Source organism: Oncorhynchus keta, chromosome 21 (genome assembly GCF_023373465.1).
Source record: "Oncorhynchus keta strain PuntledgeMale-10-30-2019 chromosome 21, Oket_V2, whole genome shotgun sequence".
In the NCBI taxonomy this organism is placed as follows: Eukaryota; Metazoa; Chordata; class Actinopteri; order Salmoniformes; family Salmonidae; genus Oncorhynchus; species Oncorhynchus keta.
In genome coordinates this window covers 27,468,586-27,609,881 of record NC_068441.1, presented here as the reverse complement: position 1 = coordinate 27,609,881, position 141,296 = coordinate 27,468,586, and the positions used below count along the sequence as shown (strand labels likewise).

General features: G+C 42.2%; 2 protein-coding genes, 1 long non-coding RNA gene, 1 other non-coding gene and 1 pseudogene across 5 annotated transcripts; 4 read left to right on the top strand and 1 right to left on the bottom strand.

The window, feature by feature from the left end:
• The first annotated feature begins 3,532 nt into the window (after positions 1 to 3,532).
• Positions 3,533 to 16,981, top strand: LOC118376148 (nuclear receptor subfamily 1 group D member 1-like). The gene is made up of 6 exons (XM_035762838.2): positions 3,533 to 4,388; positions 12,075 to 12,380; positions 12,479 to 12,712; positions 14,266 to 14,819; positions 14,939 to 15,335; positions 15,442 to 16,981. The coding sequence occupies exons 1-6, from the start codon at positions 4,373 to 4,375 to the stop codon at positions 15,636 to 15,638; spliced, it is 1,704 nt and encodes a 567-aa protein (XP_035618731.1). The 5' UTR covers positions 3,533 to 4,372; the 3' UTR covers positions 15,639 to 16,981.
• A 16,952-nt stretch (positions 16,982 to 33,933) lies between these two features.
• Positions 33,934 to 40,964, top strand: LOC118376146 (protein lifeguard 2-like; annotated as a pseudogene).
• A 2,497-nt stretch (positions 40,965 to 43,461) lies between these two features.
• LOC118376147 (RNA-binding motif, single-stranded-interacting protein 2-like) lies at positions 43,462 to 105,228 on the bottom strand. Its single transcript, XM_035762837.2, has 14 exons — positions 105,067 to 105,228; positions 85,518 to 85,684; positions 80,999 to 81,057; positions 80,511 to 80,602; positions 71,681 to 71,838; positions 68,890 to 68,969; positions 57,070 to 57,179; positions 50,765 to 50,808; positions 50,400 to 50,493; positions 50,118 to 50,168; positions 49,281 to 49,391; positions 48,983 to 49,063; positions 48,726 to 48,813; positions 43,462 to 47,601 (listed from the first exon to the last, which is right to left on the bottom strand). Exons 1-13 carry the CDS (start codon positions 105,136 to 105,138, stop codon positions 48,733 to 48,735), a joined length of 1,200 nt encoding a protein of 399 aa, XP_035618730.1. The 5' UTR covers positions 105,139 to 105,228; the 3' UTR covers positions 43,462 to 47,601; positions 48,726 to 48,732.
• On the top strand, positions 78,592 to 79,884 carry LOC127910324 (uncharacterized). Of its 2 annotated transcripts, none has more exons than XR_008074343.1 (3): positions 78,592 to 78,770; positions 78,833 to 78,956; positions 79,638 to 79,884. It is a non-coding gene; the product is annotated as an uncharacterized LOC127910324 (long non-coding RNA). The 2 variants fall into 2 exon arrangements; XR_008074344.1 differs by lacking the exon at positions 79,638 to 79,884 and adding an exon at positions 79,329 to 79,374.
• On the top strand, positions 80,014 to 80,070 carry LOC118376149 (U7 small nuclear RNA). The gene has a single exon (XR_004823978.1). It is a non-coding gene; the product is annotated as a U7 small nuclear RNA (small nuclear RNA).
• Positions 105,229 to 141,296: the final 36,068 nt, after the last annotated feature.

Sequence of the window (141,296 nt, the reverse complement as noted above, 5' to 3'; positions counted from 1 at the left end):
TACCAGTCAAAAGTTTAGACACACCTACTCATTCAAGGGTTTTTCTTTATTTGTACTATTTTCTACATTGTAGAATAATAATGAAGACATCAAAACTATGAAATAACACGTAGTAACCAAAAAGGTGTTAAACAAATCAAAATATATTTGGGATTCTTCAAAATAGCAACCCTTTGCCTTGATGACAGCTTTGCACACTCTTGACATTCTCTCAACCAGCTTCACCTGGAATGCTTTTCCAACAGTCTTGAAGGAGTTCCCATATATGTTAAGAACTTGTTGGCTGCTTTTCCTTGACTCTGCGGTTCAACTCATCCCAAACGATCTTAATTGGGTTGAGGTGGAGGCCAGGTCATCTGATGCAGCACTCCAACACTCTCCTTGGTCAAATAGCACTTACACAGCCTGGAGGTGTGTTGGGTCATTGTCCTGTTGAAAAACAAATGATAGTCCTACTAAGTGCAAACCAGATGGGATGGCGTATCACTGCAGAATGCTGTGGTAGCCATGCTGGTTAAGTGTGCCTTGAATTCTAAATAAATCATAGACAGTGTCACCAGCAAAGCACCCCCACACCATCACACCTCCTCCTCCATGTTTCACGGTGGGAACCACACATGCGGAGATCATCCATTCACCTACTCTGCGTCTCATAAAGACACGGCGGATGGAACCAAAAATTGCACATTTGGACTCATCAGAACAAAAGACAGATTTCCACCAGTCTAATGTCCATTGCTCGTGTTTCTTGGCCCAAGCAAGTCTCTTCTTCTAATTGGTGTCCTTTAGTAGTGGTTTCTTTGCAGGAATTCGACAATGAAGGCCTGATTCACGCTATCTCCTCTGAACAGTTGATGTTGAGATGTGTCTGTTACTTGAACTCTGTGAAGCATTTATTTGGGCTGCAATCTGAGGTGCAGTTAACTCTAATGAACTTATCCTCTGCAGCAGAGGTAACTCTGGGTCTTTCTTTCCTGTGGCGGTCCTCATGAGAGCCAGTTTCATCATAGTGCTTGGTGTTTTTTGTGACTGCACTTGAAGAAACGGTCAACGTTTTTTACATTTTCCAGATTGACTGACCTTCATGTCTTAAAGTAATGATGGACTGTTGTTTCTCATTGCTTATTTGAGCTGTTCTTGCTATAATATGGACTTAGTCTTTTACCTCAAGGCAAAGGGTGGCTACTTTGAAGAATATCAAATATAAAATATATTTTGATTTGTTAAACACCTTTTGGTTACTATATGATTTCATATGTGTTATTTCATAGTTTTGATGTCTTCCCTATTCTTCTACAATGTAGAAAATAATAACAAAAGAAAGAAAATCCCTTGAATGAGTAGGTGTGTCCAAACTTTTGACTGGTACTATATATGTTGTACTTATGAATGTGTAATTTACCCATTCTGAACATGAGTTGAACAAATAGTTTCTAAATTCTGTAAACTGAAGGAATTAAGTGTAATTAGTTATATGACCAATGACCAATATCTGAAACATGATAATGACGACTAACTTTACACACGTTTCTTGAATCGGAAACAACTGGTCTGAAGCTTGTGCCATATGATGCATAAATAAATCACCTACTACCCTGCTAAACCACGACGGTTGACCAGAAGGAGTGAGCCGCGGCACAATGAACTCCACCAGCGAGTGGCGCTGCTTCATTACAAAAAACACGTGAGGACATGGATCTGACTGTCGTATCTACCCTTGCCAGGGTGGAGAAGGGAATAGTCAGTCCACAAGAGAGAGCAGGACCATGTATCCATTTAAAGACGATGTACAAATACTATGATCCTACAAATAAAACCCGATAATTAATCCCTCGCAACTACAGTTGGTGAAACAGTCAATATATTGTGGCCTATTTACAGTAGCCTATACACACACTGAGCTATGAAATCAGTGGCTAAGTGTGATTACGTGTGTCATAATAACCAAGCAACTTTGGTCAAGTTTGTCATAACCAATCAACTCTGGTAAAGTGTTTCATAACCAATCAACTTTGTCACCACTTATTTATTCAGAATCCTACAAACTTCTTTGATGTTCCATTAAAAATAATGTTATGCCACATTTATGTTGTGCTTAATAACGTTTCAGTTACCGATTCTAAATATGAGTTGATATAAATCATTTTTGTGTTTCTGTAAACTGAAGTACTTTCGTGTCATTCTGTGCGTAATGACACATTAATACTAGTCTAGAAAACCGCCTACGTCGATAATGGGTGAAAAAAATCCGGGGACTATTGCCGCGTTCAAAACAACTGGGAACTCGGATATCTCCGAATTCAGTGCGTTAAAAACAAGCGGAAACTGGGGAAATAACGGGCTCCGACTGGAAAACTCGATTTTAACGGTCATCCAACTCGGGAACTCGGGCCTATTTACAGAGCTCCGACTTTCCGAACTGAAAATCACTGAAGTCATGAAAAACAACTGGGAAAACAACTGGGAACTCGGAAAAATACGAGGTCAAGCTTGAACCTTGGCGATGGTTTTAGTTAAGGTAGTTGATGCAAACGAGACACTTGCGAAATGCATACATTAAAAATGACATCGTCAATCTCCATCTTGCTAGGTACTATTTTGTATTTTATTAATGCGGATAAAGTAGTAATGTGGGCAGTATAGTAGTTCCTGTGTTGCCTAGGATCAGGTTTTCGAGACTACAGTAATACCCAGAGGGCCCAGTTTCATGTATGGTTATATGACCAACAATGAGCAATGTCTGAAACATGATAATGACGAATGACTCTAGGCTATAAACTTTTCTTGAATCAGAAGCAACGTGGTCTAAAGCTTGTGCCATATGACGCATATACGCATATATAATTCGCATACTGCCCCTGCAAACCATAACGTTTGGCCCGCAGGAGTGAGCCGCGGCACAGTGAACTCCACCACGGAGTGGCGCTGCTTCATTACGGATAACACGTGAGGACGTTCTCTGGCTATAGGCTATTATAGGCCTACAATGGTTTAAAAGTGATGACGTCTAGCAGCCTATCAGCATTGACCAAATCTAACCAGCTGCCACAGAGAAAACATAACACAAACAACCCCTATTTGACCAGTTGTATAATAATATTTTATAACCTAGTTGTATACATCTGCGTGACTCATCATTATTTATTTATTCAAAACCCGCTATTTGATAAGAAAACTTGAGGCGAATGTACTGAGAAGAGTCCCTCCAGCGGAGCTCAATGACCTAAATTCAGATCCATGTTTATGCGCAAAAAACTTGGACATCCGGGATGCTTACGATGTGCCTTTACAGGAAACTTTGCTATTTGATGTGATTTTTTTCATAACTGATGTTGACCCACATTCTCATCATGCCAATTTCCGATGCTGAGATTCTAGCAAATACAGAATCGCTTCTGAAGGCAGAACGTGTGGAGAGGAGGAAGGGTGGAGGGAGCGGTAGTCACGGTGAGCTCCGCCTACTTCAATGTGCTAGCCCCCTCCCTCCCCCTTCTTATCACAAGGCCTCTGACATTTGCATAGAATGTGTGTCAGTAGGACATCGTGTTCGGTGGCTCACATGCCGCGCGCACATGCAGCGGAGCTTTACCAGCATTCCAATGTCGAGTGAGTCTAACTGTCTCGCCTCCACTCTAGCTCTCCACCAATGAAAACGTGAGAACGAATAAAGAAAGGTGGAGTAAAAGAGGTGGATGAGATATTCTAATAGAGCGTGACATAGGCATACAGAGAGAAAAAGAGAGAGAGAGAAAAAGAGAGAGAGACAGTGTAATCCCTACCATACAAAACCTACGAGAGAGATTTGAAAGGAACAAAAAAAAAAACGGGGGCCAAAAAAAACTGGTCACATTTCTCAGACACCTGAAAACGTGCTGGTTAGTGTGGGCGAAGTGGATAGCCTATTAATGGGTGGGTGTGCTTAAACTACTCCCACACTTATGTCTTTGGAGATGTTGATGGTGACTACACTGGCACTAGAGCTGAATGCTTGGATTTTATTTTCAAAGAACGTTTAGTTCAGCCTACTGTACATCACACGATCTACGGACACCAAGCGAATCAGGCTACGGGCAACAAAGGCACTGAACCTGTTCGCAATTACGCACATTGGAGACGATTTGTAACTATTTCGCCAAACCGAAACCTGTTTAGGTTTTGCTCAACTTTAAATCCGTTTTGATATCTTTCACACTTGACGGGTTTGAAGGACCTGCGCACAGTCTCATTGCTTTTGTCATTGGGATTGGCTACCAACTCTATGCTTTCTTGGCGGTTCATGACTGTATAACCCATATCAACGAAACTCCTCATTGACGCAGAGACAAACCAACAATTTGAATATCGTTTATAAATCAACCAAACACCGGAAAACATGGAAAACAGCCCTGGTGAGTTTCATTACGTTATTACAAATCTATGCTATTGTCAGTTGTAGGCTAAGGTATCAATATATTTGCCTATAGTGTACTTGTAAATTAACACTACTGAGTAAATGTAATATGTACTATGTTGGCATTTTCCTTCACTGTGTTTGGTGCATAGGCTATACCTTGCGTGCGTAATGGTAATACGCAGGGCAGTTCCTGTGATTATCTTTTTAAAATGTTATTATTTGAGAATGAATTGAGTTGATTGTTCATGTCATCATGTATTTCCAGCGGCTACACTGCATATCCATATAAATTGATACATGAATGAAATGTAATTTATGAAGCTTGATCCATAAACCTGAAGGTTGCCAAGCCTTCATTGAGTTGTAGAGGTTCTCAAACCTCTCCTCGGGGACCCCCAGCCCTTCCATGTATTTGATCTATTCCAGAGCTAGCACACCTGATTCAAGCAATGATGTATATATACACTAGATGACTAATAGGGGGCGCTGTGTTGAAGCCATTTCGCCTCCATCTTGGCACACCCACACCGTTGTAAAAAGTATTTGGGAAGCTATAGAAATGTATGATGTATTATTTGTCAACATTCGTTTTTGTCACATGTATTATATTACAGACACTGTAATGCATACTTTTAAATTATATTATGTGAGCTAAAGATTAAATAAAAAATAATATACAAATATTTTCCTTGAAGGTTAGGGTTTGGCCGGGGTAGGCGTCATTGTAAATAATAATTTGTTCTTTAACTGACTTGCCTAGTTAAATAAAGGTTAAATAAAATAAATACAAATAAGTATATCTTTTTAGAGATTACTAACCAATCATAAATACATGTAATTTTGTCCTTGAAGCATTTCATTGAAATACTGTACAATTCCACTCATTCCTATGGATGACTGCTCTTACTGGGGAGTGCCAATATTAGTTATCCAGGGTTTATGTACAACATTGGAGTCATCTTGTCAACTGATCATCAAGCTTTTGCTGCATTTATAACCAAGTGGGGAGGTAGTATTTACCACATACAACTGGGACAAATCCACTTCAACGAACCTCCAATGCAATAATCTAATCAGGTTGCAGCAGTCTGTTTTTTTCACCCCTGGTGTCGTAGCAGACTGCTGCAACCTGATTGGCTGAATGCAAAACGCAACAACCGGGAGTAGCATTAGCCACTTTAGCATGGTGGAGGGAAATGTTTTTATTTTCCGCCTTCTCACCATTAAATCGAGTGAAGGACGAAATCGACGCCTTTGCATCCTGAATGGAGAATGTTTTGTGTACGAACCGGTCCACGGGGGATGGCGGGTGTATAGCTGGCTGCATACATTCCCTTTGGATGATAAAATGAAACGACTCAATATCGCCAGCCGACGGACTTTGGGCTTCAACTCATGTGCAGCACCGGTCCGACCTTACATGCTCTGTCGTGCTATAGCTGGGCTATCCTTCATGTACCTAGTCAGTTTCTAATCATACAATATTATTTTATGGATATATTGTTACTTTCCATAATTTGGAACACCTTTGATTATCTGTTGCGCAGATGCACTTTGTGCTTAAAGTTGCCTTGACTTGGAGAGTTTAGAATTGTTGGCGCAATCTAATCAAACCGGATGACGAGGGGAAAACAAAGCCATTCGAATCCTTTCATCAGCACTACTCCAGAAAGGTGTTCCCTTCTTTGACCTGAGATTGCGTGTTTACGGGTCTGTGACTCATTGACAGAACTGGTCACGCTCCCTGTCTAGCGACTCCCTTCTTGTTCAGCGCTGCTGCGCAACTTTTTGCTCTCTCAACACGTGTCAAGAACCTATCACGCCTATTCCATAGACTTGTGAGCCAAAGCAATTTATTAATGAACTGGTCATGACTTGAAGGCCAACTTTTAAGCACAAACAAGCTATTTAAGCCAGATCCAAATGAAATAGATGGGGAATAGATCACAAAAACGGTTTTATCAAAATCTTCCCTGATCGATTGCAGATGCCAGCAGAGCTAGTCAAACCAATTTTACCAATACTATTTAATAAGATATTCAAAAATACAAGATATTGAATACAAAAAGTATTTATGCAAATGTGAATTACATTCAATTAAATTAAATATATGTTTGGGTGCCAACCATATCCTATTGGCTAATGGATCAGTGGAATGATGCCCACAAGCCCACTCAATAATGGGTAGTGGTCAACCTTAATTTCAACAGATATGTTGACCAAGTTGGCCTCCATAGGACATACATTCATAGCAGTAAATTCATCTCTGGCAGGACACAATATGGGGGTGGTTCCCTAATAAAGGAAATCCCTGTACTAGGTGACTAAATTGACCACTCACTATTCTAAAGTGAAAGATATTCTAATAGCATTAATTAAATATTCAATACACAAGCATTGCATTTTGAGTCAGGTGATACTGATAATAGGAAGCAATTATCATAAACGTAATGTTATTAGCGTACACAGTGGAGGCTGGAATAACTCCAATGCCAAATATACAGTATTTCCCCGAAGACAGCACGTAACGGGATTGTGGCATTGGTATGGAATTACCGCGCTCCCTATTTACAGCCATGTCCTCGAGTCTAATAAGTATCTGAGCCATTACATGCATGGCAACCGTCTGATAATGGTGGACATCATGCTCTTGATTTACCCGAGTGCCCACGGTGCATGCCTAGCGCGACATCACGTGCATTAACTTCAGCATCCACGTGCCGCGCGTGATTCCCACCCCGCCCTCCCGAATTTATCTGTCTTTCTCGCGCGCTCCAGGTTTTACTCACAGCCTTTCCGGGGGACTCCTGTTATGCCTTTGCAAGAGATTGGTCAGTGTGTCCGAACGTTTATCAGCCTAGTTCGTGTCCATTTCTTTACGCTGATATATTTTCTTTGGGAAAGACAACTGAATATTATGACTTATTATACAGTATATCCAATATAGCGGATATTGTGATACATTTCTTATACATCGTATCAATAGCCAAAATGTCACGTGTTGAGGATAGCCTACATTGTAGCAATAGTCCACTCATTGATATCACAAATGACTCTGACAAATAAATCCAACTTGTGAACTGAAAACCTCGAACATTCTGTTTGAATGGTCGTCAAGTATGTCTGTATAATATAGCTATAATATGTTTGCCTACTTTGTCAAAGTATCTATAGGCTTCTACTCCAAGATAATTGTTATATTGCCCTACTTCTGCCAATAATTGCAAAGACTATTCTGTTTATATGAGTAACTGGAAAATATGTTATTATTACTCTACTTGTATTCAATGTATTTTGTTTTTAACCAATTTTACACCTCTCTGAATACCAGTCTTATTCACTGTAATTTAATTATAGAGTCACTCTTTCAGTAAACCACCAAACACTTACAAATGAAGGCCAATGAGATTATAGATTACACAAGGAGACAGTGTCTGGAGGGAACAAGGGAAGGAGGGAGTGAGTAAGGGTGTTAGGGGTCACCGAAAGAGGGAGGGCATTGGTATGACTCACGTTGTCTGGCACTCCCCTCCAGCCCTGCCCACTATGAGATTAGCTCACACGAGTCTCCTCACCTGATTTAAGCCCTGGCCGTTTAGCTGACTTCCCTCTAAGCACTGGAGATAAAGCTGACCTCAACATCAGTGACAGAGTATGGAGGTTCTACAACAGCAGTGGCTATGGTACCATTATATATGTGACTTTAGGACAGGGGGGAAGGTGAGAAGCTGGTTATCGGATGGGAAGGGATGTGGGCTTTACCTTGAAAAAACTCAACTCATAGTCATTAGATTGTCATGGCATAAAGGACATAATTACAATATGGTTTATGAGCTATTTGGTCTTTATACAATTAGGGTTAGAGGTAAATAAAATAACATTTATATTTGGTTTGAAAGATATGTATTTCTGTCCAAGCTGAGTGTTTTCCCACTTACCTCATGGTCAAGTGGTCCATGTGCCACCCCATTACACGGGCGGGTAAGGAAGTTAGAAAAGGCGTTTCCTGATAGATATGCTATACATATGGTATACAAACATGCCACCTGGCTGATTCCCATCTAACGGTGGATGGGACTCCCAAGAGAGGGGAAGGAAGGAGGGGTTAGTTACTGTCTATTTGTTTACGCTAGCTCTGTGTCATACTGCCCTACCCCACATATCACATATGACCTGTGTCATAGTGTAGTGCTCCAGGCCAAACTCAGGTCCTGGTAAATTACTCTTTCTCTGCCATAGAGAATGCCAGGGGTCAGGTTACCCTCACAGGGCTGACACCTGACACTGGAAGCCTAACTAACAACTCAGGACTATGTGAGAATCACTGGGAACAACTTAAGTGGGTGTGGAGCCTAAACTTCACATGGGGCTGTATGTATGTGGGGATGTGAGAGGATAAAGAGGAGTGCAATAGGGCAGTGTGTGTGTGTTGGGGGGGGGGTTAAAGTCAGACTGTCAGGTAGCGTAGAGGAAGCCACATGCAAACAGTGAAGCCCCAGCAGAGTTCATCTCCGTAAGTCAGTGTTGACACGTGCTGGCAGAGGAATTACAATCAGGCACACTCAATTTAAGCTAAACAGACATTCCCAGCCAGCTGCACGTGTCTCCTCCAGCAGAGAGAGAAAGAAGGGAAGGCAGGAGGCAGATCTACATGATGTTTCATAGATAATTCAAGGTCCCTGTGAAAAAGGGGGTAAAGGATGCAAATATGAAATAAACTGACAGTCAAGATATTGGAGTCATATGCTATTGAATTTGCAAATTTGTCTGACATGTATTGAAAACATAAAAGTCTGATTGAAATGATATTCAATCAGGTGTGTAATCAGTCAGATAACGACAGTTGAAGTTAGAAGTTTACATACACCTTGGCCAAATTCATTTAAACCCAGTTTTTCACAATTCCTGATATTTAATCCGAGTAAAAATTCCCTGTTTTAGGTCTATTAGGATCACCACTTTATTTGAAGAATGTGAAATGTCAGAATAATAGTAGAGAGTGATTTATTTCAGCTTTTATTTCTTTCATCACATTCCCAGGGGGTCAGAAGTTTACATACACTCAATTAATATTTGATAGCATTGCCTTTAAATTGTTTAACTTGGGTCAAAAGTTTTGGGTAGCCTTCCACAAGCTTCCCACAATAAATTGGGTGAATTTTGGCCCATTCCTCCTGACAGAGCTGGTGTAACTGAATCAGGTTTGAAGGCCTCCTTGCTCGCACACACTTTTTCAGTTCTGTCCACAAATTGTCTATAGGATTGAGGTCAGGGCTTTGTGATGGCCACTCCAATACCTTGACTATGTTGTCCTTAAGCCATATTGCCACAACTTTGGAAGTATGCTTGGGGTCATTGTCCATTTGGAAGACCCATTTGCAACCAAGCTTTAACTTCCTGACTTATGTCTTGTGATGTTGCTTCAATATATCCACATAATTTCCCTTCCTCATGATATCATCTATTTTGGGAAGTGCACCAGTCCCTCCAACAGCAAAGCACCCCCACAACATGATGCTGCCACCCACGTGCTTCACGGTTGGGATGATGTTCTTCGGCATGCAAGCCTCCCCCTTTTTCCTCCAAACGATGGTCATTATGGCCAAATAGTTATATTTTTGTTTCATCAGACCAGAGGACATTTCTCCAAAAAGTATTATCTTTGTCCCCATGTGCAGATGCAAACCATAGTCTGGCATTTTTTTCAGCTTATGGTGATAGAGGACTCGTTTTACTGTGGATATAGATACTTTTGAACCTATTTCCTCCAGCATCTTCACAAAGTAATTTGCTGTTGTTCTGGGATTGATTTGCACTTTTCGCACCAAAGTACGTTCATCTCTAGGTGACAGAACGCGTCTCCTTCCTGAGCGGTATGACGACTGCGTGGTCCCATGGTGTTTATACTTGCGTACTATTGTTTGTACAGATGAACGTGGTACCTTCGTGCGCTTGGAAATTGCTCCCAAGGAAGAACCAGACTTGTGGAGGTCTAGAATTTTTTTCTGAGATCATGGCTGGTTTTTATGGACTTTCCCATGATGTCAAGCAAAGAGGCACTGAGTTTGAAGGTAGTCCTTGAAATACATCCACAGGTACACCTCCAATTGACTCAAATTATTTCAATTAGCCTATCAGAAGCTTCTAAAGCCATGACATAATGTTCTGGAATTTTCCCAGCTGTTTAAAGGCACAGTTAACTTAGTGTATGTAAACTTCTGACCCACTGGAATTGTGATGCAGTGAATTATAAGTGAAATAATCTGTATGTAAACAATTGTTGGGAAAATGACTTGTGTCATGCACACAGTAGATGTCCAAACCGACTTGCCAAAACTATAGTTTGGTAACAAGAGATTTGTGGAGTGGTTGAACAACGAGTTTTAATGACTTCAACCTAAGTGTATGTAAACTTCTGACTTCAACTGTAACTGCATGAATTGTAACTCACATAACAAGGTTCAAAGGAACTGATGTAACACCTATGGGCTTGCAGTTGGACATAGCCTATGTGTAGGAATGCTTTAATTTGCTTGTTCTGTGACTGAAAAAATCATTCAATCTATGTGGGCACGGGTTTGTGATACATATAACTTCATAAAACACCAAGAAAACAGCTTTGTATGTCGCCCCCTCTGGGTTTCCGGAGGCTCAGTGGAATGCATGGCAGTATACACACGGTAGACTGCCCTGCCTTCCCTCTGTACGCACAGTACTAAAGCCCTCTCTCTTTCAAACGTGAGCTCCCAGCTGCCTGTTATTGTACTGCGGCTGTTGTCTACACGGGACTGCGGAAAGCGCCTTGTGAGCCCTGACAGGAACTGTGTCAGGAGTCCATGTGAGTCGGCGGTCAGGTGGCTGGCGGTTTGAGCAAGCTCCGGGCGCGCCGCCAGGGGGAAAAGCAAGGCTTGCTTTTAGAGCGAGCAGGCAGCTGGCTCCAGGCTGGCTGGCTCAGCGTACACGTGAGGGGCTGTCGCTCTTCTCGTACACAGAGCACAATCTTTACAGTGAGGGAGGGAGTGAGGGAGAGGGAGGCAGTAATGAGACATTTCCGAGTTTACATCCCCAACTTGCTTTCGAACATTGAAGAATTTGAGTGAGAACTTTGAGTAACGTATATAGCCAAGACATATTTGTATCAAAACCTGGCCATTGTGGGAATTGTTTTATTATTTTGTTTTTGTATAAATTCAAGGTCCCACATCATCTAACACTGAATTAGACAAAGCTAGAATGATAATGCTTGTTTTGAAGTCTTATGCACATTTTGGAAAAACACTATTGACAAATATCAAGTCGGTCCCCAGTTAGATTTGACCTCATTGTCCAGACACATTCTGACCTTATTTGACCTTGTATCGGCTTCTTTGAGACTGGTTATGTTTTAAATGTCGACTACACAGGCAGGAGTTGTGTTCATGTTTGGTAATCCATCCAAGTAAAGACAGGCACCTAATCAAAATAGCCTATTGCTCAACACTTATCTGTTAGTTGACCTACCTACATTGTGTGCCTGTCTGTGTGCGTGTGGAACTATTTCAACACAGATATGGATATTGATCTTATGCATCTTTGCACAGATAGTTTGCTGGCAGCATAGCCTTCTGTCTGCTTCCTTGTGTCACAGTGACAGCAGTGACACTAACTGCCTCTCTCTCTTCTCGTCCTCTTTGCCCTCCAGGTGGTGTGATACTGTATGCTGGCTCATCTGGTAGTGCCAGCCCCAGCCCTGGCAGCCCCTCCAGCGGGTACCAGACCCAGTCCCCCCGGTCCTCTCATTCCCAATCGTCATCTCCTGAGCCTGTCTCCTTCCCCGAGATCGGCCCTCTGAAGAGAGAAAGAGGGGAGAACAGGGGAGGACCTTCACCCAAACTAGTCTTCCAGTTCCCTGAAGCCAATGCCTCTACAACCACTACATCCTCTGGCAATACCTACGCCCACCCTATGTTGGCCAAGAGGCCCTGCGGATTCACTGGCACCTTCACCAGTAAGTACCACTTCTACTGGCTTTCTGTTTTTTTTTTCTTATTATATTTGTCTATTATAATGTCTAACCAATCATTCCTCTCTTTGTGTACCTCCCAGAGACAGGAGGCATGGTGCTCCTGTGTAAGGTGTGTGGGGACATCGCGTCTGGCTTCCATTACGGTGTTCACGCCTGTGAAGGCTGCAAGGGTTTCTTCCGCCGCAGCATCCAGCAGAACATCCACTACAAGATGTGTGTGAAGAACGAGAGCTGCCTGATCATGCGCATGAACCGCAACCGGTGCCAGCACTGCCGTTTCAAGAAGTGTCTCTCCGTGGGCATGTCCAGAGATGGTAAGACAAAATTCCATCCATATCTGGCATCATTCTCCTTCTTCAGTCACACCTTCTCGATGCCCCATCCATTCTCTCTCTCCTTCATCTCTCCTTCTGTTCTTTCTTCCACTCCGTCTCCATCTCTGATTGATGACAGAAGCAGATGAGGAGTCCCAGTAGTCATCAGTCATGGGAAAAATAGTTGCAAATTCAGTTTATTTTTGTCAATTCATAATACCATCTGTGTCAGATTGAAAGTGTCTGCACATCTAAAGTCTATAACATTCAGGCGTGTAGCCTAGTGGTTAGAGCATTGGACTAGTAACTGAAAGGTTGCAAGATCGAATCCCCGAGCTGATAAGGTCAAAATCTGTCATTCTGCCCCTGAACAAAGCAGTTAACCCACTGTTCCTAGGCTGTTATTGAATTTACGAATTTGTTCTTAACTGACTTGCCTAGTTAAATAAAGGTAAAATAAATGTAATAGTCCATGTTCTAATACTGGTAAACTATTCAAACATTGTTAGATGATAGTACAGTTGGTACAGTTAGATGCTCAGCTCCATCCCTCTCCTGTATGGCATCATTTCCCTACAGGCCACCGTATACTCCTGAGATCTCTCTAAACTAGGTGATAATAAATCATCTACTTTTCTGGAGCAAACATTTTGAGGTGACCTATAAAAGGATAGTAGTGAGGAGTGAGTGCTAGTGTGTTAGTGAGGAGGAAAATTACCCTCCATTGCGCCAATTACTGAAAAGGCTCTATTATCACAGCATAGGTGTTGCTTTTTTTATACCTTTGATATTTGAATATTTAATGTATGAATACAAGGCTTTCATTTAAAACTACATTTTTGATGTCACTCATCTAACCCATTTTCCCTTTCCAGCTTTTTACCCTTCAGTATCATTCTCATTCCCTTACTCCCTAACTCTCATTCAATCATCCTCTTACTTCTTCACCCTCTCAGTCCTTTACCTTCCCACTCTCCTCTACGTTGACATCTCCTCCCTCCTCTGTCACTCGGTCAATGACAATGTTTACCCCAGCTGACCCAGTAACCTATTTTCATAGAGAAAGGAACGAGTGCTTAACAGAAACATAGAGAGGGGCGAGGTAAAAAGAGGAAGAGAGTGATCAGGATAGAGGGAGCAGGAGGGAAAGAGATTGGGGGAAGGGGTGTAGCATACAGTAGCAGACTATAAATAGCTTTGGCAGAGGAGGTGTGCTATAGAGAGGGGGATGGGAAGTTTGGAGAGGTAAAGAGGGGGATGAAGGAGTCAAATGAGGAGAGGAAAGGGGGTGGTATACCATGTTATTTGATGGTTGATTGAAACAGACTGGTTATATAGAGAGGAGAGAAATCTCCCCCAGCTCTCTGTACCCTGTAGGATTAGTCAGTAATCATGCCATACAGTGATTGCACTCACAATCAGTGTCAGGGAGTAAAAGATTGAATTAGATAGATAAGTATCAGGCCACTGCTATACTAGCTCTAGTAACTGCCATCGGGAAAGTGATCAATTCGTTAGCTAACTTATTTTCCCCCTGTCCTCCTTCTCCTCAGCTGTGCGTTTTGGGCGTATCCCCAAGCGTGAGAAGCAGAGGCTATTGGACGAGATGCAGAGCTACATGAACAGCCTCAATGAATCAGCATCCATGGAGATTGACTCCTCACCTTCTTCCTCTGAGGCCCCAGCCAGTCCAGAATCTGGAGATTCCATTTCCTCTGCCTACCACAACATCTTCGCCCAAGAGGATGTGAAGCCAGTAATCAAGATGGCCGTCAACATCAACAACAACAATGTCCGTAACAATCCAGCACATGAGTCTGGCTACTCTCACCCGGCACACCAAACCCACTCCCATTCCAACCCCTCTCAGGGGTACCAGTCACACCCCACACAAAGCTACCAGACCCCCTCGCGCTGCCCACGCAACAACAATGTTGACAACGCCCAGTATACCTACCAACCATCATCCAATCAGAGTCAATGCCCATTGTCCAATGGAAGCCAGCCAGCTCTGACCTTCCAAGCCAATCAAAACAGCTTTCCAGCTGGCAAGTCTCAAAACCAGACTACCTGCCCCTGGAAGTTGAGTGGAGGTGCCAAAGTTCTGGTGAGTCTCATTAAAATACTTCCTTAGTAAAAATATTTCCTTAGTATTACTATATATACAATACACACATGATTGTAGGAGTGTCATAGAGCCATTCTAACCCTCTCCCTCTCTCTCAGGCGTGTCCCTTGAACGCGTGTCCCGTGGCCCCCCGTGACCGTTCCAGCCAGCAGATATGGGAGGCCTTCTCCCAGTGCTTCACCCCAGCTGTCAAGGAGGTGGTGGAGTTTGCCAAGAGCATCCCAGGGTTCCAGAGTCTCAGCCAGCATGACCAGGTCATGCTGCTTAAGGCTGGCACCTTCCAGGTGCTGATGGTCAGATTCTGCTCGCTGTTCGACCCCAAGGAGAAGACGGTGACCTTCCTGAACGGCCAAACATACCCCCTGATGTCCCTGCGGGCGCTGGGCATGGGCACTCTGCTGGACGCCATGTTTGAGTTTAGTGAGAAGCTGGGAGCTCTAGGTCTAGAGCCCGATGAGATGGCCCTCTTCATGGCTGTGGTGCTAGTGTCTGCTGGTAAGAGACTCATAAGAGACACACTTTAAAAATCTCTTTAAAAATCACATATGTTTTGTTTTGCTTTTTCGCGATGCATCTAACCCTCTCTCCTCTCGTCTCGCAGACCGTTCAGGTATGGCTGACGTTGTTGCAGTGGAGCAGCTTCAGGAGAGTCTGATCAAAGCCCTGCGCTCGCTCATCACCCGCCGTCGCCCTGACGACAGCACCCTCTTCCCCAAGCTGCTGCTGCGCCTGCCCGATCTGCGCACCCTCAACAACCTGCACTCTGACAAACTGCTGGCCTTCAGCATCGACCTCTAAGGGTCTGGAGAAACCACAGCCCAGAGGGACACCCACTGACTACCGGACCCCCGAGAGGGGCAGTCCTCTTGGGAAACACCCTCATGATCCCTTCACTCCAGCCATAAGCCACCAGCCAGTCACCATCAGGCTCTCTTCGATGAGCTGTGTGTGCTGGAGCTGGGACTGGGACAGAAGCAGGGTTGGACAAGGTGAATGAGTGGACTGAGAGGCATCTCAAAGGAAGATGGAGGAAAAGAGGAGGGTGGAGACTCTTGAACTATGACCTCATGAACAATAATCAGAGCTGGTAAAACCTCTAAAAGACTCATAGACTTATAGTCTGCTGAACAAGTCGGTGTGCTGTGAGTTAAATGGCAAAGCACCATCTTAGACCAACTCAGCTCCCAAAGTTGAGGGACGAGGGTCTAAAAATCCTCCGTTACCCATAACTCCCGGTGACAGTGATTGAAGACCAAAATTCTGTTCCATTCCTCCTCTCTGATTCCACGCTTCACTATGTCCTTCTGTCTGCAACAGACAGACAGCGGCAAACCAGCAGGAAGGAAGGACACCCTCTTCACGTGAGAAAGGGAAATACACACAAACTATATATTTTCTTCCTACACATTCACCCTACACAGGCTGTTCAATGAATAACAAAGCACTTTCCATACGTCAACACACATCTGAAATCAACCCATATAATAGAGCAATAGCAATGTATAAAACACACTATTAGATCCCTAACTGACTGTGTTATACACTGTTATAATGACCTAAGCTATTTTCAAAATCACGTCATCAATCTTTTTGGAAATCAAATATTTGGGATTTGAAGAGAAAATGTATTATTTCCATTTGTAAGAATTGAGAGTAGGATGGGTTGTATTTGTATGCTGTAATCAGGGAGATACTATTTGGACATTTTAGACCATATTTGTCGGGTTATGTTTTAAGGTATTCTATTGTTGTACATATTAGATATAATATTTGTGACTGGTTCCTACTCCATTTGTTTGAGTTGATTGCTGTATGATGTTAGCACCATTGAAGACAAAGCAACGGTGCCATGTTCAAGAGGTGCCCGGTTGTTTGGGTGATGCAAGGTGTGCATCTACTGTATGTGTCTATTGGTCTTCCCTCAGCATTACAAACCCCACCCCTCATTCTTACCGCAACAAGAGAGCAACCGATGGAACCATGTGCACAAACCATGTAAAAAAGTGTTTGATTTGAACCTATATTATTGCAATATAACTATTGTTAATTGATCCATGCATCACCTCGTGTATATTTTGTAAATGTTTCCTGTTTAAACTTCTTCCATAGAGAACCAATATTAAATGACATTATATACTGTACTTTATCTGTACGACTCTTCTTAACTCTGACTTTTTTTGTGTCACCGACTTACATAAAAGCCACTATTACCATTAACTCTACCAAACATGTCCTATATAAGCACACAACCTACAGATAAACACACTCATCCTCACAGAGCAGATATAACAATGAACCATGCAGAGACAGAATGCTTAGGATGCTAACCGTGTCAAAATATATTTGATAGAATATAATGTGGGTAAATGTGTCAAGTGTTTCTGAACGTGACTCGGAGTAGATGAAGTCATCTGACCCAGCCCAGCGCTACTTGCCGCAGAGCCAGATACATACAGAGAAAAGTTCATACAACGGGACGTGTCCACAGTGTAACTGACATCTGTGCTTTTCTGGAGATTAACAAAAGAGAACAGCGATTATGATTAGTGAAGAGCGAGATAATCGGTGTGTGTGCATGTGCAATGTGTGTGTGTGTGTCCTGATATTAAAAAGATGATGATCAGTGAAAGATACAGTGAGCATTCAGAGCTCATCTAACATTTGAGGACCCACAAGATACAGTGCGCATTCAGAGCTCATCTAACATTTGAGGACCCACAAGATACAGTGAGCATTCAGAGCTCATCTAACATTTGAGGACCCACAAGATACAGTGAGCATTCAGAGCTCATCTAACATTTGAGGACCCACAAGATACAGTGAGCATTCAGAGCTCATCTAACATTTGAGGACCCACAAGATACAGTGAGCATTCAGAGCTCATCTAACATTTGAGGACCCACAAGATACAGTGAGCATTCAGAGCTCATCTAACATTTGAGGACCCACAAGATACAGTGAGCATTCAGAGCTCATCTAACATTTGAGGACCCACAAGATACAGTGAGCATTCAGAGCTCATCTAACATTTGAGGACCCACAAGATACAGTGAGCATTCAGAGCTCATCTAACATTTGAGGACCCACAAGATACAGTGAGCATTCAGAGCTCATCTAACATTTGAGGACCCACAAGATACAGTGAGCATTCAGAGCTCATCTAACATTTGAGGACCCACAAGATACAGTGAGCATTCAGAGCTCATCTAACATTTGAGGACCCACAAGATACAGTGAGCATTCAGAGCTCATCTAACATTTGAGGACCCACAAGATACAGTGAGCATTCAGAGCTCATCTAACATTTGAGGACCCACAAGATACAGTGAGCATTCAGAGCTCATCTAACATTTGAGGACCCACAAGATACAGTGAGCATTCAGAGCTCATCTAACATTTGAGGACCCACAAGACACAGTCTAACATTTGAGGACCCACAAGATACAGTGAGCATTCAGAGCTCATCTAACATTTGAGGACCCACAAGATACAGTGAGCATTCAGAGCTCATCTAACATTTGAGGACCCACAAGATACAGTGAGCATTCAGAGCTCATCTAACATTTGAGGACCCACAAGATACAGTGAGCATTCAGAGCTCATCTAACATTTGAGGACCCACAAGATACAGTGAGCATTCAGAGCTCATCTAACATTTGAGGACCCACAAGATACAGTGAGCATTCAGAGCTCATCTAACATTTGAGGACCCACAAGATACAGTGAGCATTCAGAGCTCATCTAACATTTGAGGACCCACAAGATACAGTGAGCATTCAGAGCTCATCTAACATTTGAGGACCCACAAGATACAGTGAGCATTCAGAGCTCATCTAACATTTGAGGACCCACAAGATACAGTGAGCATTCAGAGCTCATCTAACATTTGAGGACCCACAAGATACAGTGAGCATTCAGAGCTCATCTAACATTTGAGGACCCACAAGATACAGTGAGCATTCAGAGCTCATCTAACATTTGAGGACCCACAAGATACAGTGAGCATTCAGAGCTCATCTAACATTTGAGGACCCACAAGATACAGTGAGCATTCAGAGCTCATCTAACATTTGAGGACCCACAAGATACAGTGAGCATTCAGAGCTCATCTAACATTTGAGGACCCACAAGATACAGTGAGCATTCAGAGCTCATCTAACATTTGAGGACCCACAAGATACAGTGAGCATTCAGAGCTCATCTAACATTTGAGGACCCACAAGATACAGTGAGCATTCAGAGCTCATCTAACATTTGAGGACCCACAAGATACAGTGAGCATTCAGAGCTCATCTAACATTTGAGGACCCACAAGATACAGTGAGCATTCAGAGCTCATCTAACATTTGAGGACCCACAAGATACAGTGAGCATTCAGAGCTCATCTAACATTTGAGGACCCACAAGATACAGTGAGCATTCAGAGCTCATCTAACATTTGAGGACCCACAAGATACAGTGAGCATTCAGAGCTCATCTAACATTTGAGGACCCACAAGATACAGTGAGCATTCAGAGCTCATCTAACATTTGAGGACCCACAAGATACAGTGAGCATTCAGAGCTCATCTAACATTTGAGGACCCACAAGATACAGTGAGCATTCAGAGCTCATCTAACATTTGAGGACCCACAAGATACAGTGAGCATTCAGAGCTCATCTAACATTTGAGGACCCACAAGATACAGTGCCTTACAAAAGTATTCATCCTCATTGGCGTGTTTCCTATTTTGTTGCATTACAACCTGTAATTTAAATGGATATTTATTTGGATTTCATGTAATGGACAAACACAAAATAATCCAAATTGGTGAAGTGAAATGTAAAAATGACTTGTAAATGTAAAAGTGGTGTGTTCATATGTATTCACCCCCTTTGCTATGAAGCCCCTAAATAAGATCTGGTGCAACCAATTACCTTCAGAAGTCACAGAATTTGTTAAATAAAGTCCACCTGTGGGCAATCTAAGTGTCACATGATTTGTCACATGATCTCAGTATATATACACCTGTTCTGAAAGACCCCAGAGTCTGCAACACCACTAAGCAAGGGGCACCACCAAGCAAGTGGCACCATGAAGAACAAGAAGCTCGCCAAACAAGTCAGGGACAAAGTTATGCAGAAGTACAGATCAGGGTTGGGTTATAAAAAAATATCCCAAACTTTGAACATCCCACAGAGCACCATTAAATCCATTAATAAAAATGGAAAGACTTGGGGACCACAACAAACCTGCCAAGAGAGGGCCGCCCAACAACACTCATGGACCAGTCAAGGAGGGCATTAATCAGAGGCAACAAAGAGACCAAAGATAACCCTGAAGGAGCTGCAAAACTCCACAACAGAGATTGGAATATCTGTCCATAGGACCACTTTAAGCCGTACACTCCACAGAGCTGGGCTTTACGGAAGAGTGGCCAGAAAAAAGCCATTACTTAAAGAAAAGAATAAGCAAACACGTTTTGTCTTCGCTAAAAAACATTTTGGAGTCTCCCCAAACATATGAAAGAAGGTACTCTGGTCAGATGATACTAAAATTGAGCTTTTTCGTCCATCAAGGCAAACGCTATGTCTGGCGCAAACCCAACACCTCTCATCACGCCGAGAACAGGTGGTGGCAGCAATCCACTCCTCCGTAAAAGGCACATGACAGCCTGCTTGAAGTTTGTCAAAAGGCACCTAAAGACTCTCAAACCATGAGAAACAAGATTCTCTGGTCTGATGAAACCAAGTTGAACTCTTTCAAACGTCACGTCTGGAGGAAACCTGGCACCATTCCTACAGTGAAGCATGGTGGTGGCAGCATCATGCTGTGGGAATGTTTTTCAGCGGCAGGGACTGAGAGACTAGTCAGGATCGGGGAAAAATGAATGGAGCAAAGTATAGAGAGATCCTTGGTGAAAGCCTGCTCCAGAGCACTCAGGACCTCAGACTGGGGTGAAGGTTCCCCTTCCAACAAGACAATGACCCTAAGCACACAGCCAAGACAATGTAGGAGTGGCTTTCGGACATGTCTCTGAATGTCCTTGAGTGGTCCAGCCAGAGTCCGGACTTGTACCCGATCGAACATCCCTGGAGAGACCTGAAAATAGCTGTGCAGCAACAGTTCCCATCCAACCTGACAGAGCTTGGGAGGATGTGCAGAGAAGAATGGGAGAAACTCCCCAAATACAGGTGTGCCAAGCTTGTAGAGTCATACCCAAGATGACTCGAGGCTATAATCACCACCAAAGGTGCTTCAATTAAGTACTGAGTAAAGGGTCTGAATACTTATGTAAATGTGATATTTCAGGTGTTTTATTATTTATACATTTCTAAAAACCTGTTTTTGCTTTCATATTATGTGTGTAGGTTGATGAGAAAAAACAAACAATTTAATCAATTTCAGAATAGCCTGTAACCTAACAAAATGTGGAAAAAGTCAAGGGGTCTGAATAGTTTCCGAAGGCACTGTATATATACACTGAACAAAAATATAAACGCAACATGTAAAATGTTGGTCCCATGTTTCATGAACTGCAATATTCCATACACACAAAAATCATATTTCTCTCAAATTGTGTGCACAAATGTGTTTACATACCTGTTAGTGAGCATTTCTCCTTAGCCAAGATAATCCATCCACCTGACAGGTGTGGCATTTCAAGAATCTGATTAAACAGCATGATCATTACACAGGTGCACATTGTGCTGGAGACAAAAGGCCACACTAAAATGTGCAGTTTTGTCACACAACACAATGCCACATATGGCTCAAGTTTTGAAGGAGTGTGCAATTGGCATGCTGACTGCAGGAATGTCCATCTAATCTATTGCCAGATAATTGAACGTTCATTTCTCTATCATAAGCCACCTCCAACTTTGAATTTGGCATTTGGTAGTTTGTCCATTGGGCCTCACAACCACATGTGTGTATGGCATCGTGTGGGCAAGCGGTTGCTGATGTCAACGTTGTGAACAGAGTGCCCCATGGTGGCGGTGGGGTTATGGTATGGGCAGGCATAAGCTACGGACAACGAACACAATTGCATTTTATCAATGGCAATTTGAATGCACAGAGACACCGTGACGAGATCCTGAGGCCCATTATCGTGCCATTCATCCGTCACCATCACCTCATGTTTCAGCATGATAATGCGGAGCCCCATGTCGCAAGGATCTGCACACAATTCCTGGAAGGGGAAAATAACCCAGTTCTTCCATGGCCTGCATATGCACTAGACCTGTAACCCATTGAGCCTGTTTGGGATGCTCTGGATTAATGTGTACGACAGCGAGTTCCTGCTCCCGCCAATATCCAGCAACTTCGCACAACCATTGAAGAGGAGTGGGACAACATTCTACAGTCCACAATCAACAGCCAAATCAACTCTATGCCAATGAGTGTCGCGCTGCATGAGGCAAATGGTGGTCACACCAGATACTGACTGGTTTTCTGATCCATGTTTTTGTTAATGTATCTGTGACCAACATACATATCTGATATTCTTCAATGTAGCCACCCTTTGCCTTGATGACAGTTTTGCACACTCTTGGCATCCTCTCAACCAGCTTCACCTGGAATGCTTTTCCAACAGTCTTGAAGGAGTTCCCACATATGCTGAGCACTTGTTGGCTGTTTTTCCTTCACTCTGCGGTCCAACCCATCCCAAACCATCTAAATTCAAATCAAATCAAATGTTATTGGTCACATACACATGGTTAGCAGATGTTATTGAGAGTGTAGCGAAATGCTTGTGTTTCAAGTTCTGAAAGTGCAGCAACATCTAACATGTAATCTACCAGTTCCACAACAACTACCTAATAATCCCAAATCTAAGTAAAAGAATGGAACAAGAGTATATAAACATAAATATATGGATGAGCAATGACAGAACAGCATAGACAAGATGCAATAGATGGTATAAAATACAGCATATACATATGAGATGAGTGATGCAAGATATGTAAACATTATTAAAGTGGCATTATTAAAGTGACTAGTGATCCATTTATTAAAGTGGCCAATGATTTCAAGTCTGTATGTAGGCAGCAGCTTTTCTGTGTTAGTGATGGCTGTTTAACAGTCTGATGGCCTTGAGATAGAAGCTGTTTTCAGTCTCCAGGGTCCCAGCTTTGATGTCCCTGTACTGACCTCGCCTTCTGGATGATAGCGGGGTGAACAGGCAGTGGCTCGGGTGGTTGTTGTCCTTGATGATCTTTTTGGCCTTCCTGTGACATCGGGTGCTGTAGGTGTCCAAGAGAGCAGGTAGTTTGCCCCCGGTGATGCGTTGTGCAGACCTCACTACCCTCTGGAGAGCCTTGCGGTTGTGGGTGGTGCAGTTGCCATACCAGGTGGTGGTGATACAGCCTGACAGGATGCTCTCAATTGTGCATCTGTAAAAGTTTGTGAAGGTTTTAGGTGACAAGCCAAATTTCACCACAGTGTCTGTGTTATTGAACCATTTCAGTTTGTCTGCGATGTGTACCCCCGAGAAACTTTAAACTTTCCACCTTCTCTACTGCTGCCCCTTTGATGTGGATAGGTGGGTGCTCCCTCTGCTGTTTCCTGAAGTGCACAATAATTTCCTTTGTTTTGTTAACATTGAGTGAGAGGTTGATTTCCTGACACCACACTCCGAGTGCCCTCACCTCCTCCCTGTAGGCTGTCCAGTCGTTGGTAATCAAGCCCACTACTGTTGTGTCGTCTGCAAATTTGATGATTGAGTTGGAGGCGTGCATGGCCTTGCAGTCATGGGTGATCAGGGAGTACAGGAGGGGGCTGAGTACTCACCCTTGTGGGGCTCCAGGGTTGAGGATCAGCGAAGTAGAGGTGCCGTTTCCTACCTTCATCACCTGGTCATTAAGTCCAGGACCCAATTGCACAGGGCGGGGTTGAGAACCAGGGACTCAAGCTTAAATATGAGCTTGGAGGGTACTATGGTGTTGAATGCTGAGCTATAGTCAATGAACAGCATTCTTACATAGGTATTCCTCTTGTCCAGATGGGATAGGGCAGTGTGCAGTGTGATGACGAATGCATCTTCTGTGGACCAATTGGGGCGGTAAGAAAATGGAAATGGGTCTAGGGTGACAGGTAAGGTGAAGGTGATATGATCCTTGACTAGTCTCTCAAAGCACTTCATGATGACAGAAGTGAGTGCTATGAGGCGATAGTAATTTACTTAATTTACCTTTGCCTTCTTGGGTACAGGAACAACAGTGGCCAACTTGTAGCATGTGGGGCCAGCAGATTGGGATAGGGAGAGATTGAATATGTCCGTAAACACACCAGCCAGCTGGTCTGCGCATGCTCTGAGGACGCGGCTAGGGATGCCGTCTGGGCTGGCAGCCTTGCGAGGTTTAACACGTTTAAATGTCTTACTCACACCGGCCACGGAGAATGAGAGGTCAGGTGATTGTGGAGGCCAGGTCATCTGATCACTCATGACTGCTCTCCTTCTTGGTCAAATAACACTTACACAGCCTAGAGGTTAATGTCCTGTTGAAAAACAATAGATAGTCCATCTAAGCGCTTGAGAATGTTGTCGTAGCCATGCTGGTTAAGTGTGCCTTGAATTCTAAATAAATCACAGACAGTGTCACCAGCAAAACACCATCACACATCCCCCTCCATGCTTCACGGTGGGAAACATATATGTGGAGATCATTCATTCACATACTCTGCATCTCACGAAGACACGGCAGTTGGAACCAAAACTCTCAAATTTGGACTCATCAGACCAAAAGACAAATTTACACCGGTCTAATGTCCATTGCTCGTGTTTCTTGGCCCAAGCAAGTCTCTTCTTTTTACCAAATAGGGCTATCTTCCATATACCACCCCTACCTTGTCACAACACAACTGATTGGCTCAAACACATTAAGAAGGAAAGAAATTCCACAAATTAACAAGGCACACCTAATTGAAACGCATTCCAGGTGTCTACCTCATGAAGCTGGTTGAGAGAACGCCAAGAGTGTGCAAAGCTGTCATCAAGGCAAAGGGTGGCTACTTTGAAGAATATCAAATATAAAATATATTTTGATTTGGTATACACTTTTTTGGTTACTACAGGATTCCATATGTGTTATTTCATAGTTTTGATGTCATTCTACAATGTAGAAAGTAGTTAGAAATAAAGATAGACCCTTGAATGAGTAGGTGTGTCTAAACTTTTGAACAGTGCTGTGTATATACTCGCCTCGAACTTGGTACTCACCCACCATTGTAAAACATATTTTGGAAGCTATAAAAAATGAATTTATTAATGTCTACATTTGTGTTTGACAAGTTTAATATATGATTATATTACATATACCTTAATGCATAGTTTTAATTGATATTATATGACCTAAACATTTAAAAAAAAATATATATAAAAGCATTTTAATGCTTTAATTATTTAGAAAGTACTAATGTTACTGTCTTCACTACAACTACAAAAATACTTAAATATATATATGATTTTGTTTGAATTGAAACGTGATTAATTCCTGTGGAGGACTGCTTCTTCTGGGGAGTGCCAATGTGGCCAACACAACAGTGGCTTCAAACCTCTCATTGGCCAATACATAGCTTTCACATTCCAGGGTTTATGTAAGTCATTGATCCCGTCCCTTACAAATAATGTAGTGCTTTCACATCAGACAGATATGAATTAAAGTACTTTATGGCAGTTTTATTTTTTAAAATGTTTGCATTGAATTACCAGCCAGCTGTCAGTGAAGCTACATATTCACTCTGGCACCAGATTGATGGCTTCTTTACCTGATTTTACCCTCAAATACTGCAGTTTGTCAAGCTAGGAAGCCTAAACCTCAAATATTTTTCAGCTAGAGAGAGCAGATTTGAAAGGTATAAATAGCGCCAAGCTTTGGGAACAGAATGTACAGTGTAGAACACTGCACTGTCTAGAACACACGGCACGAAAACAGGTCTTCATGCGCCACCTAGTGGATGATTACAGCTGAAGAGATAGCAAGTGCGTCACAGACTACATAACATATGAATGATGTAATTCTAGAACTGAAGTTTATCAAGTAAGAAAAACAATACTGTGAATGACTAAACTACGAAAAGTCAATCGTGCATCAATTATGAACCAATATAGTCGGTTCCACTCTATGGTAAATATTCCCTGCAGTAGCTATTCATATTTTATGAATCCCCCTTTATCTGCTCTTTGCACAGTAAAAGAGAAACAAGCAGTTGACATAACAACAGAGGGACTCAGAGAGACAGACAGACAGACAGACAGACGGACAGATAAAGTTGGACAACTACACTAAATATGGCCCAGCAATGTCATGGTCACGAATTGCAAAAATCTCTGAAACTGGAGTCTTACATCTCCCTCTTGATCAATGTACCTGTACACAGCCAATCTGTAAATAGCACACCCAACTACCTCATCCCCATATTATTACTTACCCTCTTGCTCTTTTGCACCCCAGTATCTCTACTTGCACATCTATCACTCCAGTATTAATGCTAAATTGTAATTATTTTAGCCTCCGTGGCCTATTTATTGCCTACCTCCCTATCCTTCTACATTTGCACACACTGTACATAGATTTTTCTATTTTTATTTTGTGTTATTTACGGTACGTTTGTTTATGTGTAACTCTGTGTTGTTGTTTTTGTTGCACTGCTTTGTTTTATCTTGGCCAAGTCACAGTTGTAAATGAGAACTTGTTCTCAACTGGTCTACCTGGTTAAATAAAGGTGAAATAAATCAAAAAAAATTTTTTTTAATGTTTCAACCTCAACAGAAAATAACTCTTGGTATCCATCTTGCAAAAGTCTCTAGATATTTCAATGATCAAATTGAGCTCTTGAACAGACAATACCATTTCCCATCAGGGTTTTGTGTATTCTTACAGTAATGTAAAGAACCATACAGCGGAGTATGACACCATAACCATAGATATAGAACGTTTTACATCTATGAACATAACTTTACAGATGGTACACTGACACCATCTAGCGGTCGTAATGAGCATGACACAGCAAGCTGCTGACTCGATTGGAGAAGGATTGCTGCTGGGTGCTGATCTAAAGTCCGTTTAGTCCCCCTCCCCCCTTAATGATTAAAAGGGCAATCCGCAGATGCTAAATCCATCTTTGGACTTGTAAATTCATTACATACTCATTGATTAGAGGAATATTACTTATTAATGCCTCATGTTTTATGGCAATTTTTGTAAACATTGTAAATGTATAAAACTATAATTTTGTCTGTGCATTAATAGCTCTGTCTACAAATTTAAGAGTGGTTACATTTCTCCGTCAGCTTTTTACCAAAACAGAGGTGGGGTAAACGTTTTGGTATTGTTTCAACTACAGAACGCCCCTTTAAGGTTAGGATTTATGTCGCTCTTGAAAAACCTTCTTCTCCCTTTTCTTCTCCAAATGTAGGGTTTTCAGAGGTTACATTCGCCCACATTTGGCTCCATGTGAACTAAAATGCCGATGCTAGTTAGATAGCTAATTAGCACAGGTGGCCGCCTATGTTTTCCGTCTGTCTTCCGTAAACAAGCAATGTAACGTGGACATAATATGTATTATGGCCGTGTGGGATAACTAACACTAACCCTATAAAAAAGTGTGTATCAATTTAACCAGTGAGATATCAGCGATGATTTATTTTCAAAAAACAAAAGGTTAGGGTTATGGTTAGTGTTCCCAGATGGCCATATCTCCATGTTACAACGTGTGTTTATGGAAGACAGACAGAGACAGAAGGACCACCTGTACCAATTAGGTATCTAGCATGCTCCAAACACCAGTGTGTAACGGGTCTGTTTTGGCTGCATAGAGCCAGTCTACCTCTGAAAATAACATATAAGGACCTGGACCTGAACTAGTAATGGTAGGATCCTTAAGAGTACATGTCTTGGGCTAGTTCTCACTATGTCTAGGGGTTTTAGGCCTGACATAATGTTCCTTGGCCTGTCTGAATGTGTGCATATAAGGTGGAAGTAATTAAGCATAAGTGAAGATAGTTTCATGAGTGAAGATAGTTACATTCTCTGCCAATTGTCCAAGGGGTTGGTTTTTAGTCGGGTCAAAATTTCAGACAAAATATCCACAGGAAAGTATTATTAAATCGACATCAAAATGTGGGTCTCTGTGTGTGGAAATCAATACTTGTTCGCTCATCAGCTAAGGCAGTGCACAAGAAGTACATGCACCCGATACATGCATACAGTGCTTTCGGAAACTATTCAGACCCCTAGACCTTTTCCACATTTTGTTACGTTACAGCCTAATTCTAAAACGGATTAAATCTTTTTTTTTGCCATCATCAATCTGCACGCAATATCCCATAATGACAAAGCAAAAACAGGTTTTCAGAAATGTTTGCAAACTCATTAAAAATGTAAAAAACTGAAAAATCACATTTACTTAAGTATTCAGACCTTTTACTACATTGTTGAAGCACCTTTGGCAGTGATTACAGCCTGGAGTCTTCTTGGGTAGGACACCGCAAGCTTGGCACACCTGTATTTGAGGAGTTTCTACCATTCTTCTCTGCAGATCCTCTCAAGCTCTGTCAGGTTGGATGGGGAGCGTCGCTGCACAGCTATTCTCAGGTCTCTCCAGAGATGTTCGATCACGTTCAAGTCTGGGCCACTCAAGGAAATTCAGAGATCTGTCCCGAAGCCACTCTTGCGTTGTCTTGGCTGTGTGCTTAGGTTTGTTGTCCTGTTGGAAGGTGAACCTTTGCCCCAGGATTTCTCTGTACTTGGCTCCCTTCATCTTATACTCAATCTGAACTAGACTCCCAGTCCCTGTGTAACGGATGTGAAACGGCTAGCTTAGTTAGCGGTGCGCGCTAAATAGCGTTTCAATCGGTGACGTCACTTGCTCTGAGACCTTGAAGTAGTAGTTCCCCTTGCTCTGCAAGGGCCGCGACTTTTGTGGAGCGATGGGTAACGATGCTTCGTGGGTGTCAGTTGTTGATGTTTGCAGAGGGTCCCTGGTTCGCGCCCGGGTATGGGCGAGGGGGACGGTCTAAAGTTATACTGTTACATCCCTGCCACTAAAAAACATCCCCACAGCATGATGCTGCCACCTCCATGCTTCACCGTAAGGATGGTGACAGGTTTCCTCCAGACGTGATGCTTGTCATTCAGGCCAAAGAGTTGAATCTTGGTTTCTTCAGACCAGAGAATCTTTGCTTCTCATGGTCTGAGAGTCCTTTATATGCCTTTCGGCTAACACCAAGCGGGCTGTCATGTGCCCTTTACTGAAGAGTGGCTTCCGTCTGGTCAATCTACCATAAAAGCCTGATTGGTGGAGTGCAGCAGAGATGGTTGTCCATCTGGAAGGTTCTCCCATCTCCATAGAGGAACATTGAAGCTCTGTCAGAATGACCATCGGGTTCTTGGTCACCTCCCTGACCAAGGCCCTTCTACCCCGATTGGTTAGTTTGGCTTCTTCCATTTGAGAATGGTGGAGTCCGCTGCGTTCTTGGGGACATTCAATGCTGCAGACATTTTTTGGTATCCTTCCCCAGATCTGTGCCTCGACACAATCCTGTCTCTGAGCTCTACGGACAATTCCTTGGACCTCATGGCTTGGTTTTTGCTCTGACATGCACTGTCAACTGTGGGACCTTATATAGACAGGTGTGTGCCTTTCCAAATCATGTCTAATCAATTGAATTTACCACAGATGGACTGAAATCAAGTTGTAGAAACATCTCAAGGATGACCAATGGAAACAAGATGCACCTGAGCTCAATTTCGAGTCTCATAAGGTATTTCTGTTGATTAAAAAAATAAAACAAACCTGTTTATGCTTTGTTGTTTTGGAGTATTGTGTGTAGATTGATGAGAAAATAATTTAATCAATTTTAGAATAAGGCTGTAACGTAGCAAAATGTGGAAAAGGGGAAGGGGTCTGAATACTTTCCGAAGGCACTGTACTAACGGAAGTCTTGCAGGTGTTTACATGATTTTGGACATGTGCCAGGAAATCCCAAAGCCAGTATCAGCACTCAAAAAAGTTGGGTAAAATGTTTGACGAGCTGAAGGACCAACCTCACAAACAACCGGTAAGTTCAAATGTAATATTATTCAACATTCTGGCTTGAAAGAAAACTTTTCAAGTTTTTGCAGTGCTTTGTTTCAGACTGTAAACCAAGAATTGGTATCACAGTCTGATTTTTACACAAAAGTTAACAGGGTTTTGGCTACATGTGTCTAAAAAGAGAGCTTAAATACCAGGGTGAGCTCTTTTCAGGCTCTGTAGTCAGCAGTTCATAGATGTTCAATTGTTGGTGATTAAAATCATTTAAAAAGAAATAAAGAAAAAGGCATGCCTTAACATAATATGATATAACATAACATAACATAATATGATATAACATAATATCATATAACATAACATAACATAATATCATATAACATAACATAACATAACATAACATAATATCATATAACATAACATAATATGATATAACATAACATAATATCATATAACATAACATAACATAATATCATATAACATAACATAATATGATATAACATAACATAACATAATATGATATAACATAACATAACATAATATGATATAACATAACATAATATCATATAACATAATATGATATAACATAACATAACATAATATCATATAACATAATATAATATAATATAATATAACATAACATAACATAATATCATATAACATAATATGATATAACATAACATAATATGATATAACATAACATAACATAATATCATATAACATAACATAACATAATATAACATAACATAACATAATATCATATAACATAACATAATATCATATAACATAACGTAACATAACATAACATAATATCACATAACATAACATAATATGATATAACATAAGATAATATAATATAACATAACATAATATGATATAATATAACATAACATACCATAATATCACATAACATAACATAATATGATATAACATAACATAATATAATATAACATAACATAATATAATATCACATAACATAATATGATATAATATAACATAACATAATATCACATAACATAATATCACATAACATAATATCATATAACATAACATAATATAATATAACATAACATAATATAACATAACATAACATAACATAACATAACATAATATCATACAATATAACATAACATAACATAATATCATATAACATAATGTCATATAACATAACATAATATGATATAACATAACATAATATCATATAACATAATATGATATAACATAACATAACATAATATCATATAACATAATATCATATAACATAATATGATATAACATAACATAACATAATATCATATAACATAACATAATATCATATAACATAATGTCATATAACATAACATAATATGATATAACATAACATAATATCATATAACATAATATGATATAACATAACATAACATAATATCATATAACATAACATAATATCATATAACATAATGTCATATAACATAACATAATATGATATAACATAACATAATATCATATAACATAATATGATATAACATAACATAACATAATATCATATAACATAATATCATATAACATAATATGATATAACATAACATAACATAATATCATATAACATAACATAATATCATATAACATAATGTCATATAACATAACATAATATGATATAACATAACATAATATCATATAACATAATATGATATAACATAACATAACATAATATCATATAACATAATATAATATAATATAATATAACATAACATAATATCATATAACATAATATGATATAACATAACATAATATGATATAACATAACATAACATAATATCATATAACATAACATAACATAATATAACATAACATAACATAATATCATATAACATAACATAATATCATATAACATAACGTAACATAACATAACATAATATCACATAACATAACATAATATGATATAACATAAGATAATATAATATAACATAACATAATATGATATAATATAACATAACATACCATAATATCACATAACATAACATAATATGATATAACATAACATAATATAATATAACATAACATAATATAATATCACATAACATAATATGATATAATATAACATAACATAATATCACATAACATAATATCACATAACATAATATCATATAACATAACATAATATAATATAACATAACATAATATAACATAACATAACATAACATAACATAACATCATACAATATAACATAACATAACATAATATCATATAACATAATGTCATATAACATAACATAATATGATATAACATAACATAATATCATATAACATAATATGATATAACATAACATAACATAATATCATATAACATAATATCATATAACATAATATGATATAACATAACATAACATAATATCATATAACATAACATAATATCATATAACATAATGTCATATAACATAACATAATATGATATAACATAACATAATATCATATAACATAATATGATATAACATAACATAACATAATATCATATAACATAATATCATATAACATAATATGATATAACATAACATAACATAATATCATATAACATAACATATATCATATAACATAATATCATATAACATAACATAATATCATATAACATAACATAACATAATATCATATAACATAACATAACATAATATCATATAACATAACATAACATAATATCATATAACATAACATAACATAATATCATATAACATAACATAATATAAGCTAATCAAGCCCCCTCTCAATCTGCAATCGCCTGCCAATCATTCTCAAGTCTACTGGCACTCTCAGCACCTGACCTGGTTTCTGCTGCCCTCTATAGGCATGGGATGTGGAAGTGGAAATGTACTGCCTAAACTCTAGGCTGTGGCCTTCACACTTACTAACAGGACAGTCCAATCAGGAATCCAATCACTGTTTTCCATCAAGGATATCCAGGTTGTTCTGGCAGTCCTGTTCCAGACAGTGCTACTAGAGTAGAGTAGAGTAGAGTAGAGTAGAGTAGAGTAGAGTAGAGTAGAGTAGAGTAGAGTAGAGTAGAATAGAGCATCTATTCTTTCAAACCACTCCCTCTGGCTCTGTTAAATCTTATTATGATCATGTGTGTGGGTCAACTTATTTGACTTCATAAACAATTGTTATGTTGTATGTGTCATGGATATGTTTGAATACTTCAGCATTCGTAATTAGGCTGGTGGTATGGCTTTTATGATTGCTCAAGAAATAAAGCACAGTGATGGCAACCAAGGACTAGGATAGATAACCACAGACAGGCATAACTGTGAGAAACGAAAGCCTTGTCTGATTTTCTAGTTTCAGTCAAGCTATGTCATACCTGAGCCACAAGGAAAGCAGATAGGAGTTTCTCACAATAACCATACTGTTGTTGACTTATGCTTTCCATGTAGATACTGTGTGATAGCAGTGGAATAGAACGACTAGATGTTAGATAAGACAATAGGTTCTAGAAAAGGATCTTAATGAATGTTACAGCTCAAGATCAAAGGTTGTTGTGGTATGACTGTTTCAGGTAAATCCCATTATGATTCTATGTGTGGGTCGTCTCAGGAACATAATGTTCTTAACCTCTCATTAATCCTGCCTGGCTGTTACTAAACTCGTCTTACACAAAGACATGATGTCACTGTTTCACAAGAGATGTGTTTTTCTATCTATTTATCACATTAGTTAAAATTCATTCAGAAAAATACATGTTTGATTAGATAATAAGTTACATGAAATAATGTTTCTAATGGCTCTTGAGGACTATCATTCACGGAATTGTGGAATTGGTTGGGGACTGCTGGTCTAGATAGAGGAAGAGGGAATCAGGGGGAGGAGAGGGCCAAACAGACAGAGAGACAAAGAGGTGGATATTATTGATGGTTTTATAAAAGGTTTATAAAGTGTATTATAAAAATAGATTTGGATGATGTGTGGGATGGGTTTGACTGGCAGGGGCCCCCTTCCTACTACTGTAATTCTGCTATGGGGGTCAGTATGCTACATAACACACATGTAATTCAGATATGTTACACCCCCCTTCCTGGGTTAAGGCAGTGGTACATTCCTGCACGTCCCAATGCTGGAACCTTACCTGGATGTTGCTCGAACGGCCTCATTAGAGCAGAGATATGGGGGGAAATGCGATCAGGGTTGGAAAGGGATTAACCTCCTAATAGTGCTCTATATAGGGCTTGGTTGGTTGTAATCTGCACAGTGGAGACAGATTCAGCACAGCCACTGTAAGAACAACTTCAATCTCTCTCTTCTACTGTACCACAACTGAGGGAAACCTAGAAGAAAAGAACAGAAAAAAGACGGAAGGGACACAAAAAGAAAAGGACACAAAGAGAGCTTCATCATATAGAAGGAAATCTACTACTGATGTTGACAAGCCTTTGAATGACATCATAAGAAAAGGGACAACAACAACAAAAACACCGTAAACAACAGAAAGTCAACGCTAAAGGGATTCAAAAAAATACGCAAACATGACCAAGGGAAAGGTAAAGATGTCTTTCTCTCTTACCAGATTAGTGCTTCAAAGCTGAGGTGACCAGAAATTGGTTGCTGTTCTGAATTTCCAATTCCAGACATTATTTGTGGTTTTCTCTCTGTGATATACTGTGAATATCATCATAAAATATCATCTAAAAAACTGAGAAAGTGAGATGGACAAATATTTATCTTTCTTTAATGTTATACTCATTCACTGTACACGCGTTCCCCTGCTCAGACGTTACATGGATCAACCAATGGTTGTGTGCCACGTCATCGACTGTGGCGCCAGGCACCAGATTCCTATAACATAATATGTGGTTAAGTTATATGTTAAATACCTATCCAGTCATTGTAAGATCTGGCATGCGTCAGCAACGCCTGGGCAGAGGAACGCACCATCTATTGCTGTGTTCATAACCAACTGGGAATTTACCACATACGACTGGGAAAAATCCACTTGAATGACCCTCCAACTGGTAATTACTAGTGGGAAACTCGTCTATCATCTTGAGCTCTCACTTCTCCCGCATGCTGACCTCTGACATCACCGACTAAGGAAATGACTGCGATAACATCATTTTCAGCAGTTAAATGCAACGACAAAACATTATTTATAGAAAGCAATCTATAAAGTTTTGAAAATTATATATTTTTTTACAAGCATGACAACTGTACTTTTAGTTTATGGTTTATGCAGTTTGTAGCCAATCAACATTTGTGAATGAGTTTAAAGCATGTGAATGTATCCAACTGGTATTTGTGACATCAAAATGTGTCAATTCCCACCTCCCACTTGGTTACGAATGCAGCATAAGTCGGCAAAACTAAGATGGCTGCCAACTAAGAGTATCCTAATCCTTATCCTATCCTAAACACTGATGAAACATGGAGGCTTGTTTACACTGATACAGGCCTCTACATGTAGCCTATCTGGATTTTCAGTGGATCATGAGGAGTTGAATTCATGAATAGAATCATAGAATAAAAAATAGCATATTCATAAATTGTTTGTTAAACTTCAACTGTTATCCTTCACCTGGCCATTTTGTTTTATAGCAGCAAAAGGAAGTTGAGTTGAAAGAAGTTGAGTTGAATGAAGTGAGTTTTATGCTATAAGAGTGCAGGGCCGGCTCTAGCCTTTTGCGGGCCCAATTGAGATTTGGTTGGGTGCCCCCTCCCACCTCTTGCGAAAAGTTTTTTTTTATATGGACATAAAACATGACTCGAGAACATTAGTCCATTTAAAGCCATGGTTCATGGCTATGTCACTCAGTGACTGACATAACAAGAGGAAACCTGCTTATGCACTACTAAATATCAAATTTACATTTTGTGTATTTTACTATTCAAACTTTCATCCATAGCCTAAGTGTTTTCCATAAATGTTATTAAATTGTGGGGCCCCTAGCGATCGGGGGCTCTACATGCACAACGTGATCCGTGTTAAGGGCGAGCCGGCCCTGTAAGGGTGAAGTTTTTCCTGAGTTTTGTTAAAGTGTTTATTAAAAGTGTCTTTCAGTTTGATACTACTTCTAACGACTGGTATCTCTGACCATTTGTGTCTCTCACCATATATTCAGGTGTCTCCAAAGACAGGCAAAGAGTACCCACCCAGCTATGAAGAGGCTACTGCAGGTAATATCAAAACATCTTTGTATCTATAATAGTCAGTTACACAGGAATCTCATCCCCTTAAACAAAGGGCTCCTTTATGGCTACATTATGTAGTGCTCTTCTTCTACATCCGGTTGCACACACACACACACACACACACACACACACACACACACACACACACACACACACACACACACACACACACACACACACACACACACACACACACACACACACACACACACACACACACACACACACACACACACACACACACACACACACACACACACACACACACACACACACACACACACACACTTTACTATAGAACAAAGATAGATGGGCAGCAACGAACATTACAGCGTGTGATGTACCCAGAGGTTAGAGGTGAATCCTTACACACATCTGCTGTTTTAACAAGATGTTTAACCCTCTTCCCTCCCTGTCAGACTATGAGGAGATGCAAACCCAGTTCTCCTGGGACGACCAGGCCGTCAGGAGGATCTTTATCAGAAAGGTACTGAAACAGGGAGGGACAACCTGGACTTATAAGAAATACTCGTCCAATTAGAAACACACGTTTTTGTTTTCCGTTGCAAAACGTTTTTCCACTGTGTGCCCAAATAAATACGATCCAGATAATAATATTACTGTAACTGAGCTACACTGACTTCTTTAAGCATGTCACCCATGCATGATCCAGCATGCAGTATAGTATACTGAGGGTGTATCTTGGCCATCCCCTCTTATTCCTCCTCTCTGTATTGTTAAAGGTCTATGCCATCCTGATGATCCAACTCTTTGTGACTGTGGCCATTGTTGCTCTCTTCACATTCTGGTATGTATCATATCTATTACATTGTAAATATATCCTAAATGAGTGTGTGTGTGTCTGTGTGTGTGTGTACTCAACATAGTGTAACACTCTCTCATCTCTCCACAGTGCACCAGTGAGGTTTTACATTCAGGCACACCCCCACCTGTACATGTGCTCCTAGTAAGTGACAACAAATATCTTGATTGACATGCCCTCACTTTTCATCAGACGGTAACTCCCAAACCAGCCCCTAGCCCCTTGCCCCTATCAACTCGCTTGCAGGGCCCTCTGTTGTCACGTGTTGCTGGCGGATCTCATAGGGTGACTTCAAGAGTGGCAAGGGGATCAAATAAACCCATCAACTTCGGAACACACTCGAGACTTGAATGATGCAATTCATGTTCCACATTTAAATAATAAAACAAGCCCGAAATACAAATGAGAAAGTTCCCCCTGTCGTTTTACAAGATATGCACCTCAGTAGCAGTTAAATATTTAATTTGGGTGGTATTTCACATGTTATATGTACCAAGTCTCAAAATCTGACAAACAAATACAGGTGTCCAGAATTAGGCACGCCTCTCCATTATTTTGTGTTAAATTGATCAAACTCCAAAATAATGCGATGCGTTATGCTATACCACTTTGCTCTGAAACCGGCAGCATAGCTGACTCGGTCGAAGTGGCTATAGGAGGATCTAATTGGGTTGTTCCACCAAGACAGTATCTTCTGTGAAGTGTAACTTGGTTAACAACATTTTTTAAACCTAGTTTTAACATTCTGTCATAAAATGCATGTTTAACTTAATAAAAAAAAAAGTTTTCCCATCTCATAAGGATTCAATTTAAAAAAAAAATACTATAATAAGTGCCTATTAAGTGTCAAATAAAATAACAGGGTTGACCGTAACAGGGTTGAAGATGTCATAAATCAGCGATGAATCCCCTTGTGACAGACGGAATGGGAGTTTGTTGTGTGGAACAGGGAGTGGTAATTGAATGCAAGCTTCACCATTTTTTAAACAATAATATAATAATATAATCATTGCGTTTACTTGATAGCTACCTACACAAATAGCTAGCTAGAACAAAGTGTTAATAAGATAAATTCATTTAAAAAGATTAAAAGCAATACAAATAAGTTATCCAGTAAAACATTTCTAGCCTGTCTGTCTATGCATATCAGGGTTGACATGTTAAGCTCGACCGGCTCAGTTTTTCACCACAAAACACCACCAAATGGGTAAAAAGAGATGAACCAGCTCACATGTTTTTACACTATGATTTGACTATTAGATGTTTCTTTTGAAAAAAAAGAATGAAAAGGGAATAGTTTCACCATATTGCAACGGGAGTTCCGCTCGAGTAACAGGATGGATCTTAAAATGAGGGACAGACGTAAATGATTCACTAAACACATTAAATAATAATCTTCAGAAATTACTTTGTCAAATAAACAAAATAACTAGAGCGTTACAATTCTGTTGAAAAGTTAAATGAAGCGGGTAAACATTTTCCTTGAAGTCACAGAGGGACATGATGTCAAAATGACCTATTTTGGTACTTCAGCAAGTTTATATTCATATAAAATCTGACTGATTTAATTCCCCATGTTGTCTATATTAAAGGGCACTTAATTTAATATAATAGGCTTTCAAAATTCTAATTCAATATTAGTACACAATTTCAACTTAAAATATCAAAGGGATGCAAAAGACACTCATTCTGTGGAATGAGCCAATTAGCCCCTAAACCCTCCATCGTTTTCACTCCCTCAGTTTTGGGACACTTGTGCATATTTCGGAGGCGTGCGTGAACGTGCAAATAAAAGGGTGAGGGGAAGGGGGTAATTTGGGATTCAGCCATGTAATTGTGCTAATAATCAACTGTTTTTTTTGCCTTTCGACAGCATGATGTTCTTGGCCACCTACATCGCACTGAACTGCTGTGGTGAACAAATCAGGTAATAGTCTCCCTCCTGACAATCTGGGCAGTACGCAGCACTTATGTCACATCTGGACTGTCACGTAGAAAAACAGATGGGACATTCAATCAATCAAATAGTTAAATGTAGTTTTAATATGCATGAACACCAACACTTTACACATGTATTAAGCAGATATAACACGTTAATACGGTATTTATAACATCCTTCATAGATTAGGGTTGTGATCATCCACAGTAAATGGTAGTCATACAATGATGGTAGAATGATAACATGCAATATGAAAGAGTGAATTTACCAACCTGAATTCTCTTCATCTCTATAACAGGAGGCAGTTTCCCTGGAACCTCATTCTGCTGTCTCTCTTTGTGAGTATAATGAGGAATAAATATTAGAGCAATTCAAGAGAATAGCATGTACCCAATAGTCTCCCTGCCCGTCCGTCTGTCTGTGTACCTCATTAACTCTGCTCTATACCTATCTCGGCTCTGTCCGCATGCCTTCCTCTCTCCTGCTCTCAGACTCTCAGCCTGGCCTGCATGATGGGCTTTGTGTCCAGGTAAATGACTAACTCGTGTGTTTCATGTGTGGGTAGGGTTGGTTGGGGGACTCAGATGTTGACATAGGTGGGGCTAGGAGTTTTTCCTGGCCAGGTCACAGGAACCGGTCAAACTCCTGGCCCAATTAGAAACATATGTTGAAATAAATGATGAAGATAAGATGAAGATAAGAATGAACACATCTATCAACATCCACATGGATGGGAAGGATGACTACATTTCACATTTGAGTCATTTAGCAGAAACTTTTATCCAGACTAACTTAGTTAGTGCATTCATCTATAGATAGCTACATCTAGGTGAGACAACCACAGATCACAGTCATAGTGTGTGCAATTAGGAAAAGACAAGCACGTGTTATTGCTTTATTTCTTTATAACTAATTGATGGATTAATCAATTAATTAATCTGCTCTCTCTCTCTCTCTCTCTCTCCAGCTTCTACAACACCAAGTCTGTGGTCCTGTGTCTAGGCATCACTGCTGTGGTGTGTATGTCTGTCACCATCTTCAGCTTTCAGACCAAGGTGAGAAAAATGAACCCATCTTCATAACATTGTTTTATTTTGAAGAAATGAAACCATGGCACAATCCAATTGATTGATCATGAGTGCATTTGAACAAAACACCATTATTCTCTCTCCCTCGTTTCCTACTGTAGATTGACTTCACCTCTTACCAGGGAGTCCTGTTTGTCCTGACCATGGTCATGCTGTACTGTTGCATCATACTCTCCATCGTCATCCCTTTTGGATATGTAAGTAGCCTGTCTTGTCTGCTTAGCTTCCACCAGCTTCCATTGACACTGTAGTGGTCCTTCTGTAGCTCAGTTGGTAGAGCATGGCGCTTGTAACGCCAGGGTAGTGGGTTCGATTCCCAGGACCACCCATACGTAGAATGTATGCACACATGACTGTAAGTCGCTTTGGATAAAAGCGTCTGCTAAATGGCATATAACTGTACATAAGCAGAACTAGATATTGATGGTGTAATGGCTGTGCGTATCTTTCCAGACCGCAATAAGAATAGTTGTGACAGTGAGTTTATATATAGAGTGACGGTAAGGCTTTTGGCCCTCGCTCACCCTATTCGGGTGGGTAGCATACTAGCATGAATAAGAAGGATTAGCTGAAGGGTAATCTCATAGATGATCTGGAAGAGCCCCAGTGTCTTTCCTAAATTAGTGGCCTGTATCTTCTTAGCGCTGTTCGATAACATTCTTACCCCCCCCCCCCAGGTTCCCTGGTTACAAGCCATCTACGCTGTGATAGGAGCTATCCTCTTCACTCTGGTGAGTGGCAGCTATTCAACACACATTCATCATTGGCAAGACCTAGAGTTTTTTCTGGTCAAGGTTACGTGGTCAGGACAAACTCCTGGCCCTAATCATTGGGTTACAGCCTGTAGCAAAATGGTGTACGTGACAATAAACCCCCTTCTCTCTCTCTCTCTCTCTCTCTCTCTCTCTTTCATCACTCTTTCTCCCTCACTCACTCTCTCTTTCTCTTAGTTCCTGGCGTTTGACACCCAGCTGCTGATAGGCAACAAGCGCTACACTATGAGTCCAGAGGAGTACGTCTTTGCCACCCTGAACCTCTACCTGGACATTATATACCTGTTCAGCTTCCTACTTTCGTGTTTTGGAGGGAGCCGCGACTAATTCTTCTATCTATTTGTCCCTTCTGTCTCTCAAACTGTCTGTTTCTCCTTTACACTCAGCCCAATCTCCCTCAACCTTAAGTTCTAAGAGCTTATTTCATTTCCGTCTTCTTCTCAAACGACCCTGGCTCTTCTGTGGTCAATAAAAGAGTCTCATGTCGTGACAGACTGTTTACCATTCAATTGAGTAGCTGGGGAGCGAAAGCAAATAAAGATAAACAGCATTAAGGCGCTCTTTTCAATCTGTATCGCTGAAGTGTAACAGATTGCGCAATATAAATGTTTAAGTAACTTTCGATTGAGCTGACATATGCAACATTTATTGTGAATGCAGTCTATGCCAAAGCTGAACTTCCGCAATACAGGTTGAATAGAGCCCTAGGCTAATATTAACTAGGACAGGGTTCCCAAACTGACGGTCCGCTGGGGATTTATTTGGCCCCCCAGGCTTACTGAGCAAATGTTATTTTTATTTTTGACATAGGCTGTAAAAACACCAACATTTTAATTTTGGAAAACTTTTCCAAAGTATTCCCACACATAATAGAGCGATACACTGAGTATACCAAACATTAACAACACCTTCAGAACAGCCTCGATTTGTCAGGGCATTGACTCTACAAGGTGTCCAAATCATTCCACAAGGGATGCTGGCCCATATTAACTCCATTGCTTCCCACAGTTGTGTCAAGTTGGCTGGATGTGCTTTGGTTGGTGGATCATTATTGATACATACAGGAAACTGTTGAGTGTGAAAAACCCAGCAGAGTTGCAGTTCTTGACACAAACCGGTGTGCCTGGCACCTGCTACCATACCCCGATCAAAGGCATTTACATCTTTTGTCTTTCCCATTCACCCTCTGAATGGCACATATACACAATCAATCTCTCAACTGTCTCAAGGCAAAAAAATCCTTCTTTAACCCGTCTCCCCTTCATCAACACTGATTGAAGTGGATTTAACAAGTGATATCAATAAGAGATCATAGCTTTCACCTGGATTCACCTTATCAGTCTATGTCAGGGAAAGTACAGGTGTTCCTAATGTTTTGTACACTCAATGTATATTTGATAATATACTAATTTTACTGAAACAAGGTTTGAAATGATTATGTTTAGTCAAATATAGCTGTTTGGACTTCTTGCGTTCAATTTGCAGTCTGCAAATGATTTGTAATTATGTTCTGGTCCCCTAAGATGATCTCCGATTCGCACAAGCCGACACCCGTATCATGGTTGTTTTGGCGTGTCGGAGGTAAAACTGCGTTGAGCTGTCAAATCCACAAGCGGCTCTAGAGGTAACTTAACGCGGACACTACCATTGGACCCAACGAAACCACCAGCCGCGTTAGTTCATGCAGCCGCATTACAAGTTCAAACACTTAAATGCGTGATGTTGTATTGTCTGCACCTCGATTGAACTGATAGGCTATAAATCCCCCCATCCAAATGAACATGAAAACATGCATTAGTCTACATTTCCTAACTTCTAACAGAATAGGGATAATAAGGGAGTGGTGGTTTGTGACACACAAGAGCAGCTGCTCACTTATTTGACCGCTCATACGACAGATACACCTCCAACACCGCCAGAACATCTGCCACGTGGATCTCTTCCAACGCGGGTTAACACTCGACCTGATTGAATTGAGGCCTAAGACAGTATGGTACTTATTGATCTCTCTAGTCTTCAGGAAAACAGATTTACACTTTCTGTCTGTCGTCAACTCAGCCCAAAGAAAATAAAACAAGTTACCACTGACACGGTCTCTTTCAAAGCATGCAATCTTTCTGTAAATATATCTCCTTCCTGTTTTCCTAAACTACATGTATCATGTGGATTCAGGAAGTCTTTGGAACTCAGCAGGGTTGAGTTAAAAAAATGTAATTGTAGTTTTGATACGACAGAGTATCTTCATATTATATGTTTGCTAGAGTTGATTCTAATGTCAGTTATTTTGTCAATCTTTATAGATGATGCTATATATATATTCCTACGGTTCCTGGTATGGCAAGATAAAGTTTGAGACTACAATGTGGTTAGAGTGGTTTCTATATGGACGTGAAGGCTCTGCATCTTGTAGGAGTAGCTTTTAGCTACACAGATACATACCCAGATACATACAGATACATACAGAATCACTTTAAATCAAAAGGAAAGAAGTGTAATGAACGATCATATTAGATCAGAATATTGGTTTATCGGTTACAAGTTCTATTGTGACTTAACTGAGAGGGCAATGTATGGCATTTTGAATGCAGTAGCATTATTACAATGTCAAGGCTTGGTCAATACAATTATGTTTGGGTATTACCATGATAACCTAAAGAGGAAGGAGCTTGCACCTTTTTCATGGGTATCAAACACTTTGCTTACCACATGAAACATTTATATTGAACAAACATAATACAATTTGCTCAACACTAAAATAAACTTGGTATTTATGTAATTGACTTGTGTCTTTTTCCCCCATTGTATTCTTGGAACTGTTTTGGAATACAACCATTAAAAACAAGATTTTTTTTATTAAAAAAGAAAATTGACATATTCATATTCAAAGAGTAAAACCAAGACAGAAAGGAAACAAAACATATATTTGCAATTAATAAAAACAAGAGTTACTTGAGCATCTCTGTCACAGGAAGACGAAGTAGCCAAGTGACTAACCAGCTTACTAGCAAACTAACCAAATAACAAAACCTCTCTCCTTTAACAAACTGTACAAAATGTGTTCTTGTATAAATAAGGAAAATGTTTACAAGCAGTGAGCGAGATGAGGCAGTATGTTCAAATTGTCAGATTTCTCACACAAAGTTGGTGAATTACCGAAGAGATTCCAAAACAACTATCAAATAGCGTGTTATCTCTGAGTACAACATTCACAAAATGTGTCTAAAATATAATAAAAAATGTGCTCATGTTAACTATACTTGAATCCAATTTACTACGTTTAAGGAAGACATTTTTGAACATCCAATTTGGCTCCTATCTATCCACTGCTTGGACATCCCATTTTAGCAGCAAAACATTTTGAAACTATGATATTAGCCATTGAAGCTACATGATCTGGACAACAAGCGAAGACAGGAGAATGCTAGGTATTAGGGTTTTCATGTACACAAACATGGATTGAAAATAAGTGCAAGTCCAACATTCGTTGCACATCCTGTGTTTAGTATTTTTCCGTAATATTATAAGATACCTGTCAAAGATACGCAGCAAGGAAAATACAATAGCCTAAAGCGTGCTCGCTCAGACAATGATTTACAGTTAATTGTGGAGAGTGTAACTTAAAGTGATCGTTCACTCCAAAATCGATATTTGGATCTACAGAACAGATAGAGTCATCTTGACAATAGACTGCTTTTAGGTCTGAAGATGACTAACAAATATGTCTTTTGGATGACTTTAACAGCATTCATCATAATGACATAATGGATTACCTGACTAGTACTACATTCTCACAACATTCTCAAATGTTCCTTCATGAGGTGCACTGTAGCTTAAAACCTGCAAGTGATAACTTTTGTATTTTCGGGAAAGATCACAAGACACACAAAACACTCAACAGAAGTGGAAACAGGAAATAACTATGGTTTTGACAACAGCTCAACCAAAAAGAGCACATACAAAAGTCCTAGTACTTACAGAAAGAGATACATGCTGAGCTCTCATCATTGACACTAAAAAAGCAAAGTAGGCCCCTGCCCCTGTTCTCTGTATTAAAGACACCATACACTGCTCTTTCTTTGGGTGTACCAAACTGAAACGAGCATATGTCGATAAAACGAAGCACACATGTCTATGACTCTCTATTCAACACTCAACACATTCAGAACTTAAGTGAAACATATTGCTTGTTTACCATCTACCAAAATACTGCCACTTTGAGAGGATGTTACTACAGCATCATTCTAGTTACGTATGCCAATAGAGACAAGAGCAGCATTTGTCTCCAAGATAGAAAGTCTGACTTTCCTGACAGTTGGATGGCTTCATCATCTTTGGTGTTGCAGACATAAATAATCATAAAAAAACATTTGGTAGGTGGAGAGAGGTTCAGAGATGCACAATGAAGAAGAAACAGTAACTTTGATGTCATCCATCCTGAACAATGACGAAAACCCGTGATCAAGTGTGATGGGAGGATGTTTACTAGGGTAACACTAGGTTTTAACAAGGTATGGTAAACTCAGCCCTTTATAATATTATGGCAACATAACATCTGATATTGATGGCATCTGTATGATCTTTTCTTGGCCATACCCTCAACCATGCTTGCCATCAATGATTTGCCATCAATGAGGAGAAACAGGGTTCCCCTTCTGAAATATGTTACAGTTAAGGCTTAGAAACACTGGTCAGAATTCCTAACAAAACCCGCCAATTTCACAAATGTTTGTCTTTGTTGAAACTAGAATGAATTCATCCAATGTTAAGTTAACTTGTGTGGAACAGTTTGTTATGGGACAGTTTGTTTTAATGGCACTTTCATGTTATGTTATGTGTTTTCTGGGTAGCATCATCATTCTCTCTGACAGATACAATAGAATGTGTTTACACTAGACATGTACATCTCCACTGGACTGATCTGGGAAGGTGGGCAAGGTGGCATGGTTGTCATTGAGTTTAATTTAGTGTCTCTAGGATAGATGTGGACGCGTTTTAGTTTAAAACTATTTCACACGGGCCTGAAAAATGATATCATAGTGAACAACACAGTGTTCTGGAACGGAAATCAGCTTGAAGAAACACAGAATCATCTCTTTGTTTGTATGGACCATGTGGAAATGCACGAACACAATAAAAAAATCCTATGAATCTCTTACAAAATAAAAAAATCTTACATCTAAACTCTTGGAAAGATCTTTCCCTACTTATAAAATCTAGATGACTGTAAAGAAATTAATATAAAATATATTTTAGAACAACAACAAGGGTTCAAGTGAAAGCCCAAAAAGAGAAAACATACTTTACTTTTTCCAAAAAAATTCTAAAATACAAATCATTGTCAGGAATTAAAACTCAGGAGACAACAGCAGCATTGATAAATACTTGCAGCTCCCTTTCTCAACAACAAAGGACTGCTATTAAGGACTCTTTTTAGACCTACTTTTAACTCCCCTCATTGTTTTGCTTTTTAAATTAAAACAATTTCACTCTTTTGTACACATATTTCATACTAATCCAACTGCTCAATTCTAAGGCATGTCCAATTATTTGTCTGTCTACTTTGTTAAAAGGTCAAATTCACTATGGACATCTGAACAGCTACCAGAACAAAACCGCTTAAAACCACTTCTTATGGACACTGTTGGGACATGAACTCTCGCACCCAACACACAAACCAGGTCAACTATTTTGTAGAATATTTATTATATTTTCTGTGAATTCAAGCATAATTGCAATGAATAACTGTAGGTAATCATTTCAAAAGAGTTTGCATTTTATGTACTGTCTTATTTTTCCTTTGAATATAGAGAGAGGACCTTGTTAATGTATAGTATAGTAATAGTAATAATTTATTCAATGTTGAAAATAATATTGTAACTTTCAGACAATCCAATTTGTCTCAAGTTTTTTTAAATAGAAGGTGAAATTTGGATGTGTCATATTGCATTATAACCAAAAAAACAATAGTACATTTTTTCTCATAATATAGTTTTACAATAATATCAGATTTTTAAAACTTTTTTTATATAATTTAGCTCCTATGAATTATTTTACAAGTGATAATATGTTTATTGCCAGTGTTTGGCTTTTACCGGACTTGTTAAATAAAGAATTTAATTAAATAAAATCTACACAATACGCAAGTGACATGTTTGAATATTTCCAAATATCAAAAAATAGAACTATGATGTACATATAAATAAGAATGATCATGATTGTCCTCTGCTCATAACACATTCTGAATGTTTATGAAGGGAATGCTTTATAAGGTTTAAGTTTGACGTTATTTTAAATAATTTATAAATAATTCATGTAACCATCTGCCAGTGAGTTAACTGAACTTAGCCTTACTGGATCAGTTTAAGGGAGAAGTAGCTTTAAACGGTGTGTTTCGCATTTTCCATTCTTAAAAGTAGCCTACACTAGAAATATTATACCAACTAAATGTGTTTTTTTTTTTACTTTTTAAAATCTGTACAAAACATTGTCCAACTGCTGTGAATAGAATGTCAAAAAAACAGACATAAAACAATTAAAATACATTTTTGCATATTTTACCAAAAAATTAAAGACACATTGTGTTGTTACTATTTTCCTTGTATCACTCTGAAACTCCAGAATGCTTTTAAAAAAATACAAATTCGCTATATTACATGCACAAAAATAATGCTCTGTCTTTATCCCTTTCCTAATTTGTTTCTTTGTTCAACTTGTTTTCTTTTTTCAGTTATTAACAGACATCAAAGCTTCCATTGCAGAAGGCTCCCACCTTTGGTTGATCGATCCTTGAAGAAGAGAGAGGAAAAGTCCCAACAAAATAAGCGTTGTCTTCTTTTTCAAAGCACACACGTGTTGCTTTTGTCATCCGTGTTCAAGTCCGAGGCTTGGTGGTGTTGTGCGGAGCTCTGCTGTCCTCCTATAGCGAAGCAACTCTCTGGGGTTCAGTCTGCCACATGGCCTCCTGACCACCAGCTGCAAGACACACACCTACCTCTGTCACACTTCTCCCTTTACATAATACAAAATGTAACAATTCTACATACTCTCCATATCATAATGTATTTGTGTAAATCATAATATTTACAGAATGCTGATCAATAATAAATAAATACATGTTTTTTTTGAAGGTGGTCAATATCTGACAAGCTTTTGTTTTAAGTGAACCATGTTAACATTAATTGGCTCCAACATGTAATGTTCTGATATGGACCTAGTAGGCAAGGACAACATACTGTATAAGTAGTACTGTACACTGTAGTACTGTACAGTGTCTCCCGACCCCTCCTGTCTCAGCCTCCAGTAATTATGCTGCAGTAGTTTATGTGTCGGGGGGCTAGGGTCAGTCTGTTATATCTGGAGTATTTATCCTGTCTTATCCGGTGTCTTATGTGAATTTAAGTATGCTCCCTCTAATTCTCTCTCTTTCTCTCTCTCTCTCTCTCTCTCTCTCTCTCTCTCTCTCTCTCTCTCTCTCTTTCTCTCTTCTCTCGAGGTTTTGAGCCCTAGGACCATGCCTCAGGACTACCTGGCATGATGACTCCTTGCTGTCCCCAGTCCACCTGGTCATGCTGCTGCTCCAGTTTCAATCGTTCTGCCTGAGGCTATGGAACCCTGACCTGTTCACCAGACGTTCTACCTTGTCCCAGACCTGCTGTTTTCGACTCTCTCTCTCTACCGCACCTGCTGTCTCTAACTCTGAATGATCGGCTATGAAAGCCAACTGACATTTACTCCTAACGTGCGCTCTACAACCACTGTGATGATTATTATTTGACCCTGCTGGTCATCTATGAACGTTTGAACATCTTGGCCATGTACTATTGTAATCTCCACCCCTCACAGCCAGAAGAGGACTGGCCACCCCTCAGAGCCTGGTTCCTCATTAGGGTTCTTCCTAGGTTCCTGCCTTTCTAGGGAGTTATTCCTAGCCACCGTTCTTCTACACCTGCATTGCTTGCTGCTTGGGGTTTCAGGCCGGGTTTCTATACAGCACTTTGTGACATCAGCTGATGTAAGAAGGGCTTTATAAATACATTTGATTGATTGATTGAACTAAGTTAGCAGATATATGCACAGGGAGGGGTTAATAACCCTACCTTAGCTTCACTTGGTGTGCTGGTATGAGTAGTTTGTGTGTTCTGCAGGTGTCTCCACAGCAACCTGTTGCTGTTGTCCTCCGTTCTCCTGCAAGAAAAGGAAGAAAATGGAGTGGAACAGTAATAACAGGTCCCTGAGTTAAAAACTGCTTAAGTAAATACATGGTTTTGAACTTGTTTGTAAAATAAGCCCCCTATTGTCACCCCCTTAACTTGCTCTGCATAGTTAATTCTTATGGTGTTGGTTGGGGTCTCACCTCTACAGGGACACTGGAGGGAGGCACTGGTTGGTACTGGGGGATGTATGTCCCCTGCATAGTTGTGTTGGCAGGCATAAACTGTGACAGGATGAGAGGAGAATAAATCATCAGTCATCCAACTGAGACACAGGCAACTGCTTTTCTCTTCACTTTCAACTTCAATTCAGTACAACTTGATTCAGTTCAATGTGTTTTAGTCTTGAGATGAGACTAGGGGACCAAAAGGGGGGGGGGATAGAGTGGGTAGTTGAAGGGGTGGAGTGGGAGGTGGAGTGGGTATCTGTAGGGTACTAACCGTGCCCGTGCCGCCCAGGGATAGGTGGCTGAGCTGCTGGGTCATGGTGCCCATCATGGAGGTGGGCTGGATGGACATAGCATGGTCCATGGTTGGAGTCAGGACTGTGCCCTGAGAGAGAGGGGGAGGAAGAGAGAGGGAAGGAGAGAGAGTGGTTGTGTGAGACAGAGAGAAGTGGAGAGAGAGAGATGGGGAAAAGAGAGGGGGAAGGAGAGAGAGTGGTTATGTGAGACAAGAGAGAAGTGGATGGAGAGAGATGGGGAAAAGAGAGAGGGAAGGAGAGAGTGGTTGTGTGAGACAGAGAGAAGTGGAGAGAGAGAGATGGGGGAAAAGAGAGAGGGAAGGAGAGAGAGTGGTTGTGTGAGACAGAGAGAAGTGGAGAGAGAGAGAGATGGGGGGAAAAGAGAGAGGGAAGGAGAGAGAGTGGTTGTGTGAGACAGAGAGAGAAGTGGAGAGAGAGAGAGAGAGAGAGAGAGAGAGAGAGAGAGAGAGAGAGAGAGAGAGAGAGAGAGAGAGAGAGAGAGAGAGAGAGAGAGATGGGGAAAAGAGAGGCGGGGTTCCAACAAAGAGAAGGACAAATAAATCAGTAAATCAGAGACATGATTAGAGAGAGAGAGAGAGAGAGAGAGAGAGAGAGAGAGAGAGAGAGAGAGAGAGAGAGAGAGAGAGAGAGAGAGAGAGAGAGAGAGAGAGACAGGAATATAAAGAGACAGAATGACAAAGAACAAAGGAGAGATAGAGAGATAGATGAGCAGAACTGCAAGCTAACCAGATGTAAAGAGAATAGTAAGGAGGAAGCTGCAGCAGCAGAGGTAGATAGCACTATTTAATACTCACTGCAGGCTGCATGAGGTACGACTGGTGGTGCATCCAGGAGGGACTATGTAGCTGGAAAGAGGGATGAGGAAAATACAGGATCTTTACACACAAGCACACAGGGTTGAATGATTGGAGATGAAATCTGAATATGGATAGAAAATCAACAATGACATAGCTCCTACGTCTACAGAGATATCCTCCATGTGTTTGTGAATGGTGGTTTGGTGGTGGTGGTGGTAGTGATGTGTGTGTGTGTGTGCGCATGTGTGTGTGTGCATGTGTGTTTGTTCAGTGTTTGACCTGGAAGGATGAGATGGGTGAATGCATGTAGGGAGAGAGGGACGTCTGGGCGATCATCCGGTTTGGTGTCAGACCGTAGGGTGATGAATAGAACCTGCACAACACACACACAAATCAAGATGTATGCATGTCAAATTATATTATAGAATTTACATTAATAAGCATTTATAATCGCATGTGCATGAAAGTAATTATTAAGTGATGCCAGATGATAGAACTACAAAATGTTACATTGAAGTAGATGATTTTGCAATACAATAAAGTAGTGTTGCAATGTCTTCTGCGTCTACCAGGAGTCAATAGTTCACCACAAACACATGACTTGTTGGTGGGCTGACTTTCTGTTTTTGTCTCTCTATACTCACCCATTCTGTAAGGCTGTGGGGTCATATGCTAGCGTCATCCCTCCCTGGGAAAACAACAAAAATAAGTGAGAATAAAGACGTAAAGGACACAATCACATATAAAATCAATGATGTTAAAGCCCCCATGCTGTCTTTGTAATTTGATTTTTTTAAATCATCACTGTATGTCTAATAAATCAAAGCAAATCAAATGCTATTTGTCACACGCGCCGAATACAACCTTACGGTGAAATGCTTACTTTACAAGCCCTTAACCAACAATACAGTTCAAGAAATAGAACTAAGAAAATATTTACCAAATAAACTAAAGTGAAAAAAATATATTTAAAAAATAAGCAAAGAAAGAAAATTATACAACATTAACAAGGCTATATACAGGGGGTACTGGTACCGAGGCAATGTGCGGGGATACAGCTTAGTTGAGGTCATTTGTAAAGTGACTATGCATAGGGTCAATATAAATAGTCCGGGTGGCCATTTGATTAATTGTTCAGCAGTCTTATGGCTTGGAGGTAGAAGCTGTTAAGGAGCCTTTTGACCCTGGTCTTGGTGCTCCGGTAGTCCTTGGGTGACCGGAGTCTTTGACAATATTTTGGGCCTTCCTCTGACACCGCCTAGTATACAAGTCCTGGATGTCAGGAAGCTTGGCCCCAGTGATGTACTGGGCCTTACAGGCTGACTACACCGCTTGAGTTGCGTGCGTGAGTGTTGCAAAATAAATTTAGAAATCAAGATTTTTCAATTATTGCACCCACACTGCTCGCACGCGCCAACGAGCGTCTGCGTTGCCAAGGGCTAAAATAGAAGTCAGTTCTATTTCTGATGCAGATCGTGTTGCAAGTCCTGCCTCTCCCATCTCCTCATTGGTTTATAGAAGCAGGTACCCATGTGCCATCTCCTCATTGGTTATACCCACGTGGGTGACTGAAAGGCGAACGAGGTCAGTGGTGGTTGGTTATACCCACTTGGGTGACTGAAAGGCGAACGAGGTCAGTGGTGGTAATGCACCTAATTTATGAAAGTTGCCAATCACAATATAAAGAGAAGAAAAAGCCTGGAAAGAAGAGAGATGACTAGAAACAATTAGCCTGACCATTTATGTGTGGGTTAATTGTCAGAGTAGAGGACCTTGTGCATTTCAGGTAAAATAACAACGCAATGTTTATATCCCAGGAAAAATTAGCTAGCAACAGCAAGCTAGCGAAACAGGACAAATTAGCTAGCAAGCTAGCTAAATTTCCATAAATGTTTCATGCTTTTCGACCTGTCCCCAAATTAATGTAATTGGTTCAGAGTTTGTTTTGATATTTTAACCTGTGTGTCGTGATCGCGTTTGGTGTGGGGGGACAAAATAAATTTATGCATGCGCTCGCGCACAGCTGGTTTGGGTTCCGTGTTACACACTGCCCTCTGTAGTGCCATACGGTCAGATGCCGAGCGGTTGCCATACCAGGCGGTGATGCAACCGGTCAGGATGCTCTCTTTTTAAGGATCTGGGGACAATTGCCAAATCTTTTCAGTCTCCTGAGGGGGGAAAGGTGTTGTCGTGCCCTCTTCACAACTATCTTGGTGATGTGGACACCAAGGAACCTGAAACTCTCGACCCACTCCACTGATGTGTGGGCAGATGTGTTTTTGCCTACCCTTACCACCTGGGGACGGCCCTTCAGAAAGTCCAGGATCCAGAGGGAGGTGTTTAGCTCTAGTCAATGAATAGCATTCTCACATTGCTGCTCCTTTTGTCCAGGTGGGAAAGGGCAGTGTGGAGTGAGATTGAGATTGTGTTATCTGTGGATCTGTTGGCGGTATCCGAATTGGAGTGGGTCTAGGGTTTCATAGCTTCATAGCTCCTGAAGTGAGTGCTACGGGGCGGTAATCATTTAGGCAGGTTACCTTCACTTTCTTGGGCACATGGACTATGGTGGTCTGTTTGAAACATGTACAGTAGGTATTACAGACTCGATCAAGGAAAGGTTGAAAATGTCAGTGAAGACACTTCCCAGTTGGTCCACGCATGCTTGGAGTATATGTCCTGGTAATCTGTCTGGACCCGCAGCTTTGTGAATGTTGACCTGTTTAAAGGTCTTGCTCACATCGGCTACAGAGAGCGTGATCACACAGTCGTCTGGAACAGCTGATGCTCTCATGCATGCTTAGGTGTTGCTTTCCTCGAAGCAAGCATAAAAGGCATTTAGATCGTCTGGTAAGCTCGTGTCACTGGGTCACTCGCAGCTGGGTTTCACTTTGTAGACCTTAATATTTTTCAAGCCCTGCCACATCCGACAAGCATCAGAGCCGGTGCAGTAGGATTCAATCTTAGTCCTGTATTGATACTTTGCCTGTTTGATTGCTTGTCTGAGGGCATAGCAAGATTTCTTATAAGCGTTTGGATTTGTGTCTCGCTCCTTGAAAGCGGCAGCTCTAGCCTTTAGCTCGGTGCGGATGTTGCCTGTAATTCATGGCTTCTGGTTGGGAAATGTACGTATGGTTACTGTAGGGACAACGTCACTGATGCACATCTTGATGAAGCCGGTGACTAAGGTGGTACAGTAAGCTCCTCAATGCCATTTGATGACGCTTTTTAACCTTTCGCTGCCCACACCCGTCCGGCCGACTAGCATCCCTACTCTGGACAGTTCAAACCTAGAATATGTGGACAACTACAAATACCTAGGTGTCTGGCTAGACTGTAAACTCTCCTCCCAGACTCATATCAAACATCTCCAATCCAAAATCAAATCTAGAATCGGCTTCCTATTTCGCAACAAAGCCTCCTTCACTCACACCGCCAAACTTGCCCTCGTAAAACTGACTATCCTACCGATCCTTGACTTCGGCGATGTCATCTACAAAATAGCTTCCAATTTCTCTACTCAGCAAATTGGATGCAGTCTGTCACAGTGCCATCCATTTTGTTACCAAAGCGCCTTATACCACCCACCACTGCGACCTGTATGCTCTAGTCAGCTGGCCCTCGCTACATATTCGTCGCCAGACGCACTGGCTCCAGGTCATCTACAAGTCTATGCTAGGTAAAGCTCCGCCTTATCTCAGCTCACTGGTCACGATAACAACACCCACCCGTAGCACGCGCTCCAGCAGGTATATCTCACTGGTCATCCCCAAAGCCAGCACCTCCTTTGGCCGCCTTTCCTTCCAGTTCTCTGCTGCCAGTGACTGGAACGAATTGCAAAAATCGCTGATGCTGGAGACTTACATTTGCCTCACTAACTTTAAACATCAGCTATCTGAGCAGCTAACCGATCGCTGCAGCTGTACATAGTCCATCTCTAAATAGCCCACCCAATCTACCTACCTCATCCCCATATTGTTTTTATTTACTTTGCTGCTCTTTTGCACACCAGTATCACTACTTACACACCATCATCTGCTCAACTATCACTCCAGTGTTAATCTGCTAAATTGTAATTACTTTGCTACTATGGCTTATTTATTGCCATACCTTCTCATGCCATTTGCACACACTGTATATAGACTTAATTTTTTTCTATTGTTGACTATACGCTTGTTTGTTTCATGTAACTCTGTGTTGTTTCTGCTGCACTGCTTTGCTTTAACTTGGCCAGGTCGCAGTTGTAAATGAGAACTTGTTCTCAACTAGCTTACCTGGTTAAATAAAGGTTAAATAAAGGTGAAATTATGGTGAAATATTTTTAAAATGAATCCCGGAACATATTCCAATCTGTAGTAGCAAAACAGTCCTGTAGCATAGCATCCATGTCATCTGGTTCCATGTCATTCATGTCATCTGACCACTTCCGTATTGAGAGAGTCACTGGTACTTTCTGCTTTAGTAGGGCGAGGATGAGCTTTTTATGCGTCTGTGTGTGGAGTAAAGGTGTTCTAGTGTTTTTTTCCTCTGGTTGCACATGTGACATGCTGGTAGAAATGAGGTAGAACAGATTTTAGTTTGCCTGCATTAAAGTCCCCAGCCACTAGGAGTGCCGCTTCTGGGTGAGCATTTTCTTGTTTGCTAATGGCCTTATACAGCTCATTGAGTGCGATCTTAGTGCCAGCATCGGTTTGTGGTGGTAAATAGACGGCTACGAATAATATAGATGAACTCTCTTGGTAGATAGTGTGGTCTACAGCTTATCATGAAGTATTCTACCTCAGGTGAGCAATACCTCGAGACTTCTTTAATATTAGACATCGCGCAGCAGCAGTTCTTGACAAAAAGACACACAACCCCGCCCATTGTCTTACAAGACATAGCTGCTCTGTCCTGCCAATGCTCGGAGAAGTTATCCTGCTCTATATTATAAGTGTCTATACTATCAGTGTCTATATTATTCGTGGCTAAGCCGTTGATGCTCCTAGATGTTTCCACTTCACAATAACAGCACTTACAGTTGACCAGAGCAGCTATAGCAGGGCAGAAATTTGACAAACTGACTTGTTGGAAAGGTGGCATCCTATGACGGTGCCACATTGAAAGTCACTGAGCTCTTCAATATGGGTCATTCTACTGCTAATGTGTGTCTATGGAGATTGCATGGCTGTGTGCTTGATTGTATATACCTGTCAGCAACAGATGGGCTAAAATAGACAAATCCACTAATTTGAAGGAGTGTGCACATACTTTTGGCAATGTTATATATTTAGGTTTGCCACAACAAAGGGGTTGAATACTTATTGACTCAAGACATTTCAGCTTTTAATTTTTGTATTCATTTGTTTAAAAAGAATGATAATAATAATAATTTTTTCACAAACATAATTTCACTTTGGGGTATTCTGTGTAGGCCAGTGAAACTAACTCTCAACGTAATCAGTTTTAAATTCAGGCTTTAACATAACAAAATATGGGGTGTGGATTCTTTCTGAAGGCAATGTAGTTAGTTTAAATGTTACATGATAACCTTAGATAGTTTGTACAGCATCTACAGACAAACTAGCCAAATAAAGTGTTACAGCAGAGAGAACAGTCTATGGCTTGGGTGGCTGAAGTCTTAAACCATTTTTGGGCTTTCCTCTGACAGCGCCTGATATAGAAGTCCTGGATGGCAGGGAGCTCAACCCCAGTGATGTACTGGGCTGTACTCCCCACCCTCTGTAGTGCTTGTGGTTGTGCCCTCCGCACAACTGTGTGGGTGTGTGGGGACCATGTTAATGCCCTAGTGATGTGGACACCAAGGAACTTGAAGCTCTCGACCCACTCCACTACAGCCCCATCGATGTGGATGGGGGCGTGTTCTCCCCTCCATTCCCTGTAGTCCACGATCAGCTCCTTTGTCTTGCTGACATTGAGAGAGAGGTTGTTGTCCTGGCACCACACTGCCAGGTCTCTGACCTCCTCCCTATAGGCTGCCTCATCGTCGTCGGTGATCAGACCTTCCACCGTTGTGTCTTCAGCAAACTTGATGATGGTGTTGGAGTCATGCGTGGCCATGCAGTTGTGGTTGAACAGGGAGTACAAGAGGGTACTAAGCACACACCCCTGAGGGGCCCAGTTTTGATCGTCAACGTGGTGGATGTGTTGTTACTGTACCTACCCTCACCACCTGGGGACGGTCCGCCAGGATCCAGTTGCAAAGGGAGGTGTTCAGTCCTAAGGTCCTGTGCTTGGTGTTGAGCTTGCAGGGGTCTATGGTGTTGAATGCTGAGCTGTAGTCAATAAACAGCATTCCTTTTGTCCAGGTGGGTGAGGGCAGTGTGGAGTGCAATAGAGATTGAGTCATCTGTGGCTCTGTTGGGGCAATTGGAGTTGTCTAGGGTGTCTGGGATGATGGTCTTTCAAAGCATTTTGTGGCTATAGATGTGAGTGCTACGGGGCGAGAGTCATTTAAGGAAGGTTACCTTGGAATTCTTGGGCACAGGGACTATGGTGGTCTGCTTGAAACCAGTTGCTATTAAAGACCGGGTCAGGGATAGGTTGAAAATGTTAGTAAAGACCAGCTGGTCAGAGCTGATCCGCTAATAGGATGGTCTAGAACCCATCCCCTTACCCAGATGAAAATTCATTGGTATATTATAATCCGATCACATTGCGAAGTCATGATGTGGGCAAAAAGTTCCATCCCCAAAACAGCTCTTACACAAAAAGGGCATTTTCATTTTCACAACTTCAGAGTGTAATTTCGACCACAAAAAAAGTTTTTTATCTGCACTGCCCCTTTATGAATGTTTAGGGTTAGACACAGAATCCATGTGAGATCAGATTCCAGCTCTATATTGCTTTGACAATGACCTCTTGTTTAAACATTTTTTGGAACTAACATGCAGTCTCTAACTCTACAAAATAAATAAATTAAATCCTCCACTCGTGTAATCAAACAACTCACCATCTCTCCATCCCTGGCCCAGGGCCTGCCATTCTGGAGGTACTTCCCCTGGTTCTGCCTCTTTTTCTGTCCCCCGTCTGCAAACTTGCACAATAATGGTTCAGGGGGCACTGTGGGGAGAGGAACAGATGAAATCAGAGGGTGAATTCAATGGGAGGCTAGGAATAATAATCCACTGGAAGAGTTGAGAGGTAAAGCCAGGAGCCTGGGATCAGAGACCAAGGACTTGTTCAGACAAAAATCCTAGCCCCTAACCTCTTAGTTTCCTTAGACAGATGGATTTCCTCCAACAACGTAACAATGCTCCAGCTTATATGTCTTTAGATGTTCCAGCATCAGTTGGGACAGAGAGGTGTTGGAAATGGGACGTGCGTCACCTGTGACGTCACTGCCGTATCTGCTTTTTGCCCTATAGCTAAACGGTAGATTCTAAGTGGGATCCTTGGTACGTCCATACCCTAACCTTAACCCCAACCCTCACACTAACCCTAACCTTAACCACAACCATAACCTAACCCTTTTTAAAAAATGTACTTCAATGGGGTGATGTCACAATCCCACTTATACTTTTCCCTAGCTAAATATGAGCAAAATTCCTGCCCGCATTTTAAGCCCCACCTACGATTTGTTGGGAGAGTTGTCTGTCTGAAGAGGACGTTCATCGGAACAAATGCTTTTCCTTTTTCGAAATGTCCAAGAGATTTAGACATCCTCCCCAGACCTAGTGCTCCTAGGTCCGGGTTTCCAAGACTACTAACCTCTAGATACGTGTGGAGATCTGTGAGGATTTAATAGGTTTAAGCAATATCGTGTTAGCTCTACCTTTAACTCTGATACACTTTAAAAATAACACCCACAAATCTAGAAGTTTCAACTACTTATTATTATGCAACTGGTTCCACAGACTTTTTTTCCTTTACTCAACTTTTCTGTTACCTGAACTTAACATATTTAGTTGGTCCAAATATGAGAAAACGTAGGCAAAAATTCTGTCAATTTAAAATTATGTGTTTGCTCAATTTGTCTTGTACTGTATGTTCATTCAATTAGGAAGCTCTCATCTTATCTATGAACATAGACAGGGCTCCAACTCCTCTAGCTCCACAATGAGATATGGTGCAGGCCAGAACGCAGGCTGTTAGCCAGCCTGACAGCTTAGTGGAGTCTGCCACTAGCACAGGTCAGTGTAGCCAGCTCAGCTATCCCCATTGAAACCGTGTCTGTGCCTCGATCTAGGTTGGGCAAAACTAAACATGGCGGTGTTGACTTTAGCAATCTCACTGGAATAAAGACCTCCTCCATTCCTGTCATTATTGAAAGAGATTGTGATATCTCACATTTCAAAATAGGGCTACTTAATGTTAGACCCCTCACATCCAATGCAGTTATAGTCAATTAACTAATCACTGATCACAATCTTGATGTGATTGGCCTGACTGAAACATGGCTCAAGTCTGATGAATTTACTGTGTTAAATGAGGCCTCTCCTCCTGGTTACACTAGTGACCATATCCCCCGCACATCCCGCAAAGGCGGAGGTGTTGCTAACATTTACAAAACCAAAGCTAGAGCTTCTACTCATGAAATCTATGCAGCCTACTAAATCACTATTTCTAGGTACTGTTTACATGCCTCCTGGGCCATATACAGCGTTCCTCACTGAGTTCCCTGAATTCCTATCGGACCTTGTAGACACGGCAGATAATATTCACATTTTTGGGGACTTTAATATTCACATGGAAAAGTCCACAGACCCACTTCAAAAGGCTTTCGGACCTACTCGCTGCCACAGTCATATTCTGGACCTAGTTTAGTCCCGCAGAATAAATATTGTGGATCTTCATGTTTTTCCTCATAATCCTGGACTATTGGACCACCATTTCATTATGTTTGCAATCGCAACAAATAATCTGCTCAGACCCCAACCAAGGATCATCAAAAGCCATGCTATAAATTCTCGGACAACCCAAAGATTTTGTAGATGCCCTTCAAGCTTCCAGAAAATTGGAAAGGAAATGGTGCTACACCAAACTGGAAATCTTCTGATTAGCTTGGAAAGGCAGTCCCGTGCAGTATCGAAGAGCCCTCACTGCTGCTCGATCATCTTATTTTTCCAACCTAATTAAGTAGAATAAGAACAATCCTACATTTTTTTGATACTGTCGCAAAGCTAACTAAAAAGCAGCATTTCACTTCAGCAGTGATAAATTTATGAACATCTTTGAGGAAAAGATCATGATCATTAGAAAGCAAATTATGGACTCCTCTTTAAATCTGTGTATTTCTCCAAAGCTCAGTTGTCCTGAGTCTGCACAACACTGCCAGGACCTAGGCTCAAGGGAGACGCTCAAGTTGTTTAATACTTTATCTCTTGACACATTGATGAAAATAGTCATTGCCTCTAAACCTTCAAGCTGCATACTGGACCCTATTCCAACTAAACTACTGAAAGAGCTGTGCTTGGCCCTCCTATGTTGAACATAATAAACAGCTCCCTATCCACCGGATGTGTACCAAACTCACTAAAAGTGGCAGTAATAAAGCCTCGCTTGAAAAAGCCAAATGTTGACCCAGAAAATATAAAAAACTATCGGCCTATATAAAATCTCCCATTCCTCTCAAAAAATTGATAAAAAGCTGTTGCGCAGCAACTCACTGCCTTCCTGAAGACTAACAATTTGTTTTTATTTAATTTAAATTTTATTTACCCATTATTTTACCAGGTAAGTTGACTGAGAACACGAACCTGCACTCGTGCATCTGTCCTCGTGCTCCTAGACCTTAGTGCTGCTTTTGATACCATCGAACATTCATTTGGAAAGTGAAATTATTCTCCACGAACAAGTTCTGGCCTGGTTTAGATCTTATCTGTCAGAAAGATATCAGTTTGTCTCTGTGGATGGTTTGTCCACTGACAAATCAAATGTAAATTTCAATGTTCCTCAAGGTTTTAGGTCTATTGTTTTCACTATATATTTTACCTCTTGGCAGAGGTGTGGACTCGAGTCATATGACTTGGACTCGAGTCAGACGTGAGTCACAAATATGATGACTTGCAACTCGACTTTAACACCAATGACTCATGACTTAACTTGGACTTGAGCCTTTTGACTCGAACTGACTTGATGTCCTCCTCAAGCCCAAATATAAAAAATGATGCTATTAAAAAAAGTGTGCAGCGCATCAACTCTTCATTTAATGGATTACAGTTTGAATCGGACAGCAGCCAATCACATTGTGCCAGCTGAGAAAAAGTTGTGTTGGGCAGGAACATTGGCAGGTGAATGGAAAGATGATACCCCAAATAATTATTTTCGGATGTAAATACAACACTGTATCAACAAAACACTAATTGCAACTTGCAAAACATACAGGAAGAAAATTACAGATGGAGGCGCAACAACTTCCAACTTCGTTCGACATTTGAAGCTGCACAAAGAATGGTAAGTCATGGCTAATATAGGCGACAGCTATATATTTTTATACTTTACTGGTGTATCATGCAGGCTAACGTAACGTTAAATCAATGAGCCTCCACACAGTCAGTCAGTGCGGGAACGTGATCATTGTACCCAAGATTGAGCTACAACTGGCTAGGCTGTTGGTAGCTTAAATCCTGCCTGATGTTGCTGTTCCTAAAAACCATTGACATACGTTAGCCTACTGTAACCACACAGAGAGAGTGTGTGTGTGTGTGTTAAGGTTGGATGATTGTGTACAAGCCTACATCGCCCAACTGCGCCCCATAGCGATCCTCGATTGTCGATCACTATTGGGGGGTCATGGCTACCCATGTATTTCCATGGAAATATCATGTTTATTTGGAAAGTAATAAATATATAGATATTTTTTAAAGCATTCATGATTTACGTAAATGTAATATACAATTACTCATTACTCTTGTTAAAAATATGAAATGGTATTACATTTGGTGAGGAGCACATTATGACCTGTTTAGGACTTGAGACTTGACTTGCCTGTCTTGACTTGGAACTTGACTTTGGACTTGAGTGCTAAGACTTGAGACTTACTTGTGACTTATATAACAATGACTTGATCCCACCTCTGCCTCTTGGTGATTTCATTCGGAAACATAATATTAGCTATGCGGACGATACACAGCTGTACATTCCGATGAAACATGGTGAAGCCCCAAAATCGCCCTCCTTGGAAGCCTGTGTTTTAGACATAAGGAAGTGGATGGCGGACAAAAACAGACAAAACAGAAATGCTAGTTCTAGGTCCCAAGAAACAAAGAGATCTTCTGTTGGATCTGACAATTAATCTTGATATTGGAACAGTTGTCTCAAATAAAACTGTGAAGGACCTCAGCGTTACTCTGGACCCTGATCTCTCTATTGACGTACATATCAAGACTGTTTCAAGGACATATTTTTGCAATCTACGTAACATTGCAAAAATCAGAAACTTTCTGTCCAAAAATGATGCAGAAATATTTAGCCATGCTTTTGTCACTTCTAGATTAGACAAGAGGACGACCGATTAATCGGAATGGCCGATTAATTAGGGCCAATTTCAAGTTTTCAAAACAATCGGTACTCTGCATTTTTGGACACCGATCATGGCCGATTACATTGCACTCCACGAGGAGACTGCGTGGTAGGCTGAATACCTGTTATGCGAGTGCAGCAAGGAGCCACGGTAAGGTGCTAGCTAGCATTAAACGCATCTTATAAAAAACAAATATAATCACTAGTTAACTACACATGGTTGATGATATTACTAGTTTATCTAGCTTGTCCTGCGTTGCATATAATCGATGCGGTGCCTGTTAATTTATAATTGAATCACAGCCTACTTTGCCAAACAGGTGATTTAACAAGCGCATTCGCAAAAAAAAAGCACTGTCGCTGCACCAATGTGCACCTAACCATAAACATCAAAGCCTTTCTTAAAATCAATAAACAATTATATACCTAGGATAGGATAAGTAATCCTTCTCACCCCCCCTTAAAAGATTTAGATGCACTATTGTAAAGTGGCTGTTCCACTGGATGTCATAAGGTGAATGCACCAATTTGTAAGTCGCTCTGGATAAGAGCGTCTGCTAAATGACTTAAATGTAATGTAAATGTAATATATTTTTAAACCTGCATATTTAGTTAATATTTCCTGCTAACATTAATTTATTTTAACTAGGGAAATTGTGTCACTTCTCTTGCATTCTGTGCATGCAGCAGTTTGGGCCGCCTGGCTCGTTGCGAACTGTGAAGACAATTTTTTCTTAACACAGACAGCCAGCGTCGCCAAACGGGGGAGGATTTAACGAAAGCGTATTTTCGAAAAAAAGCATAATCATTGCATGAATGTACCTAACCATAAACATCAATGCCGTTCTTCACTTTTTTTGGGATAGGTGGCAGCATTTTCACTTTTGGATGAATAGCATGCTCAGAGTGAACTGCCTCCTATTCAGTCCCAGATGCTAAGATATGCATTTTATTATTACCATTGGATGGAAAACACTCTGAATTTTCTAAAACTGCTTGAATGATGTCTGTGAGTATAACAGAACTCATATGGCAGGCATAAACCTGAGAAAAAATCCAAACAGGAAGTGGGAAATCTGAGGTTTGTAGTTTTTGAACTCACCCCTATTGAATACACAGTGGGATATTGGTTATGTTGCACTTCCTAAGGCTTCCACTAGATGTCAAGCGTCTTTAGAATGTTGTTTCAGGCTTCTACTGTGATGTGGGACCCGATGAGAGGTCTTTGAGTCAGTGGTCTGCCAACAGCCTCGTTCTCAGTCAAGCGCTTTCACTTGGGAGGTAGCTCTCGTTCCATTGCTTTTCTACAAACAATGGAATTCTCTGGTTGGAACATTATTGAACATTTATTATAAAAACATCCTAAAGATTGATTCTATACTTAGTTTGACAAGTTTCTTCGACCTGTAATATAACATTTTGAACGTTTTGACCGAATGGACCAGATCGCGCATTTGGATTTGTTTACCAATCACCCTAACAAAAGAAGATATTGGGCATAAATGGACATGAATGATGGACATTATCGAACAAAACAAGAATTTATTGTGGAACTGCGATTCCTGGGAGTGCATTCTGATGAAGATCATCAAAGGTAAGTGAATATTTATAATGCTATTTATGAATAATGTTGACTACCCAACATGGCGGATATTTCTCTGGCTGGTTTGTGCTCTGAGCGCAGTTCTCAGATTATGCTTTTTCCGTAAAGTTTTTTTGAAATCTGACACAGCGGTTGCATTAAGGAGAAGCGTATCTATATTTCCATGTCTAACAATTGTATTTTCATCGACATTTATAATGAGTATTTCTGTGAATTCATGTGGCTCTTTGCAATATCACTTTTGGAACTACTGTTTTGGAACTACTGAACTTAACACGCCAATGTAAAATAAGATTTTTGGATATAAATATTAACTTTACCAAACAAAACATACATGTATTGTGTAACATGAAGTCCTTTGAGTGTCATCTGATCATCAAAGGTTAATGATTAATTGTATCTCTATTTGTGCTTTTTGTGACTCCTCTCTTTGGCTGGAAAAATGGCTGGGTTTTTCTGTGAGTTGGTGGTAACCAAACATAATAGTTTCTGGAGCTTTCGCTGTGAAGCATTTTTGAAATCAGATGCTGTGGCTGGATTAACGAGAATTTTATCTTTAAAATGGTGCCTAATACTTTTGAGAACTTTGATGTATGAGATTTCTGTTGATTTGTATTTGGCGCCCTACAATTTCATTGGCTGTCGGCGAGGGGTTCCGCTAGCCCTAGACAGGTTAGAAGAAATTCATGTTAGCAGGCAATATTAAATTAGGGAAATTGTGTCACTTCTCATGCGTTCATTGCACGCAGAGTCAGGGTATATGCAACAATTTGGGCCGCCTGGCTCGTTGCGAACTAATTTGCCAGAGTTTTACGTAATTATGACATAACATTGAAGGTTATGAAATGTAACAGGAATATTTAGACTTATGGATGCCACCCGTTAGATAAAATATGGAACGTTTTATTTTCGAAATTATAGTTTACGGATTTGACCATATTAATGACCTGAGGCTCGTATTTCTGTGTGTTATTATGTTATAATTAAGTCTATGATTTGATATTTGATAGTCTGATTGAGCGGTGGTAGGCAGCAGCAGGCTCATAAGCATTAATTCAAACAGCACTTTTGTGCGTTTGCTAGCAGCTCTTCGCAATGCTTCATTCATTGCGCTGTTTATGACTTCAAGCCTATCAACTCCCGAGATTAGGCTGGTGTAACCGAGGTGAAATGGCTAGTTAGTCAGCGGGGTGCGCACTACTAGCGTTTCAAATGTCAATCGCTCTGAGACTTGGAGTAGTTGTTCTGCTTGCTCTGCAATGGCCACGGCTTTTGTGGAGCGATGGGTAACGCTGCTTCGAGGGTGGCTGTTGTAGATGTGTTCCTGGTTCAAGCCCAGGTAGGGGCGAGGAGAGGGACGGAAGCTATACTGTTACACTGGCAATACTAAAGTGCCAATAAGAACATCCAATAGTCAAAGGTATATGAAATACAAATGGTATAGAGAGAAATAGTCCTATAATTCCTATAATAACTTCAACCTAAAACTTTTTACCTGGGAATATTGAAGACTCATGCTAAAAGGAACCACCAGCTTTCATAAGTTCTCATGTTCTGAGCAAGGGACTTAGACGTTAGCTTTTTTACATGGCACATATTGCACTTTTACTTTCTTCTCCAACACTTTGTTTTTGCATTATTTAAACCAAATTGAACATGTTTCATTATTTATTTGAGGCTAAATTGATTTGATTGATGTATTATATTAAGTTAAAATAAAAGTGTTCATTTAGTATTGTTGTAATTGTCATTATTACAAATAATAAAAAAAAACATTTAAAGATCGGTCTATTAATCTGTATCGGCTTTTTTTGGTCCTCCAATAATTGGTATCGGTATCGGCGTTGAAAAATCATAATCGGTCGACTTCTAGATTAGACTACTGCAATGCTCTACTTTCCAGCAAACCGGAAAAGCACTAAATAAACTTCAGTTAGTGCTAAACACGGCTGCTAGAATCTTGACTAGAACCAAAAAAAAATTATCATATTACTGCAGTGCTAGCCTCTCAACACTGGCTTCCTGTTAAGGCTAGGGCTAGGGCTAGGGCTAAACTTTGCAGTATTACATGGGCTTGCTCCTACCTATCTTTCCTGCCATACATACCTACATGTACGCTACGGTCACAAGACACAGGCATCCTTATTGTCCCTAGAATTTCTAAGCAAACAGCTGGAGGCAGGGCTTTCTCCTATAGAGCTCCATTTCTATGGAATGGTCTGCCTATTCATGTGAGAGACGCAGACTCTGTCTCGACCTTTAAGTCTTTATCCTTTATCTATCCTACCCCGCCTTTCTGTCTTCGAAAGCCAAGTCAACAAACAGATAACCGACCATTTCGAATCTCACCATACCTTCTCTGCTATGCAAACTGGTTTCAGAGCTGGTCATGGGTGCACCTCAGCCACGCTCAAGGTCCTAAACGATATCTTAACCGCCATCGATAAGAAACATTACTGTGCAGCCATATTCATTCATCTGGCCAAGGCTTTCGACTCCGTCAATCACCACATCCTCATCGGCAGACTCGACAGCCTTGGTTTCTCAAATGATTGCCTGGCCTGGTTCCCCAACTACTTCTCTGATAGAGTTCAGTGTGTCAAATCGGAGGGTCTGCTGTCCGGACCTCTGGCAGTCTCTATGAGGGTGCCACAGGGTTCAATTCTTGGACCGACTCTCTTCTCTGTATACATCAATGATGTCGCTCTTGCTGCTGGTGAGTCTCTGATCCACCTCTACGCAGACGACACCATTCTGTATACTTCTGGCCCTTCTTTGGACACTGTGTTAACAACCCTCCAGGCAAGCTTTAATGCCACACAACTCTCCTTCCGTGGCCTCCAATTGCTCTTAAATACAAGTAAAACTAAATGCATGTTCTTCAATCGATCGCTGCCTGCACCTGCCCGCCTGTCCAACATCACTACTCTGGACGGCTCTGACTTAGAATATGTGGACAACTACAAATACCTAGGTGTCTGGTTAGACTGTAAACTCTCCTTCCAGACCCACATCAAACATCTCCAATCCAAAGTTAAATCTACAATTGGCTTCCTATTTCGCAACAAAGCATCCTTCACTCATGCTGCCAAACATACCCTTGTAAAACTGACCATCCTACCAATCCTCGACTTCGGCGATGTCATTTACAAAATATCCTCCAATACCCTACTCAACAAATTGGATGAGTCTATCACAGTGCCATCCGTTTTGTCACCAAAGCCCCATATACTACCCACCATTGCGACCTGTATGCTCTCGTTGGCTGGCCCTCGCTTCATACTCGTCGCCAAACCCACTGGCTCCATGTCATCTACAAGACCCTGCTAGGTAAAGTCCCCCCTTATCTCAGCTCGCTGGTCACCATAGCATCACTCACCTGTCGCAAATCTCTGAAACTGGAAACACTTATCTCCCTCACTAGCTTTAAGCACCAGCTGTCAGAGCAGCTCACAGATTGTTGCACCTGTACATAGCCCACCTATAATTTAGCCAAAACAACTACCTCTTTCCCTACTGTATTTATTTATTTGATTTATTTATTTATTTTGCTCCTTGGCACCCCATCATTTTTATTTCTACTTTGCACATTCTTCCACTGCAAATCTACCATTCCAGTGTTTTCCTTGCTATATTGTATTTACTTTGCCACCATGGCCTTTTTTTGCCTTTACCACCCTTATCTCACCTCATTTGCTCACATCGTAAATAGACTTGTTTCTACTGTATTATTGACTGTATGTTTGATTTACTCCATGTGTAACTCTGTGTCGTTGTATGTGTCGAACTGCTTTGCTTTATCTTGGCCAGGTCGCAATTGTAAATGAGAACTTGTTCTCAACTTGCATACCTGGTGAAATAAAGGTGAAATAAAATAAAATAAAATTGAAGACTCATCTCTTCAGTAGGTCCTATGATTGAGTATATTCTGGTCCAGGGATGTGAAGGTGAACAGAAAGGCACTGGAGCGACGAACCACCCTTGCTGTCTCTGCCTGGCCGGTTCCCCTCTCTCCACAGGGATGCTCTGCCTCTATCCCTATTATGGGGGCTGAGTCACTGGCTTACTGGTGCTCTTCCATGCCGTCCCTAGGAAGTGTGCGTCACTTGAGTGGGTTGAGTCTCTGACGTGATCTTCCTGTCCGGGTTGGCGCCCCCCTCGGGTGCGTGCCGTGGGGGAGATCTTTGTGGGCTATACTCGGCCTTGTCTCAGGGTAGTAAGTTGGTGGTTGAAGATATCCTTCTAGTGTTGTGGGGGCTGTGCTTTGGCAAAGTAGGTGGGGTTATATCCTGCCTGGTTGGCCCTGTAGTCGGACGGGGCAACCGTGTCTCCGGACCCCTCCTGTCTCAGCCTCCAGTAATTATGCTGCAGTAGTTTATGTGTCGGGGGGCTAGGATCAGTCTGTTATATCTGGAGTATTTATCCTGTCTTATCCAGTGTCCTGTGTGAATATAAGTATGCTCCCTCTAATTCTCTCTCTCTCTCTCTTTCTCTCTCTCTCTCTTTCTCTTCTCTCGAGGACCTAAGCCCTAGGACCATGCCTCAGACTACCTGGCCTGATGACTCCTTGCTGTCCCCAGTCCACCTGGTCGTGCTGCTGCTCCAGTTTCAACTGTTCTGCCTGTGGCTATGGAACCCTGACCTGTTCACCGGACATGCTACCTTGTCCCGGACCACCTGTTTTCGACTCTCTCTCTCTACTGCACCTGCTGTCTCTAACTCTGAATGATTGGCTATGAAAAGCCAACTGACATGTACTCCTGAGGTGCTGACCTGTTGCACCCTCTGCAACCACTGTGATTATTTTTATTTGACCCTGCTGATCATCTATGAACGTTTGAACATCTTGGCCATGTACTGTTATAATCTCCACCCGGCACAGCCAGAAGAGGACTGGCCACCCCTCAGAGCCTGGTTCCTCTCTAGGTTTCTTCCTAGGTTTTGGCCTTTCTATGGAGTTTTTTCTAGCCACCATGCTTCTACATCTGCATTGCTTGCTGTTTGGAGTTTTAGGCTGGGTTTCTGTATAGCACTTTGTGATCTCAGCTGATGTAAAAAAAAAGGCTTTATAAATACATTTGATTGATTGATTGATTGATTTATTGATTGATTGATTGAGGAGGGGGGGAATGATTTTCAATTGAGAAAGGAGTGAACTAGAAACGATCATTTTTGACATCTTACCTAAATAAAAGACCGTGTGTCAACGTGTATAAAACAAGTAAGTTGAAAACATTGTATGTTATAAGCACTGTCTGTGTGTAACTAGGTCCACAGTCATTTTTGGGGGTAACATAATAATACAAATTAAAATGTAAAAAAAATTCTAGACAAATTAAATAAACACATTTATGTTTTCACATGTTGAAGCTAAGTTTGGGCCAACTAAAAATGTTAAATTCAACGAACATTTTGACCGAAATGTTTAGTAAACAAACAAGAAATACAGTGGAACTAGTTACTTAATAATATTTAGTTGAAACAACTATATTTTCTTTTATAGTGTAGGCTAGATTGAACTTTTGCCATATTGCTTATATCGGTCCAATCCTCTCAGATCTCCACACATTTGTAGGGGGTAGGGGATAGCGATGGTTCTGGACACAGCTCTTGATTTGCAATCTGAAGTGAATGACTGAGGTGGTATCATAACATCTGGGCATGGTGGAGAACACATAGATGAGACAGGTAGAGAGATCTGCTCACCTGGAACTCCTGGTGGAGTCTTAATGAATTTGCCATTAAAATGTTGAATAATGGCTTCACACTTCTCTGTGGACTCCATCCTGAAACAAAGTCAATCATTCAAGTCCATTAGACCCCAGTGTGACCCTTGTTGTTGCTGATATAACATGTAGGGAAGAGATGGGTAAATTGAACACATTTGTACATTCAGCATCACTCAGCCAGGGGAAATATAGTATTCTTTCTAACAAATACACTGAGTGTACAAAACATTAGGAGCATTAGGACCCATGTCAACCAAACAGTTTGCCAAAAAGCACCTGGAAGCAACTGGATGATCATCAAGACTCTTGGAAGAATGTTCTATGGACAGTTGAGTCAAAAGTATAACATTCTGGACGACATGGGTCCCATTATGACTGGCGAAAACGAAAAACTGCATTCCACGGTAAGAACCTCATACCAACGGTCAAGCATGGCGATGGTAGTGTGATGGTTAGCTTCTTCAGGAGATCAATAATCGGAGCAATGAATGAATGAGAGATCTCTTGCATGTTATCATCACAAGCCTGACATTTTTAAAGAGACAGTGTACAATTGTCAATGTAATGCATCTCCTTCGGAAAATTGTGCTTTTACACAATGTAGAAACCTAATATTCCACAAATGATTTAATCATTTCAATGACAGGTATTTGTATCAACATTTTAGCTTTTATAATAAATGAATGTCTTTACAGTGTCAGATATTAGTTTCTAGTGCATACCATGTGCTTAAAAAGTAGCTAGAATTCATATAGGACCAATATAGGTTGTATCTCAATGCCATGTGGTGCTCCTAACTTTTTAAAGTTGGGAGGAACAGTGTTACCAATGTAAAATGCTCATTTATAGCCTTGGCTACAAGGATGCACTTCATTCTGTTTAGGACCTCATATTGAAGCTTATAGAGACCCCAACTGATTTACAGAACAATCTTAAAATAATTACTTTGGTTTAGATACAAGCATCATGAAACCTCTAACACTATACATTCATTTAACTTGGTGAAAATCTGTTTTTTAGACCTAACCATTTTTTCATGTGGTTTCTTCCTTCACTGACTCCATTAAATAATGACCTCTTCCAAAATATTTGGTCAAATTATTAATTTTGGTTATGATTTCCTAGATACAAGGGTGGCTAAACTTACCCCTTAGGTTCAACTTACCCCTCTCTGTTAATCAGTGGTGTAGGAGTGCCTGGAGAAGTGGGTATATTCTTATTTGGCAAAAAAATGTGTACTGTGCAAGGTTAATATTAGGCCTACCATTGAAATAGATGAATGAGCCTGTCAACTGAGTCAGAAATTCACAGGTTTCTGATTTGTCCTTAATTATTTTGTTTCGCTGTCTATATTACCATCCAACCTATTTATTCCAGTAAATAACATGTTGGATAAAAAAGCACAACAGGCTGGACTGAAACAGCAAATTCGTCTGTAAACTCACCAAATGTCGACAAAAACAAAATACGCTAGACAATGTGTGTCGTTTTGTGTCTGTAAAATGAATTATGCGAGAAATGGTGGTGGACACGCTTTTAGGAGCAAACATTGATATAGCAACTATCATATTGAAGTAAATTTAGAGTCACGCGATGACATGTTGTGTGGTACTCCCATTTAGACTCTGGGAAGTATGCAGTTTATTAGGCAAGTATGTTACGATGAATTATTCGGTACATGATCGAAATTTAACCGCAAAATAAATGTTCATGTGTACCATGTCATCACACATAGGCTTTTACCCACAAGTCAGTTTGATGGAAGCACATCTCTGGTGGGAAAATGCACATTTTATGCTGATGTTAGAATATTCGCATTCAACTCTTTTGGCAATTGGATTGAAACCTAGATAAATTCACAGTTTGTTTTATAGAAAAACAACAAAATTGCACAACAATGCTTAAACCACATCAGGACACCACTTTTGAGATCTGAGAAAAATCTAAGAAATGTCGATTTTTGAGTGTAGTTACCCTTTAATTAAAGTGTGTAGGCACCTAGTACTGTTGTTTGGTGGGCGGTGTTTCTGTAGCTCACATGAGATGGAGTTTGTAGAACAAATGGCCACTGGATCGATGCAAATAATCATATCATTCTGCCAGGTAGACTACTTTGTAGCTAGTTAACATTTAATAGCGAAGGTTTTTGGGAAAGCCTTTCTATCTACCAGAAGATGTTTAGGCCTATCATTAGCATCAACATAATTTTCACTTTCCTCTTCTATTGGTTGTCAAATCAACTTTCTTTCATTGTCCTGCAGCCAAAAGCATTATCCTAGTCATATCAGCAACCCATAATAGTTGTTGCATCTTTAAATCTCTCCTCTTTCAAATTTTCTAATGAATATTTCCATCTCTGTCCATGAAACCGTTCACATGTGCATTTTAGAACAGTGTTTTCCCACAAATTGCATTTTGGAATATTCACGTGTTGGAACATGCATGCGTACTGTAGGCCTAACGCCATGTGCACATTGCTGTGCTTAGAATAAGAAGAAATAATAGTTTATCAAAATGTTAAGCTAAACATTCTGATCTGTTCCATAGGTATTTTTCATTGAAACAACGTATACCTCCACTACACTACTTTGATATGCATCAGGGGGATTAAGAAGTGAGTATACGCAATGCCCAATAAAAAAAGTGGGTACATGCCATATTCCTGCATATACCCTCCACTACACCACTGCTACTATTGTAACATGTAGTTTTAGCTGCTAGTTTAACACGTTGCCAAAGATGCTACTGGTGTAGCATGTTGTGTGTACCTGGCGAAGCCAACGCCACGGCTGATCCCGTTGGCATCGCGGAGGATGCGTGTGGAGATGACCTGGCCGAAGGACTTGAGCATGCTCTCCAGCTCCTGCTCGTCCATGGACACAGGCAGGTTGGAGATGTACAGGTTGGTGGGGTCCTGCTCCTGTTGCTGCATAAGGAAAACAGACAGACAGGGTAAATCAGACTCACAGTGTGTAATCACAAACAAAGAGGTTTTACATTCACTGTTTAAATTCTGTTAGATATATTTGTGACGTCATGGTCATGAAAGATATACGATATAACAAATGAGTATTCTCAGTGGTTTATGACTGAATGTGGGTTGTATGTGAGTGCTTTTGTGAGTACAAGAGCACTTTTCACCTCTTAAAAACACATTCAGCTACTAGGAAATGTAAGCATTATAATGCAGGAAAAGTATGTGGAAATGTGGAAGGACTGAAAAAGAGCCCAGACCAGAAGAATGAATAAAAGAGGAATGAGAGAAGATTCCAATTCCAGAGCTCAAAAGTGAAACCTTGTGAGACTATGTAGAAACATACAGGAAACCAGGCGTGAAGTTTAGAGTTAGCACAACAACAGGAGCTTGGCAACCGGGTGAGTCGGGGCTGGGCCAAATGCAGGGAGAGGAGGGGAGGAGGGATGGAAGAGGGAGCTTCAACAAACAGGGGAGAGGAGAAAGGCAAGTAATATTCAGAAGGAAGGGCATGAAAAGGGGGAGAATTGAATGATGGGGGAGGAGTGGGTTTGTTCATATGAGTTGTGCTTCTATCTGACAACCTGCTGTAACTGAAGGAGGTAAAGGAGAAAACTAGAGGGGGTGGGAGAGACTAGGGGGAATGAGGAGCATTGAAAAGCAAAGAAAATAGAGGGGGGTAAAGTGGGAGAGCAGATAGAGGGAGGAACTACAAAAGCGTCTGACTGTACAGTATTTTCTCCCTGTCTCATGCAAAAGTCTCTCTCTCCTGATACAGTCTTTCCCACAGTCTCTCTTTCACTCTCACAAAGGGTTTTACGCAACATTTGAGAGAGCATGAGGAAACAACAACTTGTTATGATATGTGATAGTGAATATCAGGTTACCAGGTTCATGCCCCAGGGAGTAATAGAGAGGATATGAGCTAAGGTTTAGATACAGTGTTTAAAAGCTAGCATTTCAGTGAAGTCTAAATTACAGATCAACATACACCTCGTCACCACCAGTCAAAAACACCATCCACACAAGTGACACCACCCCATATGACTGCACTACATCCCGCTGTTCCCTCCATTTCCATTTCCCTCCTTTAGGACAGAAACTGAGCCAAAATATAGGTTCATTCAACAGACCAGTAAGTCCACACTTATCTCTGTTGATTCATAAGCAAAGAGTCAGCTTGATCCTAAGTCAAATAGACAGGAGAGCCGAAGAACACAAACTGGAGCTTCAGTTTGAGGTCTAAAGTATTGCGCTACATAGGGAATAGGGTGCATTTGGGACACACCCTCAGTTTGCACAGTTCAGCAGGAGTTGAGCTGGGTGTTGTACCATGCTTGTCACTTTGTTGATCTGACAATGAGGAATTCCTGGGTGGATTTATGGTACGGAAGCATGTCAACACACAGCATCCTGAAACACTTCTCAATGTCATGTTGTGTTGGCCTGTCCTCACAATAAATATAAATCTCCTTAAATTAACCAGGATTCAACGTGAGGGAAAGTCTAATTTCTGGGATTTAAACCACATTGGTGGTTAAGGAGACACTTCCTTGTTACACAACTCAGTGGCACTGTGACCGGTCATATAATATAGATAAGACTGACTGATCTATCTAATCCTGTTCTGCATGCGGGGACAACATCTCTTAAACTGTTCCTCTGATGCTGATATTCAAATTATGTCTGGACCACACCCAAGCACACCACATGTGAAATGGAATCTCTTCATTGCTCTTTCTCTCTTTTTATCCAACTCTCCCTCTCTATTTCTTCTCTCTCCCCTGGTGACACACAACCCCGGAGTCTTGCTCAGTATGCATCTATGGTGACGAGCTGGTGGTGAGTGTGAGCTGACGTCTGTACGCAGAAAAGAAGGCTCTCTAGAAATCAAAGAGCTGTTGAGTTATATCACTTTCCATTATTTCCCTGTCCCTCCCCACCAAGCCCAAAGACAGCCCATAAACAGACCCATAAACAGTCACATAAACTGCCCCATAGACACCCCCTTAGGCAGCCCCATAGAAAGCCCACAGCCAGCCCCATAGACAGCCCATAGATAGCCCACAAGCCAGCCACTAAACAGCCCCATAGTCACCCCCGTAGGCAGCCCTATAGAAAGCCCAATATCCTGCCCCATAGCCACCCCATAGACAGCCACACAGCCAGCCCCATAGCCAGCCCCATAGACAGCCCACAAGCCAGCCACTAAACAGCCCCATAGTCGCCCCCGCAGGCAGCCCTATAGAAAGCCCATAGCCAGCCCAATATCCTGCCCCATAGCCACCCCATAGACAGCCCCAAAGCTAGCCCCAAAGCCAGCCCCATAGACAGCCCCCAAAGCTAGCCCCAAAGCTAGCCCCATAGACACTCCTCTGTAGAGACAACTGACTGGCTGGGAGTTATGATAACACTCAGCAAAAACACACAGAATTTGAGTTTGCTATTCACAAGAAGCATTGACTGATGCGAACCACGCCTCGAACAAAAGAGATCTCAGAAGACGCAAGATTAAGAATTGTTGACTTGTATAAAGCTGGAAAGAGTTAAAAGTATCACTAAAAGCCTTGATGTTCATCAGTCCACGGTAAGACAAACTGTCTATTAATGGAGAACGTTTAGCACTGTTGCTACTCTCCCTAGGAGTGGCTGTCCTGCAAAGATGACTGCAAGAGCACAGCGCAGATCTCACTGAGGTATTAAGAAGAATCTTAGAGTGTCAGCTAAAGACTTAAAGAAATCTCTGGAACATGCTAATATTTCTGTTGACGAGTCTACAATACGTAAAACACAATACAAGAATGGTGTTCATGGGTGGACACCACGGAAGAAGCCACTGCTGTCCTAAAAAAACATTGCTGCACGTCTGAACTTCGCAAAAGAGCATCTGGATGTTCCAAAATATTCTGTGGACAGAAGAAACTAAAGTTGAGTTGTTTGGAAGGAACACACAACACTATGTGTTGATAAAGTATGGGTATAGCTTTAAAACACTGAAGTGCATTATGGGTAACGCAGTAAGTTAACTTTTGGGTTTTGAATGCAATATTGTGTGATGAGGATGTAGCCGTACGTACAATAGCCCACTATTTTATTTTGTCATTCAGACTACCTCAAATGATGTACAAGTTTTAATAAAAGTGAACTATTTCAGTGGAATTCCAGACTAACTCGTCATTAGTAGCGGATAAGATCCCCAAATGTGGGAATTTCCCCAGAGCATCCGTAAATTGCCCTGGCCCCGGAGCTAGCAAGTGAAGGCTCCCCTGAGCCGTCCTGACTACGGTCTGGAGACGAGGAAGGAAAGGCAACATACGTGTGGAGAAAGAAAGGCACAGCACACCAACATCAAAACCTCATCCCAACTGTAAAGTATGGTGAAGGGAGCATCATGGTTTGGAGCTGCTTTGCTGCCTCAAGGCCTGGACAGCTTGCTATCATCAATGGAAAAATGAATTCCCAAGTTTATCAAGACATTTTGCAGGAGAATGTAAAGCTATCTGTCCGCCAATTGAAGCTCAACAGAAGTTGGGTGATGCAACGGGACAACGACCCAAAACACAAAAGTAAGTCAACGACAGAAAAGCTTCAACAGAAGAAAATAGGCCTTCTGGAGTGGCCTAGTAAGAGTCCTGACCTCAACCAGATTGAGATGCTGTGGCTTGACCTCAAGAGAGCGTTTCACACCAAACATCCCAAGATTATTGCTGAACGGAAACAGTTTAGTAAAGAGGAATGGTCCAAAATTCCTCCTGACCGCTGTGCAGGTCTGATCCGCAACTACAGAAAAGGTTTGGTTGAGGGTATTGCTGCCAAAGTAGGGTCAACCAGCTTTTAAAATCAAGGGTTCACATACTTTTTACACCCTGCACTGTGAGTGTTTACACCGTGTTCAATAAAGACATGCAAACATATAATTGTTTGTGTGTTATTAGTTTAAGCAGACTGTGTTTGTCTATCGTTGTGATTTAGATGAAGATCACATTTTATAACCAATTTATGCAAGTCCAGGTAATTCCAAAGGGTCACATACTTTCTCTTGCCACTGTATACTGTTTATGTAAGTTAGACTATTGTGTTCTAACATCTATTACAGTGAGTGCTTGGATACATTATCTGGGTAGCAGGAGGAGTGATTAGATGGACCCTGATTTTCAGTTGCAAGGCCCGTCTTAATTCTGAAGTTAGTGTATTAATTCCTGTGCTGCTCCATCTTCACTCTGTAGTAGTGAAGTGACTTGGACCCTGTTGCAGGGCCGGGTTGGAGGGATTGTAGTCCTATAGTTTTTTATTTTATTTTTATTTTACCTTTATTTAACCAGGTAGGCTAGTTGAGAACAAGTTCTCATTTGCAACTGTGACCTGGCCAAGATAAAGCATAGCAGTGTGAACAGACAACACAGAGTTACACATGGAGTAAACAATTAGTGCCAGCCCCAGGCCCAGATACAAACCCAGGCAGGCACAGGCCAGCTCATTGTCATTGTCATTGTCATTGATGGCGGGTGTGGTGGCACCCTTCCCGGGGCCCTCTCAATGGGGGGCCTGAGAGGCACAGAGGGATAAGCTTAATGGGCCCACAACAGTCCCTTTGACTGCAAACACCCACACAAAGAGCTCGGGACAAGGCCCACAGCAGGAGCCGCTTAGCAGGACACACATATTGCTAGCCACACAAAGGAGGAGGGAAAGAGGGATAGAGGGATGGGTGAAAATGGGCAAGGGGAGATGTGAGAATAGAGGTGAAGAGGAGAGGAAGAGTCAAGAGAGGGAAGAGGAGAAACAACCAGTTCCATTCCATCTGATAGACTTCCTGTTCTCCTCAGATGCTGTGACCTCTTTACCCTCCCACCCAGCCAACTGCCAGCTAACTAAGATCTTGAAAAGGTGCCAAGTGAACACTTATCACCATTCAGGCCATAACAACATACAGTATAAGAGCTCACCTTTGTAACCACTGGAAATGTTGGAGGGAGTGTGTTTGCATGAACACTGTCTCTCCTTTTTGTAGTTCAATATAGATGCCAACTTGGCAGAACTAACTGTCAATTCCCTATCAAATCAAATAAATTATTTGAAAGTTCAGGTTTGCTGAACACTCCCACATAAAAATAAATACTACAGTTTATTATAGAATTCTACAGTACTTACTAAACTGTAGTATACTGTAGAATAGTATACTACACACTGTAGTATCCCTCGATCATGTGTAGTACAATGTTGTAGTATACTGTAGGATACTATAGTAAATATCCGGAAAATATCCGGATATTACTGTAGTAATATCCGGAAAAAAAAACTGTAGTCAATACTACAGTAATGTCTGCAAAAACACTACCCTTTTTTATTTTTTTTATTTTTTTTATTTCACCTTCATTTAACCAGGTAGGCTAGTTGAGAACAAGTTCTCATTTGCAACTGCGACCTGGCCAAGATAAAGCAAAGCAGTGTGAACAGACAACACAGAGTTACACATGGAGTAAACAATTAACAAGTCAATAACACAGTAGAAAAAAAGAGAGTCTATATACATTGTGTGCAAAAGGCATGAGGAGGTAGGCGAATAATTACAATTTTGCAGATTAACACTGGAGTGATAAATGATCAGATGGTCATGTACAGGTAGAGATATTGGTGTGCAAAAGAGCGGAGAAGTAAATAAATAAAAACAGTATGGGGATGAGGTAGGTAAAAATGGGTGGGCTATTTACCGATAGACTATGTACAGCTGCAGCGATCGGTTAGCTGCTCAGATAGCAGATGTTTGAAGTTGGTGAGGGAGATAAAAGTCTCCAACTTCAGCGATTTTTGCAATTCGTTCCAGTCACACTATAGTAAATACTAAAGTATTTAATTTGCATATACCCTGCCCATTCCCCTATATTGCAATTTGTGCCACCAATATGTGAAAAACCGACATGCAAAGTATAGATCATATATGATGTTCTCTACAAGTTGTAGAAAAGAGCAGAAGCTCTGAACTATCCATTCAGATCCCAGTCCTACCTACATACAGGTTATAGAAAAGAGCAGAAGCTCTGAACTATCCGTTCAGACCCCAGTCCTACCTACATACAGGTTATAGAAAAGAGCAGAAGCTCTGAACTATCCGTTCAGACCCCAGTCCTACCTACATACAGGTTATAGAAAAGAGCAGAAGCTCTGAACTATCCGTTCAGACCCCAGTCCTACCTACATACAGGTTATAGAAAAGAGCAGAAGCTCTGAACTATCCGTTCAGACCCCAGTCCTACCTACATACAGGTTATAGAAAAGAGCAGAAGCTCTGAACTATCCGTTCAGACCCCAGTCCTACCTACATACAGGTTATAGAAAAGAGCAGAAGCTCTGAACTATCCGTTCAGACCCCAGTCCTACCTACATACAGGTTATAGAAAAGAGCAGAAGCTCTGAACTATCCGTTCAGACCCCAGTCCTACCTACATACAGGTTATAGAAAAGAGCAGAAGCTCTGAACTATCCGTTCAGACCCCAGTCCTACCTACATACAGGTTATAGAAAAGAGCAGAAGCTCTGAACTATCCGTTCAGACCCCAGTCCTACCTACATACAGGTTATAGAAAAGAGCAGAAGCTCTGAACTATCCGTTCAGACCCCAGTCCTACCTACATACAGGTTATAGAAAAGAGCAGAAGCTCTGAACTATCCGTTCAGACCCCAGTCCTACCTACATACAGGTTATAGAAAAGAGCAGAAGCTCTGAACTATCCGTTCAGACCCCAGTCCTACCTACATACAGGTTATAGAAAAGAGCAGAAGCTCTGAACTATCCGTTCAGACCCCAGTCCTACCTACATACAGGTTATAGAAAAGAGCAGAAGCTCTGAACTATCCGTTCAGACCCCAGTCCTACCTACATACAGGTTGTAGAAAAGAGCAGAAGCTCTGAACTATCCGTTCAGACCCCAGTCCTACCTACATACAGGTTATAGAAAAGAGCAGAAGCTCTGAACTATCCGTTCAGACCCCAGTCCTACCTACATACAGGTTATAGAAAAGAGCAGAAGCTCTGAACTATCCGTTCAGACCCCAGTCCTACCTACATACAGGTTACAGAAAAGAGCAGAAGCTCTGAACTATCCGTTCAGACCCCAGTCCTACCTACATACAGGTTACAGAAAAGAGCAGAAGCTCTGAACTATCCGTTCAGACCCCAGTCCTACCTACATACAGGTTACAGAAAAGAGCAGAAGCTCTGAACTATCCGTTCAGACCCCAGTCCTACCTACATACAGGTTGTAGAAAAGAGCAGAAGCTCTGAACTATCCGTTCAGACCCCAGTCCTACCTACATACAGGTTGTAGAAAAGAGCAGAAGCTCTGAACTATCCGTTCAGACCCCAGTCCTACCTACATACAGGTTGTAGAAAAGAGCAGAAGCTCTGAACTATCCGTTCAGACCCCAGTCCTACCTACATACAGGTTATAGAAAAGAGCAGAAGCTCTGAACTATCCGTTCAGACCCCAGTCCTTCCTACATACAGGTTGTAGAAAAGAGCAGAAGCTCTGAACTATCCGTTCAGACCCCAGTCCTACCTACATACAGGTTATAGAAAAGAGCAGAAGCTCTGAACTATCCATTCAGACCCGAGTCCTACCTACATACAGGTTGTAGAAAAGAGCAGAAGCTCTGAACTATCCGTTCAGACCCCAGTCCTACCTACATACAGGTTGTAGAAAGAGCAGAAGCTCTGAACTATCCGTTCAGACCCCAGTCCTACCTACATACAGGTTATAGAAAAGAGCAGAAGCTCTGAACTATCCGTTCAGACCCCAGTCCTACCTACATACAGGTTATAGAAAAGAGCAGAAGCTCTGAACTATCCGTTCAGACCCCAGTCCTACCTACATACAGGTTATAGAAAAGAGCAGAAGCTCTGAACTATCCGTTCAGACCCCAGTCCTACCTACATACAGGTTATAGAAAAGAGCAGAAGCTCTGAACTATCCGTTCAGACCCCAGTCCTACCTACATACAGGTTATAGAAAAGAGCAGAAGCACTGAACTATCCGTTCAGACCCCAGTCCTACCTACATACAGGTTATAGAAAAGAGCAGAAGCTCTGAACTATCCGTTCAGACCCCAGTCCTACCTACATACAGGTTAGGGTAAATCTGCTCTTTTAGTATTTCTCCAGTAGGTTTCCTGAAGGAGAAAGCCTCCACTTCTATGTCACAGAAAATAAAACAAAAACACTATAGTAAATACTATAGTAATGTCCGCAAAAACACTACAGTAAATACTAAAGTATACTACAATCCAGAAAACAGTACATTAATTACTATAGTATATACTACAGTTTTCTTATAGTTTTCTTTATACTATAGCTAACTGTAAATACTACAGTATACTACAGTAAATACACTACAGTGAATACTACAGTAAAGTCTGCAAAAACACTACAGTGAATACTATAGTATTTATACCATAGTATACAATACCATTTTTTTCATATGAGTTTGGCAAAGAAATAAATAAATTGAGGATGTAAGGAGTTGATGTTGTGATTGAACTCCTCATAGAAACGTTTATAACAGGTCATGTGTGACTGTGAATATATAAAGTGTGTGTGTGGAGTTGATGTAAATGAGTGTGTGTCTTACCTTGGCCATCTGAGCCTGGGCACCACTGGACTTCAGGGAGGTCACTGCTTTCTGGGCCGCTGTCGGACTGTCAAAGTCCACAAAGCCATAGCCTACACAACACATATACACACACATTTTTATATTTGTACAAAATGTTCATGATTGATAAGTAAGATTGTAATTCAAATGGCTGTTAGATTAACTACAGGTGTTTAAAGTCTAAAGATAATCTGTAAAATGTCTAAAGTTTAATGGATTTATAGATTTATACAGTATATTAGTAGACCTGTAACCAGACTAATACTTTAACATGATATTATATAGCCTAATACCATCAAATATTGTATAATGCAGTTGGGATCGAGTTTGAGTCCATAAATCCATGAGCTTGTTTAAGGAGACACAGTCAACAACACAACACTAGACACTAACACTATCTTTCCAGGTTAAATGTAAATGGCATCTGTGCCATGAACCAAACAACCTGTTGAACTCTGAACTCTCACCTTTGCACTTGTTGGTGGTTTTGTCCAGGATGGCCTTGGTGGAAACAATCTTCCCATACCTTCAAAACAAAACATATAAACATGACATCATCAGACCATATGAGGAGGGGGTGACTATCGGACATTTTGTGTATCCTCCCTAACATTTAGACACAAACACTTCCTAATGCTGGGTAATTATGCATGCGCACACACACACACACACACACACACACACACACACACACACACACACACACACACACACACACACACACACACACACACACACACACACACACACACACACACACACACACACACACACACACACACAAATCAGACCAATAGGCAAGCAGTACGTAATTTTGAAACGTATAAAAGCCTTCGTTGTTTTTCACGTAGTAAAATCCAGGTGAAGACTAACAAATTGGTATTTACTTTTCTCCAGGATTGCAACTTTCACTGGGGATGGGGGGGACATGTCCACATTCTGAAATAGCATTTTTGTCCCCCCCAGTTTAATCATTGAATGTGATACAAAATAAGGCAACGGTGTGCTTTAGGACCATGCAGATGCCTCCGAGCGGTCGGGTAGGCTGACAGGATTCAGCCGACAGGATAAAAAAAACAACTTCTAAAACCAAAGTTGGGCCCCTGCTTTTATCAATACAGAAGCAAATCATTTCTACTGTCCATCAAGTGTGGCTGAATTTCACTCTCACAGGTTAGAGGTCAAATTATACAAAGTATCGTATCAACATGCTCACAATGCACGCCACTCTGATTATGGCACGCCACTCTGATCATGATACAAATGTAAAAACAGCCAGGGCTCATGGGACATGAAACAAACAAACAAATGTAACAACTTTGCTTGCTCCCAAACCCAGAGGCACAACTTCAGTTTTGCTGTTCAATGTATTATCTGGGTGAATATTTTTCTAAGTGCACTGGTGCTACCAAATAAAAATTTGAGGTCACACAACAAATATTTATGAACACAGCAAATATTTATGAACATAGCAAATATTTATGAACACAGCAAATATTTATGAACACAGCAAATATTTATGAACATAGGCCTATTCGACCAAAATGGTGGCACTTTAGAGAACTGACTGTCTAATGTGACACAGACTGTCCTGTATAGCAGGAAAAATATAGCAAAATATAATAGAGTAACTCTATTAAGGTGTTGGCTTGACAGTCGCTGAACCCAGGTTTGAATCCCGGTCGGGGCTACCCCCCAAATTTCCTACAATATAAACAAAGAGCAGTAGAATAGGACATTTAAAGGACTGCTTAGTAGTATGCAGTGTAACTTTACAGTACAATGGTATAGGATAGTGAAATAAAATGGATGTCAGAAGTGGGATTCAAACCTACACCTTCAAACCTACGTGGAGACTGCGGCCTGAACGCAGCACCTTAGACCTCTCAGCCATCCTGACTTCTGCTAGTCAGAGAGAGAGAGGTCCTTCCCTCCACTGTCTCTGTGTAATGCAGTCAGCGAGGGCGGCTGGTGTTCCACAAGCTGGCCCTAACAGAGTACTGGGGTGGAGTGTAAAAGTGTAACTGGATCCTTCACCCCTTCCTGTCCCCTCTCTCTTTCTCGACTGTCCTCTGCTCCCACACTCTCTTTCCACCTCTGGGTCCTAAAGCCTGGCCGTTAGCCACACATGAAGTGGCCCCTAAACTCTGACACAGAGTCAGATCTTCTTTCATTCCTCTGTTGGTTAAAACCTCTGACTCCCCATCCCGCATGAGGGAGTGTAATCATCGACTGACACTAATTAGCATAACGCAACGGACATAAATATTCCTAGAAAATATTCCTATTCATGAAAATCACAAGTGAAATATATTGGGACACAGCTTAGCCTTTTGTTAATCACCCTGTCATCTCAGATTTTCAAAATATGCTTTACAGCCAAAGCTAGACAAGCATTTGTGTAAGTTTATCGATAGCCTAGCATAGCATTTTGTCCAGCTAGCAGCAGGTAACTTGGTCACGGAAATCAGAAAAGCAATCAAATTCAATTGTTTACCTTTGATGAGCTTCGGATGTTTTCACTCACGAGACTCCCAGTTAGATAGCCAATGTTCCTTTTTTCCCAAAATATTATTTTTGGAGGTGAAATAGCTCCGTTTGTTCTTCACATTTGGCTGAGAAATCGCCCGGAAATTGCAGTCAACAAAACGCAGAAAAAAATAATAATAATTAGATCCATAATATCGACAGAAACATGGCAAACGTTGTTTTTAATCAATCCTCAAGGTGTTTTTCAAATATCTATTCGATAATCTATCCCCCGGGACAATTGTTTTTTTCAGTAGGACCGATTGGAATAATGGCTACCTCTGTATTTTATGCGAGAATCACTCTGGGAGCCATCAGGTGACCAGTTGCGCAATGTAGCCGCTTACGGGTATTCTTCAACATAAATGTGTAAAACTATGTCACAATGCTGCAGACACCTTGGGGAATACGGAGAAAAAGTAATCTGGTGGATAACCCATTCACTACTCAATAGGGACGCATTGGAACGCAGCGCTTTCAAAACATGAGGCACTTCCGGATTGGATTTTTCCCAGGCTTTCGCCTGCAATATCAGTTCTGTTGTACTCACAGACAATATTTTTACAGTTTTGGAAAATTTAGAGTGTTTTCTATCCTAAGCTGTCAATTATATGCATATTCTAGCATCTTGTCCTGACAAAATATCCCATTTACTACGGGAACGTTATTTTTCCAAAAATGAAAATACTGCCCCCTAGTCACAAAAGGTTTTAAGGTTACAATTGGAAGTTAGGTAATCGGATTTTAGATTTGTGAATAGGAGGACATTTCTACCTTGAGCCATATGACCACGGCCATACATAAACACTCAATGCCCACTAACTTTTTGGTGGGGATGTGCCCTCTTTTGTAATGGAGAGAGAGAGAAATATTTTGTGTTGTCATTAACAAAGTCATGCATCCTGTTGAACAGTTCAAAGGTTGTGTGGCAGTAACTCTCTGACCTTGCTCCTACCTCAACAGTTGTTGTAAAGTGTGTGAATGTGTGTGTGTGTGTCTGTGTGTGTGTGTGTGTGTGTGTGTGTGTGTGTGTGTGTGTGTGTGTGTGTGTGTGTGTGTGTGTGTGTGTGTGTGTGTGTGTGTGTGTGTGTGTGTGTGTGTGTGTGTGGTAGGGAGGGGAGGATGGGGTAGAAGGTCTTAACTCTGACCCACATACAGGCCTGTGGCATTCTTTACCCAGCATGCCATGCTATTCTTTTCCCAGTCAATTGCATTTCACCTCCAAGGTTCGCTTCTCCGCCAATGCCCCCCACCTCCCCTACTCCAACTCATATTACACAAACCCACCCCTCCCTCTCCAATTTGATGTCAATCTCCAGGCTTTACCCTGTTAAGTCCGAGTTTTCTGTTTTAAATAGCAATTACAAATTCCTAGTCCTCTCTAGGTCACTCACTCTACACTCCTCCACTTATCTAAACATAATTAGAATGCATCCAAACTGTATGCTATTAACAGAGGCTATGTCTGCATACCAATTCTCTCTCCTTCTTCCCAAACTGTGCAATTGTCACTTCCCTTCACTGATTTGATAATAAATATGGTGGAAACTCTAACTGGCTCCACCAATCCAATGCTTTAAGATTTGTTGGAAGTAGTGAACAAGTGCACGCTTCAGGAGAAAGGATATATTATTGGGACACACTCAGTGTGTCATTGTTGTTTCTGTTTCACGCTCCCACACTCCCCAGCACCTAAGCCCCTACCTCCTGTTACCCTCCTGGTGTGGTTTTTCTGGTGCCTGGGCTGGATGTTACACTATTTGTTAGTGAAAGCAAGCCTGCCTTTTTTGACTGTATGTGTTGTGTTGTGTTGTGTTGTGTGTGTGTGTGTGTGTGTGTGTGTGTGTGTGTGTGTGTGTGTGTGTGTGTGTGTGTGTGTGTGTGTGTGTGTGTGTGTGTGTGTGTGTGTGTGTGTGTGTGTGTGTGTGTGTGTGTGTTTCTCCTGCTGAGGCTCACCAGTCTGTTTAGAATATACAGCCACAACAACCCTTGTCGCAACACGTGTAGGTTGTATAGCCAACCATAATGCAGCAAAGTCAACCAGTTCTGATCTGAGGGTAGGCTCTTATATAGGTAATAATAATAATAATAATAATATATGCCATTTAGCAGACGCTTTTATCCAAAGCGACTTACAGTCATGTGTGCATACATTCTACGTATGGGTGGTCCCGGGGATCGAACCCACTACCCTGGCGTTACAAGCGCCATGCTCTACCAACTGAGCTACAGAAGGACCAGGTAGCCTGACAGTAATAACTGTAGTCACTTTGTGGCAAAGTAGCACCTATTGAAGAGCTCCAGGTAGAATTCACCTGTGGGCACAGATCTAGGATTTGTTTATCCCGCTCCTACCCACCAGGATGAAAATACTAAACTGATCTTAAATCAGCATCTAGAGGCAACTTCACCCTACCCGTGTAAAAGAAAGTGGGCAAGTAGGAGAAGAAGACCTACGGCTGGCATAGCTTAACCAGGTCCTGGTCTGTAGTCCCGGGGTGAAGACCGCGGATGTACAGGTTAGTTTTACTCAGCTGATCCACTCCCCCGACGCTGCTGTTGCTGCTGCTGTTGGTGTTGGGACTGGGGGGTGCCATCTGGTGGCTGGAGGACACATATGATTGCTGGAGAGAGAGAGAGAGAGAGAGAGAGAGAGAGAGAGAGAGAGAGAGAGAGAGAGAGAGAGAGAGAGATTATGTATCAGAGGTATTCAAATTCAAGCCTGGAAATCCAGACTACTGTGTCCTATGTCTAAATCAGTCCTTGATTAGAAGAAATATTGAAAATCAGCATTGGAACTGGCTACGAGGTCCTGATTTGAATTTGTCTGTTACGTATCATATATTGGGAAGGGCTGTGTCATTAAGGCACTAAAGCTCCCTTGGGTCTTCTGGTAGATCACGGAGATGATAAACGATTTAGTCATGATTTTGGAATGGAAAAATATTATAAAATGGTGGGAGTGTGAGTTGGAAGATTCTTCTCTTTCTAGCCAGTTAAGAACATGTGTGGGAGTGTATTCAGTTCAGGTACCTTACATTTTCATAAATTATTCACAGCGTTCTTTGAATTGTTACAGCTGTTACCTTTCAAAATGACTAAAACTCAAACCACGGTTTTTAGCGAACACAGCTTCAAAATGGAGGCACAAGAGACAGGCGATTGTGTGAGAGAAGCGTAAAACGATATCACACAGCCCTCATGTCAACACTCACCAATACTGCATTCTGAAGTGAACGTGGGGCCTCTTTGCTGTCTAGGTCATATTGGGAAAATGAGCCTCTTTTCTGCTTACTCCATACTGGGCAACTGCTCCTTTTTTCACTATCAAAACTTTCAAAACCACAGAAGATTCCTCTGCTTTGCACAGCGAAACCCAATGATTCAAAGAACAACATACACCAACATGAATGTTTCCCTTTTGATCTTTGTGAGAAGTCATGAGCTGTCTTTTCTCCCATACCACACTCTCTGTATAAAGGGAGCACTTCAAAACACGATACAAACATCTGGTCGGGCTTACAGTCTTTTATCTCTACTCCAAAACCACAGGTTTAACTCGGTTGTTCAGACATTTCCCTCTCACTCCTCTCTCAGTCAATTGTCTCCTCAACAATACAGCGTTGCTAACTGTTGCTCGACTCCCTGGGGGAAAAAGTAAACAATTCAAACAATGAGGTCAGCTCAGTCCACAATAGGTCCAAGGTCTGTACGTTCATAAGCACCGCGGTTATATATGTCACAGCAAAGGGGAAATGAGGAGACGAGAGCTCTCAATGATCATTAACAAAATACTATTTGAGAAGAGTTCCCCATCAGCTGAGCCTGGCACAGGACAGCAGCATTCTCTGACCTGCTGTTTATAACAAGCTGCTTAATGCATTTATAACAGCCATATTCCAGCCTATGAAAACTCTCCCTATAGCACTTCAGCATTCTGGATGGTGCTACAATAGCCTATGGGGAGGATCAGTTATTCAACACACTGTGAGTCGCTACACACAAACATGGAGCGTAGCGGAACAGGCAAAACAGAAGTTTCCCATGAATGAGTCTGGAATAGTTGGACTCAAAAGAAAATGTTTTTGCTTCACTTGAATCCAGTAATTTTTATTTCACAACTGTTGACTGAAATAGTTTTTTTCTCTGACAGTAATAATGGTTTGACTACATTTGGAATGAGTGTTCTTTCATTCATTTGGAGATTTATTGAAGTTGCTTCCCAGGAATATAATAATTTCCAAAACAACTATATTGATGCAATAACACAATTATAGTGTATCAACATTACACAATGCTTTTAACAGTCTCGCATAAACACTCCTACGACAGCAAATTAACACCAGTGGTATAGAAGCTGAGAGTGTTTGTCATTGTGAAGGAGTTTGTGTGTGTGTGTGTGTGTGTGTGTGTGTGTGTGTGTGTGTGTGTGTGTGTGTGTGTGTGTGTGTGTGTGTGTGTGTGTGTGTGTGTGTGTGTGTGTGTGTGTGTGTGTGTGTGTGTGTGTGTGTACGCCTGCATGTGTGTGTGTGAATCAATTTGAGTGTTTTAATGCCATTTTTCCTAAATCTACCAGCCACGTGTCATCGTCTGACTTATGAAACATTCCCCAAAGCTCCTCAACCCTGCCATCCTCTCTCCAGTAGCTTATTCCAGGGTGTTGTGTAGAATCCTGCCTACAGTATAGCTCTCTTATAGAGGCCCTCTCCTCTCCTGTTCCCGACCTGTCTCTCCTGAAGGGGTTCTAATTAAACCAAGCCCAGTGGATGAGCTGCACCCCCCCTGCAGCACAGGCTGCCAGGCTCATTTCTCATGCCCTGGTCAAATTAAAACACAAAAAGGCAGGGGGAATTGTATTCCTCTCTCTCTCGCTCTCATACACATGCACAGGTACACACACACGCACACACTGGCAAACCCATGTTGGTGTTAATGTTGTGCATGGCAAGCAAATACATTTCTCACTCTTTTTTTTCTAATGAATAGATGAATACTGATCATTACATGCTTGTATGTACTCTAGAAATGACTGAATATGTTGGGGTGTGTGTGTATATGCTATGTGAGAAAGAAACAAATTCAGGAATGATGTGCCCATTCAAACATCTTTATAGGAACTTGAAATCTCACAGGGTAACAGTAACACATGATTACTACAGTACCCTTTAATTCAGCAAACTAGGGCTACACACACAGCTGCTGTGGAAGATCAGAGCAATCTCATTCCTCTCTGTTTGCCAAAATGAGGGATTATGAGTCCAGCAAGAAAGGTATGTGGGATGGACTGGAGCAGCTTCCGTCATACCAAACCTAGTTGCTACTGAGCCTGCAACTTCTGCTTGTCATGAATACTGTAAATACCCACACAGGTGCTTTCTTACATTTACACAGTCTAGAGTGTGGGTCCGTCAGACTAAATCATAGTAGTTACCTTATCCTGTGACCCCTCTAGTTTTCAGAGCATACACAAACAAAACGCATACACACATACACACACACAATCTTTATGCGGTGCACACTGCACAGAACACCAGAATAATTATCACTGAATTATCGCAGTGAATTATTGTAATGTTTGTGTATGTATTAATTATGGGATGGGTTGCGAACTGGCGATTTGACACAAAAATAAAATGTAATTCATTCATTCATTCACACACACAGGACAACACCATAAGTAAGCCTCAACTTTATTTCCTTCAACAGTCTCTCCGCTACCAACCTGACAAGTTCTACTAAGACTAGGCTTCCCAATCTGCATTAGACCTACACTGAAATGCTTCCAGCCTCCCTATCAATACATTAGACAACCTTTAATACATTCATATATTCCCCACTTCCTCCATGACGGGCAGAAAAAGGGCCACTGAAATAAGCCACTGCTTTTCACTGACCATTTAATTGGCGTGCCAGGACCACCCTGTTGTTAATTAGTTTTAGGAAATCCTAGCGCACAAGCCCATTCTCCCTTAAATCTAACTCTCTACTTACTGTCTGTCTGTCTGTATGTCTTGCTTCTTGTCTGTCTGTTTCTATCTCTGTCTCCTGTTGGGCTTGTCATCAGGGGGTATGACTAGTTTCCTGTATCCTATAGCTGGAGCATTTGCTCCCACCTCCAAAAGGAGAGTCCACTGACTGACCGTCTGTCTGTCTGATTGACCAACTGAGTGACACACAGATTTGTTAACTGTCTGACTGAGGCAGCCTCCAGTTGGGTCCGGATTAAATTATCTTCAAAATACGAAATTTGTTTAGTTGAGTGATGAGATAAACTAGAAATACTCTTTCAGATCCAATGAAATTGCCTACATTTGAGTACATTTAGACCAAATATTTATAGTCAAATGCTTAACACTTTTGCTATGTTAAACCCAATCAGTCAATTTGATATTAAAATTAAACCATTGTACCAATTTAAATATATAACTTGTCTGAAAACAATCCATCTATTCAACTACTGTGCTCTCCGATCCACCTGATGAAAGACTTGTTTTTCCCTCTCCTGTTCTCCAGCCAACACACTGGTACAACCACAAAGGAAAAGGCTTGGTTGATTACAGTAAAAGGAAGTAATTATTGCCAACCTGTATTTTTGCCTCAGGTGACAGGCAAGTGTTACGCTGAACATTGGCTGGACGTTCCTGTGCTGTGGTTTATAGTCGGCAGGCTGGTACAGAGTACAGAGGCAGACAGGACATGTTTTTTCTGCTTGCTCCTGATCTTATCATGCAGTCATTTTCATCAGCCAGCCAGCCAGCCACTCTACATTTCTACCAGGTGATGGAGGACACCAGGCTCCAGTCCAGACTCGTCCATGAAATCTCTCTCTCTCTGTCTGTGGTATTTATTCTGTCCTGCATCTCTCTCTCTCTCTCTCTCTCTCTATCTCTCTCTCTCTCTCTCTCTCTCAATTCAAAGGGGCTTTATCTATCTCTCTCCATCTCTTTATGTTTAATTCCTCTCTCTCTATATCTCTCCATCTTTACATCCTCTTTATCTCTCACCTTCTTTCTCTTTCCTCTCTCTCTTGCATCCCTCTCCCATGCTACTTCCTCTCTCTCTCTGTGTTTCATTTCTTTGACTTTCTGTCCCACATACATGCGTAATGTTCAATGTACGCATACTGATGTCAGAATATACACACGCAGAGTTTTAGCTGCATGTGGCAGGTGGCAGAGGCTTGGGGAACCTGATCCTGCCTTTAAAACTGTGGCCCATAGCAGCTTATGAGATCTAACAATATGTGAGGCAGTCAGTGCCTGGGATCACTGCAGTGCTTGGCATCATATTTCAAATAGTTGTGCTTTCTCCAAGAACTCTCTCTCTGTCTTTCTCTCTCTGTCTCTCTCTCTTCCTTGGACTACTCATGCGGTTGGCAATGGAGGGAGAGACCATTTTCAAAGACTGTCGCATTAAACAATGACAGAGAGCTAGATAAACATACAGTGGGAGCAGAGCCAATGGGACAAAGGAAACTGCACCGGCCAAGTTGATCCAGTTTCAAGCCACAACACCAGCAGAGTTTATCTTACTCACTGACTTACTGCACATATCCCACCCATCCACTACACCAGTCAAACATACTGCACCTATCCCACCTATCCACTACACCAGTAGAACTTACTGCACCTATCCACTACACCAGTAGAACTTACTGCACCTATCCCACCTATCTACTACACCAGTCAAACGTACTGCACCTATCCCACCAATCCACTACACCAGTAGAACATATTGCACTTAGCCCACCCATTTACTACACCAGCCAAGCTTACAATGCATAAAGGTGTAGTGTCTGATAATGTTCAATGGTAGTTGGTGTAGCTGTAAATAGCAATGTATCCATGTTTGAGAAGGCCCCCAGGGGACAAAAGGTTTGTACATGTTTCTTTATGTGAATTCATACAGGGCAAACAAAGGAGACAATCTAACACAGCCCAGATATACCAAGTCTGTAACAAAGTACAGACACCCAACAGAAGATTTACTGGCAGAGATACTAAATATAGATGTTAGCAGGACTGGAGGGGAAAACAGAAGGAAATAGATAGAGAGGTGTCATTTTAGGCATACATTTCTGCTGAAACAGAATGAAAATGTTTCTTTATAGTACAATGTATCAGAAAAGTATAGAACCAGGCATTTATGTTACATTTCTGCATGTTGAAATAGGAAGTATTTGATATCACGGAAAATACATTAAATGCATGTTTATAACAATGTAATTGTATTTATATTAAACTCAAAAACCTTTAAAAAATCAAACAGTATCTTAAAATGACATACTGCAATGGTCATTTATGAGAAAATCCAAAGAGGGAATGTTTTCTTGAATTACAGTGCCATCAGGAAGTATTCAGACCCCTTCACTTTTTCCACATTTTGTTATGTTTCAGCCTTATTCTAAATGTTTTTGTTTGTTTGTATTATCTCATCAATCTACACACAATAACCCATAATGACAATTCAAAAACAGGTTTTTAGTAAAGGGACCTGAATACGTACGTAAATGTGATATTTCAGGTTTTATTTTGGGGGGGGCAAAAATGTCCAAAAACCTGTTTCTGCTTTGTCATTATGGGCTATTGTACTGTACTGTGCATATGGAAAGTATTCAGACCCCTTGACTTTTCCAAATTTTGTTACGTTACAGCCTTATTCTAAAATGGATTAAATTGTTTTTTTCCCCTCATCAATCTACACACAATACCCCTTAATGACAAAGCAAAAACAGGTTTTTAGAAATATCACATTTACATAAGTAGTCAGACCCTATACTCAGTACATTGTTGAAACACCTTTGGCAGCAATTACAGCCTTGAGTCTTGTTAGATATGACGCTACAAGCTTGGTGCACTTGTATTTGAGGAGTTTTTCCCATTCTTCTCTGCAGATCCTCTCAAGGTCAGTCAGGTTGGATGGGGCGCGTCGCTGCAGGCCAAAGAGTTCCATCTTGTTTCTCATGGTCTGAGTCCTTTAGGTACCTTTCAGCAAACTCCAAGCAAGGTGTCATGTGCCATTTACTGAGTAGTGGCTTCCGTCTGGCCACTCTACTGTAAAGGCCTGATTGGTTCTCCACAGAAGAACTCTAGAGCTCTGTCAGAGTGACCATCTGGTTCTTGGTCACCTCCCTGACCAAGGCTCTTCAGCCCCCAATTGCTCAGTTTGGCCATGCAGCCAGCTCTAGGAAGAGTCTTGGTGGTTCCAAATGTAAAAGTAAATGTACCATAGGTGGACTCCAATCAAGTTGAGGAAACATCTCAAGGATGATCAATGGAAACAGGATGCACCTGAGCTCAATTTCTAGTCTCATCACAAAGGGTCTGAATACCTATGTAAATAAGGTATTTCTGTATTTATTTTTACTAAATCTGCACACATTTCTAAACACCTGTTTTCGCTTAGTCATTATGGGGTTTTGTGTGTAGGTCGAAGGCTGTAACGTAAAACAAAATGTAGAAAAAGGGAAGGGGTCTGAAAAGTTTCCGAATGCACTCTATAACTAAGCTTAAATATTATTTTGATTATTTGGTTAGGCTACATTTGCCAATAATCTATGTGCATGTGTAACAGAATCACTTCGGTCCCTATCCTTGCCCCAACCTGGGCTCGAACCAGGGACCCTCTGCCAACATCGACAACAGTCACTCAAGGAGCATCGTTACCAATCACTGCCTCAACGTCAGCAAAACAAAGGAGCTGATTGTAGACATCAGGAGGAACCAGAGGCTGAGCACGGCCCCATCTTCATCAACTAAGCTGCTGTGGAGATGGTCAAAAATGTTCCTCGGCGTACACATCTCCTAGGAGCTAAAATGGTCAAACCAGACGGAGTCCGTGGTGAAGAAGGCATGATAGCGACTCTTCAACTTCAGGATGTTGAATAAATTTGGCCTGTCCCCGAGGGCCTTCACAGTGTTCTACGGAGCACCATCGAGAGCATACTATCGGGCTGCATCACAGCCTGGTATGGCAGATCCACCGCCTCTGACTGCAAGGCACTACAGAGGGTGGTACGCTCAGCCGAAGGTACCATTGGATGCCTACTGCCTGCCCTCCAGGACACCTACTACAACACCAGGTGTCGCAGGAAGGCCAAGAAAATCATCAGGGACCTCAGCCACCCGAGCCACGGCCTGTTATCTCCGCTTCCATAACCCCTGCTGCTCCCCATTAGACACCCCCCCAACAGACATCTACATTTATCATGCTGAATAGCCACCACTACTTCCCTCTCCTCAACAACACCAGTAGCTGGGCAGAGCCCATCTGAGTGATCCGGGTCAACAGCATCAATGTAACAGTTTGTCTTCCATCCCTCTCCTTGCCCCAACCTAGGCTCACCCCAGGGACCCTCTGAATACATCAACAACTGCCTCCCACGAAGCATCATTACCTATCGCTCCACAAAAGCAGCGGCCCTTGCAGAGAAAGGGAAACAACTACTTCAAGGTCTCAGAGGGAGTGACGTCACCGATTGAAACGCTACTAGCGCGCACCACTAACTACCTAGCCAGTCACACCAGTTACACTTGCAGTAAAATAAAATACTTTATGGATGAAGGCAAACTGGTCAGGACAAGAGACACAACAGTGAGCATTTCAGACATCTTCTGAGCAGTTCAGACACACGAAAAAACACCTGTTGTTGTGTTGAGCATATTGTTTTAGATTCCAACATTTCTACCCAACTCAGATCTTTCTGCATCAAAGAAAGAAACTTGAAAGCCAAAACAGAGCTGGAAATAAGTGCCCTGGTTTGCATTAGGTCTAGTATCCTTTAATGTTGATGATATTTCAAAGGTTTTTGTGGTTTGAAAGTGAAAGTATGAAATAGATTCATTCAAAGGAAAGGCATGCAGGGCCTCACATCCACCAGGCCTCCTGAGGGGATCTTAGGATGAAACACACAGATCTTTCCCTCAAAATACTTCTGCTAAAGTTTATTTTCACGTTGAGTTCTAATACTTAGTCATATATATATTTTTACTTAGTCACTTGAAATGAGACCGTAAATAAATCACCTTAATAATTTCTCCATGTGTATATATTGAAAAGTGTCTTTTTTACAAAGACAGGGCACCATGACTTCTGTATACTTTATTTTATCACAGGTTTTAGAACTTAACACCAGTATACACAGTATTAACACCTTGAAAATGACAACTTCCATTCTATCATCATTCGGTCACGTTAATTGAGCACAAAATTTGGTTGTGAAATACACAAATGTGCACATACAATATAGCAGAATAAAGACATTCGATCCTTGGTTTTGGAATAACCTGCATCCTCGTTTTGTATTTTCCACCAGGAAATTCAGGACAGGACCAAAACAAATTGACCATTCATTATATTTATTTGGGAAAATAATTTAGGTAGTAGGCAGGGGAGGAGGAGCGGATGCATCTGGAGGCACCACAGTAACCAAACCCCTGGTGCCATCTGGTTGGTTAATCACCTCACACACACAAGCTCTTTTTTCACCCCTCAGCTCAGCACGCCCTTTATTTTGTCTTTGTCTTTATATATGCCGGACGCTCGGTTATACAGGAACGGCAGACAGGTAGAGAGGTAGAGAAAGAGGGAGAGAGAGAGAGAAGGGAGAGAGAGGGTGAGATAGAGAAGCAAAAGAGAGCTGGAAAGAAAGTGAGAGAGTGAGGGAGAAGGATGGGAAAGTAGAGAGGAACAGAGGGAGGGTGGGTGATATGTAAGAAATCTCTCCACATGAGATCTTGACATCGTAGTGAACTCCAGGTCCACGACACAGTGTGTGGGTGTGTGTGGGTGTGTGTGACAGCATTCTTCCTACCTCTGTATTAATGAAGAACAGAGGGAACAGAAATCTGTCTGTGCTGAGAATATGTAGTAATGCAGTGTCAACTTCCCATTCTCTGTCTCTCTCTCCGTCCGTCTCTCTCTCTCTGTCTGTCTGTCTGTCTGTCTGTCTGTCTGTCTGTCTGTCTGTCTGTCTGTCTGTCTGTCTGTCTGTCTGTCTGTCTGTCTGTCTGACTCGCTATCAATATTAAATTAAATTCCATTCAAAGGGCTTTGTTGGCATGGGAAATTTATGTTTACATTGTCAAAGCAAACTAAATAGACAATAAACAATAGGGATAAAAACAAGGGAAACTCTCTCTACTCCATTATTTTTCAAATCTCAACATCAATGAACTCAAACTGTCACTGAAAATATAATTTTTTTCTCTCCCCTTGAAGTGCTCATGGCTTGTTCTCATCATCACTCCATCTCTCAATAAATGGATCATAATATATTTGACATACGTAATGGTTCACACTGGTTCAATTCCCTTGGTCCCCCCCATTTCTAACACTGCCCATTGGCTTTCCAGTATCATGACAGTGCTATGGGTTCCTGACAAAAAGAAACAATAACAATGTCCAGAAGGGGAAACTCAATCACTTAATCTCTCAATCACAATACACTTACTCCAGTAACAAAATTATGCCAATTGTATGATAACTGAACATGTTAGTTATTTCAGTTTTAGTGCAATGAAATAGCAGGTACGATTGTCTATAACTGAAAGACAAACTGTCAAAACATGACCATTGCACTGCTAAAGTTAGCATCACCACAGTCTGTGGTATTTATTCTGTCCTGCATATATATATATATATATATATATATATATATATATATATATATATATATATATATATATATATATATATTACACTGCAAATATATTAATATAAAATCAGTAATTCAATTATGTGAGTTTTCCCTGTTGTGTTGTGTTTTTACTAGGGATGTACTTTAAATCGGTGAACATATCGGACTCGGCAGTTATTAGCTAAAAATGCCAACATCGGTATCGGCCCGATGAGGCAGGGCTTGAAAACTATTACGGACTACAAAGGGAAACCCAGACGTGAGACAATGAAGCCAGTCTACCAGACGAGCTAAATGCGCTTTATGCTCACTTCAAGGCAAGCAACACTGAAGCATGCACGAGAACACCAGCTGTTCTGGATGACTGTGTGATAACGCTCTCAGTAGCCGATGTGAACAAAACCTTTAAACAGGTCAACATTCACAAAGCCGCTGGGCCAGACGGATTACCAGGAAGTGTACTCAAAGCATGCGTGGACAAACTGTTAAGTGTCTTCACTGACATTTTCAACCTGTCCCTGACCGAGTCCGTAATACCCACATGAAATCTCGCGTCTTGTGACGGCCGGCCGCCCAACAACCTGCCCGCTTGACCCTATCCCCTCCTCTCTTCTCCAGACCATTTCCGGAGACCTTCTCCCCTACCTCACCTCGCTCATCAACTCATCCCTGACCGCTGGCTACGTCCCTTCCGTCCTCAAGAGAGCGAGAGTTGCACCCCTTCTGAAAAAACCTACACTCAATCCCTCCGATGTCAACAACTACAGACCAGTATCCCTTCTTTCTTTTCTCTCCAAAACTCTTGAACGTGCCGTCCTTGGCCAGCTCTCCCGCTATCTCTCTCTGAATGACCTTCTTGATCCAAATCAGTCAGGTTTCAAGACTAGTCATTCAACTGAGACTGCTCTTCTCTGTATCACGGAGGCGCTCCGCACTGCTAAAGCTAACTCTCTCTCCTCTGCTCTCATCCTTCTAGACCTATCGGCTGCCTTCGATACTGTGAACCATCAGATCCTCCTCTCCACCCTCTCCGAGTTGGGCATCTCCGGCGCGGCCCACGCTTGGATTGCGTCCTACCTGACGGGTCGCTCCTACCAGGTGGCGTGGCGAGAATCTGTCTCCTCACCACGCGCTCTCACCACTGGTGTCCCCCAGGGCTCTGTTCTAGGCCCTCTCCTATTCTCGCTATACACCAAGTCACTTGGCTCTGTCATAACCTCACATGGTCTCTCCTATCATTGCTATGCAGACGACACACAATTAATCTTCTCCTTTCCCCCTTCTGATGACCAGGTGGCAAATCGCATCTCTGCATGTCTGGCAGACATATCAGTGTGGATGACGGATCACCACCTCAAGCTGAACCTCGGCAAGACGGAGCTGCTCTTCCTCCCGGGGAAGGACTGCCCGTTCCATGATCTCGCCATCTCGGTTGACAACTCCATTGTGTCCTCCTCCCAGAGCGCTAAGAACCTTGGCGTGATCCTGGACAACACCCTGTCGTTCTCAACTAACATCAAGGCGGTGGCCCGTTCCTGTAGGTTCATGCTCTACAACATCCGCAGAGTACGACCCTGCCTCACACAGGAAGCGGCGCAGGTCCTAATCCAGGCACTTGTCATCTCCCGTCTGGACTACTGCAACTCGCTGTTGGCTGGGCTCCCTGCCTGTGCCATTAAACCCCTACAACTCATCCAGAACGCCGCAGCCCGTCTGGTGTTCAACCTTCCCAAGTTCTCTCACGTCACCCCGCTCCTCCGCTCTCTCCACTGGCTTCCAGTTGAAGCTCGCATCCGCTACAAGACCATGGTGCTTGCCTACGGAGCTGTGAGGGGAACAGCACCTCAGTACCTCCAGGCTCTGATCAGGCCCTACACCCAAACAAGGGCACTGCGTTCATCCACCTCTGGCCTGCTCGCCTCCCTACCACTGAGGAAGTACAGTTCCCGCTCAGCCCAGTCAAAACTGTTCGCTGCTCTGGCCCCCAATGGTGGAACAAACTCGCTCACGACGCCAGGACAGCGGAGTCAATCACCACCTTCCGGAGACACCTGAAACCCCACCTCTTTAAGGAATACCTAGGATAGGATAAGTAATCCTTCTCACCCCCCTTTAAGATTTAGATGCACTATTGTAAAGTGACTATTCTACTGGATGTCATAAGGTGAATGCACCAATTTGTAAGTCGCTCTGGATAAGAGCGTCTGCTAAATGACTTAAATGTAAATGTAATGTAATGTTTCAAGCAGACCCCCATAGTCCCTGTGCCCAAAGAAGCAAAGGTAACATGCCTAAATGGTTACCGCCCTGTGGCACTCACGTCGGTAGCAATGAAGTGCTATGAAATGCTGGTCATGGCTCACATCAACAGCATCCTCCCAGACACCCTAGACCCACTCCAATTCGCATATCGCCCCAATAGATCCACAGATGACGCAATCTCAATTGCACTCCACACTGCCCTTTCTCACCTGGACAAAAGGAACACCTATGTGAGAATGCTGTTCATTGACTACAGCTCAGCGTTCAACCCCATAGTGCCAACGACGCTCATCACTATGCTAAGGACTCTGGGACTAAATACCTAACTCTGCAACTGGATCCTGGCTGACAGGCCGCCCCCAGGTGGTAAGAGTAGGCAACAACATGTCTGCCACACTGATCCTTAACACTGGGACCCCTCAGGGGGTGTCCTTATTCCCCTCCTCTACTCCCTGTTCACCCACGACCATGTGGCCAAACAGAACTCCAACACCATCATTAAGTTTGCTGACGACACAACAGTGGTAAGCCTGATCACCGAAAACGATGAGATGGTATATTGGGAGGAGGTCAGAGAACTGGCAGTGTGGTGCCAGGACAACAACCTCTCCCTCAATGTGAGCGAGACAAAGGAGCTGATCGTGGACTACAGGAAAAGGCTGAACAGGCCCGCCTTTTAACAAGTTCCTTGGTGTCCACATAACTAACAAACTATCATGGTTCAAACATACCAAGACAGTCATGAAGAGGGCATGACAAAACCTTAGGAGACTGAAAATATTTGGCATGGGCCCCCAGATCCTCAAAAGGTTCTACAGCTGCAGCATCGAGAGTATCCTGACCGGTTGCATCACCTCCTGGTATGGCAACTGCTCGGCATCTGACAGTAAGGCGCTACAGAGGGTAGTGCGAACAGCCCAGTACATCACTGGGGCCAAGCTTGCTGCAATCCAGAACCTACAATTGAAGTCGGAAGTTTACATACACTTAGGTTGGAGTCATTAAAACTAGTTTTTCAACCACTCCACAAATTTCTTGTTAACAAACTATAGTTCAGCAAGTCGGTTAGGATATCTAATTTGTGCATGATACAAGTAACTTTTCCAACAATTGTTTGCAGAAAGATTATTTAACTTATAATTCACTGTATCACAATTCCGGTGGGTCAGAAGTTTATACACACTAAGTTGACTGTGCCTTTAAACAGCTTGGAAAATTCCAGAAAATTATGTCAAGGCTTTAGAAGCTTCCGATAGGCTAATTGACATAATTTGAGTCATTTGGAGGTGTACCTGTGGATGTGTTTCAAGGCCTATCTTCAAACTCAGTGCCTCTTTGCTTGACATCATGGGAAAATCAAAAGAAATCAGCCAAGAACTCCGAAAAAAAATTGTAGACCTCCAAAAGTCTGCTTCATCCTTGGGAGTAATTGAAGCTACCACGTTCATCTGTACAAACAATAGTACGCAAGTATAAACACCATGGGACCATGCAGCCGTCATACCGCTCAGGAAGGAGACGTGTTCTGTCTCCTAGAGATGAACGTACTTTGGTGTGAAAAGTGCAAATAAATCCCAGAACAACATTAAGAGACCTTGTGAAGATGCTGGAGGAAACAGGTACAAAAGTATATATAACCATAGTGAAACGAGTCCTATATTGAGGTAACCTGAAAGGCCACTAAGCAAGGAAGAAGCCACTGCTCCAAAACGGCCATAAAAAAGACAATTGCACATGAGGACAAAGATCATACTTTTTGGAGAAATGTCCTCTGGTCTGATGAAACAAAAATTGTACTGTTTGGCCATAATGACCATAGTTATGTTTGGAGGAAAAAGGGGGATGCTTGCAAGCCGAAGAATACCATCCCAACCGTGAAGCACGGGGGTGGCAGCATCATGTTGTGGGGGTGCTTTGCTGCAGGAGGGACTGGTGCACTTCACAAAATAGATGGCATCATGAGGTAGGAAAATTATGTGGATATATTGAAACAGCATCTCAAGACATCAGTCAGGAAGTTAAAGCTTGGTCGCAAATGGGTCTTCCAAATGGACAATGACCCCAAGCATACTTCCAAAGTTGTGGCAAAATGGCTTAAGGACAACAAAGTCAAGGTATTGGAGTGGCCATCACAAAGCCCTGACCTCAATCCTATAGAACATTTGTGGGCAGGCGTGTGTGAGCAAGAAGGCCTACAAACCTGACTTAGTTAGACCAGCTCTGTCAGGAGGAATGGGCCAAAATTCACCCAAATTATTGTGGGAAGCTTTGGAAGGCTACCCGAAACGTTTAACCCAAGTTAAACAATTTAATTAAAGGCAATGCTACCAAATACTAATTGAGTGTATGTAAACTTCTGACCCATTGGGAATGTGATGAAAGAAATAAAAGCTGAAATAAATCATTCTCTCTACATTTATTCTGACATTTCACAGTCTTAAAATAAAGTGGTGATCCTAACTGACCTAAGACAGGGAATTTTTACTAGGATTAAATGTCAAGAATTGTGGAAAAACTCAGTTTAAATGTACTTGGCTAAGGTGTATGTAAACTTCCGACTTCAACTGTATATAATAGGCGGTGTCAGAGGAAAGCCCATAACATTGTCAGAGACTCCAGTCAGCCAAGTTATAGACTGTTTTCTCTGCTACCCCACGGCAAGAGGTACTGGAGTGCCAAGTATACTGCTGCTACTCTCTGTTTGTTTGTTACCTATGCATAGTCACTTCGCCCCCACCTACATGTACAGATTACCTCAACTAGCATATACCCCTGCACACTGACTCGGTACCGGTGCCCCCTCTATATAGCCTCGATATTGTTATTCTTATTGTGTTACTTATTAGTATGACCTATTTTTAGCCTACTTGGTAAATATTTTCTTCTTCTTGAACTGACTGCTGGTTAAGGGCTTGTAAGTAAGCATTTCACAGTAAAGTCTACACTTGTTGTATTCAGTGCATGTGGCAAATAAAGTTTGATTTGATGTCTAGTTTAACGCCAATGTGCAAAACCGATGTCAAAGCTACCATGCATACCTATATAACATAGGTACATGACGTAATCACGCAACGTAAAATGTTGGGCTACACGTGCAACACAGCATTCCTAACCCTGCCCACACAATGTCTGCTGTGTGGCTCGAGCAGTCATTTGAAAGAGTAAGAACATTTCAGCGAGACAACTCAAAGGAAAAATCCAATAATGGAATTCATTGCCCTTGACAATCAACTATTCTCTGGTGTGGATGATGTTGGCTTTTGTCGACTGGTCGAGCACCGGTACACACTACCAAGTGCACTATTTTTCAGACGTTGCCCTATCGGAGTTACACAGTAATAGGGTCACTGCTATTAGCTTCACGACATGCATACTTTGAAACGCCGTTGGGTCGTTGCGTGTCCAAAAAGATACACATCAAATAACACAATTTGACGTTTAAAAAAAAACAATTCGACCCATTGAATAAGCTTTTAATTTGACACGTTGAATAAACAGTTTTATAATAGAATGTTGTGTGTTCTGAATTTGCACCTGCAAGCCAAGCGCCACTACTATCAGTAGCACTGTCAAAGCTGTACAAAAACGTCTGCAAACAAGCAAACACCAGCCACAAACGATGTGTTTACAATATTGTGTTGGTAATAAAGCATTATTTGTTTGACTGCAACTTCTGGGGTAGCTAGCTAGCTTTAGCTTGGTACCTAGCTAGCACCAATACAACCAGCCTGAAAACAATGACCAGTAGAAACTGCAGTCATTTGCATTATTCTTAGCAATGATTTAGCAATCCTCGTGAGTAAGTATTAGCTAGGTAGCCACTTGTTGTTTGCCTACTGAAATTAAACTTCAGTTCATGAAAATAAATAGTTAGCCAGCTACTTAACCCTGTTGCCCAAAGATAACGTTATAAGCAGCCAGCTTGCTTCATCTGGCTACTGAGGCTCGACCGGACCGGGAAATGTGTTTTGAAGCTAGCCACAATAAGGAATCGGCACAATAGTGGAATTTACGGTTTGCCTTCACAATAAAAGTAACTATTTGAAAGTGATGCAGAAGGTTACAATTGGTGGAATCATGCCATATTTAGACTAGATAATGTTAAACAAGGTCGGAATGTGAGGCAATGAAATGGGATATCAGTCTACTCGGTGACACCCACAGAACACAACTTTGAAGAGTTTATGCAAATATTAGCATTGTAGCTCTTATCGCGGGACTGTGACTGTGTGAAACCACCTTCCCAAGCATGTTGTCTGCATTGACATTCCTATTGCACTGTACAGCTTTACCTAAGGATTGGGGATCAATGAAATGGGGTACCAGTCTACTCATTACCCAATATATTTTTTCCCAATGTCCTCCTCAGAGTTATCAGACTCCAAAACATCCACGCAGTATTGTTTTTCCTCGGGAATAGTGTTCAATACACATAGGTTGACAATAAATGTATTCACAGTTGTTTCAGAGTCCCGCAATAAGAGCTACAATGCTAATGCTCTCTGGGTGTCACTGAGTCGACTGATACCCCATGTCATTGATCCATAATCCATAGGTAACTCTGTACAGTGAAATAAGTACGCCCCCAATTCAATTCTAAAGTATAATACATCCAGTGAGATTTCAACAGATTGTTGTCAAATTAACAAATTATTGTCCTTTGTTGATTTTATATAACAACATTCCAACCTCATTTAGCTTGATCTATTCAATTATGGCATACTTCTACGATTTGTATTCATTTGATTCACTGTCAATGACATACTTTTATTTTGTAGGCTAACTGCAAAGTCCACTCTTGTGGCTAATCCTTATTGTGGCTAGCTTCACATAGATGGATCCACCCACCATTAATCAAATAAGTACAGTCTTATAAATTAGGGTTATTTTTGATGATGACACTTAGCTTTATAGTTAGCTAGCTAATTATAGCTACTGAAACAGATTATGTCGTGTTGCTATGTTTTGGGGGAAGAACATTGTATGCATCCATGAGCCAGCTGGCTTTTTAAAAATTACCAGCACTGTAGGTGCGTGAGACAACTTTACCAGCATCATAGCATACGTATCGATGAATCGTTGTGACATATGAAATACGAGTGATAGTGTAATCAATGTGTAATAACTACGTAAAAAATGTATGAACGTGTTAAATTATTATGTGACGTGCAGTCATATTCAGGTCCTGATTGGTCAACAAGCTTATTTGACATGACAAATAGTGTTATTTGAGACATCAAATAGTGTTATTTGAGACATCAAATAGTGTTATTTGACGTGTATTTTCTTTGACGCGCAAAGACGCAAAACGGCGTTCCATAGAAATCCTGGTTGAGAATGAAACGACTGAAAAAATGAATAATGAAACAGCACAGCAAGTAAGTGAAAGAAAAAGGTTTTGATTATGTTTTACTAGTAATGGGGACATACGGAAATGCCAACAAAATAACGTTTTGGTCAGTGTGGTATATGTGTGTAACCTTTAATTAACTAGACAAGAGCAAAGAACAAATTCTTATTTACAATGCCGGCCTACCCCTGCCAAATCCAGACGAAGCTGGGCCAATTGTGCGCCGCCCTATGGAACTCCCAATCACGGCCGGATGTGATACAGCCTGGAATCGAACCAGGGACGGTAGTGACGCCTCTTGCACTGAGATGCAGTGCCTTAGGCCGCTGCGTCCATGTGTGTGTGTTAACTATTTAACTGTACTAGAACGCTTAAAAGGCCACAAAAAAATGTTTATATCGATTACCGGTATCGTTTTTTTGTTGGCAAGGAAAATATTGGATATCATTATCGGCCAAAAATGTAATATCGGTGCATCACTAGTTTTTACAGTAAAAAGACTATGTGTAAAAGCATGCAGCAGACACATAACCAACCCTAAAATGTGCAGAATTTGAAAAGCTGAGGAGATACAGTGGGGTCCGAAATGCTTGACACCCTTGATAAAGATGAGCAATAACTGAAATAATTGAAATACTCAGCTATATTGCATGCTCAAAATAATACAATAAAACAATTTGTATCAAAGATCATACCCCCAAGACATGCTAAACTCTCCCCATTACCAATAACAGGGAGATTAGCGTGTCTTGGGGGTATGATCTTTGACCCTCTGTAACGGTAACATCCACATTAATGTAGATGTGTTTAGAAACATATTCTATTCTTATTTACAATAAAAGTAACTCCAAAATGACACAATACATTATTTACCCTTAATTTCTATTGGGCACAAAATAATCTGAAACACAACCAAAACAAATTTCAAATGCATCCAACAAGCTTGTAGAGTCACACGCTTGTTGGATTTTTATATTACAACGGTTAATAATGTCAAAACCCTGACATGATTTGTAAAGTTTCAGTTGCAGATTGATTATTGTTGGCTACAACGACTCAGTATTATAAATGTAATATAACTGTCATTTTGCTACTCATAATATGGGAAAAGTAATCATCGTCACAATGGTGGGGTTTTTCAAGGGGTGGGGCATCTGTGCCTTTCATTTAAAAAAAAGAAAAATACTTTGCCAAACTAACGCGGCTGCGTAGACAATGGATACTTGATTTTACACTATTGATATCACTGTTCATTGACAACCATGCTGAAAATGAGACTGAAATCAGTTAAGGCTACACTGAATAACACATTCTCCTTCTCCCTCTTCTGCTCCCCGCCCCCACCTATTCGGATTCACAATTATGCACATTCGCTCAACACTGTCCCAATACGGTACAGTTACTCATAAAAGTTTGTATCCACTATTGACCTTTTCTGACTGAACATAATCACATCGACATCCTTTCTCTCTACGGTGTAACTCCCATATATGAAATAAAAAATACATATTAAGGATGCATAGATGCCCAGACCATCGAAAGCCGTTTTTACACATACCACTGTGCGGGTGCAGAATAGTGAGCAGCAATTTTCTCTACAAAGACTTAAGTTTATTTTGTAGACTTTGTTTTTCAAGGACACTGTATAAACTACTGTCATGCTCTACATAGGTTTCTATTGCGACTGATACGGGTGCGTAATGCCCTACTGGGTGATCGAGAGCGCAAGAAAAACAGAAAATCCTGAAAGGGTTTACCTTTTTGCTGTTTCTGCTGTTATAGCCGATGTATGGATTGAAGTCTGCCCTTGGCGGAACGGAGAGTAGCATTTTCTCGGCTCTATGTCCAGTGCTGCGAGTACAGCCCAGGCTGCCAGCTGACGTCAGCAGCTTGGGAAGCTTGGGAGCGATGCAAGTCCCGCTGCCGCCAATGCTGCTGCCGCGGCCAAGCGGTGCTTTTTCACACGTCTGGGTCCTAGCGCGCCAATTCCAACCGAGCCTATGGAACGGTTACTGATAAACGAAACATAAGATGGAACGGTTACTGAATGAACGAAACATAACGAATGTAGGGCTATGTTGGGGAAGCTACTCTGAAAATATAGTTTAGGGCTAAGTACAAGGTGCATAGGCGCAGGATGGAGGGGTGCTGATGGTGCTGCAGCACCCCCTGATAAATCAGAGAAAAAAAGTATAATATATATTTTTTAAACCCCACCAAATTAGTGCACTAGGCCTTTATTACTCCTGTATGAACAGTGCAAAATACTGGTCAGCAGAGCAGAGAAGAATAAGACAGCACCACCACCCCTAAACATCTTCCCGCAGCCGTTTGCCAGGGCAATTCAGAAAGCTGATTGAGGACCTTATTACTGATGAATATGTTTTTTTATGATCTTCTTCCTGCTTGCATTTTGTATTTATCTTTTGATGTGTCTATTTTCTGTAATTTATGTAATTCAGGGCTCATCTGTAAAAGAGACATTGACCTCAGTATAACACCCCTTTTAAAATAAAGGTTAAATAAAATACAAAAAATATGCTTGCATGTGTGTATGAGTGCATGCATAGCCTAGTGTGTGTGAGCGAGCGAGAGTGTGTCACTGTGTCTGTGTCTCAGAGATATAGGCTAAGTCTGTCTGCCTGACTGCTGTTGGGTTGGAGCGTACCACTGACTGGCTGCAGATGGGGACTCACAACACAAGTGACATTGTTGCACTCAGAAAAACCCCGGTCTGGCACAGCTAGTCGTTTTGACGATGCTAACATTGTTTGGACAGCAACAGGCCCGTCGCTAAGCAACCCACTCCTATCCCAGGGTTTCGACTCGTAAATCCAAACTGATTACCTCTAAGGTGCCCAAGTATTGTCTGTGTTTGTATTGTGTATATGTGTGTGAGTTTATGAAAGTGTGTGCACAAGTGAGAGATACAACGCAGAACAAATAAAATACATACAATGCATAATATACATAATGTAATTCAATACAAATACAAAATATATAGAAATGTCTATCTCTTCACAGTACTTGTCGTGCCATAAAGTGTTCTTTTATTTGTTTTTTAATCTAGTTTAATTGCTAGCTTGAGTTTCCTGGGGTGGCAGAGTTCCATTTAGTCATGGCTTTATTTAATACAGTGTTCCCCAGCCTTTGTTCTGGACCTGGGGACTGTGAAGAGACCTCTGGCTGCATGTCTTGTGTGGTACTGAGGAGTATCCGAACTGTGTGCTAACTGCTTGAACAGTTCGGTACCTTTAATCCATCAACACCTCGCACAAAGACCAATAGTGATGCAGTCAATCTCTTCTCAACTTTGAGCCAGGAGAGACTGACATTCATACTACTGACATTTGCTCTCCGTGTACATCTAAGTGCAATACCTGCTGCTCTGTTCTGGATCAACTGTAATTTTCCTATGTCCTTCTTTGCCACACATGACCACACAACTAGGCAGTAGTCCAGGTGCGACAAAACAAGGGCCTGTAGAATCTGCCTGGTGGATTTAGATGTGAAGAAAGTTGAGCAGCACCTTATCATGAACTGACTTCTTCCTAATTTAGCAACCATTGAGTCTATATGTTTTGACCATGACAGCTTGCTATCTAGGGTTATACCCAGCAGTCTCCCCAGCTTGTTCAATCGCCACATTATTCAGTAATAGATCTAGATAACGTTTAGGGTTGAGTAAGTGCTATTTAGCACCAGCCTACTGCTAGTTACCCGTTGTAAAACTGACTGGAGCACTATGTTAAGGGTGCCAGTTACGTATTTTACTGTCATAGCTGATTTGTACCCGTTGAGTCGCATCAGCGTACAGTGCGTTGCAGTGCATGTCTTTCATTATTTGGTCCGTTATACATGACATGAAGGCTCAGGGTTTGTTGTTTGATGTCATGCCTAAGTTTGCTAATCTTGTCAACAAAAAAAAGGGATTCATGTGGTTGGCAATATCAAAGGGGTTTGTTATGAACAATAGTGATGTGCGGGTTGACTCATAACCCACAGTTCCCACGGTTATATCTGCGGGCCGGACGGGTTTAGGGTCATTAAATAAAGAAAAACAATACCTTCAAAAATCCATAAATGTATCATTCTTGTGCAATTCATATAGGCCACATTGATGCATAAAGCCTAAGCTTTAGGGCTTAACTGTATGTGCGCAAATAACCAACACAGCCAATAGCCAAACAATGCTTTTGGGAATGGGCATTGGGAATCCACAGAGGCAAAAGGGAAATTGTCGAATTTGAATTAAATAATACAAAAGTTGCGAAAGCAGAGTTAACAATAAAGAGAAGGGAGAGCCAGAAAAGTAATGTTTGGAAAATATTTGGTGAAGTGATAAAAGCAGCTCTGGCTATGTTATGTTTGATCTGTATTTTACCTTTATTTAACTAGGCAAGTCAGTAAAGAACAAATGCTTATGTACAATGACGGCCTACACTGGCCAAACCGTGTGCCGCTGTCACGCCCTGACCTTAGAGAGCCTTTTTATTTCTCTATTTGGTTAGGTCAGGGTGTGATTTGGGTGGGCATTCTATGTTTTCTGTTTCTTTGTTTTTGGCAGAGTGTGGTTCCCAATCAGAGGCAGCTGTCTATCGTTGTCTCTGAGTGGGGATCATACTTAGGCAGCCTTTTTTCCCCACATTTAGGTTAGGTGATTTTGTCTTTGTTTGTTGAATGTGCACTCCGAAGCTTTATGTTCGTTGTGTTGTTTATTGTTGTTTTGGTGGAACATTTAATAAAGAAAATGTACGCCTACCACACTGCACCTTGATCCAGTCATTCTACCACTAACGACGGACATAACAGAAGATCCCACCAAAAACGGACCAAGCAGGGTGGCTAGGAGGAGTGGACATGGGAGGACATCCTGGACGGCAAAGGATCCTGGACGTGGGAGGATATCCTGGCCGGAAGGGATCGCCTCCCATGGGAACAGGTGGAAACAGCGAGGGAGGAATGGTGACGAGACCAGGAGTCACGGCAACGAGGGAAGAGAGGCAGCTCCAAAACAAGTTTTGGGAGGGGGCACAAGGGGAGATTGGCGGAGTCAGGGTTTAGACATGAGCCAACTCCCCGTGCTTACCGTGGGGAGAGTGTGACGGGTCAGGCACGTGTTATGCGGTGATGCACACTGTGTCTCCAGTGCTCATTCACAGCCCGGTCGCTCTATGCCTGCTCCTCGCATTTGCCGTGCTAGAGTGGGCATTCAGCCAGGACGGATTGTGTCGGCTCAGCGCTCCTGGTCTCTGGTGCGCTTTCAAAGCCCAGTGCTTCCTGTGCCTGCACCCCGCATTTGCCGGGCGAAACTAAGCATCCAGCCAGGATGGTTTGTGCCAGCTCTACACTCGAGACCTCCAGTGCACCTCCATGGCCCAGTGTATCCGGTGACTGCTCCACGCACCAGGCTTCCAGTGCATCTCCCCAGTCCGGTGAGACCTGTTCCGGTTCCACGTGCCAGGCCTCCAGTGTGTCTCCCCAGCCTGGTAAGCCCTGTGGCAACTCCACGCATCAGGCTTCTAGTACGTCTCCTCAGTCCAGTGAGACCTGTTCTGGCTCCATGTACGAAGCCTCCAGTGATGATCCATGGCTCGAGCCTCCAGTGATGATACATGGCCCGGAGCCTGCAGTGATGATCCATGGCACGAAGCCTCCAGTGATGATCCATGGCTCGAGCCTCCAGTGATGATACATGGCCCGGAGCCTGCAGGGATGAACCATGGCACGAAGCATGCAGTGATGATCCAGGGAAAGGAGCCTCCAGCGATGGTCCCCAGTCTGGAGCCTGCAGCGACGGTCCCCAGTCCGGAGTCTCCAGCGACGGTCCCCAGTCCAGAGCCTCCAGTGACGGTCCTCTATGTATTCTGTTTCTTTGTTTTTGGCCGAGTGTGGTTCCCAATCAGAGGCAGCTGTCTATCGTTGTCTCTGATTGGGGATCATACTTAGGCAGCCCTTTTTCCCACATTTAGGTTGTGGGATCTTGTCTTTGTTTGTTGAATGTGTTGCACTCCGAAGCTTTACGTTCATTGGGTTCATTTATTGTCTTTTTGGTGGAACATTTAATAAAGAAAATGTACACCTACCATGCTGCACCTTGGTCCGGTCATTCTACCACTAACGACGGATGTAACAGCTGCCCTATGGTACTCCCAATTACAACCGGTTGTGATACAGCCTGGAATCAAACCTGGGTCTGTAGTAATGCCTCTAGCACTGAGATGCAGTGCCTTAGACCACTGCGCCAGTCGGGAGCCCTTGTGAGGTGCTGTACAAATTTGACAGTCACAAGACGGGACTTCAAATAGGCCCATGGCATGTCAAGGGAACTGTAGCCTACTGTCTAGATGGATTAAATGGAAACTGAAATCTGGACACTGACTGTAGGTGTATAACCTCTCACATAGCCTTAATAATATCTCCTGCAGAATTAAGAATTTCTGATACACAATGTATCTTTGTTCCATGGTATAGTTTCTTCTTCTTTTTGTTAAGTTACATGATTTCTCAATTTACTGTATGTTTGCCAATCTGCTGTGTTCTCAGACTTATTTGCTATTCCCTTTGCCTCATCACTCTCAGCCATACAGTTTTTCAATTCATCGTCTATCAATGGGGATTTGGCAGTTCTAACAGTCAGTTTCTTGATGGGCGCAAAAGGCACATGACAGCCTGCTTGGAGTTTGACAAAAGGCACATAGACTCTCTGTCACGCCCTGACCTGAGTTATCTCTGTTTTCGTTATTATTTTGATTAGGTCAGGGTGTGATGAGGGTGGGTAGGCTTGTTTTGTCTTGTCTAGGGTTTTTGTATGTCTAGGTATTTTGTACGTCTAGGTAATTGTATGTCTATGGTGGCCTGAATTGGTTCCCAATCAGAGGCAGCTATTTATCGTTGACTCTGATTGGGGATGCTATTTAGGTTAACATTTTCCCTTTTGGTTTTGTGGGTTCTTGTATATGTGTAGTTGCCTGTCAGCTCTCGTTTTGTATAGCTTCACGTTCATTTTGTTCAGTGTTCTTTCTTCATTAAAACCTCTCTGGGATAGGAGGGACGGTAGCGTCCCACTTGGCCAATAGCCATGGAAAATCCAGAAATCCCACATGTAAGATACCAAATTAAAGCTACACTCGTTGTGAATCCAGCCAACATGTCAGATTTCAAAAAAGGCTTTTCGGCGAAAGCATAAGATGCTTTATGATGATAGCACAACAGTAAACAATGAGAGATAGTATATTTCACCTCTGCAGGCGCGATACAAAACACTGAAATAACATATAAATCATGCCTTACCTTTGACAAGCTTCTTTTTTTGGCACTCCAATATATCCCATAAACATCACAAATGGTCCTTTAGTTCGATTAATTCCGTCCATATATATCCAAAATGTCCATTTATTTGGCGCGTTTGATCCAGAAAAACACTGGTTCCAACTTGACCAACGTCACTACAAAATACCTCAAGTTACAAACTACTTTTGTAATACAACTTGAGGTATTTTTAAACACAAATAATCGATAACATTGAAGACGGGATGATCTGTGTTCAATACAGGAAGACAACCAAACTCAAGCATGCTTTCTGGTCTTGCGCAACTATCAAACAGTACACATGACGTGACACTTGTTCAAGATGGCCGTACTCCTTCATTAAACAAAGGAATAACCTCAACCAATTTCTGGTTGAGACTGGTGACATCCAGTGGAAGCCATAGGAACTGCAAAACAGTCCCTTAGAAATCTGGTTTCCCAATGAAATCTCATTGAATAGACAGTGATCTCAAAAGAAAAATCTGAATGGTTTGTCCTCTGGGTTTTACCTGCTACATAAGTTTTGTTATACTCACAGACATGATTCAAACAGTTTTAGAAACTTCAGAGTGTTTTCTATCCAAATCTACTAATAATATGCATATCTTATATTCTGGGAATGAGTAGCAGGAAGTTGAATTTGGACATGCTATTCATCCAAAAGTGAAAATGCTGCCTGCCAACAGCCATGAACTATCTTTATTTATTCAAACTTATTCATTTGAATAACCTCTTTTACTTATTATGTGACTTCACAATTTAGAAAGGGATTCTATTTAAAATAATTTACACTTTATCGCTTCTGACAACAATTCAACTCAAGCAGAATAACCCCCCTTGCATGCAGGGAGAACCCCATATCCCCCATACATCTATACGCCAAGCTCAAAGCAACACTTTTGTGGGAATAAACAGTGTGCACCAACCTTAAAGGAGGAGGAAAGGAGGGAAGGAGCTTGTGGCGTCGCTGTGAATGGCAGTAGTACAGGGTTCAGGGGGTTCATGTGTGTCTGTGTGTGAGGGGGTGGGAAGGGGTTAGGGGGTTGAGTCATTGAGACTGTCATCAAGATCAGAATGTGGACAGAGCAATAGGAGAAAGAGCAGAGAAGCGGTCATAACACAGGCACCTTGGCTACAGAGTGAGAGAAAGAGGGAAGCCAAAAGAGAGGATAAAGGGACAGAGAAAACGGGGGATATTATGGAGAAAAGGTGGAGAGGGAAGAAACTGGTAGAGAAGCAGAAAAAAAGAGCCACATTTGAATTGATCAGAAATTGAGTCTAGACACAGATGCAGAGAGAAACTTTCATAGACTGAGACAGCGTGTGTATTGGTTTCTCCAGATGAAAGTGATCATCTCCAGAAGAGACCACACACACAAACACAGACAACATCAGTCAGTCAGTTCTGTTCCTGAGGGCTGGAATGTGTTTGTCAGAGTGTGTGAAAGAGGAGGATTGGGGCTTTGTAGAGGGTTAAAGGGAAGGTGGGTAATTGGTGCACAAGCCCCCCTTAGCCTTAACAGATTAAAGACAATACTCATATGGGCATTGTTGATTATATGGTTGTGTGTGTGTGTGTGTGTGTGTGTGTGTGTGTGTGTATGGGAGATGGGAGATGAGTTTGTGAGTCGTGCCTCAATAACAGAACACAGTATCTTGTTGCTCATTTAGGCACCAAATATATGTTTAGGAGGACCTAAAAAAAATGGTTGTTCTCAGAATACATGATAGTGATTTATATGTCGAATGAAGACAGAGATGGCATTATGTCTGCACCAGCAGTGGGAACACAACCAACCAGACTTGACTGGAACCACCAGTCTTCCACAAGCAGTGTTTTACAGCTTTAAGAATGCTTTGTGTATGGTGTGGAAGGAACTACAGTTGAAGTCGGAAGTTTACATGCACTTAGGTTGGAGTCATTAAAACTTGTTTTTCAACCACTCCACAAATTTCTTGTTAACAAACTATAGTTTTGGCAAGTTGGTTAGGACATCTACTTTGTGCATGGCAGAAGTCATTTTTCCAACCATTGTTTGCAGACTGATTATTTCACTTATAATTCACTGTATCACAATTACAGTGGGTCAGAAGATTACATACACTAAGTTGACTATGCCTTTAAACAGCTTGAAAAATTCCAGAAAATTAAGTAATGTCTTTAGAAACTTCTGATAGGCTAATTGACATCATTTGAGTCAATTGGAGGGGTACCTGTGGATGTATTTCAAGGCCTACCTTCAAGCTCAGTGCCTCTTTGCTTGACATCATGGGAAAATCAAAAGAAATCAGCCAAGACCGCAGAAGAAAACTGTAGACCTCCACAAGTCTGGTTCATCCTTGGGAGCAATTTCCAAACGCCTGAAGGTACCACGTACATCTGTACAAACAATAGTACGCAAGTACAGTGGGGCAAAAAAGTATTTAGTCAGCCACCAATTGTGCAAGTTCTCCCACTTAAAAAGATGAGAGAGGCCTGTAATTTTCATCACAGGTACACTTCAACTATGACAGACAACATGAGAAAAAATATCCAGAAAATCACATTGTAGGATTTTTAATGAATTTATTTGCAAATTATGGTGGAAAATAAGTATTTGGTCAATAACAAAAGTTTATCTCAATACTTTGTTATATACCCTTTGTTGGCAATGACAGAGGTCAAACATTTTCTGTAAGTCTTCACAAGGTTTTCACACACTGTTGCCGGTATTTTGGCCCATTCCTCCATGCAGATCTCCTCTAGAGCAGGGATGTTTTGGGGCTGTTGCTGGGCTACACAGACTTTCAACTCCCTCCAAAGATTTTCTATGGGGTTGAGATCTGGAGACTGGCTAGGCCACTCCAGGACCTTGAAATGCTTCTTACGAAGCCACTCCTTCGTTGCCCGGGCGGTGTGTTTGGGATCATTGTCATGCTGAAAGACCCAGCCACGTTTCATCTTCAATGCCCTTGCTGATGGAAGGAGGTTTTCACTCAAAATCTCACGATACATGGCCCCATTCATTCTTTCCTTTACACGGATCAGCCGTCCTGGTCCCTTTGCTAAAAAACAGCCCCAAAGCATGATGTTTCCACCCCCATGCTTCACAGTAGGTATGGTGTTATTTGGATGCAACTCAGCATTCTTTGTCCTCCAAACACGACGAGTTGAATTTTTACCAAAAAGTTCTATTTTGGTTTCATCTGACCACATAACATTCCCCCAATCTTCTTCTGGATCATCCAAATGCTCTCTAGCAAACTTCAGACGGGCCTGGACATGTACTGTACTTAAGCAGGGGGACACGTCTGGCACTGCAGGCTTTGAGTCCCTGGCGGCGTAGTGTGTTACTGATGGTAGGCTTTGTTACTTTGGTCCCAGCTCTCTGCAGGTCATTCACTAGGTCCCCCCGTGTGGTTCTGGGATTTTTGCTCACCGTTCTTGTGATCATTTTGACCCCACTGGGTGAGATCTTGCGTGGAGCCCCAGATTGAGGGAGATTATCAGTGGTCTTGTATGTCTTCCACTTCCTAATAATTGCTCCCACAGTTGATTTCTTCAAACCAAGCTGCTTACCTATTGCAGATTCAGTCTTCCCAACCTGGTGCAGGTCTGAAATTTTGTTTCTGGTGTCCTTTGACAGCTCTTTGGTCTTGACCATAGTGGAGTTTGGAGTGTGACTGGATGAGGTTGTGGACAGGTGTCTTTTATACGGAGGGTCTGCTGTCCGGACCTCTGGCAGTCTCTATGGGGGTGCCACAGGGTTCAATTCTTGGACCGACTCTCTTCTCTGTATACATCAATGATGTCGCTCTCTCTGCTGGTGAGTCTCTGATCCACCTCTACACAGACGACACTATTCTGTTTACTTCTGGCCGTTCTTTGGACACTGTGTTAACAACCCTCCAGGCAAGCTTCAATGCCATACAACTCTCCTTCCGTGGCCTCCAATTGCTCTTAAATACAAGTAAAACTAAATGCATGCTCTTCAACCGATCGCTACCTGCACCTGCCCGCCTTTCCAACATCACTGCTCTGGACGGCTCTGACTTAGAATACGTGGACAACTACAAATACTTAGGTGTCTGGTTAGACTGTAAACTCTCCTTCCAGACCCATATCAAACATCTCCAATCCAAAGTTAAATCTAGAATTGGCTTCCTATTTCGCAACAAAGCATCCTTCACTCATGCTGCCAAACATACCCTTGTAAAACTGACCATCTTACCAATCCTCGACTTTGGTGATGTCATTTACAAAATAGCCCCCAATACCCTACTCAACAAATTGGATGCAGTCTATCACAGTGCAATCCATTTAGTCACCAAAGCCCCATATTCTACCCACCATTGCGACCTGTACGCTCTCGTTGGCTGGCCCTCGCTGCATACTCGTCGCCAAACCCACTGGCTCCATGTCATCTACAAGACCCTGCTAGGTAAAGTCCCCCCTTATCTCAACTCGCTGATCACCATAGCATCTCCCACTTGTAGCACACGCTCCAGCAGGTATATCTCTCAAGTCACCCCCAAAACCAATTCTTTCTTTGGCCGCCTCTCCTTCCAGTTCTCTGCTGCCAATGACTGGAACGAACAACAAAAATCTCTGAAACTGGAAACACTTATCTCCCTCACTAGCTTTAAGCACCAACTGTCAGAGCAGCTCACATATTACTGCACCTGTACATAGCCCACCTATAATTTAGCCCAAACAACTACCTCTTTCCCTACTGTATTTAACTTATTTCTGAACCAGGTGATGACCAGGTGGCGAATCGCATCTCTGCATGTCTGGCAGACATATCAGTGTGGATGACGGATCACCACCTCAAGCTGAACCTCAGCAAGACGGAGCTCCTCTTCCTCCCGGGGAAGGACTGCCCGTTCCATGATCTCGCCATCACGGTTGACAACTCCATTGTGTCCTCCTCCCAGAGCGCTAAGAACCTTGGCGTGATCCTGGACAACACCCTGACGTTCTCAACTAACATCAAGGCGGTGTCCCGTTCCTGTAGGTTCATGCTCTACAACATCCGCAGAGTACGACCCTGCCTCACACAGGAAGCGGCGCAGGTCCTAATCCAGGCACTTGTCATCTCCCGTCTTGATTACTGCAACTCGCTGTTGGCTGGGCTCCCTGCCTGTGCCATTAAACCCCTACAACTCATCCAGAACGCCGCAGCCCGTCTGGTGTTCAACCTTCCCAAGTTCTCTCACGTCACCCCGCTCCTCCGCTCTCTCCACTGGCTTCCAGTTGAAGCTCGCATCCGCTACAAGACCATGGTGCTCGCCTACGGAGCTGTGAGGGGAACGGCACCTCAGTACCTCCAGGCTCTGATCAGGCCCTACACCCAAACAAGGGCACTGCGTTCATCCACCTCTGGCCTGCTCGCCTCCCTACCACTGAGGAAGTACAGTTCCCGCTCAGCCCAGTCAAAACTGTTCGCTGCTCTGGCCCCCCAATGGTGGAACAAACTCCCTCACGACGCCAGGACAGCGGAGTCAATCACCACCTTCCGGAGACACCTGAAACCCCACCTCTTCAAGGAATACCTAGGATAGGGTAAGTAAGGGTAGGTAATCCTTCTCCCCCCAACAAGATTTAGATGCAAGTGGCTGTTCCACTGGTTGTCATAAGGTGTATGCACCAATTTGTAAGTCGCTCTGGATAAGAGCGTCTGCTAAATGACTTAAATGTAAATGTAAATGTATTTATTTTGCTCCTTTGCACCCCATTATTTTTGTTTCTAATTTGCACATTCTTCCATTGCAAATCTACCATTCCAGTGTTTTACTTGCTATATTGTATTTACTTTGCCACCATGGCCTTTCTTTGCCTTTACCTCCCTTATTTCACCTCATTTGCTCACATCGTATATAGACTTGTTTATACTGTATTATTGACTGTATGTTTGTTTTACTCCATGTGTAACTCTGTGTCGTTGTATGTGTCGAACTGCTTTGCTTTATCTTGGCCAGGTCGCAATTGTAAATGAGAACATGTTCTCAACTTGCCTACCTGGTTAAATAAAGGTGAAATAAATACAATAAAATAAATACTGATAACAAGTTCAAACAGGTGCCATTAATACAGGTAACGAGTGGAAGAAGTTACATGTCTGTGAGAGCCAGAAATCTTGCTTGTTTGTAGGTGACCAAATACTTATTTTCCACCATAATTTGCAAATAAATAAATTTAAAATCCTACAATGTGATTTTCTGGATTTTTTTTCTCATTTTGTCTGTCATAGTTGAAGTGTACCTATGATTAAAATTACAGGCCTCTCTCATCTTTTTAAGTGGGAGAACTTGCACAATTGGTGGCTGACTAAATACTTTTTTCCCCCACTGTATAAATACCATGGGACAACGCAGTCGTCATACTGCTCAGGAAGGAGACGCATTCTGTCTCCTAGAGATAAATGTACTTTGGTGCGAAAAGTGCAAATCAATCCAAGAGCAACAGCAAAGGACCTTGTGAAGATGCTGGGAGAAACAGGTACAAAAGTATCTATATCCACAGTAAAAACGAGTCCAATATCGAGACAACCTGAAAGGCCGCTCAGCAAGGAAGAAGCCACTGCTCCAAGAACGGCATAAAAAAGCCAGACTACGGTTTGCAACTGCACATGGGGACAAAGATTGTACTTTTTGGAGAAATGTCCTCTGGTCTGATGAAACAAAAATAGAACTGTTTGGCCATCATGACCATCGTTATGTTTGGTGGAAAACGGGGGAGGCTTGCAAGCCGAAGAACACCATCCCAACCATGAAGCACGGGGGTGGTAGCATCATGTTGTGGGGATGCTTTGCTGCAGGAGGGACTGGTGCACTTCACAAAATAGATGGCATCATGAGGAGGAAGAATTATGTGGATATATTGAAGCAACATCTCAAGACATCAGTCAGGAAGTTAAAGCTTGGTCACAAATGTGTCTTCCAAATGAACAATGACCCCAAGCATACTTAAAAAGTTATGGCAAAATGGCTTAAGGACAACAAAGTCAAACTATTGGAATGGCCATCACAAAACCCTGACCTCAATCCTATAGAAAATGTGTGGGCAGAACTGAAAAAGTGTGCCTTTAAACAATTTAAAGGCAATACTACCAAATACTAATTGAGTGTACGTAAACTTCTGACCCACTGGGAATGTGGTGAAAGAAAAATAGCTGAAATAGATCATTTGCTCTGTCACGCCCTGGCCATAGAGAGGCTTTTTATTCTCTATTTTGGTTAGGCCAGGGTGTGACTAGGGTGGGCATTCTATGTTCTTTTTTCTATGTTTTTGTATCTCTTTGTTTTTGGCTGGGTATGGTCCTCAATCAGAGACAGCTGTCTGTTGTTGTCTCTGATTGAGCTCTTGCCCACATGGTTTTCTGGGTAGTTGCTTTCTGTTTTTGTGTCTGCACCAGACAGAACTGTTTCGGTTGTTCCCTTTGTTTTGTCATTCAGTGTTCTGTTCTATTAAATAATGATGAACACGTACCATGCTGCACCTTGGTCCTCACCTTTTTCCACCAACAGACGTTACAGAACTACCCACCAACAACGGACCAAGTAGCGTGGTAAAAAGGAGAAATGGACATGGGAGGACATTCTGGAAGTGAAAGGGATCCTACACATGGGAGGAGTTCCTGGCTGGAAGGGATCTGACACACTAGGCCGTGGAGGCGCACTGGTGGTCTCGAGCGCAGAGCTGGCCCCACCCGTTCTGGCTGGATGCCAGCTTCCACCCAGCAAATGCGGGACGCTGGCACCGAGCACACCGTCCTGTGAATACTCAGCCGAGACACAGTGCGCATCACCCCATAGCACGGGGCCTGACCAATCCCATGCTCGCCACGGTAAGCACGGGGAGTGGGCTCAGGTCTCTAACCTGACTCTGCCACACTCCCCGTTTGCACCCCCCATTTTGGGGGGACGGGCTGCCTCTCGGGCTTCCTTGCCAGCCGTGTTCCCTCATACCGCTGGTTCCCTTCTCCTGCTGCCTCCGCTCTCCTGGCTGCCTCCACCTGTTCCCATGGGAGGCGATCCCTTCCAGCCAGGATCTCCTCCCATGTGTAGGATCCCTTGCCGTCCAGAATGTCCTCCCATGTCCAGTCCTCTCTTCCACGCTGCTTGGTCCTTTGGTGGTGGGTTGTTCTGTAACGACTGTTTGAAGAAGAGGACCAAGGTGCAGCGTTGTACGTGTTCATGGTTTTTAATAAAACTGAACACTGAATAACAAAACAACAAAGAGAACGAAAGAAACCAAACCAGTTCTGTCTGGTGCAGACACAAAAAACAGAAAACAACTACCCACAAACACAGGTGGGAAAAGGCTACTTAAGTATGGTTCTCAATCAGAGACAACGATAGACAACTGCCTCTGATTGGGAACCACACCCTGGCAAACACACAGAAATAGAAAACAAAGAACAAAACATAGAATGCCCACTCCAACTCACGCCCTGACCAAACCAAAATAGAGACATAAAAAGGATCTCTAAGGTCAGGGCGTGACAGACATGGAACCTAAAGTTGTTTCCAGGTCAGGATCTGGGTCAAACCAGTGATACATCTAACTAAGATCATATACAGATGCACAATCGATAGCATCCTGGCGGGCTGTATCACCGCCTGGTACGGCAACTGCTCCGCCCTCAACTGTAAGGCTCTCCAGAGGGTAGTGAGGTCTGCACAACGCATCACCGGGGGCAAACTACCTGCCCTCCAGGACACCTACACCACCCGATGTTACAGGAAGGTCATAAAGATCATCAAGGACATCAACCACCCGAACCACTGCCTGTTCACCCCGCTATCATCCAGAAGGCGAGGTCAGTACAGGTGCATCAAAGCTGGGACCGAGAGACTGAAAAACAGCTTCTATCTCAAGGCCATCAGACTGTTAAACAGCCACCACTAACATTGAGTGGCTGCTGCCAACACACTGTCATTGACACTGACCCAACTCCAGCCACTTTAATAATGGGAATTGATGGGAAATGATGTAAATATATCACTAGCCACTTTAAACAATACTACCTTATATAATGTTACTTACCCTACATTATTCATCTCATATGCATACGTATATACTGTACTCTACATCATCGACTGCATCCTTATGTAATACATGTATCACTAGCCACTTTAACGATGCCACTTTGTTTACTTTGTCTACATACTCATCTCATATGTATATACTGTACTCGATACCATCTACTGTATGCTGCTCTGTACCATCACTCATTCATATATCCTTATGTACATATTCTTTATCCCCTTACACTGTGTATAAGACAGTAGTTTTGGAATTGTTAGTTAGATTACTTGTTGGTTATCACTGCATTGTCAGAACTAGAAGCACAAGCATTTCGCTACACTCGCATTAACATCTGCTAACCATGTGTATGTGACAAATAACATTTGATTTGATTTGATTTGATATTATGTGCCAGCTAATAGCCATGAACTATCTTTATTTATTCAAACTTATTTATTTGAATAACCTCCTTATTATGTGACTTCACAATTTAGAAAGGGATTATTTTCAAATAATTTACACTTTATCGCTTCTGACAACAATTCAACTCAAGCAGGATAAAAACCTCCACCACCCCCTCCTTGCATGGAGGGAGTACCCCATACCCCCCCCCCCCATACATCTATACGCCAAGCTCCAAGCAACACTCTTGTGGGAATGAACAGTGTGCACCAACCTTAAAGTGGGTGGATGTGGGAGGAAAGGAGGGAAGGAGCTTGTGGCGTCGCTGTGAATGGCAGTAGTACAGGGTTCAGGGGGTTCATGTGTGTCTATGTGTGAGGGGGTGGGAAGGGGTTAGGGGGTTGAGTCATTGAGACTGTCATCAAGATCAGAATGTGGACAGAGCAATAGGAGAAAGAGCAGAGAAGCGGTCATAACACAGGCACCTTGGCTACAGAGTGAGAGAAAGAGGGAAGCCAAAAGAGAGGATAAAGGGACAGAGAAAACGGGGGAAATTATGGAGAAAAGGTGGAGAGGGAAGAAACTGGTAGAGAAGCAGAAAAAAAGAGCCACATTTTAATTGTGAATCAGAAATCAGAAATTGAGTCTAGACACAGATGCACAGAGAGAATTTCATAGACTGAGACAGCGTGTGTATTGGTTTCTCCAGATGAAAGTGATTGTCTCCAGAAGAGACCACACACAAACACAGACAACATCAGTCAGTCAGTTCTGTTCCTGAGGGCTGGAATGTGTTTGTCAGAGTGTGTGAAAGAGGAGGATTGGGGCTTTGTAGAGGGTTAATTGGTGCACAAGCCCCCCTTAGTCATTAGCAGAGGGAAAACAATACTCATATGGGCATTGTTGATTATATGTGTGTGTGTGTGTGTGTGTGTGTGTGTGTGTGTGTGTGTGTGTGTGTGTGTGTGTGTGTGTGTGTGTGTGTGTGTGTGTGTGTGTGTGTGTGTGTGTGTGTGTGTGTGTGTGTGTGTGTGTGTGTGTGTGTATATGGGAGACGAGTTTGAGTAGTGTCTCAATAACAGAACACAGTATCTTGTTGCTCATTTAGGCACCAAAGATATGTTTTCGAGGACCTAAAAAAAATGGTTGTTCTCAGAAGACATGATAGTGATTTATATGTCGAATGAAGAGATGGCATTATGTCTGCACCAGCAGTGGGAAATCGCTCTAAACACAACCAACCAGTCTTGACTGGAACCACCAGTCTTCCACAAGCAGTGTTTTACAGCTTTAAGAATGCTTTGTGTATGGTGTGGAAGGAACTACAGTTGAAGTCGGAAGTTTACATGTACTTAGGTTGGAGTCATTAAAATGTGTTTTTCAACCACTCCACAAATTTCTTGTTAACAAACTATAGTTTTGGCAAGTTGGTTAGGACATCTACTTTGTGCATGGCAGAAGTCATTTTTCCAACCATTGTTTGCAGACTGATTATTTCACTTATAATTCACTGTATCACAATTACAGTGGGTCAGAAGATTACATACACTAAGTTGACTGTGCCTTTAAAAAGCTTGAAAAATTCCAGAAAATGAAGTAATGTCTTTAGAAACTTCTGATAGGCTAATTGACATCATTTGAGTCAATTGGAGGGGTACCTGTGGATGTATTTCAAGGCCTACCTTCAAACTCAGTGCCTCTTTGCTTGACATCATGGGAAAATCAAAAGAAATCAGCCAAGACCTCAGAAGAAAACTGTAGACCTCCACAAGTCTGGTTCATCCTTGGGAGCAATTTCCAAATGCCTGAAGGTACCATGTGCATCTGTACAAACAATAGTACGCAAGTATTAGCACCATGGGACAATGCAGTCGTCATACTGCTCAGGAAGGAGACGCATTCTGTCTCCTAGAGATGAATGTACTTTGGTGCGAAAAGTAAAATCAATCCAAGAGCAACAGCAAAGGACCTTGTGAAGATGCTGGAAGAAACAGGTACAAAAGTGCTTTGCTGCAGGAGGGACTGGTGCACTTCACAAAATAGATGGCATCGTGAAGCAGAAAAGTTATGTGGATATATTGAAGCAACATCTCAAGACATCAGTCAGGAAGTTAAAGCTTGGTCGCAAATGGGCCTTCCAAATGAACAATGACCCCAAGTATACTTCAAATGTTATGGCAAAATGGCTTAAGGACAACAAAGTCAAGCTTTTGGAATGGCCATCACAAAGCCCTGACCTCAATCCCATAGAAAATTTGTGGGCAGAACTGAAAAAGTGTGCCTTTAAACAATTTAAAGGCAATACTACTAAATACTAATTGAGTGTACATAAACTTCTGACCCACTGTGAATGTGATGAAAGAAACAAATCTGAAATAAATCATTCTCTCTGTCACGCCCTGGCCATAGAGAGGCTTTTTTATTCTCTATTTTGGTTAGGCCAAGGTGTGACTAGGGTGGGCATTCTATGTTCTTTTTTCTATGTTTTTCTATTTCTTTGTTTTTGGCCGGGTATGGTTCTCAATCAGGGACAGCTGTCTGTCGTTGTCTCTGATTGAGAACCATACTTAGGTAGCTCTTGCCCACATGGGTTTTCTGGGTAGTGTCACGCCCTGGTCGAAGTATTTTGTGTTTATCTTTATGTATTGGGTCAGGCCAGGGTGTGGCATGGGTTTCTTTTGTATGTGGGTGTGTATATATTGGGATTGTAGCTAGTGGGGTGATCTAGCAAGGTCTATGGCTGTCTGGAGTGGTTCTCAATCAGAGGCAGGTGTTTATCGTTGTCTCTGATTGGGAACCATATTTAGGCAGCCATATTCTTTGAGTTTGTCGTGAGTGATTGTCCTTAGTGTCCTTGTTACTGTCTATGTGTTAGTTTACACAAGTATAGGCTGTTTCGGTTTTCGTTATTTACGTTCTTCGTTTTGTAGTGTTTGTGTTAATTCGTGTTTACATTGTTCATTAAACATGGATCGCAATCTACACGCTGCATTTTGGTCCGACTCTCCTTCACACCAAGAGAACCGTTACAGGTAGTTGCTTTCTGTTTTTGTGTCTGCACCAGACAGAACTGTTTTGGTTGTTCCCTTTGTTGTTTTGTCATTCAGTGTTCTGTTCTATTAAATAATGATGAACACGTACCATGCTGCACCTTGGTCCTCAACTTCTTCCACCAACAGCCGTTACACTCTCTACTGTTATTCTGACATTTCACATTCTTCAAATAATGTTGTGATCCTAAATGACCTAAAACAGGGCATTCCTACTAGTATTACATGTCAGGAATTGTGAAAAACTGAGTTTAAATGTGTTTGGCTAAGGTGTATGTAAACGTCCGACTTCAACTGTATTTACCCTGTAGCTGTTCATTCAAATGTTTCATTTTAATGTGTTGTAAATGCACACTCCATGTATTATATTATCGTAATGAAAATGTAAGAGAGGAACATAAGCAAAGAGTGAGTGTCACATCAATAACTTGCCTTTTGCACCATGGTAACCTTCTCTCCTCTGGATTCCCCCTTCCATTGGCTGAATTAAAAATGCACCCTATCTTTAGAGGCAGCAGTTGTATAAAGCCTGTCCTGTCATTTAGGTAGGTAGAGCCAACCACACCTCTTTATGTATGCTCTGTGAGAATGTTGATTTCATCTGAGCAGGTGCGTTTGTTTTTGAAATGGCTAGTCACAACATTCACATACTATATTTCAGTCCAATTTAAATTAACATATAATTTATAAAGGGCTTATAAAAGGTTTGTAAGTAGTTAAACAGTTAATTACTTAATTATAGACTATTACTAGTTTGTGGAATAATGTAGACATCCATATCATGTTTTTCTGAAGAGATTTTCTGTGTTGAAATGGGTGTGACTATAGACTTGTTGTGGTCCCATAATGTTAATCATCACTGTCTAGAATCAAATGAATCACTGTCAAATGAACACCCTGTTTAAATTTTTGGTAATACTTCTTGAAACAACTTCTTATGAAGTAAAGTGAGAGAGGCGAGAGATGCCATGAAATATTGTGAATGTATTACATTACAGCTGACTATCACAGCTTTCAGGCCTTAATGTCCTGTTATACAGTTTGTTGATGCATTATGACTGTCTGTAAGGTGTTGTACATGTTAAGGCAATGCAACGCTTCATAAAAAGCCACATTAAGTAAAGTGTTACCCAATAGGTTGCTTGTTGTTATGTGATAATTACAGTGCCTTCAGAAAATATTAATACCACTTGATGTATTCCACATTTTGTTGTGCTACGGCCTGAATTCAAAAGGAATAAAAAAATAATAATTCTCACCCATCTACACACAATACCCCATAATGACAAAGTGAAAACAGATTTTTATAGATTTTAGCAAATTTATAAAAATGAAATACACAAATATCTAATTTACATAAGTATTCACACCCCTAAGTGAATACATTTTAGAATCACCTTTGGCAGTGATTACAGCTGTGAGTATTTCTTGGTATGTCTCTAAGAGCTTTGCAGACCTGAATTGTAGAATATTTGCACTTTATTATTTAAAAAAATTCTTCAAGTTCTGTCGAGTTGGTTGTTTATCATTGCTAGACAGCCATTTTCAAGTCTTGCCATAGATTTTAAGAGTCAAGCCTAGTAAGAGTCAAGCCTAGTGATCTTGGGGACCAGTATCTACCTAATTCAGACTGTCTACTCTCCTTCTCTTCACACAAGTTCCCAGACTGCAGAAGATTTTCCTGAAGAGTCCGGTGGGTTAAAATCACCCAGCATTTGGGAGCGCTTAACTGTACACGCAGTGTTCTAGACTTACGACACTGTTTTCTTAATCTTTTTTTCTTTACTGGAGTCCAGAATCACCAAAGCTAAGTATTTACTCCACTCTCCAGATGGAAGTCATTTGAGAAACAGATTTGTGAGACTGAAGAGAGGGAGAAAGAGAAAGCGAGGGAAAGGGAGAGGAGGGCTGGGGGAAGGAAGGAGAAGGGAGGATAGGGAAGGGCGTGAAGGAGGGATATGGAGTCGAGCATATGGGGGAAGGGCTGTTTGTGCATGCTTGGCATTCCTTATGTGTTATCAGCATAGCCAGCTCTGTAAAACACACAGAAACTCTGCTACATGCTCTTGCCTACTCGAGTATAGTAGAGCAAGAGTTTGTTGGTTAAGTCCTTAAGAGTCTATTGACGCACTAATAAACATAATAAAAACATTCCCATCAAAATCTGTCAGTTTAAGCTAGAGATAGCAGTTTCTTTACATGGGCTGCATCTCAAGCCACAGCATCCGCCTGAGGAAGAACTACAGCTGTTTGTTAGACCAGGAGACATCCCTAAAATCGGTATCATCACAAAAACGTCTGTAGCATCTGAACGGTTTGGCCTACGAACTAATATGTCTGACGGTAGCCCGGTACCGATTTAAAAAACATATGGAGGTAGTTTTGTGCCAACAAAAAAAGGCTATATTAGTAAAGCCCAAATTCAATATTTTATCAAATATATATACACTACCGGTCAAAAGTTTTATAACATTTACTCATTCAAGGGTTTTTGTGTCGGCATCGAGTAATTGTCTGTGGCCCCCTCCCAGTTAGGGGGAGTGATGAGCTCTACAGCAGTCTCACAACTCAATCGCTGGTTGAAAACTGTTTTCTGCCCCTCCCAAAAGATAGATTTTGTAGATAATTGGCCTCTTTCTGGGACTCACCCACAAACAGGACCAAGCCTGACCTGGTGAGGAGTGACGGACTCCATCCTAGCTGGAGGGGTGCTCTCATCTTATCTACCAATATAGACAGGGCTTTAACTCCCCTAGCTCCACAATGAAATAGGGTGCAGGCCAGGCAGCAGGCTGTTAGCCAGCCTGCCAGCATAGGGGAGTCTGCCACAAGCACAGTCAGTGTAGTCAGCTCAGCTATCCCCATTGAGACCGTGTCTGTACCTTGACCTAGGTTGGGCAAAACTAAACATGGAGGTGTTCGCCTTAGCAATCTCACTAGGATAAAGACCTCCTCCATTCCTGTCATTATTGAAAGAGATCATGATACCTCACATCTCAAAATAGGGCTACTTAATGTTAGATCCCTTACTTCAAAGGCAATTATAGTCAATGAACTAATCACTGATCATAACCTTGATGTGATTGGCCTGACTGAAACATGGCTTAAGCCTGATGAATTTACTGTGTTAAATGAGGCCTCACCTCCTGGCTACACTAGTGACCATATCCCCCCGTGCATCCCGCAAAGGCGGAGGTGTTGCTAACATTTACGATAGCAAATTTCAATTTACAAAAAAAAAAGACGTTTTCATCTTTTGAGCTTCTAGTCATGAAATCTATGCAGCCTACTCACTCACTTTTTATAGCTACTGTTTACAGGCCTCCTGGGCCATATACAGCGTTCCTCATTGAGTTCCCTGAATTCCTATCAGACCTTGTAGTCATAGCAGATATTATTCTAATCTTTGGTGACTTTAATATTCACATGGAAAAGTCCACAGACCCACTCCAAAAGGCTTTCGGAGCCATCATCGACTCAGTGGGTTTTGTCCAACATGTCTCTGGATCCACTCACTGTCACAGTCATACTCTGGACCTAGTTTTGTCCCATGGAATAAATGTTGTGGATCTTAATGTTTTTCCTCATAATCCTGGACTATCGGACCACCATTTTATTACGTTTGCAATTGCAACAAATAATCTGCTCAGACCCCAAACAAGGAACATCAAAAGTCGTGCTATAAATTCACAGACAACACAAAGATTCCTTGATGTCCTTCCAGATTCCTTCTGTCTACCCAAGGACACCAGAGGACAAAAGTCAGTTAACCACCTAACTGAGGAACTCAATTTAACCTTGTGCAACACCCTAGATGCAGTTGCACCCCTAAAAACTAAAAACATTTATGATAAGAAACTAGCTCCCTGGTACACAGAACATACCTGAGCCCTGAAGCAAGCTTCCAGAAAATTGGAACGGAAATGGCACCACACCAAACTGGAAATCTTCCGACTATCTTGGAAAGACAGTACCGTGCAGTATCGAAGAGCTCTCACTGCTGCTCGATCATCCTATTTTTCCAACTTAATTGAGGAAAACGAGAACAATCCGAAATTCCTTTTTGATACTAACTAAAAAGCAGCATTCCCCAAGAGAGGATGGCTTTCACTTCAGCAGTGATAAATTCATGAACTTCTTTGAGGAAAAGATCATGATCATCAGAAAGCAAATGACATACTCCTCTTTAAATCTGCGTATTCCTTCAAAGCTCAGTTGTCCTGAGTCTGCACAACTCTGCCAGGACCTAGGATCAAGAGAGACGCTCAAGTGTTTTAGTACTATATCTCTTGAAACAATGATGAAAATAATCATGGCCTCTAAACCTTCAAGCTGCATACTGGACCCTATTCCAACTAAACTACTGAAAGAGCTGTTTCCTGTGCTTGGCCCTCCTATGTTGAACATAATAAACAGCTCTCTATCCACCGGATGTGTACCAAACTCACTAAAAGTGGCAGTAATAAAGCCTCTCTTGAAAAAGCCAAACCTTGACCCAGAAAATATAAAAAACTATCGGCCTATATCGAATCTTCCATTCCTCTCAAACATTTTGGAAAAGGCTGTTGCGCAGCAACTCACTGCCTTCCTGAAGACAAACAATGTATACGAAATGCTTCAGTCTGGTTTTAGACCCCATCGTAGCACCGAGACTGCATTTGTGAAGGTGGTAAATGACCTTTTAATGGCATCAGACCGAGGCTCTGCATCTGTCCTCGTGCTCCTAGACCTTAGTGCTGCTTTTGATACCATTGATCACCACATTCTTTTGGAGAGATTGGAAACCCAAATTGGTCTACACGGAGAAGTTCTGGCCTGGTTTAGATCTTATCTGTCGGAAAGATATCAGTTTGTCTCTGTGAATGGTTTGTCCTCTGACAAATCAACTGTAAATTTCCGTGTTCCTCAAGATTCCGTTTTAGGACCACTATTGTTTTCACTATATATTTTACCTCTTGGGGATGTCATTCGAAAATGATTTTTTTTATTATGATTTTTTTTAGATATATTTTTTGAATTTTACCCCCTTTTCTCCCCAATTTCGTGGTATCCAATTGTTTTAGTAGTTACTATCTTGTCTCATCGCTCCAACTCCCTTACGGGCTCGGGAGAGACGAAGGTTGAAAGTCATGCGTCCTCCGATACACAATCCAACCAAGCCGCACTGCTTCTTAACACAGCGCGCATCCAACCCGGAAGCCAGCCGCACCAATGTGTCGGAGGAAACACCGTGCACCTGGCAAACTTGGTTAGCGCGCACTGCACCCGGCCTGCCACAGGAGTCGCTGGTGCGCGATGAGACAAGGACATCCCTACCGGCCAAGCCCTCCCTAACCCGGACGACGCTAGGCCAATTGTGCGTCGCCCCACGGACCTCCCGTCGCGGCCGGTTACGACAGAGCCTGGGCGCGAACCCAGAGTCTCTGATGGCATATGACCCACAGTCTCTGATGGCGCTGCAGTACAGCGCCCTTCACCACTGCGCCACCCGGGAGGCCTGTGGGTCATATGATTGAGTGTAGTCTGGCCCAGGAGTGGAAAGGCTCTGGAGCAATGAACCGCCCTTGCTGTCTCTGCCTGGCCGGTTCCCCTCATTCCACTGGGATTCTCTGCCTCTAACCCTATTACAGGGGCTGAGTCACTGGCTTACTGGGGCTCTTTCATACCGTCCCTGGGAGGGGTGCGTCACTTGAGTGGGTTGAGTCACTGATGTGATCTTCCTGTCTGGGTTGGCGTCCCCCCCTTGGGTTGTGCCGTGGCGTAAGTTGGTGGTTGAAGATATCCCTATAGTCGTGTGGGGGCTGTGCTTTGGCAAAGTGGGTGGGGTTATATCCTTCCTGTTTGACCCTGTCCGGGGGTGTACTCGGATGGGGCCACAATGTCTCCTGACCCCTCCTGTCTCAGCCTCCAATATTTATGCTGCAGTAGTTTATGTGTCGGGGGGCTAGGGTCAGTTTGTTATATCTGGAGTACTTTTCCTGTCCTATTCTGTGTCCTGTGTGAATGTAAGTGTGCTCTCGCTAATTCTCTTTCTCTCTTTCTTTCTTCTTCTTTCTAATTATGTCTGTGAGTATAACAAAACTCATAGGGCTGACAAACTTCCAAACAGAAAGTGGAAATTCTGGGGCTGGTTGATTTTCAACTCATCGCCTATTCACATCCAAATAAGATATGGATCTGTTCGCACTTCCTACGCCTTCCACTAGATGTCAACAGTCAGTAGAACATGGAATGAAGTCTCTAGTGTGATGTGGGACCGGTTGGCAGCTATTTGAGTCATTGGTCTGGCAGAATGCCAGTTCCTGGTTACGCGCAGTAGTCATTATATAGCCTTGCGTTCCATTACTCTGTAGACAAAACGAATGCTCCGGTTGGAACGTTATTGGATATATATGATAATAACATCCTGAAGATTGATTCTCTACTTAGTTTGACCAGTTTATTCGGCCTGGTATATAACTTTTTGAAGTTTTCGTCCAAGTTCGCCTGGACCAGCGCCAGCTTTTGGACATGTGAACTACACGTGCTAGCAAAAGTAGCTAATTGGACATTAGTAATGGACATTATGGAACAAAACAACAATTTATTGCGGAACTAGGACTCCTTGCACTGCATTCTGATGAAAGATCGTCAAAGGTAAGAGAATATTTATGATGTAATTTCGTATTTCTGTTGACTCCAACATGGCGGAGAAATATATTTACGTCTGAGCGCAGTCTCAGACGTAAAGCATGGTTTGCTTTTTTCGTAACGTTTTTGCGGTTGCATTAAGAACCAGTGTATCTTTAATTATATGTAAAACATTTATCTTTCGTCAAAGTTTATGATGAGTATTTCTGTTATCTGACATAGCTCTCTGTAATTTCCCCGGATATTTTGGAGGCACTTCTGAACATGGAGCCAATGTAAACCGAGATTTGTGGATATAAATATGCATATTATCGAACAAAACATAAATATATTGTGTAACATGATGTCATATGAGTGTCATCTGATGAAGATTATCAAAGGTTAGTGATTCATTTTATCTCTAATTCTGCTTTTGTGACTATCTTTGGCTGGGAAAAATGGCTGTGTTTTTTGGATTTGGTGGTGATCTAACATAAATATACGTTGTTTTTTCGCTGTACAACAACCCCCCCCCCCCGGTGCGTATAGCCGGCATCATTGGTACCGGTTCGATGACACACCTCGAGGAGCTGGCACAGGACGTACTGGGCTGTGAAGGCGCACTGAAGACCTGGTGCGTAGAGCTGACACAGATGGTGCCGGGCTGAGAAGGCGCTTTTCAACGCTCCTGCGCTGCAGCATACTCCTTTCCAAAACCTCTCTCCGGTATCTCTCATTACCTTCTTCTATCGACTCCCACACAGGCTCTGGCTCACTCCCCGGTTCTGCCGACCACCCCATGTGCTCCCCCCCCAAAAAAAAATTTGGTCTGTCTTTTGGGCTTTCTCTATGGCCGTGAACCCTGGCGTCGTCGCTGTCCTCCCTCTTCTCCTTGCGTCTCCCGCCAAGGAAGGTGATCCTGTCCTGCCAGGATATCCTCCCAAGTCCAGGATCTCTTCCCATCCAGAATCTCCTCCCAAGTCCATGTTACCCTCTCCTGCTGGGCACGCTGCTTGGTCCTGTTGTGGTGGGATATTCGGTCACGATCGTTTGAAGCATACTCGAACCAACGTGCAGCGTGATCTGGGTTCCACATCTTTATTTAGTGAAACGCACAAACAATAAAGCAAGAACGATATCCCACAAAACACAGGTGGAAAAAATGCTACTTAAATATGATCCTCAATTAGAGACAACGATTACCAGCTGCCTCTTATTGGGAATCATACAAAATCACCAACATAGAAAAACAAAACTAGAACCCCACATATAAATAATAAACTAGACTAAACCCCCAGTCACGCCCTGACCTACTCTACCATAGAAAATAACGGCTCTCTATGGTCAGTACGTGACAGGCAGATTATGTTTATGCTGTTCTTAAAATCAGATTAGTGGGCATCACCCTTGAATTGAGGTAATCTTGATTCTGAAAATTATATTTCCCTAGGGACTCTGCCTCTCCCAGACTTGATCTCAACTCAGTCTTCCTGTCAATGAATTAATATCAGGTTTGTGACAGTATCCAGCAACCCCATAGTGTCTTTTGAATGTTGTTCCCTTGGTAACCCAGGTTGATTATGCTGTCCATATTACTGCTAAATTCTGACAGCGAAGCCCTGACCTCTCAAGGTCAAGGTCAACCAATCACATAACAGTTTGCAAATCAAGGTTGGTGGCACCATAATTCACAACACACACTACTATGGAGGGTGGAACACTTAAATTGATAAGCCCTTTGCAGTATTGCATCTTTCTATCTGCCATGTCCTATCTGCCATGACAACTTATCTTCTATCATTTCAATAATGGTCATTGCATAATCCATTGCCAGCATAGTTTACATGAACGAACACACAGGAAGAACACACAGGAGAATCACACAGGAAGAACACAGAGGAGGATCACACAGGAGGATAACACAGGAAGAACATACAGGAGAAACACACAGGAGGAACACATGCAACCCTCTGAGATATCCCCTGAGATAAAGTGAATAGTGTCTTGATTATAATGAGAGACAGACATCGCACTCAACCGTAGCCCCAGCACCTTACACAGGTGCATCAGAGCGATGAGCAGACCCCACCCCGTACTTGTACCCAGAGGACTTGCACCCAGAGTACTTGCAACCAGACCACAGCATCACCAGCCCCCTACACTTCAACCAGCGACCCCCCACAAACCAAACATGTACAACCCTTGACTGTTTTCAAATGTTTTGGTATTACAGCCTGAATTTAAAATGGATTCAATTGAGATTGTGTGGCAATGTCTTACAGACAATAACCTATAATGTGAAAATGTAATTCTGTTTCTCAACATTTTTACAAATTTACACAAATTGGAAAGCTGAAATGTCTTGAGTCAATAAGTATTCAACCTCTTTGTTATGGCAAGCCTAAATAATTTCAGGAGTAAAAATGTGCTTAACAAGTCACATAATAAGTTGCAATAATAGTGTTTAACATGATTTTTTAATGACTACCTCCTCTCTGTTCCCCCCCTAATACAATTATCTGTAAGGTCCCTCAGTCGAGCAGTGAATATCAAACACAGATTCAACCACAAAGACCAGGGAGGTTTTCCAATGCTTCACATAGAAGGGCACCAATTGGTAGATGGGTAAAAAAAAAGCAGACATTAAATATCCCTTGGAACATTGTGCAGTTATTAATTACACTTTGGATGGTGTATCAATACAAAGTCACTTCAAAGACACAGGCGTCCTTCCTAACTCAGTTGCCGGAGAGGAAGGAACCCGCTCAGAGATTTCGCCATGAGGCCAATAGCGACTTTAAAACAGTTCCAGAGTATAATGACTGTGATAGGAGAAAACTGAGGATGGAGTTACTCGACAATACTAACCTATTTTACATTGCGAAAAGAAGGAAGCCTGTACAGAATAAAAATATTCCAAAACATGCATCCTGTTCGCAATGACGCACTAAAGTAAAACTGCAAAAAATGTAGCAAAGAAATTAATTGTATGTCCGGAATACAAAGTGTTACGTTTGGGAAAAATCCAACAAAACACATCACTGAGTACCACTCTTCATGTTTTCTGCGTCAATTTATGTGTATGCTTTTCATTGGCAAGGGAGTTTTTTGGGGGATAAAAATAAATGGAATAGAGCTAAGGACAGGTCAAATCCTAGAGGAAAACCTGGTTCAGTCTGCCCTCCAACAGACACTGGTAGATAAATTCACCTTTCCGCAGGACAATAACTTAAATCACAAGGCCAAAAATACACTGGAGTTGCTTACCAAGATGACATTGAATGTTCCTGAGTTGTCTAAATACAATTTTTACTGAAATCAGCTTAAAAATCCATGGCAAGACTTGAAAATGGCTGTCTCGTAATGATCAACAACTAACTTGACAGAGCTTGAAGAATTTTGTTGAACAATCCAGGTGTACAAAGCTTTTAGAGACTAACCCAGAAAGACTCACAGAAGTAATCGCTGTCCAAGGGGATTCTAACATGTTGAATACTTATCTAATCATAAAAAATGTTACATGTTAGAATCACAGAGTACTTTGTGTAGATCGTTAACAAAAAATGACAATTAAATCCACTTTAATCCCACCTTGTAACACAAAGCCCCATCCAACAACCTTACCAAGGCCCATCCAACGACCTAACCGAGCCCCATCCACCGACCTAAGCGAGCCCCATCCACCGACCTAACCGAGCCCCATCCACCGACCTAACCGAGCCCCGTCCACCGACCTAACCGAGCCCCGTCCACCGACCTAATCGAGCCCCATCCACCGACCTAACCGAGCCCCATCCAACGACCTAACCGAGCCCCATCCACCGACCTAACCGAGCCCCATCCACCGACCTAACCGAGCCCCATCCACCGACCTAACCGAGCCCCATCCAACGACCTAACCGAGCCCCATCCACCGACCTAACCGAGCCCCGTCCACCGACCTAACCGAGCCCCATCCACCGACCTAACCGAGCCCCATCCACCGACCTAACCGAGCCCCATCCAACGACCTAACCGAGCCCCATCTAACGACCTAATCGAGCCCCATCCAACGACCTAACCGAGCCCCATCCACCGACCTAACCGAGCCCCATCCACCGACCTAACCGAGCCCCATCCAACGACCTAACCGAGCCCCATCCACCGACCTAACCGAGCCCCATCCAACGACCTAACCGAGCCCCATCCACCGACCTAACCGAGCCCCATCCAACGACCTAACCGAGCCCCATCCACCGACCTAATCGAGCCCCATCCAACGACCTAACCGAGCCCCATCCACCGACCTAACCGAGCCCCATCCAACGACCTAACCGAGCCCCATCCACCGACCTAACCGAGCCCCATCCAACGACCTAACCGAGCCCCATCCAACGACCTAACCGAGCCCCATCCAACGACCTAACCGAGCCCCATCCAACGACCTAAGAGGCATTCACCAGATGCTCAGCATGCTCTGCTCACAAGTAATGGTCCAATACTAAAGCACACAAATAACACTAGACACGATGGAACACAACGTTTTTACCTTCGCATGCTGGAATAGCCTGGAGGTAATCTGCCTTTGGCCTAAAGAACAGGAACCCGGACTTCACCAAAGAAATCAGAGATACAGACCTTCCTATTCTACAAGAAACATGGTATAGAAGAGATGGACCCACTGGTTGCCCTCTAGGTTAAAGAGAGCTGGTAGTCCCATCCACCAAACTACCAGGATTTAAACAGGGAAGGGACTCACGGAGAATGTGAATTTGGTATAGATCAGACCTAACCCACTGTTTTCAATTAATCAAAACAGGAGCATTTTACATGTGGTTAGAAATGAATAGGTAAATTATCTCAACAGAGAAACATTTCCTCTTGTATGCTACCTATATCCCCCCAATAGAACCCCATACTTTAATGACGACAGTTTCTCCACCCTAAAGGGGGAGATCAACCATTTCCATGCCCAGGGACATGTACTAGTCTGTGGCGACCTAAATTCCAGAACTGGACAAGAACCTGACACTGTCAACACACAGGGGGGCAAACACCTACACAGAGGTAACAGCATTCCCTCCCCAATATCCACCCCTAGACACAACTGCGTCAAAACAACCAAAATGGCGGGTCACAACTCCTGCAGCTCTGTCGCAAGCTGGATCTGTACATAGTCAATAGCAGGCTGTAACGTAACAATATATGGAAAGAGTCAAGGGGTCTGAAAACATCAGTTTCAACGTCAACAGTGAAGAGGCGATTCCGGGATGCTGGCCTTCTAGACAGAGTTCCTCTGTCCAGTGTCTGTGTTCTTTTGCCCATCTTAATCTTTTTAATATTGGCCAGTCTGAGATATTGCCTTTTCTTTGCAACTCTGCCTAGAAGTACAGCATCCTGGAGTTGCCGCTTCACTGTTGACATTGAGACTGTGGTTTTGCGGGTATTATTTAATGAAGCTGCCAGTTGAGGTCGTGTGAGGCATCTGTTTCTCAAACTAGACACTCTAATGTACGTGTCTTCTTTCTCAGCTGTGCACCGGGGCCTCCCACTCCTCTTTCTATTCTGGTTGGAAACAGTTTGAGCTGTTCTGTGGAGTAGTACATAGCGTTGTACGAGATCTTCAGTTTCTTGGCAATTTCTCACATGGAATAGCCTTCATTTCTCAGAAAAAGAATAGACTGACGAGTTTCAGAAGAACGTTATTTGTTTCTGGCCATTTTGAGCCTGTAATCGAACCCACAAATGCTGATGTTCCAGATACTCAACTCGTCTAAAGAAGGCCAGTTTTATTGCTACTTTAATCAGCACAACAGTTTTCAGCTGTGCTAACATAATTGCAAAAGGGTTTTCTAATGATCAATTAGCTTTTAAAATTATACACTTGGATTGGCTAACCCAATGTGCCATTGGAACACAGGAGTGATGGTTGCTGATTATGGGCCTCTGTATTCCTATGTATGATTGTATGATTATGTATGATTATGGGCCTATGTATGTAGATATTCCATTCAAAATCAGTTGTTTCCAGCTACAATAGTAATTTACAACATTAACAATGTCTACACTGTATTTATGATCAATTTGATGTTATTTAAAAAAAAAATTGTTGCTTTTATTTCAAAAACAAGGACATTTCTAAGTGACCCCAAACTTTTGAATGGTAGTGTATATCAATGAATTGGTGAGGGTACTAGAACAGTCTGCAGCTGTTTCTGTACCCAACCAAGGAGGGCCTATAGCAGAACCTAGATCTTCTGCATGAATTCTGTCAGACTTGGGGCCTGACAGTGAATCTCAGTAAGACAAAAATAATGGTGTTCCAAAAAAGGTCCAGTTGCCAGGAAAACAAATACAAACTCTACCTAGACACTGCTGCCCTAGAGCACACAAAGAATAATACCTACCTCGGCCTAAACATCAACACCACAAGTAACTTCCACAAGGCTGTGAACAATCTAAGAGACAAGGCAAGAAGGGCCTTCTATGCCATCAAAAGGAACATAAAACTCAACATCCCAATTACGATCTGGCTAAAAAATACTTCAATCCATTATAGAACCCATTGCCCTCTATGTTTGTGAGGTCTGGGGTTCACTCACCACCAATAATTCACAAAATGGGACAAACCAATTGAGACTGCATGCAGAAATCTGCAAAAATACACTTTGTGTACATCACAAATATCCAAACAATGCATGCAGTGCAGAATTATGACTATACCCGTTAGTTATCAAAATCCAGAAAAGAGCTATTAAATTCTACAAGCACCTAAAACTAAGCGATGCCCACACATTCCACTACAACAGCCAGCTGGTTCTGGGGCTCAAAAATACTCCACGGAGCCCCAGGCCAGAAACACAATTGGACCCAAGAAAATGATGAGAAAGCAAAAAGATAACTATTCGACACACTGGAAAAAAATCAACCAAGAAACAGAGCGAATTGGAACCCTATCTGGTCCTCAACAGAGAGTATACAGTGGCAGAATACCTGACCACTGTGACTGATCCAAAATTAAGAAAATGTACAGACTCGGTGAGCATAGCCTTGCTATTGAGAGAGGTCACCATAGGCAGACCTGGCTCTCAAGGAAAGACAGGATATGTGCCCACTGTCCACAAAATGAGGTGGAAACTGAGTTGCACTTCCTAACCTCAAGCCAAATGTATGACTACATTGGAGACACATATTTCCCACAGATCACACAGACCCACAACGAATTTGAAAACAAATCCAACATTGATAAACCCACATATCTGTAAGGCAAAATACCACAATGTGCAATCACAGCAGCAAGATGTGTTGCCCGTTGCCATGAGAAAAGGGCAACCAGTGGAGCAGAAACAACACTGTAAATACCACCAACACTTATCTGTTTATTTATCTTCCCTACTATTCCTACTACAACTATTTGCACATTGCTAAAACACTGTACATAGTTGATATTACACTTAAAATGTCTTTATCATTTTGAAACCTTGTGAGTGCAATGTTTGCAGTTCATTTCTAATATTTTTTGTTTATGTTGTTAAATTAGTTTATTTTCACTTTTGTTTATTGTTTAATTCACTAGCTTTGGCAATGTAAACATAATTGAATTGAGAATGTGAGAGAGAGGGAGGGAGAGATAGATAGAGAGAGAGGGTTATCTATATTTTGCTGGGCTTGAAAAGGGATGCTCTCCTCTCTATATAGAAAACTCAGCTGGACTGTGTTGGGTTGGGAGAGCTGCTGTCTGATTGCCAGGAATCACTGTGTTCCTCTGTGGATAAGAGGACTGTGACAACCCCTCACTGATAAGAAGATCTTGTTCCTGTCTCTGGATTCTCTCTCAATTCAATTTAAGGACTTCTCTCTCTCTCTCTCTCTCCCCATAGTCTCTCTCTCCCTAGTCTCCCCCCGTCGCCCACCTCTCTCTCTCTCCGTCGCCCCTGTCGTGTCTTCACTATCATTAAATTGAATACTTAGTTTTTATCAAAGATTCTCTGTAATTAGTATTACGCGATTAGACTGATTAATCATGTAACTGTAATTAACTAGGAAGTCGGGGCACCAAGGAAAATATTCAGATTATAAAGTTATAATTTCCTAAAATAACTTTTCAGATATTTTCATATCTGATCCATAGTCTTCTGAAAAATGAATTATTTACTTTACCTCACGTTAGTCTCATTCCAAAATTGTTGGTTATCTGCACGAACCCAGTCTTCACTATGAGTCATCCATACATCAATTGTCTTAAATCATTTATTTATGACTAACTAAGAAATTCACAGAAATGCATAAACAAACAGTAAATATGGTTACAAGAAATTATAGGAGAATGTGCCCTAGTGGGCTAAACCGGCATCACGGCTTGGTGGACAAAATTGGGAGTGGGGGTCAGCTAAGAAGTCACTACAGAGTTGATAATTATAACAATTGAAATGTTAATCCTTGATACATGAACGCTCACTCATTCGGGAACAATTGCAATCAATATATATATTTACGCTCAGTGTGTCGTCTTGATCGCTGTTGAAAAGTTTGTTTCTTTTGTAGAATTGTCCGTCTCTCTCTCTCTGTCGTGGTTATAGTGGTTAGTTCAGAGTGACATTCATTCATGTTGTTATAGAATGGATGTTTCGGTGGTTGTCGTTCTTCGCGTTCAATGATACCGAATTCCTAGCTGCAGTCTAGTAATTAATATCAAAGACTTGTTCTTATTCTGTCGGGTATCGATAGTCTAAGAGTTTAACCATTTGGTATGGTTAAAAGATTCAGCAATGGTCTGCAACCTTTGTCCCCTCCTGCAGAAAAAGGGCTGTCCCAAGATGCCTGACCCTAACTGGGCTCAGGTGCGGTCCTCTGATTTAGTTCAACTCAAAAGGGAATTGGAGTTTCCTTCATTAAACAGTCCAAAATCACAATGTAAAATTGTGTAAACAGTGTCATACTCACTCATTCATCTTATACAACAATTAGATGTAGTAAACCTCATATCTGAGGCTATTATATAAACAGCGTTATGGTAATGTGGCCACACCGTCTCCCATGAGCTTCCCCAAGTTGTAACAAACGGACTAGTGCGTAGCTGGATCCTTCATCTCTCTCTTCATCTCTCTAACCGTCGCCCCCTTTCTGTCTCTCTATCCGTCGCCCCCTCTCTGTCTCTCTATCCGTCTCTCTCTCCGTCGGACCCTCTCCATCTCCGTCTCTCTCTCCATCGACCCCTCTCTGTCTCTCTCTCCGTCGCCCCCTCTCTGTCTCTCTATCCGTCGCCCCCTCTCTGTCTCTCTATCCGTCGCCCCCTCTCTGTCTCTCTCTCCGTCGTCCCCTCTCTGTCTCTCTATCCGTCGCCCCCTCTCTGTCTCTCTCTCCATCGCCCCCTCTCTGTCTCTCTCTCCGTCGCACCCTCTCCATCTCCGTCTCTCTCTCCGTCGCCCCCTCTCTGTCTCTCTCTCCGTCGCCCCCTCTCTGTCTCTCTATCCGTCTCTCTCTCCGTCACCTCTCTGTCTCTCTGTCTCTCTGTCTCTCTATTCTCTCTCTCCGTCGCCCCCTCTCTGTCTCTCTCTCTCTCTGTCTCTCTATCCGTCTCCCCCTCTCTGTCTCACTATCCATCTCCCCTCTCTGTCTCTCTATCCGTCTCTCCCCTATCCATCGCCCCTCTCTGTCTCTCTATCCGTCGTCGTCTGTCCCTCTCTGTCTCTCTATCCGTCTCTCTCTCCGTCGCCCCCTCTCTGTCTCTCTATCCGTCGCCCCCTCTCTGTCTCTCTATCCTTCTCTCTCTCCGTCGCACCCTCTCTGTCTCTCTATCCGTCTCTCTCTCCGTTGCCCCCTCTCTGTCTCTCTATCCGTCTCTCTCTCCGTCGCCCCCTCTCCATCGCCCGCTCTCTGTCTCTCTATCCGTCTCTCTCTCCGTCGCCCCCTCTCCGTCTCTCTCTCCGTCGCCCCCTCTCCGTCTCTCTCTCCGTCGCCCCCTCTCTGTCTCTCTATTCGTCGCCCCCTCTCTGTCTCTCTATCCGTCTCCCCCTCTCTGTCTCTCTATCCGTCTCTCTATCCATCGCCCCCTCTCTGTCTGTCTATCCGTCGCCCCCTCTCTGTCTCTCTATCCGTCTCCCCCTCTCTGTCTCTCTATCCGTCGCCCCCTCTCTGTCTCTCTATCCGTCGCCCCCTCTCTTTCTCTCTCTATCCGTCGCCCCCTCTCTGTCTCTCTCTCCGTCTCTCTCTCCGTCGCACCCTCTCTGTCTCTCTATCCGTCTCTCTCTCCGTTGCCCCCTCTCTGTCTCTCTATCCGTCTCTCTCTCTGTCACCCCCTCTCCATCGCCCGCTCTCTGTCTCTCTCTCCGTCTCTCTCTCCGTCGCACCCTCTCCATCTCCGTCTCTCTCTCCGTCGCCCCCTCTCTGTCTCTCTATCCGTCGCCCCCTCTCTGTCTCTCTATCCGTCCCTCTCTCCATCGACCCCTCTCTGTCTCTCTCTCCGTCTCCCCCTCTCTGTCTCTCTATCCGTCGCCCCCTCTCTGTCTCTCTCTCCGTCGCCCCCTCTCTTTCTCTCTATCCGTCGCCCCCTCTCTGTCTCTCTCTCCGTCGCCCCCTCTCTGTCTCTCTCTCCGTCTCTCTCTCCGTCGCACCCTCTCCATCTCCGTCTCTCTCTCCATCGACCCCTCTCTGTCTCTCTCTCCGTCGCCCCCTCTCTGTCTCTCTATCCGTCGCACCCTCTCTGTCTCTCTATCCGTCGCACCCTCTCTGTCTCTCTATCCGTCTCCCCCTCTCTGTCTCTCTATCCATCTCCCCCTCTCTGTCTCTCTATCCGTCTCTCCCCCCCTCGCCCCCTCTCTGTCTCTCTATCCGTCGCCCCCTCTCTGTCTCTCTATCCGTCTCTCTCTCCGTCGCCCCCTCTCTGTCTCTCTATCCGTCGCCCCCTCTCTGTCTCTCTATCCTTCTCTCTCTCCGTCGCACCCTCTCTGTCTCTCTATCCGTCTCTCTCTCCGTTGCCCCCTCTCTGTCTCTCTCTCCGTCGCCCCCTCTCCATCGCCCCCTCTCTGTCTCTCTATCCGTCGCCCCCTCTCTGTCTCTCTATCCGTCTCTCTCTCCGTCGCCCCCTCTCCGTCTCTCTCTCCGTCGCTCCCTCTCTGTCTCTCTATCCGTATCCCCCTCTCTGTCTCTCTATCCGTCGCCCCCTCTCTGTCTCTCTATCCGTCGCCCCCTCTCTTTCTCTCTATCCGTCGCCCCCTCTCTGTCTCTCTCTCCGTCTCTCTCTCCGTCGCACCCTCTCCATCTCCGTCTCTCTCTCCATCGACCCCTCTCTGTCTCTCTATCCGTTGCCCCCTCTCTGTCTCTCTATCCGTCTCTCTCTCCGTCGCCCCCTCTCTGTCTCTCTATCCGTCGCCCCCTCTCTGTCTCTCTATCCGTCTTTCTCTCCGTCGCCCCCTCTCTGTCACTCTATCCGTCTCTCTCTCCATCGACCCCTCTCTGTCTCTCTCTCCGTCGCCCCCTCTCTGTCTCTCTATCCGTCGCCCTCTCTGTCTCTCTATCCGTCGCCCCCTCTCTGTCTCTCTCTCCGTCGTCCCCTCTCTGTCTCTCTATCCGTTGCCCCCTCTCTGTCTCTCTCTCCGTCGCCCCCTCTCTGTCTCTCTATCCG

Excerpts from the sequence above, each read along its gene's own strand:
- LOC118376148 (XM_035762838.2), top strand. Across the intron at positions 12,381-12,478 it reads ATTCACTGGCACCTTCACCA|AGACAGGAGGCATGGTGCTC; the intron begins GTAAGTACCACT and ends TGTACCTCCCAG. Across the intron at positions 12,713-14,265 it reads CGTGGGCATGTCCAGAGATG|CTGTGCGTTTTGGGCGTATC; the intron begins GTAAGACAAAAT and ends CCTTCTCCTCAG.
- LOC118376147 (XM_035762837.2), bottom strand. The coding sequence starts at position 105,138 with ATGCTACTCTCCGTTCCGCCAAGGGCAGACTTCAATCCATACATCGGC. Across the intron at positions 68,970-71,680 it reads CGTGGCGTTGGCTTCGCCAG|GATGGAGTCCACAGAGAAGT; the intron begins GTACACACAACA and ends ACTTTGTTTCAG. Across the intron at positions 48,814-48,982 it reads CCTCCAGTGTCCCTGTAGAG|GAGAACGGAGGACAACAGCA; the intron begins GTGAGACCCCAA and ends CTTTTCTTGCAG.